General features: G+C 42.0%; 1 protein-coding gene and 1 pseudogene across 1 annotated transcript; both read left to right on the top strand.

Annotated features, from left to right (window-relative positions):
- The first annotated feature begins 44,556 nt into the window (after positions 1-44,556).
- Positions 44,557-44,673, top strand: LOC126099018 (5S ribosomal RNA; annotated as a pseudogene).
- Positions 44,674-47,643: 2,970 nt separating this feature from the next.
- Positions 47,644-91,148, top strand: LOC126161476 (uncharacterized). The gene is made up of 2 exons (XM_049917331.1): positions 47,644-47,931; positions 90,783-91,148. The coding sequence occupies exons 1-2, from the start codon at positions 47,692-47,694 to the stop codon at positions 90,957-90,959; spliced, it is 417 nt and encodes a 138-aa protein (XP_049773288.1). The 5' UTR covers positions 47,644-47,691; the 3' UTR covers positions 90,960-91,148.
- Positions 91,149-144,179: the final 53,031 nt, after the last annotated feature.

The following is a 144,179-nucleotide window of genomic DNA, read 5'->3' as shown; positions in this document are numbered from 1 at the left end:
CAGTCTGGCCCTGCATCTCTGGATGACACAGTAAGTCTTCACTACTGCTGCATACCGCTACCGTTTGCTTGATGCTCACTGAAGATGACGCCTGTTCTGTCAGCGTCCAATTGATCATATTCGTCTACGGACAACTTAATAGTAGAGTATTTCATTCACCAATGTACCGGGTGATCAAAAAGTCAGTATAAATTTGAAAACTTAATAAACCACGGAATAATATAGACAGAGAGGTAAAAATTGACACACATGCTTGGAATGACTTGGGGTTTTATTAGAACAAAAAAAAGACAAAGTTCACAAAATTTCCGACAGATGGCGCTGGACAGCAAAACGTCAGTGACTGCGCATGACAATTGTGTATAAAAGGAGCTGTAATGAGAGAGAGAAATCCTCCTCCTCCTCTCTTGGCAGGTCCCCGGACTCGCACACGCATAGTGAACATTCGCGCGCCGGAGATCATCGCCATCAGTATCTCGTGTGTGTGCTTCGTTTTGTGTTTCGTGCAGTTACGACTCCACTGTTCACATGTGCCATCGCCGTTCTCCGTGTTTTGTGCGCCGTGTCCACAAGTGTTAGTGTTTTTATCGTCCAACGTGAACGGCTTCATGTTTATTGTTTTTTTTTGTATCTCCATTTTTTGCCGGCCGTTTTTTGTATTGTCTGTATCACCTCTATGTCATGTTATTGTTTCCACTTAAGGCTGAAGAGCAGCGTACTGTGCTGCTGCCAGCCCGCCTGTATAGGTGATTAAAATTACAATAAAGGAAAAAAAAAAGAGAGAGAATCAGATGCGCCAGCAGTCGCAGCATGTTGACGTTACTTGAAAAGGCGCTTTTTGTGAAGCTGTATTATCAGAATGGGGAATGTGCTAGTTCAGCGTTACGATCCTATCGCCATAGGAAGGGGATTCGAACGGGTAAATATCCGTTGACAAACGCAGCTGTGGCGAGAATGATTTCGAAGTTCGAAGCCACGGGTTGTTTAGACGATAGACGCCCGTAGTGGCCGACCGAGCACAAGGCGAAATGCTGCTGAGACAGTTCAGGAAGAAATGGAGACAGTAGCGGGTTCGTCTATGCACGGGGAAGTCAGCACTCGTGCAGTCGCACGTCGCACCGGCATTCCATATGCTAGTTTGGTTGGCACTTAGGCGTACCCTCCGATGCTATCCGTACAAAATCCATCGGCACCATGAACTGTTACCTGGCGATTTAGTGAAGCGGACGGCATTCGCGGTGTGGGCGTTTCAAAAGATGGCGGAAGATGACGATTGGTTGAGTAACGTGTTGTGGACCGACGAAGCTCATTTCACGCTCCGAGGGTCTGTCAACGCCAACAACTACAGAATTTGGGCTACAGAAAATCCTAGAACTGTCGTGGAAACTCCATTGCACGACGAGAAAGTCACGGTATGGGCTGGATTTACCACATCTACCGTTATCGGGCCTTTTTTCTTCGAGGAAATGCGTGATTCTGGTTTTGTAACTGCTACGGTGACGGGTGAGAGGTACGCCGATATGTTACAGAATCGCATCATCCCCAGCCTGGCTGATAAACACCTGCTGGAACGTACGATGTTTATGCAGGATGGCGCTCCACCCCATATTGCTAGACGCGTGAAAGATCTCTTGCGCGCGTCGTTTGGTGATGATCGTGTGCTCAGCCGCCACTTTCGTCATGCTTGGCCTCCCAGGTCCCCAGACCTCAGTCCGTGCGATTATTGACTTTGGGATTACCTGTAGTCGCAAGTGTATCGTGATCGACCGACATCCTTAGGGATGCTGAAAGACAACATCCGACGCCAATGCCTCACCGTAACTCTGGACAAGCTTTACAGTGCTGTTTACAACATTGTTCCTCGACTAAAGCTATTGTTGAGGAATGATGATGGACATATTGAACATTTCCTGTAAAGAACATCATCTTTGCTTTGTCTTACTTTGTTATGCTAATTATTGCTATTCTGATCAGATGAAGCGCCACCTGTCGGACATTTTTTGAACTTTTGTATTTTTTGGTTGTAATGAAACCCCATGTCTTTCCAAGCATGTGTGTCAATTTGTACCTCTCTATCTACATTATTCCGTGATTTATTCAGTTTTCAAATTTATACTGACTTTTTGATCACACAGTACATTTCGAAGCACAGATTTATCTTCAGGCGTGACGCTCGTATATATGTACTCTGGTTCGCGTGGCTGTATCGTGAGTAATTCTGTTGTAAAAGTGGACACTGAAACCGAGTCAGATCGGATTACATAAATGTAGTGACAAGCGCTACTACATCAAAATTGAATCCCTACGTGCAAACAACGCAATGGAAAATTTCAACGCTTTGAGACAGGTATGTAGGAAGAGTGTAGTGATCTTAGTACAGTACCACGTAGGTCTATTCGTTTCCATGAAGGTCGAATAAGCGCTGAGGTCAATCCACGAGGTAGACGACAATCAACTGCAACAGACTACACCTCCAGAGTTAATGAGATTGTAAGAGAAGATCGACTAAAAACATGTGGGGTAATTGCATATGAGGTCAAAATGTCTGTCACTTCAATCTATAGAATCATACAATGATTTTATCTTGGAACTCTTCCATGTGGTCCGTGTTTGCATAGAAAACAGTAATAACAGAAACACGCGAACAGCAAGGTGGCGTAATATTCTGCATCAGAAACAAAGTGCGGAAGTTTTGTTTTTCTGTGTATAAAACCAGCCACATACCATCCAACTAACATGACATGATACTCGCTAAGTAAAAAAAATGGCAACAGAAAAAAAAGCGCACAGAAAATATGTCGCAAACAGCGACAATAATTGCTTAAAACATGCTGTAACATACAATAAATAAGATTAAAAAACCCCACTGATGATGGTGATATCTGTCGCCGAAACTAGTTTGGGAGAATAAAGGCATAAACGAATAACAAGGTGTTTTGCATCAAGGCGGACTCAATTTCTGATATTACTGTATAGAATCATAATTTACAAGTTAAAGATGAGGAAAATTGCTGCCGGATGGATTCCGCATGATCTGAGTGAAAAGCAGAAAGTATGTCGCAAAATACTCCTAGACAAATTGCTTCAAGGACGGATTCTGCAAAGAATTGTTGCTGTTACTGAAACCTGGATACGAGATTTGGACCCAGGACCGAACTCTCAGACATCGCAATGGAAAAGTTTCGACTTCACGGCCGAAAACATTCCTCCAACAACAATCAGAGGTGAAACTGATGATGACCTGTGCATATGACATAGGTACAAATAGAGTTCTTCAGTGCTCTGTAAAAAGTGCGTACTGCAGATTGTTTCTGCAAAATGTTTTGCGTCCGGAAATTCATCAATGAAGGCGTGCCATGCTTGCGGCTGGTGTCCTCAATTTGCGCGATAGTGGAAGACTGCTTATTGCGCCACCAGTGATAGAAACGCTCAACAATTATGGATGGGTAATATTTCTCCACCCACCTTACAGTCCTAGTTCAAAAATGGTTCAAATGGCTCTGAGCACTATGGGACTTAACATCTATGGTCATCAGTCCCCTAGAACCTAGAACTACTTAAACCTAACTAACCTAAGGACATCACACAACACCCAGTCATCACGAGGCAGAGAAAATCCCTGACCCCGCCGGGAATCGAACCCGGGAACCCGGGCGTGGGAAGCGAGAAAGCTACCGCACGACCACGAGCTGCGGACCACACAGTCCTAGTATGTCCCCACCAGACCTATATTTGTTTCCCAAATTGAAGAAACAACTCACTGGAAAATATTTTGATACATTTGTTGAAGCTTCCAGTGAGGCAACCCGAGTAGTCAAACAAGTAAAAAATGAAGGTGCTCTGTCTGGAATACAGAAGTTGCTAAAACCTTTGGAAGCTGTCGTAAGCAAGTATAGAGATTATGTTGAAGGCGTGTAAAGATATTTTGTAAAGTAAATTATTTTCTTCAATTATGTCTTATAATGTGCAGAAGTTTTGAAACGACCTTCGTCGATACTTGAGAAGACATTATTATTAAGTTTCCATTCATTTCACAGTGTCATTATCCAAGAACAGCCAATACGGTTATCATGAAATTTTATTTTCTTTTCCCTCTTGTGAAAAGTATCATGTGACGATAAATCATATAGGTTTCGTTTGAGAGTAGTGTTCAATGCTCAAACGGAAGGAAGGAGTGTTGAGGTTTAACGGCCGTCGACTGTGAGGTTATTAGAGACGAATACTGTCTCGGATTTGAGGAAGGATTGTTAAGGAAGTCCGCCGTGAACATTTAAAAGGAACACTCCCGGGATTTATCTTAAACGATTAAGGGAAACAGCAGAAAACATAAACCGAGATGGTCAAATGTCGTTTATATTGCGTGTTACATCTCTTACATGTCTCCACCTCGCTCGATGCAAACTGCAGTCACTTTCAACGTAGTGATGGCCTTCCCTGAACTAATAAAGTTAATTAAAGAACAATGTCAGTAGCATTCACCATCCTTTTGCTAACATCGATTGTGTCTCGTCAGTCCGATAGCCAGTAATTTTTACTTTCGCAGTTCACTAGCCATTTTAGCACGATAATGTATAAAAGATCGACACTGTAAGAAGTTCAAAATGCATACATATTCTGATACAAACAACATGTTGTTCGAGGAGCGCTCCCTAACATCCTACACTACATTACTCGCGACATACGCACGATCCTAATACGCCACACCTGACTTCTCCTAGACAGCTCTTGACTCGTTGCGCTACCTCAGTGGCTGTGGCCAATACCGGACTCGCGAACCTGATATGTTTGACATTGTAAAAAGAATTCACACTTTTAGATACTTAGTCCACACGTAGACTCTTGTATGGCGTAAATTATCGTCCACATAGTACACCTTCCTGCAGGAAAACTCAGAAATAATGCCACTATGATGGGCCAAAAACAACGAAAGGAGAGAGAAAACTTTACGGATCTAGCAACACGCTATTAAGTGATTTTAGGTTTATTTCCCGAGATGTCGTGCTTTACAGCAATAAAAATCACCAGACGCTTCTTCTTTCTGTTAGCATTCTTACCTTTAGTTTATTGCGATTTTTCAACTCCTTCTTTAGTGTACTTGTATCGTACTCTCCGTGTATTTACTATATGCAACGAGCTCGATAACCTGTTTTACATATTCTAATCTTTCTCTTTGTCTTCATCTACTCCTCCATCCCTAGATAAGATAATGATTATTCATTTTGACACTAGAGCAGGAGTTTTGTTTTCGCCTTTGGATTGTCTGTTATTTTAAACGCAATTCGGTTTATTCACGATTTTCCTTTCAGCGCCGCAGTCTGACGTACAGCTCTAATTGTAACCAAACATATCGTTAAAACAGTTACTTGCAGAGTTTTCAAACTGAAGATCTCTACAGTAACTGCACACGTAATCCAAAATAACAAACGCATCGTTTGGAAGACAGTGAAGAAACTTATGTGAAAACTGGAGACTAGAAACGCTATCGTTTCGACACGTATAAAGCGTTATGAGCTTGAAAACTGAAGAAAATTAAGATGAGGTGTGTGTGTGTGTGTGTGTGTGTGTGTGTGAGAGAGAGAGAGAGAGAGAGAGAGAGAGAGAGAGAGAGACAGAGAGAGAGAGAGAGAGAGAGAGGGAGAGAGAGACGAAGGGAAGACTAGGCTGACATTGTTGTGGATGTGAAGTTCGATGAATGTGAAAAAACATCGTGGTGACATCAACTTTTTTGAGAATTACAACCAGCCCAGCAACAATCCCCATTGTACAGGTGAATATGTCTAGTTCAAACACCGATACCGATGATAAAGAGGCAATACAGGGTGACACGAGAATAATTATACGCACTTCGTGCGTGTAATGTAAGCATCAAAGTAAGAGTGAAATGTTAAATAAAGTTTTGTCTGAAATTGCTTTATTTACGAGATATGCAGGAGAGAAGGGCTCACAAGTGCAACACAAACAACAGAAAATTTATTCTTCTCAGAAAGCAACAACACGAAGGGACCCGAAATTCAACACAACTATGTGCTGTAATTTGGCAATTTGTGGTAAGCTCCTACAGGACCAAACTGCTGATGTCATCAGTCCCTAGGCTTACACAAAACTTAATCTAACTTATGCTAAGGGCAACATACACACCTATGACCGAGGGAGGACTCGAACCTCGGACGGGGGGAGCCGCGCGAACCATGACAATGCGCCCCTGACCACGCTGCTACCCCGTGCAGCATATGTGCTGTATGTTTACCCCAGAACATCTTCAGAAAGATGTCCATGTAGACGAAGACAGTGACGTGCTCGACGTCTTATCGCTCCGAAATGTTGCGGAGTCTGTTCATCTCATTCTGCGCAGCTGCACAACAAGTTTCAGGTCGCTGCTTTAGTTGTGCTACATTGTTCATTTTTTCAGTTGCAGCACCATACACGAGCAGTTTCAGACGGACCAAGAAGTAGATGTCCAGGGGGTTAAGATTCGGAGATATGGAGGATCAAGCAACTGGTCCTGCACGACATATTCACTTATCGGAGTAAGCAATATTGAGATATGAAACTTCCTGACAGATTAAAACTGTGTGCCAGACCGAGACTCGAACTCGGGACACACTCCGCACAGTGCACACTCCGCTGCAGAGTGAAAATTTCATTCTGGAAACTCCTCCCAGGTTGTGGCAAAGTCATGTCTCTGCAATATCCTTTCTTACAGGAGTGCTAGTTTTGCAAGTTTCGCAGGAGAGCTTTTGTGAAGTTTGGAAGGTAGGAGACAAGGTACTGGCGGAAGTAAAGCTGTGAGGAGCGGTCCTGAGTTGTGCTTGGGTAGCTCATGTTGCAGAGCACTTGCCCGCGCAAGGCAAAGGTCCCGAGTTCGAGTCTCGGTGTGGTTCAAAGTTTTAATCTGCCAGGAAGTTTCATATCAGCGCACACACCGCTGCAGAGTGAAAATTTCATTCTGGGAATACTGAGGTACTTTTGTATTGTTGAATTACTGGTAGCTGGGATCTTGCAACGTTGGCGAGTATCGGGGCTCCTTAGCTATATGGCTGCCAAGGAGGGGAGGAATCACTCCAGATGTGGAACGGGTACTTCAGGATGATACGAAGAGGACAGGGTGCAGCTAACTGCAGGCGGCGATTCATGTCGATACTAACGATGTATATCGCATGAAAACGGAAGAGATTCTCTCTGTACATGATTGTTTGACACTTCACCAGTGAACAGCTTTTTTTAAAAAAAAATACAAGTGTTAAAACTATTAAAATGAAACTGAATGCAATGTCCAATGATCCACTGTAGCTGTTTTTATTCAGGTCACTTACACACCCACACAAACGGTTTCGCTACTTTTCAGTTGCATCTTGAGGTCCAAACAAAAATGCTGTGTCATAGGTGACACATGGCGCAAAGAAACAATTGGCGTGGCCAGTTAAAGATTTCAGCACTCATCAGTTGATGAAAAAACCACCGTCAAATGATAATTAAGACCATCTTCAATGATTAAAGTCATGTCTGTGTTAAATTGCAACACGTTCTTGTGGGCCTATGTCGAGCAACAAAATGCCCGTCATAGATGTTATTCAGGGAAGTACTGGCCCTTTTAGTGACAAAATCCGACTCACATGTATTTGCCACCAACATAGCAGCTGACAACATAAGCTACGAGCGTGCTGTGGCTTTCGTCCGGGTAATTTTTAAAATTATCCGTTACATTCTCTCTAGTTTTGGTCGGCTATGTGAAGTGGTTTAAGACTGCCAATCTTGCTTGCGAGATGAAGGCGGAGCTTACCATCTGTAGCATCGTCGACAGGACCGCCTGCGGACCTTTGGTACAGAGCCGAATGGAGGGTCTGAAATAAAGGCTCAGAAGGTTCTGCGACCGATTAGGCACCAGATTCCTTGATTTGCCCTGTAAGATGATGGGTTTTTGGGTTGCGCTTAATAGGTCAGATGTACAATTCACACAGCAAGCGGCTACACGGGTAGTGGGACTGTGTTGAGGGGACTGGACGTTTTATTATTCTCGGGAAAATACAGAAAGGGCGTCAGTGTAAAGCGTGCGAAGCAAACACAGGACGAGAGTAGACCTAACAACAATCGGTATTGTAGTTGTAAACTGTCGCAGCTATGTTGGGAAAGCGCTAATAGAAAGCACTGAAGCTCAAATTGTTATTAATACTGAAAGCTGGCCAAAGCCGGAGATAAGTTCATCCGAAATCTTTGTAAAGGACATAATGAAGTTCAGAAAGAATAGATTATACATAATTGGTTGCTGTCTGAAGTAGTTTCCAATGTAATGAAATTGAATTAGATAATCAAAATATCCACGGGTGTGCTGCCGGTCTATAGTGTCCAACGGGCACAATATTAGATAGTTCCAGTGAGTTAATGGGGTTAAAGATTATACTTGACAATGAGAATAAACTAATAATTGGTTTCTTTCACCGACTTCTCGACTCAGATGATACACTTGCTGAACAAATCAAAGAAAACCTGAGTCTCATTTCAAATAGGTATCTCACCTGTACAATTATAATTGGTGGTGCCTATTGGCAAAAACATTTTCAAAGTCGCTGATGGGCATAAAACGTCGTCCAAAGTCATACTGAATGCTTTCTCAGAAAATTATTTTGAACAGTTAATTCAGGAGCGCACTCGAAGTGTAAATGGTTGCGAAAACATACTTGACCTCTTAGCATTAAATAACCTTGAGCAAGTATGGAGCGTCATGACGGATACAGGGATTAGTGGACACAAAATCGTTTTAGCAGTGCTGAATGTAGTAACATTCAAATCCACGAATAGTAAAAGCGAAATATATCTATTTTATAAAGCAGATAAAAAACTCGACATCTTCCTAGGAGACAGCCTCCACTCCTCCCCAACTAATTATGTAAGTGTAGACGGGAAGTGGCTTAAATTCAGAAAAACAGTATATGTGGCGATTAACAGATCTGCACCAAATCAGTTAATAAAAAATGGTGCTGATTCCACTTGGTACACAAAACGGGTCGGAGCACTGCTGCAGAAGCAACGAAAAAAGCTTCCGAAATTTGAAAGACCATTAAGTCTACAGGGTTGGCGATGTTTTACTGAAGCTGGAAACTTAGCACATGCTTCAACGCGAGATGCATTTAATAGTTTCCACAATGAAACTCTGTCTCTAAATCTGGCTGAAAATCCAAAGAGATTCTGGCCATGTGTAATGTACACCGGCGGCTAGACACAATCAGTTCGTCACAGTTCGAAGTAACTGACAAAAGTCATGCACAACTTCTGCCTTAATAAAGATAACAGATGACCTGTAACTTGCCATGGACGCACAAGAGGCGACTTCAGCAAAGCCTTTGGCTCTGTCGACTTTCGCATTTTACATGACAAACTTAGCAGCCTAAATTTACCGCTAAGTGCAGTGCATTGGTTTTGCTCATACTGACGTCTCTCCAGAAACGCGTCACATCCAGCACCACAAAGTCACAATGGAGGCAGGTAGAATCAGACGTTCCCGAAAGTTCGGTATCAGGTCCTGGTCTCTTTTCATTGAATGTCTATTATGTATCATTAGTTCTGTCCTATTGAAAATACGAAATGAACGCTGATGACCTACAGCTGTATCTAAGTGCAAAACAAATCTTTCTTAACACAGCTATCGAGAATCTGAATACGACCTATGTGCACTCTCAGAATGGGCGCAGGTTATAAGGTTAAAGCTCATTGCATCAAAAACACAAAACTCATTAGTCCTAAATATTGGGAATCCGTACCATCCTAAACCCAAAATGGAACAAATATCAACTTTTATATTTCAATAGAGAGTTTGGAAGTAATAATAGATCAAAATCTAAATTGGACTGTGGACATAACTGCAGTGTGCAAGAAGGTATCAGCATCTGTCTATGCCCTACAAAAATATAAAAAGTTCTTCCGCTTTGACCTGAAAAAGAAACTTGTACAAACATTTGTACTTCCAGTTATTGATTATATTGATAACAGCCATGTTATTCTGGAAGGCCTTTCTCAGGAAAGCCCACTGCGCTTGGAACTGGTTATGAATGGCTGCTGTCGTTATATCTGTGGTGTTCGACTGTTTGATTATATTTCGCCGTCATTTGCACAGATGCCCCTGCTGCGTGCGGACAAGCGCAGAGATTTTAGTACCCACTGTCTTCTCTACTGTCATCTCAACGTACACTGCCCCCATATCTCTCATCGACCTTAACTCTTTTGTTTGAACAAGATGGCAGAAACACCAGTTCTCAACACAGCAAAATCCTTTCTGCCCCACTCCATCGTTCAGCCACTTTCTCAAAGTCCTTCTCAGTAGTTAGTAGTAGTTTATCCTGTAGTGAAGTAGAAGTGGATAGTTCCTGTGAATTATTATGGGTGGAGGTTACACTCAACAACCGAGTTAGGTTAATAATTGGCTCCTTTTTACCGACGTCCCGACTCAGCAGCATTAGTGGCAGAACAACTGAGAGAAAATTTGGAATACATTTCACATAAATGTTCTCAGCATGTTATAGTCTTAGGGGGAGATTTCAATTTACCAGATATAGACTGGGACACTCAGATGTTTAGGACGGCTGGTAGGGACAGAGCATCGAGTGACATTATACTGAGTGCACTATCCGAAAATTACCTCGAGCAATTAAACAGAGAACCGACTCGTAGACCTACTGATAACAAACAGACGCGAACTTTTCGACTCTGTAAGTGCAGAACAGGGAATCAGTGATCATAAGGCCGTTGCAGCATCCCTGAATATGGAAGTTAATAGGAATATAAAAAAAGGGAGGAAGGTTTATCTGTTTAGCAAGAGTAATAGAAGGCAGATTTCAGATTACCTAACAGATCAAAACGAAAATTTCTGTTCCGACACTGACAATATTGGGTGTTTGTGGAAAAAGTTCAAGGCAATCGTAAAATGCGTTTTAGACAGGTACGTGCCGAGTAAAACTGTGAGGGACGGGAAAAACCCACCGTGGTTCAACAACAAAGTTAGGAAACTATTGCGAAAGCAAAGAGAGCTTCACTCCAAGTTTAAACGCAGCCAAAACCTTTCAGACAAACAGAAGCTAAACGATGTCAAAGTTAGCGTAAGGAGGGCTATGCGTGAAGCGTTCAGTGAATTCGAAAGTAAAATTCTATGTACCGACTTGACAGAAAATCCTAGGAAGTTCTGGTCTTACTTTAAATCAGTAAGTGGCTCGAAACAGCATATCCAGACACTCCGGGATGATGATGGCATTGAAACGGAGGATGCCACGCGTAAAGCTGAAATACTAAACATCTTTTTCCAAAGCTGTTTCACAGAGGAAGACCGCAATGCAGTTCCTTCTCTAAATCCTCGCACAAACGAAAAAATGGCTGACATCGAAATAAGTGTCCAAGGAATAGAAAAGCAACTGGAATCACTCAACAGAGTAAAGACCACTGGACCTGACGGGATACCAATTCGATTCTACACAGAGTACATGAAAGAACTTGCCCGCCTTCTAACTGCCGTGTACCGCAAGTCTCTAGAGGGACGGAAGGTTCCAAATGATTGGAAAAGAGCACAGGTAGTCCCAGTCTTCAAGGAGGGTCGTCGAGCAGATGCGCAAAACTATAGACCTATATCTCTGACGTCGATCTGTTGCAGAATTTTAGAACATGTTTTTTGCTCGATTATCATGTCGTTTTTAGAAACCCAGAATCTACTCTGTAGGAATCAACATGGATTCCGGAAACAGCGATCGTGTGAGACCCAACTCGCTTTATTTGTTCATGAGACCCAGAAAATATTAGATACAGTCTCCCAGGTAGATGCTGTTTCCCTTGACTTCCGGAAGGCGTTCGATACAGTTCCGCACTGTCGCCTGATAAACAAAGTAAGAGCCTACGGAATATCAGACTAGCTGTGTGGCTAGATTGAAGAGTTTTTAGCAAACAGAACACAGCATGTTGTTATCAATGGAGAGACGTCTACAGACGTTAAAGTAACCTCTGTCGTGCCACAGGGGAGTGTTATGGGACCATTGCTTTTCACAATATATATAAATGACCTAGTAGATAGTGTCGGAAGTTCCATGCGGCTTTTCGCGGATGATGCTGTAGTATACAGAGAAGTTGCAGCATTAGAAAATTGTAGCGAAATGCAGGAAGATCTGCAGTGGATAGGCACTCGGTGCAGGGAGTGGCAACTGACCCTTAACATAGACAAATGTAATCTATTGATAATACATAGAAAGAAGGATCCTTTATTGTATGATTGTATGATAGCGGAACAAACACTGGTAGCAGTTACTTCTGTAAAATATCTGGGAGTATGCGTGCGGAACGATTTGAAGTGGAATGATCATATAAAATTAATTGTTGGTAAGGCGGATACCAGGTTGAGATTCATTGGGAGAGTCCTTAGAAAATGTAGTCCATCAACAAAGGAGGTGGCTTACAAAACACTCGTTCGACATATACTTGAGTATTGCTCATCAGTGTGGGATCCGTACCAGATCGGGTTGACGGAGGAGATAGAGAAGATCAAAAGAAGAGCGGCGCGTTTCGTCACAGGGTTATTTGGTAACAGTGATAGCGTTACGGAGATGTTTAGCAAACTCAAGTGGCAGACTCTGCAAGAGAGGCGCTCTGCATCGCGGTGTAGCTTGCTCGCCAGGTTTCGAGGGGGTGCGTTTCTGGATGAGGTATCGAATATGTTGCTTCCCCCTACTTATACCTCCCGAGGAGATCACGAATGTAAAATTAGAGAGATTCGAGCGCGCACGGAGGCTTTCAGACAGTAGTTCTTCCCGCAAACCATACGCGACTGGAACAGAAAAGGGAGGTAATGACAGTGGCACGTAAAGTGCCCTCCGCCACACACCGTTGGGTGGCTTGCGGAGTATAAATGTAGATCTAGATGTAGCAGGAAAACGACCCTGGAATTACCTCCCGCAGTGCATTATGGAACTGAAAAACAGCTCCAACTTCACAAGAATATTACTGACATATTTACTAAAGCAACAATAATGATTACCGTGGTCCCTGTGCACACTCGTTACCCTTGCACCTCCTTCTTCCCAGGCAGATCTTGCTCATTCCGCAACATTCTTAGCTGATGCTATCTTCTTAAATTTCCTTTGCCCGGAACACTCTATATCGGAAAACATTTGTTTTGTACATCTGTAAACTCCTTTCATATCTACCACTATCGTTATTGTTGTTATTGTCATCATTACTTACTAATTAACAAATTTATACTTTCTTTTTGCATGTGGTTTGTAAATGGGTGGATTTACCTAATTTTGGGGTGCTGAATACACTGGTAAAATCAGTTTTTCTCTATGACGTCACATTTCCTAGAAAAACAGCAGAATAAAAAATAATAATAGCGAAAATTGACACAAGTAAGTCAAATAAAAATATACATTCAGAACGTTTGAAATCAATACTATTTTGTATTTATATATGGACATGATGCCAATAAAAGGTCCAAATTAGTTCAGCAAATATACAAACCAAGAAAAGTTTTGCATCACCTCGGTTCCGAGAGTTCCGGAACCTGTACAGAAAATTGGAATAGAGATCAACATAAACATCATTTCCGCCCTGTTTATTGCTCATGAAAACCACACATTGCATGTTGCACCACCATACAGCGAGACCTTCAGAGGTGGTGGTTCAGATTTCTGCACACACCGGTGTCTCTAATACCCAGCAGCACGTCCTCTTGCATTGCTGCATGCCTGTACTCGTCGTGGCATACTATCCACAAGTTCATCAAGGCACTGTTGGTCCAGATTGTCTCACTCTTCAACGGCGATTCGCCGTAGGTCCTTCAGAGTGGATGGTGGGTCACTTCGTCCATAAACAACCCTCTTCAATCTATCACAGGTATGTTCGATAGGTTTCATGCTGGCCACTCTAGTCGAGTGATGTCTTTATCCTGAAAGAAGTCATTCACAATTCGCGACCCCATTATGGGGTCGCGAATTGTCGTCCATGAAGACGAATGCCTCGCCAATATGCTGCCGATATGGTTGCACTATCGGTCGGAGGATGGCATTCACGTGTTGTACTGCCGTTACGGCACATTCCATGACCACCAGCGGCGTAGGTCGGCCCCACACAATGCAATCCCAACATAGCAGGGAACCTCCACCTCGCTGCACTCGCTGGACAGTGTGTCTAAGGCATTTAGCCTGACTGGGTTGCCTCCAAACACGTCTCCGATGATTGTTTGGTTGAAGGCATATGCGACACTCATCGGAGAAGAGAACATGATGCCAATCCTGAGCGGTCCATGCTGCATATTAATGGGCCCATCTGTACCGCGCTGCATGGTGTCGTAGTTGCAAAGATGGACCTTGCCATAGATGTCAGGAGTGAAGTTGCGCTTCGTGCAGCCACTGTGCACTGTTTGAGTCGTAACACGACGTCCTGTGGCTGCACGAAAAGCATTATTCAACATGGGTTCGTCCGAGCCATGCTCTATAGGTAGCGGTCATCCACTGCAGTGGTAGCCCCAGGGAGGCCTGAGCGAGGCATGTCATCGACAGTTCCTGTCTCTCTGTGTCTCCTCCACCTCCGAATAACATCGCTTTGGTTCACTCCGAGACGCCTGGACACTTCCCTTGTCGAGGGCCCGTCCTGGCATTAAGTAACAATGCTGACGCTGCCGAACCGCGGTATTGACCGTCTAGGCATGGTTGAACTACAGATAACACGAGCCGTTTACCTCCTTCCTGGTGGAATGACTGGAACTGATCGGCTGTCAGACCCCCTCCGTATAATAGGCGCTACTAATGCATGGTTGTTTACATCTTTGGGCGGGTTTAGTGACACCTCCGAACAGTCAGTGGGACTGTATCTGTGATAAATATATGCAGTCAACGTCTATCTTCAGGAATTCTGGGAACTTGGGTGACGTAAAACTTTTTTTTTGATGTGTGTACTTTCACCTTTAATTGTCTCTGGTTTTTGAAAAATGCGACGACGGAGCTCTTCTTTTGTTTGCCATTTCATCACTCTCCCTAACAAGACCCCTGAAGTAGTCACCCATCATCGAAGGGTTCCAATGGCCTTGATAACGGTGTTCATTGGTAAGAATGTCTTGGTGAAAGCGTTCATCATGTTCATCGTTTATGGATTCCAAATTTTCCGAGAAGAAATCAAGGTGAGAATGTAATAAGTGAATTTCAAGCGACATTCTACACCCCATGTTCTTAGAGTTGTCCAACAGATCATTCACAATGGTAACATAGTTTTTGTTTTTTCTATTACCCAAAAAGCCCTTCATAACTACTTTAGAAGAAGACCAAGCAGCTAATTGGATATCTGTGAGATTGGTATCATTGGATCTTTCAGCAGTTTTCTTATTTGTGGTCCAAAAAATATACCCTCTTTCAGCTTTGCCTCACTTAATTAGGGAAACTTTCCTTTTAAGTGATTGAAGGCCTCATCTTCTTTATCCAGAGCTTTTACAAAGTTCTTGATGAGGTCCAACTTGATACGAAGGGGAGGCAAAATGATTTTATCGGGCTCAATCAATGGGGTATTATTCACATTTACGTTTCCAGGAACATGCGACTTTCTTATAGGTCATTCCTTGACTGTATGATGAGTATTGGTGTCACGGCTGTCCCGAAGGCACAAAAAGCAGCAGTATTTCGTGAATCCAGCCTGTGAACCTGTAAGGAGTGTAACAGTTTTTAAATCACAACAAAGCTGCCATTCATGAACCTTATATTTGATTGCCTTTAGCAGCAAAGCCATGTTTTCATAAGTTTCTTTCATGTAAGCCAAAGGTACCGACGGAAATGCATTGCCATTATGCAGTAGTACTGCTTTCAAGCTAGATTTACTGGAGTCAATAAACAGTCGCCACTCCTGTGGATTGTGTTGTAGATCTAGCTGCATCATCATACTATTGACATCTCTACATACAGACATTGAATTCTGCATATCGAAATGCTGAGCGAAGCTAGAGCTAGTAGGTTCAGTTGCTGCAGTCTTGACCCCAAGAGTTCAGCTTGCTGTTTGAAGGTTTTAGATCGCGAACCAAATCGTTCAATTCCTTTTGATTAAGGAGCTGAGGCGAAGTGTCAAGACATTGAGGGCAGTACACTTCTATATGTTCAACACTTTCTGATTCACTTGATAGGTGTCTGGCTCCGTGGCTTTCAAGTTACAGACAGGAACAGGCAATCATTCATCATGGAGCACAGGCAAATGCACTGAAGATACATTTGGATACTTTATATTATGTCTAGTTGTGCTTGAATGTCCAGAAATATTTGTAAGACAGAAGTAACAGTCTGAATAATGGTCATTAGGCTCACACCGTACCATCGGAACAGCGAATGGCATGGCTCGGCGTTTTCCTTTCAACCACTCGGTTAAGGTTATAGTACAGGTTATGCAGGCAATGTGAGGTCCAAAATTTTTATCTTGATCACCAATAGGACAATCAAAACACAATTTATACGCCTTCTTAACCAAATCAGTGATTGGTTTTCTTTGGGCTTTTGGAGTGTATTTATCACACACATAACAAAAGTTATCGGGGTGGCTTACACAGCAACGAGATTTACTAGTTGCCATTTTTCTTACTGTAAGTTTTAAACACAAAAAGTTTGCACTATCTTTTACAGGAAACACTCACTGAGGATGTCTTCCACACCACTGGATTACCACACCAACCATTTACTGACGATTTGTAGATCTTGTAGCTCTCCTCTGCAAATCCAAAACAAACAATTAAACATCAAAACAGAAGAACAGAAAAAAGTGAAACACTGAATACGAAAAATAAAAAAAACCTTTAAAACTCAAAAATGGTACTTGCTAGAACATTTTGAAAGGTATATTCGGATTCTACACACCAAAATACATACTAGTTGATACATCACATCCCAGATGCAAAATGGCTTTTGACTAATGTTATTATTGCTATTATTACTATTAGTGGCAGCAGCAGCTGTAGTACAATACTGCCAGTAATTACACTGCCCTAGTTCATAATATTATTTATCCCCAGTTGTCGTTACAGACATTCAGATCATTTTAACATTGTTTGTGATATTAAAGTTGTTATTTCTTAGGTAGTTATGATTTAAAAAAAAGTGCTGTGTACGGGACTCCATAGTCCGATGTAACAGAGGACCTTAAGGCCATCAGAGTAGGTTAATTAAATAAATAAATAAAACACAAGTGATATCTCACGTTCCCCAAGGAAACGTTATAGGCCCTCTGCTGTTCCTGATCTACGTAACAGATTTAGGCGACAATCTGAGCAGCCATCTTAGATTGTTTGCAGATGATGCTTTCATTTACCGTCTCGTAAAGTCACCAGATGTTCAAAACTAATTGAAAATGATTTAGACAAGATATTTGTATTGTGTAAAAAGTGGCGATTGACCCTAAATAATGAAAAGTGGGAAGTCATCCACACGAGAACTACAAGGAATCTGGTAAATTTCTGTTACACGATAAATCACATAAACCTAAAGGCTGTAAATTCAACTGAATACTTAGAGATTGCATTATGAATATGTTGAATTGGAACAATCATATAGGGAACGTTGTAAATCCACCTTCAAGGGCATATAATATATCTTATATGCCGTTTAAGGTGGGTTTTCAGTAATTAGAATTTGTCCAGCGCATGTAAAGAGATGTGCCACTGTGTACTGTGTTTTTGTGTCGTAATAATCATCTCTGAGCGGTACACGTAGGGACAATGGCCATCACAAGGTGCTTTATATTTTTAAATATTTTAGTTACGGTAAGCCTTTTGTAATGTGTTATATTTTATCTACATGACAACTTAAAATGAACACGTTACATATCAAGAAGATTGTTTTAAGATGTGAAGATGACAGCAAACTCTGTCGAAAACGGTTGTTTAAATGAAGAAGTATTTATCCTGGCTTCATGGTGTGGGGAGCCATTAGGTACAACTGGCGGTCGCATTTTGTGTCTCTGCAGGGTAAAGCAAGCTGGAGCCGCTACGTTGCACTGGCAGTTATCCCCGTGCTACTGCCATTTCTTTGACTAGAAGGTCGTGTGCTTTTTCAGCAGCACAGTTCAAGTCCATACACTGCTGTTGCGACGCAACGCTCTTTGTGGTGTACAACTGCTGTCCTGACCAACAGGATCACAAGATGTCTCGCCAGTTGAACACTTCTGGGATATGATGAAATGGGAACTGGCTAAATGGCTCTGAGCACTATGGGACTTAACTTCTGAGGTCATCAGTCCCCCAGAACTTAGAACTACTTAAACCTAACTAACCTAAGGACATCACACACATCCATGCCCGAGGCAGGATTCGGACCTGCGACCGTAGCGACCGCGCGGTTCCAGACTGTAGCGCGTAGAACCGCTCGGCCACTCCGGCCGGCCGAAATGGGAACTTACTCATTCTCCAGGGCCTGCAATTACCACTTCCGTATTGCAACAAAAGATAAAGATGCTTGAGACTCTACCACAGGATGCTATTGTTACCTATAGGATCGTTTACATGCGAGAATACACGCCTGTTTTGCCGTCAGAAGATGTGAACTGTGTACTGAAGCAACTGTTTGGGCACCATTCATTTGGCCTGAACTTTTTATCAAATACTCCTACAATTATGAACTACCAGTCAGGTCAATTGTCAATAAACGAACCTAGTCTTCGAGGATGCCTCAATGCTGATAAAAGTTTGTTTCCTCTGGAGAGTGCGGCGTCACATTACAACTGACACCACCGGATGGAAAAAACAAACCCGTTAAAGAGCCGAGCAGTACAGCAAGTACCTTGAGTAAGTGATACAAGTTCGTTTTCAAATGCAGATACGAAGATAACGATTCACGATAGATAAGGGGTCCCGAATATACACGGAAGCGGCAGAGAAACTGGTACAGGCATGCGTATTCAAATGCAGAGATATGTAAACAGACAGATATGTAAACAGACAGATTACGGAGCTCCGGTCGGCAACGACTACATAAGACAAGTACCTGGCGCAGTTGTTAAATCGGTTACTGCTGCTACAAATTTAAGTGAGTTTGAAGGTGATGTTCTAATCGGCGTTCGAGCGATAGGGCACAGCGTCTCCGAGGTAGTGATGAAGTGGGGATTTTCCCGGACGACCATTTCACGAGTGTACTGTGAATATCAGGAATCCGATAACACGTCAAATTTCTGACATCGCTGCGGCCGGAAAAAGATTCTGCAAGAACGGGACCAACGACGACTGAAGAGAATCGATCGACGTGACAGAAGTGCAAACCTTCCACAAATTGCTGCATATTTCAATGCTGGGCCATCGACAAGTCTCAGTGTGCGAATCATTCAACGAAACATCTTCGATATGGACTTTCGGAGCCGAAGGCCTACCCGTGTACCCTTGATAACTACACGCTACAAAGCTTTATGCCTCGCCTGGACCCGTCAACACCGACATTGGACTGTTGATGACTGGAATCATGTTGTCTGGTCGGACGAGTCTCGTTTACAAATTGTATAGAGCGTGTGTGGAGACAATCTCATGAATCCATGGATCATGCATGTCAACAGGGGACTGTTCAAGCTGGTGGAGACTCTGTAACAGTGTGGGAGTTGTGGATTTGGAGTGGTATGGGGCCATTGATACCTCTAGATACGACTTTAACAGGTGACACATACGTAAAGATCCTGTCGGATGATCTGTATCCATTCACGTCTGTTGTGCATTCCGACGGACTTGGGAAAATCCAGCAGGACAATGCGACACCCCACACGTCCAGAATCGCTACAGAGTGGCTCCAGGAAGGCTTTTCTGCGTTTAAACACACCCCACACATGAACATCATTGAGCATGTCTGGGATGGCTTGCAACGTGTTGTTCGGAAGACATCTCACCCCCTCGTACTCTTACGGATTTATGGAAAGCTCTGCAGAATTCATGGTGTCAGTTCCCTCGAGAACTACTTTATGGTAAAAATACTCATAAAGTGTCTCTGAATGACGCCAGAATTTTGTCGGTGGAGTTCAGGCGCATCTTGTACATGCTGCAGTGGAGCGGTGTTAGCGATGGACCGTGTACTTACTAATTCTGTGTTTCCCCCAGGTCGGGACTGGTGACGTGTCGCTGACGCCCATACCGCTGGCGCCACCCTCGGGACATGGGACCATACTGTCACAGCCCAGCCACACGAGAGAGATCGACAGCGCATCCGCCGTGTGTCTGCCAGGGTTCCGCCGCGATGCAGTAGGCATGTGTCGCGAGCAGTGGTGACCTCACACCTGACCCATCGCGAACACAGTAGAGGAAACTCTCCCTACTGGCGCCAGTGTGCGCTCGAAAAGCATAAAACCTGAATAAAATGGATAATAAACATTATTTCTTGACCTTTGTTGTGCTCGTACATAAGGAGGTATCACGAGCAGCATGACCTTGCAACCCAACTTAAACGAATCCATCCAAACCCAACACAACTTAGACCAACAGAATCCAAGCACAACTAGCTAAATGTAACTCAAGCCAACCCATCACAATACAAAATAACCCAATCCACCGCAACGCAATGCACCATGATTTACCGTTATGGAAAGTAACCTAAGTTAACCTAAAATAATACAATGTAAAATAACTCAATCAAATGTAACTTAGAAGAATCTAACCTAAGATAACCTAACAAGACCTAAACTAAAAGAAACGTAGCCTAATCTAACCTGACATAAAATAAGTTAACGTAACCTAACATAATCTTACCTAAGCAAAAAGAACCTAAGCTAACCTAACATAAAGCAACCTAACCTAACCTAAAATAAAATAACCTAACCAAACCTACAAGACCCTAACCAAAGATGACACTTTGAAAACCATGAATTAAGATAACCAGGTGAATATAGCCCCTCTTGACATCGGAAAAGCATTGAATCCGTACCACACCAATGTTAATTAATAAAAATTAGCCAAATTTGTGAATGGACTGCCACATTTAGAAGTACACTTGGGCATGTCCCAGAATGTATATTGTGACACTCACTATTCATGTTGTACATGAATGATTTGACAGACTATACTGACAGTAAATTTTGTACACATCACGTTGTTATCTATAATGAAGTAATGTCTGAGAAAATTGCAATAATATTCACTGTGATCATGATGAGATATCAAAGCGGTGCAAGTATTGGCGACTTGCATTAAATATACAAAAATGTAAAATTATGCGATTCAAAAAACGCTATTTCTAAAATATCAATGATGCTCGGTTGGAGTCACTCAAGTCATGTAAATTTGCATTGATATTAAGTGGCATAATCACATAAACTCATTCGTATCTAAGGCAGGTGATTTACTTTCGTTCACTGGCAGAATACTGGGAAAGTGCAATCAGTCTACACAGGGGACTGCTTTGAAACCACTTGTTCACCCCATCTTAGAAAAAAGCTCAAGTGTGTGGAATTCATACCAAACAGGACTAACAGATGATACTGAACATATTCAAAAAAGGCAGCACGTGTGATCACAGGTTTATTTGAATCACGGGAGAGCGTCTGTGAAATGCTAGAAAACTGAATTTGAAGACAGACATCGTAGGGCCCTTGAAGATAAGATGAGACTAATTATAGCGTGCAGTGTGTCACTTTAATGTGCCTGTCTCCTAAGCACTTTCATATCCTCACGGTATATTTGTGAATTACGATACTTACATTTGCTATATTCTATGAGAACTTGCTCTACCAGTTTACATCTATCAATATAAACTCTTTGGTAACCTCTTTGTTCACGATGACAAACGTTAAGTCTTCGGCGAGTTGCACTCTACGTACAGTATTCGTTCGCGTGTGTTGGAAATGTAGTCTTTCTCGTATGAAAGTAGTCCGCCATTTCTATTGGTCACTTCTTGCTCAGGCTTCATATGGATAAGCCAGAGGAACTTTGTGCTGTGTTCTGATGCTGACAAGGAAGCCGCCTATGTCTGGAAGATGTCCAAGTTGTAGAGTAGATGTTACACAGCATAAGGAATAGGGTCAGACCAACTTAATCTGTTTACTGCGACGAAGGTTAGTTTCGCGTAGCGGGGTTAGTTTCGGAACGTTTATTTGTGTTACTTCGTGAGAAGGAATCAAAGAAGGTGTGATAACTTCAAAGATGTTGACCTCTTCTGTAGTTTAAAGATTAGTTTTTCAAGGAATCAGAATCTCGTATTTCAGACAATGTTGCTTTCATTTGTCTTGAAGTTGTAGGTTGCAGGTTTTTAGATTGCAGGTCGTAGGATAAAATATCGCTCCTAAGTTGTAAAGCATACTTTCTGTGTTGACTGATACTATCCTGCTTGTTAAATTCACTTCTCGCGACTTCATTTTACCGAAGACGTCCTTGTGTTTATCTACTTGAAAGTGAACGCTGGCTGGCCGCCATATTCTTCTCTTATGCAAACTGCTAAACACGTGAGTCAAAGCTATTTTGGTACTGCCAGGTAAATAGATATACACCTACAAAGACGCGAGTGAGAGATAATAGCAATGAATAGAAATTGTCTGCATGCTAATTCAAGACCTCGGCTGTAAACAGAGGTAAGGGACACTCGTTGGGAAAAAGAGTTATGGCATGATGTGTGATGAGCTTTACTCGTATTAGATGATAGTTCCACACTCTGTCTCTAATTTCAGATTCTCACTTCTGGTTGCTTTGCCAGGATGTGTGCGTGTTGACAGTGGTAAGTGCCAAAACGTAGCTGGTAGTAGCAATAACGTGTGCAATATTCATTCCAGGAAAATGGACGTCAGGGACGATTTGTACAAATCCGAAAATGATGTGGATAACTACGACTTTGATAAAGGTTCTGAATATGTTCCTGAACTTACATGCTCTTCAAAAGTTGTTGATAATCACATAGATGTTAATAATTATTTAAGCAAGTAAACAATATAAAGTAGTGTTCCTTACCATGATTTTGCGTATTTACAAGGACAGTATGATGGCTACAATGTAAAGGGCCATCCTTAGCATTATTTACGAGCTGTAGTAAGGTGAGAACAAAATTAGTTTTATATTTTGCTGATTCAAAGATTAATGCTTGGGATTGTTAGATATTATTATTGCAAATAAATGGCAATGCAAATTTTAGTGTCATACATTGAAACAATTCGGGCCTTTTAAATTTATATTTGTGAGTGGTTTCTTGTTAATGTTTCGTTAACAAGCCCAGCGAGTAAACAGTAGTAGGTCATTACTAAGCCATGTAAAGCGTATTCACGTTGCAAGTAAATGATGTTAAGTAACCATGAGATGTCGGCATGAGCGCAATTACTCTAAATAGATCAATTAATTACTCATCACCACACATAGCCACATTCACACCCATCGCCGCACGGAGGACCGCGTGGTGTAGGGCGCCTTGCATGGTTCGCGTGGCTGCCGCTGTCGGAGGTTCTAGTCCTCCCTCAGGCATGTGTGTGTGTGTGTGTGTGTGTGTGTGTTGTCCTTAGTGTAAGTTAGTTTCAGTTAGATTAAGCAGTGTGTAAACCTAGGGATCGATGACCTCAGCAGTTTGGTCCCATAGGAACTTACCACCACCATCCCCATATCCAGACGACTTCATATGTTTTCTCAGCAGGCACATAGCCCTCTGCCCCTCCCCATCCCTCATCCCTCTTGCTCTCCCTCCCCCACCTATCCTATTAGCAGCAATATAGAATTTTGAGAATTTTGGTGGGAATTTCAGAAATCGTGGGAATTTCTTTGTGCCAGGGCTGAACTGACGTCTCGCTCCACCCCCCCCCCCTCCTCGCCGCCCAGTGAGCTTTGAGCTTTCTGGGACTCGAACCCTGGTCCTTCTGGACAGAAAGTCCAAATGCACCCCCCCCGCCCCCAATTCATGGAAACTGTCCAGATGCAAGAGAGGCAGGTTAGGTTAGTGTACTTCATTTATTTTGGTTGGGAAACTGAAGTAAAGTTCGGTCTTTATTATATAATTAATCACAAAGATCGGTCCTAATTACACAACTATATGCATAGCGCTACATAAGGAGTGCCTTAAATTGCAACATAGCTCAAAAATTTACGATATCTTACAACTGGTGTTATGCTGATGGCAAAAATTTCACATTACCACTCAAAACTAGAGGCAGACATGCTCAAACTCTACCTTTCACCTACAAGCTGACAAGAACAAAGGCTAGAGTGGAAGATACTATCATTGTTTACTCATTTTTCGTGGGAAATATGTTCAACTGGGGAGATGCTGCTGTTGGACAGAGAGGAGTCTAATGAGTGTAATACCTGTAGGCATACAGCTGAGGACTCTATCTATTGCTGTTTGACATCAAGAGTCCACTACAGATACCTGCTTGACAATCATCCTGCAGCGTGGATTATCAAAGCAAATACACACCACCACAAAATGCTTCACTGTTCTAACTACATATCGAAATTGTTGTGAAAAAAAACCAGCACTCGTAGTCAACAGATCTTAATCAACACGTATTTCAGAAAATCGTTGTCCTAAGAGACTGCAGAAAGGCGGCAGTTGAATGTGCATTCTCCTCAATGTACAGTTGGGTACTAGCGAAATTATGGGCACTCCTACCTCCCCTCATCCCTACTCCTCCCTCCGCTTACAATGGGGACACAGCACTTTCAAAAGGTCAACTGTTATCACTTTCACGCATACCACCACCCCTGAGCAGACGTGCTTGCAGTCGCTGGCTGCACCTGTACCACCTTGAGATGATGGTCCAGCCATCGGAAATTTAAAAGGATGTAAAGCCAACTAAACAATACGAGATAAATGAGGATCACTCCAAATACAACTTGTTTGTTTTTCTAAAATATAGCAAAACTGCACCACCGTCCTGCTCTACCATCTGGCTGCGTTGGCGATCTCGAACACACTGGACTGTTCCCACACTGCCTACACAAGTGCCTGCTGTTCTGAACGTGAAAACACTTCACACCCAATATTACACAGTTAATATGGCAAGTTCCCTATTGGTTAACTTTCGATAAGCCTCATTAATAGCTTGCAGGCAAACATTAGCATACTGCTACAATAGTTTACCATTGAACATCTACGAGCAGTAAAAGCCTAACCATACATATCTTGCAGAATAATACAGTATGTGTGACACTATTGAATAGACACTGTCATATTTTAACACTGGCCTGTTTGTGTTACACTTACTTCAGGGTCAAGTTGATGCATTGCTGTTGACCTAACCAATACAGGTTCCTCGTCTGAAAATTGGCCATGGGCTGACTGTCTTGGAACCAAAACTCAGGGCTTTATATATCCTCACAGTAATTGATACTGAAACTATACATTCTTCGATGTTTAATTTGCAGAAATTACAATTAAAACATAACTCATTCAATTAACTGAATCTATCGAAAAATTCCTCCTTTTTAACAGTTTCGTCTACCACAAAGGCTAGAGAAAAATACACATTTAAATAATGAAATAACAGACATAGTTATACAAACAATACTTTTGACAAAACTGGTAACTACTTTGGAATTAATTGAGGGCTGGCTTTGCTAATATATTATCGAATAGAGCCAAATAAATACTTTAAAAATCCTAGTAGTAGTTCTTCCAAATGTTTATAATTAGTACAGAATTTATATTTGTCTATAAGCCATCAACAGAATCTAAGTCACAAAACAATTACTGATTTCACCCTATAACAAAAGATATGAACTAGGAATAGTCAAAATAAATTAGCAAATTAATTACATACACAAAACTAAGCACAAAATTAGACCTGGTAATATATTCTTTAAGACTGAGGGCCAACTTTTCTCTCTTATGGAAGTTCAGATTATATTCAAGCATGTTAATTGTAATTAGAAAAAAAGAAAAGAAAATGAATTTAAGGAGGCAGATGGCAAAACAAGAGAGGAAGTAAAAAGATCCCAGCTTGCTTTGTCATAGGCACAGTCCCATTATCAAATGTAACAAGTGTGAAATAAATTGGCCATTAATCATGAGAACCTGAAAAATATATCACAACACCTTTGTCATAGGACGTCCAGTGGCTAGCATTACCGCCTCTGGATCACAGGGTCCTGGGTTTGATTCCCAGCCACATTTTAATGTTCTATATAGATAAATGCTTCACAGTAATCAACAGCAATGATATTGCTTCTTTAAATTAACATGGTAAATTTACAGTATTGTTTCCTAAGACAAAGCTGTTGTGGTTAGTTGTTAGATGTACTTCAGGTGCTCATTATTCATAGCCAACTCATTTCATACTTGTTACGTTTGATAACGGTCACTGAGCTTCACTGAAACTAGTCATGTAAACTTTCTGCAATTTACTGTGACTATGGCATGATTACACTACTGGAGTCAAATAAATTTGAAAAAACTTATATTTAATTGTGCTCCATAAGACAACCTTGTCTAATTACAGAACATTAAAATGATAATGCTACTTCTTCTACACTATTCTGGTGTCCTAGGAAGGCATCATCAGTCTATATCTTCTACCTGAACTGCTTAAAAACCAACTAGAATGAAGTCAGGAGACTGCTATTCTATCTCTTAGGAAATTAGTTATTTTATATGTCTTTTGAGGTTGTAAACGTATGACCCTCAGTAACATGTCATTTGTAAGTCTTGTTTGTTATTAGTAGTAGTATCAGTTTTGATGTATGCGGCTATGTCTCACTAGGATATAGAACGAGGAAAAAACTGGCATAAATATATTCTCAATAGCTGATAAATTGAGGTACCTTCCATGCCCTGCTACACGAAAATGCACATGAAGAAGCAGCAACTTCTTACGAGGGCACAAGCACCAAGATCATTAGCCAAAGGAGAGGTAACAGCCTTTTTGCTGTTTACAGTAGCATCACCACAGGTCTGGTAGCATTCCTCTTGCACAAAAAGTCCAGGTCTGATGTTGGGTAGTTTTGATGATATGTAGGATAATACAGCAATTTCGTCCTGACACCACATCTCTTGAGTACATCCTCCTCACACTATTAAAGGTGATATATGTTCCATCGCCTTTAATATATGTTCCATCGCCTACCCCCATGAACCATGGACCTTGCCGTTGGTGGGGAGGCTTGCGTGCCCCAGCGATACAGATGGCTGTACCGTAGGTGCAACCACAACGGAGGGGTATCTGTTGAGAGGCCAGACAAACGTGTGGTTCCTGAAGAGGGGCAGCAGCCTTTTCAGTAGTTGCAGGGGCAACAGTCTGGATGATTGACTAATCTGGCCTTGCAACACTAACCAGAACGTCCTTGCTGTGCTGGTACTGCGAACGGCTGAAAGCAAGGGAAAACTACAGCCGTAATTTTTCCCGAGGGCATGCAGCTTTACTGTATGGTTAAATGATGATGGCGTCCTCTTGGGTAAAATATTCCGGAGGTAAAATAGTCCCCCATTCGGATCACCGGGCGGGGACTACTCAAGAGGACGTCGTTATCAGGAGAAAGAAAACTGGCTTTCTACGGATCGGAGCGTGGAATGTCAGAGCCCTTAATCGGGCAGGTAGGTTAGAAAATTTAAAAAGGGAAATGGATAGGTTGAAGTTAGATATAGTGGGAATTAGTGAAGTTCGCTGGCAGGAGGAACAAGACTTTTGGTCAGTTGAATACAGGGTTATAAATACAAAATCAAATAGGGGTAATGCAGGAGTAGGTTTAATAATGAATAAAAAAATTGAAGTGCGGGTAAGCTACTACCAACAGCTTAGTGAACGCATTATTGTGGCCAAGATAGACACGAAGCCCATGCCTACTACATTAGTACAAGTTTGTATGCCAACTAGCTCTGCAGATGATGAAGAAATTGATGAAATGTATGATGAGATAAAAGAAATTATTCAAGTAGTGAAGGGAGACGAAAATTTAATAGTCATGGGTGACTGGAATTCGAGGGTAGGAAAAGGGAGAGAGGGAAACATAGTGGGTGAATATGGATTGGGGGAGAGAAATGAAAGAGGAAGCCGTCTGGTAGAATTTTGCACAGAGCATAACTTAATTATAGCTAACACTTGGTTCAAGAATCATGAAAGAAGGTTGTATACATGGAAGAATCCTGGAGATATTAGCAAGTATCAGATAGATTATATAATGGTAAGACAGAAATTTAGGAACCAGGTTTTATATAGTAAGACATTTCCAGGGGCAGATGTGGACTCTGACCACAATCTATTGGTTATGAACTGTAGATTAAAACTGAAGAAACTGCAAAAAGGTGGTAATTTAAGGAGATGGGACCTGGATAAACTGACAAAACCAGAGGTTGTACAGAGTTTCAGGGAGAGCATAAGGGAACAATTGACAGGAATGGGGGAAAGAAATACAGTAGAAGAAGAATGGGTAGCTCTGAGGGATGAAGTAGTGAAGGTAGCAGAGGATCAAGTAGGTAAAAAAAACAAGGGCTAGTAGAAATCCTTGGGTAACAGAAGAAATATTGAATTTAATTGATGAAAGGAGAAAATATAAAAACGCAGTAAATGAAGCAGGTAAAAGGGAATACAAACGTCTCAAAAAAAAAGATCGACAGGAAGTGCAGAATGGCTAAGCAGGGATGGCTAGAGGACAAATGTAAGGATGTAGAGGCTTATCTCACTAGGGGTAAGATAGATACTGCCTACAGGAAGATTAAAGACACCTTTGGAGAAAAGAGAGCCACTTGTATGAATACCAAGAGCTCAGATGGAAACCCAGTTCTAAGCAATGAAGGGAAAGCAGAAAAGTGGAAGGAGTATATAGAGGATCTATACAAGGGCGATGTACTTGAGGACAATATTACGGAAATCAAAGAGGATGTAGAAGAAGATGAAATGGGAGATACGATACTGCGCGAAGAGTTTGACAGAGTACTGAAAGACCTGAGTTGAAACAAGGCCCCGGGAGTAGACAACATTCCATTGGAACTACTGACGGCCTTGGGAGAACCAGTCCTGACAAAACTCTACCGTCTGGTGTGCAAGGTGTATGAGACAGGCGAAATACCCTCAGACTTCAAGAAGAATATATTAATTCCAATCCCAAAGAAAGCAGGTGTTGACAGATGTGAAAATTACCGAAGTATCAGTTTAATAAGTCACAGCTGCAAAATACTAACGTGTATTCTTTACAGACGAATGGAAAAACTGGTAGAAGCCGACCTCGGCGAAGATCAGTTTGCATTCCGCAGTAATGTTGGAACACGTGAGGCAATACTGACCCTACGACTTACCTTAGAAAATAGATTAAGGAAAGGCAAACCTACATTTCTAGCATTTGTAGACTTAGAGAAAGCTTTTGACAATGTTGACTGGAATACTCTCTTTCAAATTCTGAAGATGGTAGGGGTAAAATAGAGGGAGCGAAAGGCTATTTACAATTTATACAGAAACAAGATGGCAGTTATAAAAGTCGAGGGGCATGAAAGGGAAGCAGCGGTTGGGAAGGGAGTGAGACAGGGTTGTAGCCTGTCCCCGATGTTATTCAAGCTGAATATTGAGCAAGCAGTAAAGGAAACAAAAGAAAAATTCGGAGTAGGTATTAAAGTCCATGAAGAAGAAATAAAAACTTTGAGGTTCGCCGATGACGTTGTAGTTCTGTCAGCGACAGCAAAGGACTTGGAAGAGCAGTTGAACGGAATGGACAGTGTCTTGAAGGGAGGATATAAGATGAACATCAACAAAAGCAAAACGAGGATAATGGAATTTAGTCAAATTAAGTCGGGTGATGCTGAGGGAATTAGATTAGGAAATGAGACGCTTAAAGTAGTAAAGGAGTTTTGCTATTTGGGAAGCGAAATAACTGATGATGGTCGAAGTAGGGAGAATATAAAATGTAGACTGGCAATGGCAAGGAAAGCGTTTCTGAAGAAGAGAAATTTGTTAACATCGAGTATAGATTTAAGTGTCAGGAAGTCGTTTCTGAAAGTATTTGTATGGAGTGTAGCCATGTATGGAAGTGAAACGTGGACGATAAATAGTTTGGACAAGAAGAGAATAGAAGTTTTCGAAATGTGGTGCTACAGAAGAATGCTGAAAGAATGCTGAAGATTAGATGTGTACATCACATAACTTATGAGGAGGTATTAAATAGAATTGGGGAGAAGAGGAGTTTGTGGCACAACTTGACCAGAAGAAGGGACCGGTTGGTAGGACATGTTTTGAGGCATCAAGGGATCACAAATTTAGCATTGGAGGGCAGCGTGGAGGGTAAAAATCGTAGAGGGAGACCAAGAGATGAATACACTAAGCAGATTCAGGAGGATGTAGATTGCAGTAAGTACTGGGAGATGAAGAATCTTGCACAGGACAGAGTAGCATGGAGAGCTGCATCAAACCAGTCTCAGGACTGAAGACAACAACAACAACATGTTCCTTCGGTCCACTCTCCTACAGAACACTCTACAGAATGCTTTAGTCTGACAAGCACATTTATTCTTCTCCTTAACACTTAAGGAATAACGTTGCTTCTGAGAACCAAACATAATTCGGAAATATCTATTCGAATGCATATCTGAGAACACAGTTATAGAGTGGGATACATATGTTTCAGCTGCTTTAATATAGCCCTCTGTGTGACACTTACGACGCCTGTGACACTTACGTTGCCTCGCCTGTGTTATGACAACCCACATGGTTTACAGGGGGAGGGAAAGTTTAAACTAAATGGAGCCAGTGAACAATTTTTAAGATTTTTTTTTTTTTGGTCTTGAGTGCCTGGGTACCCACAACCCACCTCAATTCCAAGGGTTTCATGTTTTTTCGAATTTTTTTGTATTCTCATGTTGTAAGTTTTTTCACGAATTTACATATTTCGCTGTATTTACCTTAATTTTACGTATTTACCATTAATTTGTTGTAATTTTACCAGGTTTTCCTCGTTTTTATCGATTGTATGTCATTTTCCATATTTTTTCGATAGTTTTCCACATGTATATGGTCATATTGCTGGCATACCCATGCGTTATTTGGTTTTATACAAGGATATTTGCTTGCCCTATACACAAACCTACTAAAAATCCTAAGAATTCCCCACTTCCCGATGATCTAATTCATGCATTTTGGGTAATAATATCATGAAAAGTATAGCTCTCGCCTCGTACCTAGATGAGACTGGATGAGTGGTGCAGATTAGAAGCTTGTAGACTGGATACAACTCACATACTGCTACAACACATCAGAGAGCTTATATGCAGACTCATGCAGACTCATGTAGCGATGCACTTGATGGAAACTGAAGTCCAGCACACTTCGACATGTTCATTTGACTTCTACTCTATGATGTAGGGATCTGCTACAGGGAGCTGACAAGTGCATAGAGTTGATTTCTGCTGCTGCTCTGATATTTTTTACCTATATTATATGCTCTTATTAGATACGAGATGAGCTTCGCTACTTTTGATTACACCTTCCAGTTCTGAAACATCACCACAATCAAGTCAGGACATCTACAAACTGTAGATTTCAGCTACTTGTGACACTGGTAATAAATATTCGTTAGTTGTCAGTGTGTCGACCGCACTTAGCATCCTGTAACGTGAAAGTTTCCCTTTCCCCACACCTATACACATACACGTAGAGACTACGCATGCCTATTACCAATCATGAAGTCTCCATTTTAACGACTTGTACATTACTTTTGACAAGCTACAGCCCTGCAAATAGCGTAAAACACTTTACAAAACGATTCTGTAGGAGATGTAAGCAAATTTGAATTCATCCTGCTAAAGAGCATAACATCTTTGATGCAAGTTATGTTACTGATATTTAGTAACAATATTATCTGGACTCTCCAGTAATAACAACAGACCGATGCATCCTTCTGCGCCTACCACGCCTCCTTTTATACTCCTAAAGATCCACAGAGAAGGCACTCGATCATCCCAATTCCCCTATTTTGTGTGCTAGATATTTGTCGGAAGCATGGAGACAGTCCTTTGTGAGCATTATTTTTATGTACAAGATGGAACAGCACATTAGTGGGATGGTGTAGTGTAGCACTGTACTCGAATGTGCACAGTCAGTCACAACCCAATATTGCACAGATGCAATGCATTTGCTCTATTTTCTGTATATCTATGTTGACACATGTCTTATGGAGGGCTCTTATGAGCCATGATAGGTCTCAGTTAGTCTTAGAATTTTGATCCACCCCAAGGTATATCCCAAACAGTGTCTATATATGGATCCACAATGCGCTACATCTGGTACTGGGTTCAGAGTTGGATCCACAATGCATTATGTAGGGATGGAGATAGAGATGGACTGCAAGCTGCTTCTCTTACTGTTTTAGTTGAGCAGAAAACAGAAGGCTGGCTTGATCATTCAATATAGAGGAAACAAAGGCAGACTGGCATTTACTTGAATGCAAATATCTTTTACTCCACCCCTTCAGTTCAGTTCATGGTCCAAAGATTATTTAAGACGATAACTATCTGTAGCCATAATTGCACCACTGAAGATGCATGTTCAGATAAAATTGTTAGAGCAGAGGGCCATTGCTAACTCTTTCAAGTCCACTCATGAAGGGTCCTCATAAATCAGCTGAAGATATCAAGCCAACTTCATTTCCTCTGTACTTTAGAAATCAGCAGCAAGATAGGACATGTGCTGCAGAGACATGGACTGAGACTGGTATTCTAGCCTACCTCCTAGATACGCAATATGTTATGCCCCTTTAAGGTCGACATACAAGTAGCAGTCAAATGTAACTCAAACACGTGCCACAACGGGACTATGGATTGGTTCCATTCAATAGCAATAACTACGCACATTAAGATATTTTTCCCACAGGTAGATGAGATGGTCAAACCCTGGTTCATAGAATGTGGTTGGCTGCTGACAGATTGGCAACTGCGCCCATTCTTGCACTTCCTCACCCAACTGAAACTGACGTCCAAACATGTCTTTCTTCAGGTTGCTAAAGATATGAATATCGCATGATGAAAGATCAAGGCTGTACAGAGAATGTTGCAATGTTTCCACATGCTACCAATGGGACGAAGGCTACACTTAAGCGATTTGACTGGGAAACACTACAACATCCACCATACAGCCTGGATTATCCACTGTGCAATTTCATATTTTTGCCGACATGAAGGAAGGTAAGCGTGGATGTCAGTTTCAGTTGGACAAGGAAGTGAAAGGGTTTGTGCAGTTGTGAAACTGTCAGTGGCCTACCACATTCTACGAACAAGGGAGTCAGCGTTTTGTTTACCAGTGGAAAATATCTTAATGCATGTGTTTATTACTATTGAATGGAACCAATCCATGGTTCTACTGTAGTGGGTGTCAGATTTTCAGTTAACTGCCATTTATATGTCGAATTTAAAAGGGTATAACATATTGCATATCTTGGAGGTAGGCTGGAATACCGGTCTCAGTCCATGTCTCTGCAGCACACGTCCTATCTTGCTGCATGATTTCCAAAGTGTGGGGGAAATGCAGTCAGCTTGACCTCTTCAGCCGACTTACGAGGATCCTTCATGAGTGGACTTGAAAGAGTTAGCAATGGTCCCTGTGCTGTTATTATTTTATCTGCACATGCATCTTAAGTAATGCAATTGAGACCATATATAGTCATCATCATAAATAATCTTTGGTCTCTGTACCGAAGTGTTCATGACCATTTTCCTGTGCATGAAGTGGGATGAAAGCTATTTGCATTCCAGTAATATCAGTCTGCTTTTGTTTCCTGTCTATTGGATGCTTAAGCTGGCCGCCTGTATTTTGCTCAACTAAAACAACAAAGGAAAGCAGTTTGCGATCCCTCTCTATCTCCATCCAGATATATTGCATTGTGGATCCAACTTCGGAACCCTGTTGCAGATGTAGTACACTGTGGATCCAGATGTAGACGCCGTTTGGGATATAACATGGGGTGCATCAACATTCTGACGCTAACTCAGACCTACCCTGGGTCACAGGAGCAGTCCACGACACATGCATGCACATAAACATATAGAAAATAGAGCTAATGCACTGCATTTGTAGAATATTTGGTTGTTTCTGATTGGGCGCATTCGAGAACAAAGCTATACTATACTATACTGTCAACTAATGTGCTATTCTATTTTGTACATAAGAATAAAACTCACGAAGGACTGTCTTCATCTTTCTGACAGACATATAGCACACAAACTAGCAGAATTTTGAAGATTAAGTCCCTTCATTGTGGATCTTTAAGAGTATAAAAGTAGGCATTATATGTGTTATTACTGGAGAGAATAGATAATATTGTTACTATGCGAGGTGCCGGGGTGGAGAAAAGTTTGTACCTCTTTAATTCAGACGAATTTTGCATGAGAACTGGACATGCACTCGACCTCCTCCTTACATGCCACCTAATTGATTATGTGCGCAAGAGTAACGGAAGAAAATGATGGTGGACCCTGCTAGTTGGTAAAATAAGGAGTGCACACTCCAAATAACTTAATAAAAATCGTAATATACTCGGAAAAAAGAGAACTTTATCATAATAAACAACATTAAATGGGATTCTGCATATATCTACGAAATGATACGTGGATTAAATATTACAATGAGATTTATTATACATCACAACATAAATGTACATGATTATCGACACAAACGTCGGGTTAAAGGACAGGGTATACTGAAATATTATGAGAATAGGAGTTGGCTCGAGAACAAGGGGTTCCTACTCTCTGTGATACAATAGATCGACGATAATGACTGGAGGTCCTAATAAATCAAATATTAATCTGCCGACTACATAGCAGTATCGCAATTAGTAGTGAGAGCTCAAACGGGATCACATGGAGAAACAAGAAAGGTGGACTTGTAGCAAAGCGAGCACACGTGCTGCTGAGGTATTCAGTATAAAGTTGATAATGTCCTACAATGCCGGAGCCGCAAAATACTGCATCACTGCAGCACGTCGTTGGTAGGCAGCGTCCTGACGATGTAGGCGCCGATTTCTGCCATGCAGCAACTCTGTGTCAACCCCTGGCCTCGAAGGCTGTCCGAGAATTCTCAGTTCTTCCGAAAACGAGCAACCATGTGGCAAGACCGTCCGACTCCAAGGAAGATCAGATCCCGAATCCCTTCTGTCTGTGTAACACAAGAGTGAAGCCAACGTTGCTGTACTCCCTACTCTCCTCAAAAACTGCGAATCAGCATTCAGTTCTGATTCCAAAATTCCCCGACACTCTCTCAGAACATCATGCGCGCCAATAGCGACAGTTCCCTCCAATTTCGAGCAGGGCTTTATGACGTCTAGCCTCAGTTTAAGCTGACCAGTCAAGCCTCTGCTATTCAGCTGAGGGCACTGAACTTGCCGTTTGACCGGCTACGAAAACAACCTACCTAGACCACCGGCCATCCGGTGCCAGACAGTCGTACTCAGCAGGGCACAGTCCACAAGTTTTCTCTGAATCAAGAGGACAATGCAGTCAGTCGGTGCCAGGAATCTTCGTTCCGGACGGGCCGGAACGGTAAACACATAAGCTGCGGCGACTCTCAGACTCCTCGCAGGTAATTTTGCCCTGCGTACAGTAGGCGAAACTCGACCGACTTCAGTCTTCTGCCAGGCGCTTAAGCCTATTATACGAACCCCACAGAATTCAGGGAAGTGCAGCCCCAAACCGGAAAGGCAGCGTGCCGCGTCCTCCAATGCTCGCCTCGCACAGGCCACCCAAGGAAGTAAAACAACATGTTTAGGAACCAAGTGAAAAGTATTTTTTTGAGCTCTCAGTACAAATAATCTCATTACAATAACCTTATTCGGTCTGTTACTACCGTGCAATGATACAGAACATCAGTAAAATTGACGAGAATGAGAGAAGACATGCAAAAGCGGGCATGGAACCTCTCAACTTAATATCGGTAACATAACTTGCATCGAAGACGTTATGTTCTTTAGCAGGATGAATTTAAATGTGCCTACATCCTCTACAGAATCGTTTTGAGAAGTGTTTTTCGCTATTTGCAGGGCTGCAGCACTTTCGAAAATAACGTAAAAGTGATTGAAATCGAGACTTCATGAGTGGTAATATGCATGCATAGTCTCTATGTGTATGTTTTTCGAGTTGCCAGGGGCAGACGGTTGCAGTTCGAATGCATAACTTGCTAACTGTTCATCTATAAATTACGTTGCCAGGGGCGCACACTCTGTAGATATGGGGAAAGGGAAACTCTCACGTTACAGGATGCTAAGTGCAGTCGACACTTTGTCAACTAACGAATATTTATTACTAGTATCACAAGTACCCAAAATATATAGTTTGTAGATGTCCTGACTTGGTTGTTTGGATGTATCAGAATTGGAAGGTCTAAACAACAGTAGCGAAGCTCATCTGGTAAGTAATAAGAGCATATACTATTGGGAAAAGATATCAGAGCAGCAGCAGAAAGCAACTCTGTACACTTGTCAGCTCTATGTAGCAGATCCCAATACAATAGATTGAAAGTCAAACGATCGTGTAGATGTGCGAGACTTAGAATTTCCATCAAGTGCGTCGCTACATGAGTCTGTATGAGTCTGCATATAATCTCTCTGCTGTGTGTAGCAGTATGTGGATTTGTTTCCAGTCTACAGGTTCCCAATTTGCAGCATTCGTTGAGTCTTATCTAGGTGCGAGGGGAGTCTTACTATATATTCCACGATCTTATTACCCAAAATGCATACATGTAGATTATCTGAAAGAGGGGAATTCTTAGGAGTTTTAGTGGGCTTGTGTATAGGACATTTAAATATCCTCTATAAAATCAAACAATGCATGGGTATGCCATCAATATGACCACATACATCCGCAAAACTATCGAAATATATGGAAAATGACATAAAATCGAGGAAAACCCTGGTAAAACTACGACAAATTAATGGGAAATACGTAAAATTGAGGTAAATAGGACGAAATATATAAAATCACGGAAAAACATGCAAAATTACGTAAACTGGTTGAGAATACATAAAATTAGGGAAATAGTACCATTAACACGTGGAATTGGGGTGGGTGTTTGGTACTCGGACACTCAAGACCAAGAGGATCTTAAAAATTATGCGCTGGGTGCATTCCGTTTTAACTCTTCCCCTCTTCCTGTAAACTACATGGATTTTTCGTACCACATACTTCAAAAGAGGTGACAGAAGTATTACGCAGAGGTGCTATGTTAAAGCAAGTGAAATATATGTACCTTAATGCATAAGTGTATTCTCACGCATGCATTCGAAAATAGATATTACCAAGTTACAGTTGCCCCCTCCCCATATGCTATGGTGTTCTTTAAGTATAAAGCAGGAGAATCAATGTGTTTATCAGACTACGGCCATTTCCTAGAGTGTTCTGTAGGAGAGCGGACCAATGCCACGTATATCATCTTTAATAGTGTGAGGAGTGTGTACTCAAGAGACATGGTGTTAGGACGAAATGGCTATATTATCCTACACATGACCAAAACTACCTAACACAGAGCAGGACTTCTTTCTGCCGGAGGAATGCTACCAGAGCCGTGGTGATGCTACTGTTAACAGAAAAAGCTCTGTTACCTCTCCTTTGGCTATGGAGCATGGTGCTTACGTCCTCATATGAAGCTACTGCTTCTCTCTCTGCATTTTCATGCAGCAGGACGTGGAAGGTACCTCGATGTATCGGCTATCGAAAATATTCATGCTGGTTTTTCCTCGCTCTGTTTCCTGGTGAGACATGGACACATCTATCAAAACCCATACTAATACTAATAACAAGCATGACTTATGTGGAAGTGTAATTGTGGGTATGTATGTTTCCGTTTTTAAAAGGCTATAAAATCTATTAATTTCCTAGGAGGCAGAACAGCGGTCTCCTGATTTAGTTCTAGTCCGTTTATAAGCAGTGCGAGCGGCGGATACACACTGATGCCTTCCTAGGACTCCAGAATACTGTAGAAGGAAGTAGTTTTATCATTTTAAAGTTCATCGCCATAGTGATTGGGGTAGGAATCTTGCAGGGTGGTTGTATGTCTGATGTTGGACAAACATACACTGCAATACAAGTAAAATTGGCCGAGAAAAACATCTGTTGCATTAATAACTGAACGCATCTCATATAAAGAGAATTTGGATTTTTAAATGCTCTCTCTATTTATTAACTGTGCTACAATCTGAATTTAAGTAACACAAGCGAGGAGACTGCCTCATTGCACAGCTAGATGCTACAAGTGTAAAGCTAACACATGTTTAAAATAATCTCTTGGATTCAAAAATAAGTACCCTCACATGCTGCTTAAAATTTCTTTTCCTTGCACTGAATTTATGAAATGTTCTCTTAGACATCAGAAATATCATTAAAGTATCACAGCTTATTGTTCACTCCCTTTGAAGGTACTCTATGCTTCTTCACGTAGACACAGGCCTTTAATTTTTGGCTTCACCTGTCATGTTCCGAGACTCCATCTTTCTGGTAATTTCATGTTTTTCATGCTGTGTCGTCTTTCATTAATTGATTTCATTTAATATTTCTCATGTCAAATCCGGTAACGTTCTTATTCACTGTTAGTATAAGTCACTCCATTTAATGTTTTTCATATCAGTGTTGCCGATTATAATTTTGGGGTACTTTAACTGAATTTCACTTTCTTGTGTATTCTGATTACCTTTGAAGACATTCTTTCATACAATCGCGACATGTACGCTTACAGTCATATTTGACGTATAAACCAATGAGAAATAACGTCTTTTTCTACATCTTGTGGGGGCAATTATTGAGATTGAATAGACTGTATTTGCGACGTTTAGTGAGTCAAATATGATTTTCATGTTTGGTATGAATAGAAAATGCAAGACATCCTTCATCATTTATTGATGCGATACTGACAATCAAAGATATGTAGCGCAAGGAGACAGCAGAATTTGGTGCCTTTAGACACTGTGATTCAACTTTTTCTTTCGTTTTGTGGGAGATCATCTTTTATCTATAAAATACAGAGGAACACATTGTACAATGAATAGGACATTGCTGTTTGAAGATGATGCAGCGAATTTATGTTTTTCTGGTTGAACTTACTTACACTGGTGCTAAAATTATGTTGTGGTGTAAGGAACATCAATTTTTGCACTTAAAGTTAAGAATTATTTTGATGTGTTTATGTTAATTTTGTTACATGAATTTAGCTGTTTGGGAAATTTATTTTTTCAGCTGGTTGTTAGAGCATCATAGTGGTATTCTGTTTATTGACAAAAAATTGGGTACTGCTGTTGACTATATTAAGTTTAAGAAATCAACTATTAGAAAAGGGAGAGACATTTGGAATCCAATGGCCTTCATGTAGAAATTATTAGTCCTATGAAGCAAACTGGAGAGTAACTTTTTGGATAATTAAATTTTTGCCTCTTGAAGGATGGACTTAGAAAATCATCGCCAAGTTCTTGCAGAAGAAAAAATGTTATTTTTATTTTAGCAGAATAGAGAGCCGACGACTGCAGAAAGTTGACGACATGGTAATGAGATAATGTATTTTTATGTCAAAATACATTTGTTTTCGACTGAGTACCGTTTTAAAACAATGTACTTTACCGACTTTTAACCAAGATTCCATAACTGATGTGCGACTTCTGAATGTCTGGAAAGTACCCATCCACGACTGTCCTGCCCTCTTCTTTGTACTAAAAACGTATTCCATCTACGAATTAATTAGATTTGGGCTAGGTGGAAGTCAGAGGTGGCCAAATCTGGTGAACAATGCATGTATGAACATTTGTAGTTCAAAATCTTCTGCATTTTATCTTTGTGGCCGGTATCATATCACAAAAAATAAAAAAAAATTGTATTCCAGTACCGACTACTTATGATTTATTTCTTGTTACACTTGCCCTACAATGCATGAGTAATTCCCTCAGTTGTTGCTTTACCCTTTGCAAGTAAATCAGTGTCAGCAAACACTGATCGTAATTTTTCCAGGAGATGAATGGATTACAGCCTTCTGGGTCTGGACCACCAGGCTCCAGCCACCATTCTTATCACTATTTCTTTTCTGAAATTGAGGGCGCACGCTGACTCTGACAGTTTACGCAAATAGAACTCTCCAAAGATTATTCAAAAGATCTGTTATTGCACTTTTTTTGATCAGCGTTCTACAAATTCGTCTGCTTTCATCTAAGCTTTCTCAAAGCTACTTACTTATTCATGTCTAAGGTAACTCACTATTTCTCCCGATACGCCTACAACGTCAGTAATTTCACACACTTTTACAGAAATATACATGTATCTGTATCTAATAATACACATCGCTTTCATAGCCCGTCTATATGTCCGCTGAATTGCCTCATTTTCTTCTTTAGGATAGTGCACTCTGCTTTACTGTAAGTGCTGAGGACTTACGTCGATCATGACCAAATATGTGCAATACTATATACACTCCTGGAAATTGAAATAAGAACACCGTGAATTCATTGTCCCAGGAAGGGGAAACTTTATTGACACATTCCTGGGGTCAGATACATCACATGATCACACTGACAGAACCACAGGCACATAGACACAGGCAACAGAGCATGCACAATGTCGGCACTAGTACAGTGTATATCCACCTTTCGCAGCAATGCAGGCTGCTATTCTCCCATGGAGACGATCGTAGAGATGCTGGATGTAGTCCTGTGGAACGGCTTGCCATGCCATTTCCACCTGGCGCCTCAGTTGGACCAGCGTTCGTGCTGGACGTGCAGACCGCGTGAGACGACGCTTCATCCAGTCCCAAACATGCTCAATGGGGGACAGATCCGGAGATCTTGCTGGCCAGGGTAGTTGACTTACACCTTCTAGAGCACGTTGGGTGGCACGGGATACATGCGGACGTGCATTGTCCTGTTGGAACAGCAAGTTCCCTTGCCGGTCTAGGAATGGTAGAACGATGGGTTCGATGACGGTTTGGATGTACCGTGCACTATTCAGTGTCCCCTCGACTATCACCAGTGGTGTACGGCCAGTGTAGGAGATCGCTCCCCACACCATGATGCCGGGTGTTGGCCCTGTGTGCCTCGGTCGTATGCAGTCCTGATTGTGGCGCTCACCTGCACGACGCCAAACACGCATACGACCATCATTGGCACCAAGGCAGAAGCGACTCTCATCGCTGAAGACGACACGTCTCCATTCGTCCCTCCATTCACGCCTGTCGCGACACCACTGGAGGCGGGCTGCACGATGTTGGGGCGTGAGCGGAAGACGGCCTAACGGTGTGCGGGACCGTAGCCCAGCTTCATGGAGACGGTTGCGAATGGTCCTCGCCGATACCCCAGGAGCAACAGTGTCCCTAATTTGCTGGGAAGTGGCGGTGCGGTCCCCTACGGCACTGCGTAGGATCCTACGGTCTTGGCGTGCATCCGTGCGTCGCTGCGGTCCGGTCCCAGGTCGACGGGCACGTGCACCTTCCGCCGACCACTGGCGACAACATCGATGTACTGTGGAGACCTCACGCCCCACGTGTTGAGCAATTCGGCGGTACGTCCACCCGGCCTCCCGCATGCCCACTATACGCCCTCGCTCAAAGTCCGTCAACTGCACATACGGTTCACGTCCACGCTGTCGCGGCATGCTACCAGTGTTAAAGACTGCGATGGAGCTCCGTATGCCACGGCAAACTGGCTGACACTGACGGCGGCGGTGCACAAATGCTGCGCAGCTAGCGCCATTCGACGGCCAACACCGCGGTTCCTGGTGTGTCCGCTGTGCCGTGCGTGTGATCATTGCTTGTACAGCCCTCTCGCAGTGTCCGGAGCAAGTATGGTGGGTCTGACACACCGGTGTCAATGTGTTCTTTTTTCCATTTCCAGGAGTGTAGTTCTTCGTGAGCACCGCTGGGCGGACATGACGTCATGTCTGCGCAGCGTGAGGAGGTTGTCAGTTCTGCATCCTCGCAGCCTCACCAGGCCCGTATTGTGTGTCGTCAGTGCAGTGCCAGCCTGCCTCTGCGCTACTGATCGCGTAAACAATTGAACCACACTGTCAAAATAGATCACCTCTGATCTTTTTCATTACGTCATGTTACACCGCTCTTAAGTGTTGAAATACAAGATACAGAATTCTCAGAAACTCGTGAACAAACGTGCCTTGGTAACAAACCATCCAAAATAAAGTATTTTATTAGAACACAGTTTCCCAGTTTACGCATTTGAAGGAAATTCGTAAAATAAAATTGGAAAGTTGCATGGAGAGAACTATTTTGCAGATAATATTGACACTTGCTTCACATTTATGCGCAACCTGCAACAATATAACAACAAAATTTCATGGATATAAGACCAAACACTGCCGACCTAAGAAATTTTCGCCTTTCCCTGATAGAGCGGAAACTTTATACGAGAAAGTAAATTGTTGAGGAATGAAGACCTTCAAGACCAGCGTATTACTGTTTCCACTAACTGACAGGTTCCGACGATCTTACTTGATTCTTTTAATGTCTATAACGTTGAGAGACCTTAAAGTGCTTTGTACTCTAGTAGTTCCAATATGTTTTATAGAGGATCTGGAAAATTGTTGCTCGAGTTTCTGTACTTAGGTATTACATAGCTCTATTCATGAGCAGAAACAGGAATCAATGAGGGCAGGAAAGAAGATAGAGAAAGGAATGAGGAGTTCGTCGTTATTGATGATTCCAATCAAATGCAGGAATTTCTTAATGTTCCAGAGCACAGAGATAACATATAAAACTTTTTAATGCGAGCACATTTACAACATTCGGTATGGTTTTCGCATGTTTGATTTTCGTCGCTTTCTTGTATTCAACTCCGTAACTTGTGTGTCATTAGATGAAAAATTTACATCCATAGTCGAGACGACATTTATTGATCCAAAAAGCATAAAAAAGGATCTTTCACTCGTTTGAACCATATTCGCAATAGAGTTCATGACAGATACGACTTTCAAAGTCGCGGGGATTACATCAACGACCATAGCTAGAAAATAGTTTACAGAAACTTTAAGACAATCCTCTCCTCCTTTCGAAACCAGTTTGTGGGAATATTCAATACTGGAAACTAGTCCTACAGACTGTATCTTGTATTCCAACGTGCTATTTACAATAATATCAGCGAGGAAGCTGTATTTCATTTGCATAAGATGAAAGATCAAAGTACCTGAAGACTTCGGATTTCTCATTCCGATTTTATGTATGCCATCGAACCGGCTATCGTTGTAGTAAACGAACCGTCAGTCGCGTTCTTGTGAAGTCGCTGCATCAGTCTCTTATCACATACCCACGACGTCTGCTACGTCGTTCCACAACTTGGCTATACAGGGTATATCAGAATAGTGAAAATTGACGTGGGTGAAAGTATACGACAGTATCGAAAGGAGTCGTTTCCGAGGTAATTTAGGATGTATTTAAAAGTCAAAAGGAGAACTTAAAATTTTTTTATTATTCAGGGTCAACTGCCAGTTTTCGCGCCACGCAGATGTATTGTACAAATATTTTTTTAATCGTATGGCTAGGGTCCCCCGTCGGGCAGACCGTTCGACGGGTGCAGGTCTTTCAATTTGACGCCACTTCGGCGACCTGCAGTCGGTGAGAATGATAGGATGATGATGAGGACAGCACAAAACCCAATCCCGGGGCGGGGAAAATTCCCCGACCCAGCCGGAAATCGAATCCGGGCCCAGAGGACTGACAATCCGTCAAGATACCATTCAGCTACCGGGGGCGGACGTTATCATGTAAACGACAGTATAAACTGCAAACAATGTAGACGGGTTGCTCAGACTGCCTTTTAAATCATTTATATAAACTAGAATAGCAAGGGCTCTATAACACTACTTTGGCGACCCTCAGACATTACTTCGGATTCACTTGCTGAATTCCTGTTAGTTAATGCGAATTTTGCCCTTTCTGACAGGCAATCATTAATCCAGTCGCGCAGCTCAGACGCAGTGTGATTATAAGGCGCTTGTGAGGATGATATCAAAAGCCTTCTGAAAAATCTGAAAATATTTAATCAACTTGAGATCCCCTTTCGATAGCACTCGTTGTGCGAAAAAAGAGCCAGCTGTATTTCATAAGAACGATATTTTTTTGAATATATGCGGGTTGTGTGCATTGAGACAGTTTGCTTAGTGATATTTCATTATGTTGGAACGTAGAATGTGTTCCCAATTGCTGTAACAAATCGATGTCAATTCTTTGGTAGTTGGGTTGGGTTGTTTGGGGGAAGAGACCAGAGAGCAAGGTCATCGGTCTCATCGGATTAGGGAAGGAAGGGGAAGGAAGTCGGTCACGCCCTTTCAAAGGAACCATCCCGGCATTTGCCTGGAGTGATTTAGGGAAATCACGGAAAACCTAAATCAGGATGGCCGGACGCGGGATTGAACCGTCGTCCTCCCGAATGCGAGTGCAGTGTGCTAGCCACTGCACCACCTCGCTCGTTGATTTCAATTCTGTGATCAATTCTATTTACTTTTATTTGTTATGTGCCATGTGTCGAGCGAGCGGTTGTATACTCTGAAAGGAACCTAATTAGTACACAGTCTACAGCAGAAACCATTCCTTTATTGCGTGATTTAAGTTACTTCGCTACACGGCTGTTTCTGATTCGAATTCTACAAATTTTTACATCAGCAAGCAACACCTACCGATCTTGTCATACCGTAGCAGCTGACAAGCGGCGTGGTTTGAAGTTAACGAATTTCAATCTTTCAGTAATCAGTATGCAATGGCCTTGTCGCAGTGGATACACCGGTTCCCGTGAGATCACCGAAGATAAGCGCTGTCGGGCGTGGGTGGCACTTGGATGGGTGACCATCCAGACGCCATGTGCTGTTGCCATTTTTCGGGGTGCACTCAGCCTCGTGATGCCAATTGAGGAGCTACTCGACCGAATAGTAGCGGCACCGGTCAAAGAAAACCATCACAACGACTGGGAGAGCGGTGTGCTGATCACATGCCCCTCCTATCCGCATCATCCAATGAGGATGACACGGCGGTCGGATGGTCCCGAAGGGCCACTTGTGGCCTGAAGACGGAGTGCTGTTTTTTTAGTAATCAGTATATGCTTTGTTTTCGCACACGATTCCACGATTCGCATTTTCTGAGGTCGACTTCACACGACGTCTCACTGATGCTGCTCGACGCGCCCTGTCAGTATCTGCCTTTCACAATACGCATACGACGGAGGAAAGCCACAGTCTCGTTGGAGAGAGCAGACGCACGGCTGGCACCTCAGCGCAGCGGGACAACAAGGAGTGACCCCTGGTTGCAGCCGGGTCAGCCGCCTCGTGTCCTGAAGTCCCAGGGACAGCCAGCGCTCACTCCCTGCTTGGCGGAGGTCGCCTGCCGTTGGCCTGTCAGCGGTGACGTCAGCGCTACCGCTCTCGCCTCGTCCCACCGTGTAGAAGCTAAGAGGCACACAGTGCATACATGTTTAACTCAGACACGGGACTGGCCGCTGTGGCCGAGCGTTTCTAGGGGCTTCAGTCCGGAACCGCGCAACTGCTACGGTCGCAGGTTCGAATCCTGCCTGGGGCATGGAGGTGTGTAATGGCCATAGGTAGGTTAGGTTTAAGTAGTTCTAAGGCTAGGGGACTGATGACCTCAGATGTTAAGCCCCATAGTGCTTAGAGATATTTGAACCATCATACACTGCGGCTGGCCACGGTGTGTCAAATATCACGCATGCGGGGTGCGCGGGCCGCGGAGCTCGTCCTGCGTCGCCACTGCTCGCTCCTTCTCGGAAGTACCCGGAACAGTGTGACATTTAACTGAGTATTGCGGCGTGACATTTTTCGGTCACCACAGCTCTCTTCCGTTCGGCAGAATCGTGGTGTCAGCGCTGCTTGCTCTTCGCTGTTTCTCCGTCGTATGAAAGACGATCGCAGGTCCAGTGGCTGTTTTTCACAAAACCGTGTCGGACCCGCTTTTGTCCGGCGTAGTGCAACAACTCGACAAGGCATGTACTCAACAGGTCGTTGGAGGTCCCCTGCAGAAATACTGAGCTATGTTGCCTCGATAGCCACCCACAATTCCGAAATTATTACCTCTCAATTATACCCCATAAATGCTCGATGGGATTTATGTCAGGCGATCTGGGTGGTCAAATCACTAACTCGGACTGTGCAGAATGTTCTCCAAACCAATCGCGAACAATTGTGACCTGATGACATGGCGTATCGTTGTTTGGGAACATGAAGTCCATGAATTGCTGCAAATGGTCTCCAAGTAGCCGAAAATAATTTCTAGTCAACGACCGGTTCAGTTGGATTATAAGACCTAGTACATTCCATGTAAACACCGCCCATACCATTATGCAGCCACCATCAGCTGGCACAGTGCCTTGTTGACAACTTGGATCCATCCTTCGTAGGATCCGCACCTCACTCGAACCCTAACATCATTTTTTACCATCTGTAGCTGGAACTCTCCAGACCAGGCCACGGTATTCCAGTTGTGTAGGTTCCAACCGATACGGTCACGATCCCAGAAAAGGCGCTGCAGGCGATGTCGTGTTGCCACAAAAAAGCGCTCTCGTCAGTCGTCTGCCGCGATAGCCCTTTATCGCCAGATTTCACCCCACCGCTCTAACGGGTAGGTTCGTCATACGTTCCACATTGATTTCTGCAGTTATTTCACACAGAGTTGCTTGTCTGTTAGCAGTGACAACTCTACGCAAACGCCACTGATCTCGCTCGTAAAGTGAAGGCCGTCGGCCACTGCTTTGGCCCTGATGAGAGGTAATGACTGACATTTGGTGTTCTCGGCACACTCTTGACTCTGTGGATCTCGAAATGTGGAATTCCCTAACGATTTCCGAGACAGACTGTCCCATGCATCTAGCTCCAGCTACCATTTCGCGTTCAAAGTCTGTTAATCCCCGTCGGAAACCTTTTCAAATGAATCACCCGGGTACAAATGACAGCTCCATTTTTTTTTTTCCTTTATTGGGTTTCGATTCCCCCTAAAGGGGGCGGGATGGCAGCAGCTTATTACGCCGCTCTTCAGCCTACAGAATTAGTTTTAAAAAGATGAAGATAATAAAAAATAATAACAGTTGGCGATAAAATCGGTGACTTAAAGGTAAAAATGGCAGAAAATTCTGGAGCATAAAACATAAAACACAGGGTCGATGAAGCTAATAAAACACACAGGAAGCAGAAAAACAATACACAGACAATTAAAAAAACACGGCACAGTCTGGGTTCTGTTCACAAGAGATATAAAAAGCACACCCAGCGACAGCATGATTTCTGTTCGCAACACCGTGGAAGGACGCACAACACCGAACACTCACTTAAACACTGCGCTAAAAGTTGGCACAAATACTACATACCACACCCGACAGCAGGTGGGGGGAAACTGGACAGCTCCACTGATACATTGCCCTTTTACACCTCGTCTGTGCGATACTACCGCCACCTGCATATGTGCATATCGCTATCCCATGACTTTTGTCATCTCAGTGTACAAACAGTGCACAAGTACACAGACAAAATTTTTTTAAAAGAATTTTAGCTGTTTTTTTTACTTCGCGAAACGACAGATATGACAGACAATTTTCAGAACAATTCCGAATAATGCAGAATGCAAATTACCAATTGATTCGATTGAGAAACGTTACTGACAAACGTGACTTTCTGATTGTCCTCGTAAAACGCTTCATCACAGGCACAGTGAGAGGAAGCTGACTCACAAGAGGTGGCATCTTGCCCAGAAAGCTGCAGGTAACGGAGTGTGCGACACGGGTGGGCGTCCTTGTTGCCATCCAGCTGCAGCCGGCGGCCGACCTTTAAAGAGCCGGAGGGGCGCCTCAGGCGGCAATCCCAGCCTCGAGTCTCTGCGATTACTGTCCAGATGGCCAGACCCGTGCGCCTGCTCTCGGTGGTGGCTGTGCTGGCGGCCTCAGCAAGTGGCATGCCGTGTCCCGCCTCGTGCCCACATCAGCAGCAGGCGGCGGCTACTTCCCCGTGGCGGCTGATGCTGCTGCCCCCCCGTGGGATCATCGTCCTCGTGCCGTGGTACATACACATGTGCCTCTCGCAGCAGTTCACAGCTGGAGCGCCTGCGTTGGCCGCACCAGTCCTGCAAGCATCGGTGAGTGCATATAGTAACTGGTTGTGTTAAGTTTTTGTTTAAAGATGAGAAATGGGCATTTCTAAAAAGAGCAATCACAGGAGTTGGACAGACAAATATCGGTACAAGCTTAGAAATTCCGAAGAAATCTTGGGTAACAGAAGATATAATTTAATTTATCGACGAAATACACTACTGGCCATTAAAATTGCTGCACCACGAAGACGCAAAATTTAACCGACAGGAAGAAAATGCTGTGATATGCAAATGATTAGCTTTTCAGAGCATTTACACAAGGTTGGCGCCGGTGGCGACACCTACAACGTGCTGACATGAGGAAAGTTTACAACCGATTTCTCATACACAAACAGCAGTTGACCGGCGGTGACTTGTGAAACGCTGTTGTTTGCCTCGTGTAAAGAGGAGAAATGCGTACCATCACGTTTCCGACTTTGATAAACGTCGGATTGTAGCCTATCGCAATTGCGGTTTATCGTATTGCGACGTTTCTGCTCGCGTTGTTCGAGATCCAATGCCTGTTAGCAGAATATGTAATCGGTGGGTTCAGGAGGGTAATACGGAACACCGTGCTGGATCCCAACGACCTCGAATCACTAGCAGTCCAGATGACAGGCATCTTATCCGCATGGCTGTAACGGACCGTGCAGCCACGTCTCGGGACGTTTGCAAGACAACAACCATCTGCACGAACAGTTCGACGACGTTTGCAGCAGCATCGACTATCAGCTCGCAGACCATAGCTGCGGTTACCCTTGACGCTGCATCACAGACAGGAGCGCCTGCGATGGTGTACTCAACGACGAACCTGAGTGCACGAATGGCAAAACGTCATTTTTTCGGATGAATGCAGGCTCTGTTTACAGCATCATGATGGCCGCATCCGTTTTTGGCGACATCGCGGTGAACGCACATTGGAAGCGAGTATGGCGTGATGGTATGGGGTGCCATTGGTTACACGTCTTGGTCACCTCTTGTTCGCATTGACCCACTCTGAACAGTGGACGTTACATTTCAGATGTGTTACGACCTGTGGCTCTACCCTTCATTCGATCACAGCGAAACCCTACATTTCAGCAGGATAATGCACGACCGCATGTTGCAGGTCCTGTACGGGCCTTTCTGGATACAGAAAATGTTCGACTGTTGCCCTGGCAGCACATTCTTCAGATCTCTCACCAATTGAAAAAGCCTGGTCAATGGTGGCCGAGCAACTGGCTCGTCACAATACCCCAGTCACTAATCTTGATGAACTGTGGTATCGTGTTGAAGCTGCATGGGCAGCTGTACCTGTACACGCCATCCAAGCTCTGTTTGACTCAATGCCCAGGCGTATAAAGACCGTTATTACGGCCAGAGGTGGTTGTTCTGAGTACTGATTTCTCAGGATCTATGCACCCAAATTGTGTGAAAATGTAATCACATGTCAGTTTTAGTATAATATATTTGTCCAATGAATACCCGTTTATCATTTGCACTTCTTCTTGGTGTAGCAATTTTAATGGCCGGTAGTGTATGAAAGGAAGATGCACAGAAAAAAGACAGAAATATAGCAAAATAAGTTACTTATGACTGAAATAAGTAGGAAGTGCAGAGAAGACTAGGTGAAATGGCTACAGGGTAAATGCGAAGAATTCGAAAAAGGAATGGTCCTCAGAAGGACAGACTGAGCATGCACAAAGGTGACAGAAGTTATGGGATACCTGCTAATACCCCGTGGGACCTCCTTTTGCCCTGCGTAGTGCAGCAACTGGATGTGGCGTGGACTCATCAATTCGTTGGAAGTCCTCTGCATAAGACTGTGCCACTGTCTCTATTGCCGATCATAATTGCGAAAGTATTGCCGCTGCAAGATTTTCTTCGCGAACGGACCTCTCGATTATGTTCCATAAATGTTGGGTGAGGATCATGTCGGGAGATGTAGGTGGACAATTCATTCGTTTGAACTGTCCAGAATGTTCTTCAAACCAATCGCTAACAATTATGACTGAGGATATGACACATTGTCATCCATAAAAATTTCGTCGTTGTTTGGGAACATCAAGTCCATGAATGGCTGACAATAATCATTGTCAGTCACTGATCGATTCAGTTGGTCCAGAAAACCCAGACCATTGTATGTAAACACAACCCACACAATTATGAAGCCACCATCAGCTGGTAAGTGCCTTATTGAGAACTTGGGTCCATGGCTTCCTAGGGTCTGCGCCACGCTCGAAACCTACCATCAGCTCTTGCCAACTGAAATCAGGATTCATCTGACCAGGCAACGGTTTCCCAGTCATCTAGGGTCCAACCGATATGGCCACGAGCCTAGGGACGCTGCATGCGATGTCGTGCTGTCAGAAAATGCACTCTCGTCGGTCGTCTGCTGCGATAGCTCATTAACGCCGAATTTCGCCCCACTGTCCTAACGGATACGTTCTCGTACGTCCCACATCGATTTCAACTGTTATTTCACTCAATGTTGCTTGTCTGTTATCACTGACAACTGTATGCAAACGCCGCTGGTCTAGGTCGTTGAGTGAAGGCCGTTGGCCACTGAGTTGTCTGTGGTGAGAGGTAATGCCTGAAATTTGGTATTCTTCTCAGGTGCGACAAAATCTACAGTAATAGCACTCACATTTTTTGGTGTAATTCAAAGAATATACACTGTTTTGAGCGCATCCACTCAGATGTAGGAAACCTTATTGAACAGGGTACCAACTACAAGAATGAAGAAGCTTTCAAATACTCGATGGCAAAGTAGGGTGAGGAGTGTTAAAGCTATAAGGTACCGGAAAAGAGAAGTCAGAGGTGCCTCATTGATGTTCTAGCAACCCTACCACAACAAAGGTAAAAAATTAATTATGATTGTAGTGTTGCTCACGCTACTAAATATTGCATTTTCTGGCAACGACAACGTTATATTATGTGGCAGGTGTCATTAGAGCACAGTTAATAAAGTCATTTCATGAAATAATGGATAAACTAGGCACTCATCTTTTCGTGTTTAACACGCTGGTCTCGTTGCGAACTCATGGCTCAATCGTCGAAAATCTAGGTAGTGATGATTCCAAGCACGTATGCAAAGAGGCCTAGGTGTTATTCTGTGATATTCAAAAGTTTTATAGATGTGTTTCATAAACCATTCTTGAAGATTAAACTTTTGCAAGTCAGCGCTCCGAATTTAAGTTACACTTCTTTTTTATTCCTTTTGTTGCAATATCACGTAAATCACAAAACAGCACTTCACTATATAAAACATACTTGAAAATATCTTCCTACTTGTTAAAGTTCACATTTTATAAACTGACTACAATTTGCGTCTTTTCAACATGACGTCCAAGACTTGACTCTCTAATAACCGCTTATGCGCCCAGAAATCAGAGTTACAAGTACGTCAAAGATCATAATGACAAAAGAAAGAATTCACATAAGAATAATATCATTGCAATATAAATTATCGCTGTATCAAAGTACCTCTACATTAATGAAATCAAATCTGAATGTTGTCTCAGAAATATGTTAACTACTTTACAGAAACACAGTACAATATTGCTGGTATCAAGTGGTTGAGGTGAGGTGCAGTAATGGTTACGTAATTCAAGTAGCATTACAATGTGAGCAACAGCAATGTTGAATCTAAAACAAAGAGCGATCTCACTCGCTTGTTGTGAACGAACTACAGGATGGAACGCGGTAAATTGCGTTTTTAGAATTCACATTGTGGCAGCACTGTTGGTCGAATAGAGGGGAGAGTGGGCGTGGTTCATAGAGACGGACTGGAGGTTTGTATTCAATTGTTGGTCAGTTGCGATAATGCAGTGGACACGTGAGGAGCGCTCATTTTGTGTTGAAGTGTGTTTCTCGAATTCCCACTCAATCATTGCAGTGCAGCTGGCTTTTCTTTTGCGATTTGCAGTACCCCCACACTGACGTGTTCGTGGACGGCAATCAGTTTTAAATTGAGTAAATGCATTCAGAACAACATGGGATGTGTTATCTGTACAAAGAGGACCTGAGAGAAGCGTTACAACACCACAAAATGCTGAACGACTTAGAGCAGCAGTATTGCAGTCTCCGAAAGCCTCAGCTGAGAAACACGCACTTGCTCTTGGTATTTAAAGACGTTCTCTCCAATGAATTCTTCATAATGAACCGAATTTTGACCCGTGTAAAATGTGCACCGTCCAGTAATTGTCAGTATGGGACATCTTGTGAAGACATGCTTGCAATCATACCCTGTGACGCGAATGCATTCTTTAGTAATGAGGCATATTTTCACCTCAGTGGGTGTGTAAACAGAATATGCAGTACTGGAGCGATACAAACCCCAGGCAAATTCACCAGAGACCCCTGCACTCGGACCGCGTCACTGTGTGGTGCGCCGTATCAAAGATAGGCATCATTGGCTCTTACTTTTACCAGGAAAGTAGTCGTGTTGTAACTGTCAATTGGGATCGTTACTTAACTATGGTGCAAGAGGTTTTCCAACCGGCTTTCGAGACGATGCAATTACAGGGTGCCTGGTTTCAACAAGATGGTGCCACTGCAGGCATTATTCAACAGGATACCAACTACAAAAGTGAAGAAGCTTTCAAATACTCGATGGGAAAGTAGGATGAGGAGTGTCGAAGCTATAAGGTACCGGAAAAGAGAAGTCAGAGGTGCCCTTATTGATGTTCTAACAACCCTATCACAACAAAGGTCAAAAATTAATTATGATTGTAGTGTTGCTCACGCTACTAAATATTGCATTTTCGGGCAACAAAAACGTTATATTATGTGGCAGGTGTCATTAGGGCACAGTTAATAAAGTCATTTCATGAAATAATGGATAAACTAGGCACTCATCTTTTCGTGTTTTCCACGCTGGTCTCGTTGTGAACTCATGGCTCAATCGTCGAAAATCTAGGTAGTGATGATTCCAAGCTCGGATGCAAAGAGGCCTAGGTTGCTGACTAGGCATTACCATGAATTTTTTGTGGCAAACGTTTCCTGGAAGGATTATCTCTCGTATGGGGGATCTCAACTGGCTCGCACGATCACCGAGCATAGCACCATGCGATTTTTTTCTTTGGGGGCTACCTGAAGTCAAAAGTGTATTGCAACCGTCCCAAGACCCTGGAAGACATGCAGGACAATATTAACGCTGAAACTGCAAGAATACCAGAAGATATGCTCGAAAGATTGCATGAGAATTTCAGAAAACGACTGTGGCAGTGTGTGAAGATATACATTTGCCAGATATACTGTTTAAACCATGTAATTAGAAACTTCCATTACTGTCCAATATGAGAAAAATAAAAATGTAAGTTTCTAAGTGTTCATTGATTTGTTATTTCATTCCCAAATCAGCAATTTACCGCGTTTCACCCTGTAGAAAGCTTGGAGCTTATTATAGGCGTTGTCATATGGTATGACCTTCTCTTTGCTATTAATGCAGCAATTAAGGCACTTCAAGCAGAAAACAAGAACGTGAAAGTAGCAATGTCTAGTGATATGCATTGAGAATTTTCGTGAAGAAGGTTTTATTAATGCACAAGTAACAGCGAAAGAGATAGTTGAAGGTTTACAGTCTCAACCAAAATTTGGAAAAAAGAAAATTGGCAAGAAAGCGAAGCAATTATCAAGGTGACTACGTGGTTTGCAGAGCTCAACTTTCAGAGGAGAGATAGAAAATCTGTTGCTCCTGCCCTGGTGTTGATACAGTGTTAAAAAGTTTGAAAGAAAGGTTTGGCCAACAGGCTAAAAATTCCGAAATATTCCGCAGGACGAAGAACTAAAAATGCTATGTAAAAAGGTTGAGGAAGAGTTAAGTGTAAACATAAATGGTGAATGTCCGAAAGACATTGTTGTATCAGAGCTTTTGACAGAAATTAAAGTGTTCAGAGAAATGGTGTCCGAGGATGTGAAAACTCCTATGTTAATACTGAAATACTTGAATGACATTGGAAACCCACTTCCCAACATTTGAATTGCTTACATAATTTTGCTAACCGTGCCGGTGACAGTCGCCTCCGCTGAAACGCGATTTTCACGTTTAAAGCTTATCAAGAATAATTGTAGAAGCTGCACCTCGTAAGAACGCCTGTCTTCCCTTGCTATGCCGGCAATGAAACACGGCATGGTTTTAAAATTGGATTTTGCAGATATTATTGATGAACTCGTCAAAGGGTTCGATCCTTACTACTGTTCCATACCCAATTTTTGTATCGCTCCCTTTTTCGGTTTTAGGAATCCAAACGGCGAATACGTGTGACGACACTGTCTCTGGTGGGCCGCTTCATTTTGCCCGCGCAACGGCCTCTTTAACTAACTTCAATGCCGATTAACTCGGAAATAGCCTAACGTGCAGAATGTTTTTCTTAGCAATTATTTCTCAGTACAACCTGCTCTGTAACACCCTTACAAACTTTTCAGACTTTCTCCGACCACCTTCGGTGATATTAAAAGGAAAAGGTGTCAACATCAGGAGGGCAAGAGGAATTCCATTGTCAAACGCAGAGAAATGAGCCGATGGGTGGAAATAATACAGCGGAGGTCTCTTTGAGGAAGAGGAAATGTCTAAAGACATGACACAAGAAGAAGAAAGATATTGTACAGCGAGTATTAGAGTTTAACAGAACTTTGGAAAACTTGGTATCAAATAAGGCAGAAGGTGTAGATAACATTAAATAGGGATTTCTATAATCAATGGGGGAAGCGGGAATCAAACCACTACTTCAGTTGGTTTATAGAGTCAATGAGGCGCAAGGTGTACCATCAGACTTTCGAAAAAATGTCGTCCACACGGCCCCAAAGATAGCAAGAGTTGATAAGTGCCAAAACTACCATACAATCAGCTTGACAGCTCATGCATAAAGTTACTGACAAGAATAATAGACTATACAAAAGAACAGAAAAGAAAATTGGCGATCTCTTAGGTGACCATCTGTTTAGTTTTAGGAAAGGTAAAGGCGTATGACAGACAGTTATGACGTTTCTCTCCATAATGGAGGCAGTATTTAAGAAAAAATCAAGACACGTTCATACGATTTGTCGACCTAGAAAAATCGTTCGATGTAAAACGGCGTGAGTTCACCGAAATTCTCAGAAAAATGGGTGTAAGGTATAGGACACAGAGTAATTAATGATGTGTATCAGAACGGATTAGAATTGAGATTAAAATATGTTCAGAAAATAATTACAGACGTTGGGCTCATGTGCTACTTTGAGATAAAAGAGTTAGCACAGTAGAGGCAGCCGTGGCTGGCCGCACCGAGTCTGTCAGAGGACTAACTGAACGGAGACAGTCAATCAAACGGTTCAAGTGGCTCTGTGAGACTTAACTTCTAAGGTCATCAGTCCCCTAGAACTTAGAACTACTTAAACCTAACTAACCTAAGGACATCACACACATCAATGCCCGAGGCAGGATTCGAACCTGCGACTGTAACAGTCAATCCATGGTTTGTGTGATTTTTGTGGAATTCAGTCCACCTTTCATGTGATTTTGTAGTTTCGTCAAGTTCGGCTTAATGTCTTGCCTCTATCCATATGTTCTCATAATTTTTACCACGCTAGACGGAAGATCACGCTGGGAACCGAACTGAAAGGGTTTTATTTTTATTACATTTCATATTCAGCACATCACGTACGTTTTACCACCTTTCTTAGACATCGTTAATTACTGGATGGTACGGATGTGGGTGTAATTGCAATCACTTGCACATGGCTTCAGCTTTGTGGCAGAGTCCTGGGAACGGCTACTGAGTTTAATTTCGAAGCTGGCTCGAGACGCCGACGCCAGTCGGGCAGCACCATATCTCAGCGCGCTTTCTTAAACATGACGCTTTGCAATTGGTTCGTTCAGATCCACGCACAAGACACGACGTATTTCAATTGTTAGACATTGAAACGATGGAAGATTCTGAGCCTGGGAAAAAAGCGTCCTCTCTCCTGTCTTTTGATTGGAGGAGACGCTTGGCACCGCTGGAAAATTCGTCTTACAGTCTGGTCAGTTCGCCCCCTCAGAGGCGAGGCAGGTTGGTTTTTATACATCGCCAGTAGCAGCCAGGCGCTCTGCTGCGGTCAGGTGAGCATGACGTGTCACTTATGTGTACCCTTTCGAAGGAACCATCCCGGCATTTGCTTCAAGCGATTTAGTGAAATCACGGTAAGTCTAAATCTGGATTTCCGGACAAGGATTTGAACCGTCGTCCTCCCGACTGTGAATCTATTTTGTTAAGCACTGCGCTATCTTGCTCGATGAGATAGTTCAGTTTCTTTCAAGTTAGGATTCCCTGTGATTTTGAAAGTCAGTCGTTAGGAGCAGTACGGAATTCGTCTAACTAAATTTAGATGGGGTCGATTTTGAGCTATATCCGGTCACGATTCAAGCCACACATCGAGTTTCTTTTCGCTGCGAGTCGCAAGCCAGTTTTTACGACTCAGTGATTACCGGACATTGATGAATTTCGCCTACGGTTATGCTGTGAGTGAGCAGTTGAGCGTCCATATTACGTTCCTCAGTAAATCCAATCCTCACTGAATAACGACTACGACCAACAGTTCCCCTTTTACTAAAACCCACCAATAGGAATTTATAGCTGTTGAAGAGTGCTCTCCTGTTTGTGATTAAAACTCGATTTTGAATCAACATAGTTCGTTAAGCTCTTTCCCAATGTGCTTGCAAGCACAACATTGCCCCTCGTGTGGTCATTAACCTTTCGTACCCTGTAAGAGAAAGATACCAGGAAGCATTTGGTAAAGGTAAATCCCTGGTAGGTCGATCTGAAGTCTATTGGTTAAATTTCCATTGATGATAGGATACAGGGCTAAATCAATCAATGTCTATGTGACTTCAGACGTCTTTTCATTCAGAACAGTTTAAACAATAATAAGCACTGTTTTTTCGGTAGGAAGCTCACGGCTACAAAAAACCCATGTCATGTGACAAAAGTGTGTCCCACCGTAGTAGCAGTCAACAATATTTAGAAATTTTTGATAGTTGATAACAGTGGGCGCCTTTTATGTTGACTAAAAAAAATCGAGATGGTTTAGCTTGCGAAGAAATACGCAAATAAATAATTCAAATATACAATATCAAGATAAAAGTGATCCTGTGCCAATAATATACAAAGGAAATAACAGAAAATATATTTTGTTTAAAATCAGACAATGTAGGATGACTCATAATGCGTATAGCGATCCAAACGCCTCTAACTGTGTCGTGCATAGCGGTAAATCAATGATAATTACAGTAAACGTAAAAGAAGACTTAAAATTTCCATCGCTATGCAGGCACAGTAAATTGGAAGCGAGGCTAATGGAAAGTTAATGTGTTGTGTGAGATGTCAGCACAACAGTGTACGGTTTATTTTTCTTCATTGCACTCAGTGTTTCAACAACATTCACCTGGATAGCGTGATTCGGTTTCCACAGATTACATTTTTCAGCAAGATGGAGCATCCCCATATTGGAGTGTGGACAACCGCACATTTCAAAATCAGTATCTTCCAAACTGTTGGATCGATTGTGTGGACATGGATCGGTTGAAGCTAGATATAGAGGAGAATTACTGCAATTCGGTAGCAGGTGAATACAGTGTTATAAATACAAAATCAAATAGGGTTAATGAAGGAGTAGGTTTAATAATAAATGAGAAGATAGGAATGAGGGTATGCTTCTACGAATAGCATAGTGAACGCATCATTGCAGCAAAGATAGATACGAAGTCCACTCCCACAATGTTAGTACCAGTTTATATGCCAACTAGCTTCGCAGATGATGAAGAGACTGAAGAAATGTATGACGAAATAAAATAATTTACTCAGATAATTAAGAGAGAAGAAAATTTAATAGTATTGAGGATTGGAAATAGATAGTAGGAAAAGGAAGAGAAGGAAACACAGTAGGTGAATATGGACTGGGGGTCAGGAATGAAAGAGGAAGCCATCTGATAAAGTTTTCCACAGGGCATAATTTAATCATTGCTAACACTTGGTTCCAGAAACATAAAATAAGGCTGTTTGCGTGGAGGAGAGTTTTAGAGACCAGGTTTTAAACTGTAAAATATAATCAGAGGCAGATGTGGACTCTGACCACAATTTATTGGCTATGAATTGTAGATTAAAACTGAAGAAATTGCAAAAAGATATGAAATTAAGGAGATGGAACCTGGATAAGACGAAAGAACCAGGCATTGATAATGTTTCAGAGGGAGCATTAGGCAACGGCTGAGTAGACCAAGGGAAAGGACTACAGTAGAAGACGAATGGGTAGCTTTAAGAGATGAAATAGTGGAGGCAGGAGAGAATCAAATAGGTAAAAAGATAAGGCATAGTAGAAATCCTTGGATAGTGCAAGAGATATTGAATTTAACTGATGAAAGGAGAAAATGTAGTAATGCAGCAAATGAAGCAGGCAGTAAGGAATACAAACGTTTAAAAAATCAGATTGATAGGAAGTGCAAAATGGCTAAGCAAGCATGGCTAGAGGGCAAGTGAAAGGATTTAGAAGCATATTTGATTAGGGGAAAAATAGATGCTGCCTACAGGAAAAGTAAAGAGGCCGTTGGGGAAAAGAGAAGCAGTTGTATGAATATCAAGAGCCCAGAGGGAAAACCAGTCCTAAGCAAAGAAGGGAAAGCAGGAAGGTGGAAGGAGTATATAGAGGATCTGTACAATGAAGATGTATTTGAGGGCAATATTATGGAAATGGAAGAGGACGTAGATGGAGATGAAATGGGAGATATGATGCTGCGTGAAAAATTTGACGGATCACCGAAAGAGTTAAGTCGAAACAAGGCTCCGGGAATAGACAACATTCCGTTAGATCTATTGATAGTCTTGGGAGAGCCAGTCATGACAAAACTCTTCAATTTGGTGAGTAAGATGTATGAGAGAGGTGAAATAGCTCCATACTTCAAGAAGAATATAATAATTCCAAATCTGAAGAAACCAGGTGCTGCCAGTTGTGAAAACAGCCGAAATGTTATCAGGTTACCTTCCAGTCAGAAAGCTGTTGCACTCAACGACTGTTATATTGACTTGTATTCAATGAACTGTGGATGAAGCTCGACCAACAGGCATTACGTGCATTGAGCGAAAATAATAGTGCATTGAGAATGGTTAACTTCTAGCCGAAATATAGATCTGCACAATAAAATTAGAAGAGGACGACTGATCGCTGCAATCTATAATTTACAAGCCGAAATATCAGTCTAATAACTCACGGTTGCAAAATGCTAACCAGAATACTGTACAGAAGAATGGAAAAACTGGTTCAAGCCGACCTCGGGAAGATCAGCTTGGATTCTGGATAAACGTAAGAATATACAACGCAATACTGACTTTACGACTTTTCTTAGAAGATAGGTTAAGGAAAGACATATCTATGCTTACAGCATTTGTAGACCTAGAGAAAACTTTTGAGAATGTGGACTGGAATACTCTATTTGAAATTCTGAAGGTAGCAGGGATAAAATACAGGGCGCCAAAGGCTATCTTCAACTTGTACAGAAAATAGACGACAGTAATGAGACGAGGGGCATGAAAGGGAAGCAGTGGTTGAGACGGAAGTGAGATAGGTTTGTAACAAAACTTCCTGGCAGATTAAAACTGTGCACCCGACCGAGACTCGAACACGGGACCTTTGCCTTTCGCGGGTAAGTGCTCTGTGCCCCACCGAGACTCGAACTCGGGACCTTTGCCTTTCGCGGGCAAGTGCTCTAGAGTTTCATATCAGCGCACACTCCGCTGCAGAGTCAAAATCTCATTCAGGTTTGTAACGTATCCGCAATGTTATTCAATCTGTACATTGAACAAGCAAATGAAAAATTTAGAATAGGAATTAAAGTACGTGGAAAAGAAATAGAAATTTTGAGGTTTGCAGGTAACAGTGTAATTCTGTCAGAGACAGCAAAGAACTCAGACGAGCAGTTGAACGGAATGAACATTGTCTTGAAAGGAGGATATAAGACGAACATCAACAAAAGCAAAACAAGGATAATGGAATGTAAATCAAGTGATACTGAAGGAGTTAGATCAGGAAACGATACACTTAATGTAGTGGATGAATTTTCCTATTTGGGTACCTAAATAACTGATGATGGCGGAAGTAGAGAGGATATAAAAATGTAGACTGGCAATGGCAAGAAAAGCATTTCTGAAGAAGAGAAATTTTGACACCATCGAATATACCAGTAGATTTAAGTGGTACGAAGTTTTTTCTGAAAGTATTTGTACGGAGTATAGCCATGTATGGAAGTGAAACATGGACGATAAACAGTTTAGACATTGGAAATGTGGTGCTACACAGATATGTTGAAGATTAGATGAGTAGATCACGTACCTAATGAGGAGGTACTGGTTAGAATTGGGGAGACATGAAATTTATGGTACAAGTTGACCAAAAGGAAGGATCAGTTGATAGGACACATCCGAGACATCAAGCGATCACCAACTTAATATTGAAGGAAAGTGTGCGTGTGTGGCGGCGGCGGCGGGGGGGGGGGGGGTCAAAAGTCGTAGAGGGAGGATGTAGGTTTCAGGTTTCAATGGTTAGTCGGAGAGGAGGAGGCTCGCACAGGATGGAGTATCATGAAGAGCTGCATCAAACCAATCTTCTGGCTGAAGACCATAACAACAACACGTGAAAGACATTGTCTGTGTTCCTCCTTTGTCAAAAATAGTTTCGGAACTCAAAGTGCTCATTTCTAAGGCTCTCATGGCAGTGATTCCACTACATGCTTCAGAATTTATAACCGAGCGGGGTGGCGCAGTGGTTAGACACTGGACTCGCATTCGGGAGGACGACGGTTCACTCCCGCGTCCGGCCATCCTGATTTAGGTTTTCCGTGATTTCCCTAAATCACTCCAGGCAAATGCCGGGATGGTTCCTCTGAAAGGGCACGGCCGACTTCCTTCCCCATCCTTCCCTAATCCGATGAGACCGATGACCACGCTGTCTGGTCTCCTTCCCCAAAACAACCAACCAACCAGAATTTATAGCGGGAAATGGATTAGCGCTTAGCCGTTATCTCTGTCGCCAATAGGAGACTTACCTATGAAGTACTGGGTTGGTGCATAAGTTCGTAGCGGTTTTCCACAAGTAAACGAATACAGTCTGCCAACGCTGGGATAATTTTTCGACTGGGAGACCGTAAAAATCACGTGGTTTTGAGGTGAAAAACTTCTCGAGCCGAGTTCGGAGCGCGTTTTCATGTGGATAGGCAGTTCATTAAAGGTTGTTCGTTAGAAAGCAGAAATGTGAAAATGGGGTGCAAGATCCGGTGAATGAGGTGGGTGTGGAATGACTTCCCAACACAACTCCTGAGTAGTGTTTTTTGTCAATACAGCAGAATACGGGCGAGCGCTATCGCGGAGTAGCATCCCTTCACGAAATCATCCTGGTCGCTGTTCTGGGGATGGGTTTGCAAGACTCTCAAGTTGTTGAAAATAGTCCGCGGCTCTTGGTATTGCGGTAGCGTTCTCGCTTCCCGCGCACGCGGAACTGTGTTCGATTCCCGGCGGGGTCAGGGATTTACTCTGCCTCGAGATGACTGGGTGTTGTGTGTCTTTCATCATCATTTCATCCTCATTCACTCGCAAGTCGCCGTAGTGGCGTTAAAGAACTTGTGGAGCGGCGGCCGAACCGTCCCGCGAGGGGTCTCCCGGCCGCCAATGCCATACGCTCATTACTATTATTATTTGTTGAAAATAAATGTCAGAAGTGAAGGCTACACCTCGGGGAAACAATTCGTAGTATACCACGGCATCGCTGTTCCACCAGATGCATAACATTATCTTTTGTTGATGGCGCAGGTCTTTGCACGGGGAATTGTTGCTTCATTTGGGCTTAACCATTCCTTTCTTTTCGTCGTGTCAGCCCAAGGACACCATTTCTCGTTACCGGTAACCATACTGGATAGGGGTGGTCGGTGCTGTTCACGAGCCAATTGATAACGAGCAAGCAGAGATATACATATGGCCACGCATTGACTTTTGTGATTTTGGCTTAGAGCATGCAGTACCCGTACATACGATTTTTGAACCTTCCCCACTGCATGCAGATGTTACACGATGGCGGAATGATCACAGTTAATCAAATTTGCCAGTTCTCGAGTACACTGACGTGGATCATTGTGGGTTAATGTGATTAAACAACCTTCATGAACCCCGAAAGTCTTCTGAACGTGGAAAGTCACTAATGTCAAAGCGATCCCGCTTAAAACGAAAAGATAATTTTCTTGCCGTTCTCTGTCCAATGGCATTATCCCCATACATGGCTCAAATGCTTCTGGCTGCCTCCGCGGATGTCACCCCTCCATTGAACTCAGACGGTGGAGTAAGTCAGAAATGTTCCGATTTCGCCGATCGGGATTAGCCGAGCGGTCTCAGGCGCTGCAGTCATGGACTGTGAGGCTGGTCCCGGCGGAGGTTCGAATCCTCCCTCGGGCATGGGTGTGTGTGTTTGTCCTTAGGATAATTTAGGTTAAGTAGTGTGTAAGCTTATGGACTGATGACATTACCATTTAAGTCCCATAAGATTTCACACACATTTTCTTTTGTTCCGATTTCAGCTCTTAGCACTCCATTTGCTAGTGCCACAGTTCCACTCACTACTTCCAAATGACAAAACGATTATAAGTAAACTGAGACAGCAACAGTGAACTACAAATTAAAAAAACAGTTGATAAATAGACCCATAACAACCGGAATACGAACAAGAAAAACAAGAATGCTACAAACTTATGTACCAACCTAATAGTGAAAAAATTGAACTGCTTTACGTTCTCTATAACTTCTATCTACACTCCTGGAAATGGAAAAAAGAACACATTGACACCGGTGTGTCAGACCCACCATACTTGCTCCGGACACTGCGAGAGGGCTGTACAAGCAATGATCACACGCACGGCACAGCGGACACACCAGGAACCGCGGTGTTGGCCGTCGAATGGCGCTAGCTGCGCAGCATTTGTGCACCGCCGCCGTCAGTGTCAGCCAGTTTGCCGTGGCATACGGAGCTCCATCGCAGTCTTTAACACTGGTAGCATGCCGCGACAGCGTGGACGTGAACCGTATGTGCAGCTGACGGACTTTGAGCGAGGGCGTATAGTGGGCATGCGGGAGGCCGGGTGGACGTACCGCAGAATTGCTCAACACGTGGGGCGTGAGGTCTCCACAGTACATCGATGTTGTCGCCAGTGGTCGGCGGAAGGTGCACGTGCCCGTCGACCTGGGACCGGACCGCAGCGACGCACGGATGCACGCCAAGACCGTAGGATCCTACGCAGTACCGTAGGGGACCGCACCGCCACTTCCCAGCAAATTAGGGACACTGTTGCTCCTGGGGTATCGGCGAGGACCATTCGCAACCGTCTCCATGAAGCTGGGCTACGGTCCCGCACACCGTTAGGCCGTCTTCCGCTCACGCCCCAACATCGTGCAGCCCGCCTCCAGTGGTGTCGCGACAGGCGTGAATGGAGGGATGAATGGAGACGTGTCGTCTTCAGCGATGAGAGTCGCTTCTGCCTTGGTGCCAATGATGGTCGTATGCGTGTTTGGCGCCGTGCAGGTGAGCGCCACAATCAGGACTGCATACGACCGAGGCACACAGGGCCAACACCCGGCATCATGGTGTGGGGAGCGATCTCCTACACTGGCCGTACACCACTGGTGATCGTCGAGGGGACACTGAATAGTGCACGGTACATCCAAACCGTCATCGAACCCATCGTTCTACCATTCCTAGACCGGCAAGGGAACTTGCTGTTCCAACAGGACAATGCACGTCCGCATGTATCCCGTGCCACCCAACGTGCTCTAGAAGGTGTAAGTCAACTACCCTGGCCAGCAAGATCTCCGGATCTGTCCCCTATTGAGCATGTTTGGGACTGGATGAAGCGTCGTCTCACGCGGTCTGCACGTCCAGCACGAACGCTGGTCCAACTGAGGCGCCAGGTGGAAATGGCATGGCAAGCCGTTCTACAGGACTACATACAGCATCTCTACGATCGTCTCCATGGGAGAATAGCAGCCTGCATTGCTGCGAAAGGTGGATATACACTGTACTAGTGCCGACATTGTGCATGCTCTGTTGCCTGTGTCTATGTGCCTGTGGTTCTGTCAGTGTGATCATGTGATGTATCTGACCCCAGGAATGTGTCAATAAAGTTTCCCCTTCCTGGGACAATGAATTCACGGTGTTCTTATTTCAATTTCCAGGAGTGTATATATCGCTATGCATTAAACAGTTGCAGCCGTTTGCAACCGCTTTATTCATTCGTAATTGCCCTGCACTTTTAAAAATTTCAACAAGTTGAGACTGGTAGCTCTCTTCGTGTATGAATTGTTTGTGCTCGTGAAATCTCATTCAGATTCATATTATGCAGAACTGTAACATCGATTGTTTCAATATCCCAGTCTATTTTCCCTTCAGTTGGTCTACCGTTACGCGGTTTTCTCTTACAATCTTTCTTTTAAGTATGACCATAGGTACAAAAATCACAAACAGACAAGCCAGACAAACGAGACAGCTGGAACCTTTGCTGAATGTGCACTCTCCAGTGAAGGCATCATGAGCGCGACACAACGACTGGCACGCGGCTCCATTTTTCTGGAAATAGCAGCACTGCCTTTCATGTTACTTTAATTCACTGTAGAAGTTCAAGAACATGTGAAAATAAACGTCTTTAACGACAACGATTCCGGAGAACACCTGGCCTATAGTTCGATTACCAGAATATAGCACCGAATACCAATTTATTTTTCTCACGAAGAGGAAATTCATGCACAGTGTCCAGAAAGATGAAACCAGCCTTCATAAATTACAGTGTCAGGTAAAGTTCGCGCACCCACAATCTTTTTAAGGGACCACTCGCAATACTTAACCGTCTTTTCCGTATCATCTGGAAGCAGTGCCTGAACACATGAAACGCAGTAAGACTTCAGGTAAGACTTTCAGTACAGAATGTCTGTTTCAAATCTGCCTGAAAGAAATTTTCTGTCTAGCAGTAATTTTCAGCAATGTGTTTGCAGTCGTTCCCTGAGTTCGAAATGAAGGTTTGCTGTAATCACTAGAATTAGGGACATCGCCGCTGAATAGCCATTATAGCAATTTCTGAACACTGATTTTTGCAGGAATAATGGAGTTTATGAACTGTTCAGGAAAAATTTCACAAATCTTGACTGAAACAATACACATGGAAGCTTCAACTAAACACTTCCTTTTTCTTGAATTTTATACTGTTTCTTGTCCTGTGAAGTTGGGTAGAAGTCATTTTCTACGTGCAGTATGTCTACGACAAAATGATTGACAGGCAGTAACAGTATTCTCGACATTCGCAGTCATTATTCTTCAGTTTCTACTTCAGTTATATTCATCATGTAGATAAGAACAACTGTTATCAACCGCAGTGGAACATAGCCTCAGCTAAGTCTAACATCGAAAGTAATAAAAATCAATATTAACCAATCAATAACGTCAGTTATATTTTTATAATGTAAAACTTGTAAGAGGTACGTGAAAAAAGTAATGAGACGGATTTCTAATCTACCAAAGCCTTTGTTTTTTCTTCAGACAACAGTGTTTTCCACTTCAAAGTAGTTCCCTTCGGCAGCTATACAGTGGGGGAGTCTTGGCAGCAGTTCTGAAAGTCCGAAACTGATAAGGCCTTTAACCCACCGGTCACAATCTTTTGAATGTTCTCCAGAGTCCCAAAATAACGTCCTTTTACGACATTTTTCAATTTCGAGAAAAGAAAAAAGTCACAATGATTCAATTAGGTGAATAATGGGGATGTGAAACAACAGGAATGCTTTTTGAGGTCAAAAATTCCGTGATGGAAGTAGGAGTGTGACATGGAGCGTTGTCATGATGCAGCATCCACTTGTCTCAATCGATTCACCTTTTTCCTGAGCATTCCAAGGATATCTTTGCAAAACCCTTGACTGGAATTTGTCCTTGAGGAAAAATTATCTATGCACACACCACTTCTGTCAAAAATTGTTTGATCTTTGGCTTGTTCCTTCGAGCTCCTTTCGAACGAGGAGATGCAGCTTTGTCTCAGGATCGAGGATTCACCATCTGTGGTCACACGACTGAACCATTCGTGGTCATTGGCAGTTCTCTCAAGAAGGTCAACACACACGTTTCTTCGATTGTCCTTCCGGTGAGTTGTGAGTTTTTTCCGCACCATTTTGCCTACCTGGTCACCCATCATTCTTATTATTAAACTTCGGTCTGATATCACAAGAGGAAGCACGCGTTCGACGTTTTCGTCGGTTTTTGAAGATCTCTCTGAGCGAGGTTCATCTTCAACGTGGTCTCGGCCTTCCAAAAATGATTTTTCCTAGCAAAAAACTTGTGCTCTTAATAAGGAACGTTCCCCCATACGCCTGTTTTCAACTTTAAAAAGGTCACACACGCTGTTTCCCCAAGTTTAACACAAAACGTGATCGCACAACATTGCTCTAAATTCCACTGTTCCATTTTCGTAATACGCAGCAAAAACATAACTTCACTGATGGCGCCCTCAAAAATCACCTGATGGCTGTATTGAGTTGAAATTCAGACTCCCTTTCTGGAAGGGATGAACACACCGGTCTACACAAGCAAGACAACGACGCGTTCCACACAGCTCGCAGTTTTATCAGTCTCAATACTTTTCTAACACATCTCGTCCTATGGTCTTCTCCCATAATTTGGCGTTTGATGGAGTGAGCCGTTGCTGAAAAACTGAAAACGTCAGGTGATAACAGTTCGTCTGTTGTGGCATTTCATGAACTCTATTTGCAACAACAGATGCTTCGCCCACATCATCAGTATTCAATGGGTTTTATTTCGAAGATACTGATTTCACATTGCAAAAGTGTAGTATATAATAAGTAAGAAAACCATTTTGCATTTTACTCAAAAATACTTTCAAACATACTAAAACAAAAATTGGTAATCGATTTCGCTGTGAAAACCGCTTAACTTCAAATATTCTTTCTTCCAAAACATTAAAATACGAAATGAAACTACTATCTGTTTGAATACGACAAAGGTTGCTTCAGTAAGCAGCATAACAATGAAAAGACACTAACAACAGCACTTTCAAGCAACAATCGAAGCTGTGACAACTGACCACGACCGTCAAGCGATCTGAACATCGGGCGTGCGGTTAAGGAGCAGAGCCACTTTTATCTTGGACATAGAGCTGCACGTTTAGAAGAGATCAATACCCAGCGGTTGAAAACTGCTGTCGTGACAGCTGTATTACCCCACTTAGCAGCCACCGGTATCCATATGAAGTGTTTTACAAGGCATGCCCTACGTGCAAATATGTCTGGGGAATGTAGGTTAGTTGAACTTATGATCGTTGACAGCATTATGGTCGGTCATATTAGAGTTGCATTGAGTAATTTTTAGGATGAATTTAACTAAAAGAAATTTGCGAGTGCTGCAGATATTCTACGGAAACATTAAGGTACTGAAGTGCAAAGTGTACGCACTAGATATAAATCTTGACTAATATACTTCATTTTTCGGAACGTCGTGTATGAAATAAAAAGATAGCGAGACACTTTCTGCGGGTACGTGAAAGCCATCTGACGCAGCTGTGACGACTCTGGACTCGATTTAGAGAGGACGGCAGTTCAAGTGTCTTTTTCAGACTTCCAGATTCAGATTTTTGCATGGTTTCCTTAAAAAGTTGAAGACAAATATCTGGACAACTTCTCTGGGAAGCAAAGAGACCTTTTCCTATCCTGTCCTTCCCAAATTTAAGATTGTGTAACGTCTAATGACATCGTCCACATTAAATCGTACTTATTATTGTGCGTTTGGTGCTATGCGGCTTGGAGAAATTGCAGCTGTCACATAAAAATAATTGAGTTTTTCACGTAAGCTGCTTTTTGATAGTAGTTTACTTTATCGGACTTGTTTCGGGCAAGAAGACAAATACTTCTTATAGTATGTTATTTATAGTATATAATGAAGTAGACAGGGGCTGCAAGGCCCCGGTGCCGGACAGATCCATATACTGCTAAAATGGCAGAACATTTACACTAAGCTATAACCTACCCAATGTGCTGAGGTGCCGTTGTCCGTCACGTGCTCGAAACACACCGAGCTAGGTGGCGCAGTGGTTAGCTCACTGGACTCACATTCGGGAGGACTACGGTTCAAACCTGCGTCCGGCCATACTGATTTAGGTTTTCTGTGATTTCCTTAAATCGCTTCAGGCAAATTCCGGGATGGTTCCTTTGAACGGGCACAGCCGACTTCCTTCTGCATCCTTCCCTAATCCGGTGGGATCGATGACCTCCATGTTTGGTCCCCTCCTCCAAATCACTCAACCAACCAACTCGAAATACGGCGGCAGCGGATGGGTATGGTAAGAGGTCACTGTTTCAGAGGCCGGTTGGTAGTTTAGCTGATTCGCCAGCACTGGGGGTGCGCAACTGTCCGCGATGTAGCAAGTGTCGGGCCGGCTGCTGTTGCAATGACTTTCTGACTTCGTTAGCCGTCGCGGTCATTTGCGGCCACTGTGGCGCTGCTACTGTGTTCCGTGGCAGCGCCCAAAGTTTATTGGCGGCCCCACAGTATTGTTTTGGTTTTCTGTATCATCATTATGTGGCTTGCCTTATATGTACTACTTTTTAGCGTATCTTTCATTGTAATCATATAATAATACGATTATGTGATGTATACGCGAATATATGTGCAATCAGAATAAGAAATTTTTATGAGAATATGCAGCTGTCAGTGGCGACAGCTGTGCGTGCAAAGATCATCATTTTTTTCTTCTAGCTCGTATTATCTCGATATTTACATGAACAGCAACTGGTACAGACAAGTGCATTTTCTCGTAAAAATTTCTTACGAAACATCGCATTGGCATACGCTAAAAAAGAGTACACACGAGACCTATTCGGAAAGTAAGACCCAATCGTCGTGAAACGAAAACCACAAGAAAAATCAAAAGTATTTTATTTGCAACAGTTAGCTACAACTTGCAGCTACTTCTCTAGATAGTCGCCACTCCGACTGCAACATTTGTCGTAGCATTGTACCAGCTTTCCAATAGTCTTGTGTTTCCTGCTGCCGAGTACTGTGCACCTGTCTGGTTGGAAAGTGTGCATGTGAAGAAGGTAGACACAAAACTGAACAACATATTGCGCTGTATTACTGGTTCCATCAAATCAACCCCATGCCACTGGTTAACTGTACTGAGTCACATCCCTCCACCTCACTTAAGGCAGAAACAAGCTCTACTGAGGGAGGCCAAGAAAATCTCTGCATCACCCTCTCTACCAGGAATTGTGTCATACGCCACAGCAGCGGTTTCGATCAAGAAGACCAGCAAGTGTTACTGCAGGACAACTCATCGCGGATGGTTTTGATCTAAATGAAAGCTGGAAGCATGAATGGTCAACAAAAACATTGGGAACAAGAGTCCATGACCTTGATCCCACAAAGAAGCCAAAAGGTTTTGACCTACCGAGGAACCTCTGGTGCCGCCTCAACAGGTTAAGGACTGGACATGATTGTTGTAGCTACTTCAGGTACAAATGGGGCTGGATCAGTTCACCAGTGTGTGAATGTAATCGAGAAGAGCAGACAATTGAACATCTAGTCCAATGCTGTCCACTTCATTCATACCGTGGAACTCCCGACGACTTGTTCACTCTCACACCCAGCTTAATTAATTAGTTTAAAAACACGGACACGGTTTAATCTTGTCTTATATCAGCTGTATATTATATAAAATCACCATTCGATTAAATAAATAAATAAATAAATAAAATAGCCTCATCATACAAGGCAGCCGCCCGTCCTTTCTGCCAATTCTTTACGCTAATCTGCAGCTTTTTTTCTGTGCTAAAATGTTGTCTTCATAGCCAGCGGTTCGTGTAAGCAGAGAACAAAATCAGAGTCAGCCATATCCGGGCTGTATTGAGGGTGATCAAACACTTCCCATGGGAAACGCTGGGGGGAGCGTCCTCGTTGCTCCTGCAGTGTGCGGCCGAGAACTGTCATGAGAAAGGAAATGCTTAACAGTTACGTTGTTTCGGGTTGCCTGAAATCAAGTGGTATCTCTCACAGACTTTCATACTCGGCGGGAGACACCATTTTATAGGCGTCTTTACGTGCTCTTTATGTGATGAGAACTGAAAAGAGCAACGTGACGCGATCGGCGGACATGCTAGACACACTGCCCGCACATCTATGCAAAGCTTCATCGAATTTTCACTGAGCCTTCACCTTACTTTTCGAATAGCCCTCGTAAAAGACAAGTCAGGTTTTGATAATATAGGAAACCACATACTCGTAAAACGATATATTGTAAACAACATATTATAAGAAGTAAACCTGACCGTATACCTGCGCACGTTAGCACCCCGCTTTCGGGATTCGGGGAAGCGCCCCGGTCACGGATCGAATCCACCCGACAATTTAAGATGACGGCCTGAGGGTCTTAGGAGGCTTCCGGCATCCGACAAGGTGAATAACACGCTTCTGCCCACGTCTCATCTGATTCACACGATTCGAAGCATCTGGAAAACGTACTTACACTTTCACATGGGATAACACAGTAAGGGTACACAAAGTCCGTCCGGAGAGGGGGGGGGGAGAGGGGGTTGCGACAGGAACGACAGCCAGCCATCAATGTCAAAGACAATCAACAAGTCGAGCCCGTGAAGATACAGGAGTCAGGCCAGGAAAAAGGATTTTTATCTTCCATAATATAGACACCGTTGATGAAGTTTTGTAGAAAACTGGCCTGGCAATACTTTGGGTGTGTGAAATACAGTTTAATTCTTACTGTAAAGTGAAAACAGCAACCAAGTACTGTTAATAATGCTGGTCAGTAAGCCTGAAAACAGAAGTGTACCGATTTTACTCGTGGAATACCAAGAGTAGAATTAGTAGTTGAGTTATTGGTTGAGGGGAGTTATAGTAGCAGAAAGTAGTAGTGCTAGAAAGTAGTTTTTTTGCCTTTTTGTTTCCTTGTTGCAGTATTAGATTTATTACCTACTATTGTTGTCATATTGGGATCTTTCTGCATTGGTACTTACAAACAATTCCAAAAAGATCCTAATATTATAACAATACTACCTAAAAATCTAATACTGCAACATAGGAGTACCATATACAAATACTTTTTTTTCGTCTTCCTCCAAAAGTCATTCATTTTCTTAGACTAAAATCTTTTCCTATCATTTGATTATTTCATATCAGTTGTTTTTCTGTTTGCTTTAGCTTTCTGAAAACTTTGTATTTCTTGACATCCAGTCTGAATTTGTCTCCGTCGAATAAGGTTTCCTGCACTTCATATAAGTCCTTTTTCGTCTTGCCTTCCCTCCCATTTTCTTTATCTATTTTCCTGTTTTGGAAGAATGCGTCGATCTTCTATGTTAATACACTCCTGGAAATGGAAAAAAGAACACATTGACACCGGTGTGTCAGACCCACCATACTTGCTCCGGATACTGCGAGAGGGCTGTACAAGCAATGATCACACGCACGGCACAGCGGACACACCAGGAACCGCGGTGTTGGCCGTCGAATGGCGCTAGCTGCGCAGCATTTGTGCACCGCCGCCGTCAGTGTCAGCCAGTTTGCCGTGGCATACGGAGCTCCATCGCAGTCTTTAACACTGGTAGCATGCCGCGACAGCGTGGACGTGAACCGTATGTGCAGTTGACGGACTTTGAGCGAGGAAGTATAGTGGGCATGCGGGAAGCCGGGTGGACGTACCGCCGAATTGCTCAACACGTGGGGCGTGAGGTCTCCACAGTACATCGATGTTGTCGCCAGTGGTCGGCGGAAGGTGCACGTGCCCGTCGACCTGGGACCGGACCGCAGCGACGCACGGATGCACGCCAAGACCGTAGGATCCTACGCAGTGCCGTAGGGGACCTCACCGCCACTTCCCAGCAAATTAGGGACACTGTTGCTCCTGGGGTATCGGCAAGGACCATTCGCAACCGTCTCCATGAAGCTGAGCTACGGTCCCGCACACCGTTAGGCCGTCTTCCGCTCACGCCCCAACATCGTGCAGCCCGCCTCCAGTGGTGTCGCGACAGGCGTGAATGGAGGGACGAATGGAGACGTGTCGTCTTCAGCGATGAGAGTCGCTTCTGCCTTGGTGCCAATGATGGTCGTATGCGTGTTTGGCGCCGTGCAGGTGAGCGCCACAATCAGGACTGCATACGACCGAGGCACACAGGGCCAACACCCGGCATCATGGTGTGGGGAGCGATCTCCTACACTGGCCGTACACCACTGGTGATCGTCGAGGGGACACTGAATAGTGCACGGTATATCCAAACCGTCATCGAACCCATCGTTCTACCATTCCTAGACCGGCAAGGGAACTTGCTGTTCCAACAGGACAATGCACGTCCGCATGTATCCCGTGCCACCCAACGTGCTCTAGAAGGTGTAAGTCAACTACCCTGGCCAGCAAGATCTCCGGATCTGTCCCCCATTGAGCATGTTTGGGACTGGATGAAGCGTCGTCTCACGCGGTCTGCACGTCCAGCACGAACGCTGGTCCAACTGAGGCGCCAGGTGGAAATGGCATGGCAAGCCGTTCCACAGGACTACATCCAGCATCTCTACGATCGTCTCCATGGGAGAATAGCAGCCTGCATTGCTGCGAAAGGTGGATATACACTGTACTAGTGCCGACATTGTGCATGCTCTGTTGCCTGTGTCTATGTGCCTGTGGTTCTATCAGTGTGATCATGTGATGTATCTGACCCCAGGAATGTGTCAATAAAGTTTCCCCTTCCTGGGACAATGAATTCACGGTGTTCTTATTTCAATTTCCAGGAGTGTATTTCTTCCTTCATTCTCTCTAGATGTCTATGGAGTATAACACGTCTTTTCCTGATCTCGTCTGTTTTTTTAGGGCAGAATGAGTATATTTTCTTATTTGATCTCAAATCCCAGTTGCCATGTTTTTTCTTGATTGGATCTAATATTTTTCGCGCGAGACTTCTTTCTGTCTTTTCCAAATCCGTATAAAAACAGTCCTTCCGATCCACAGAGGACTTCTGGTTACACACAGTATTATAATGCCTTAATTTAACTTCTTTAGAAAAATGTTTTTTTTATTGTATGGATTTCTCACGTTCATGTACGCTCTTTTCAATTTTTTCAGTTCTGATTTTAATTGCTTCTGTTTCTCCTGTTATGTTCATATTCTCACCCAAATATTTAAAGTTTTCCGCTTTCTTGATGTTGCCATAGTTGGTTTTTAAAATTCTTGGTGAGTTACTTTCATTGATCATGTGTTCTGTCTTTTAAAACGATATTTCTAGAGCTATCTTCTAAGCTGTTTACTTCAGAAGTTCTAGTTTTCTCTTTTTATTCTCTGGGGTTCCACATATTATTACGATATCGTCGAAAAAGTCCAAACGATTTGATGTTTCTGTAGACTACACAAGTTCATATAGTTATTAACTTTTTTTCCTTCCTCTATTTTTTATTCTCTTATAATTTTTCCATCACACAGTTGAAGTATGATGATGACAAGCCGTTTCCTTGTCTGACTCCTGATACTATTAAGTCATGATTACTATGTTGTTCTTGGGAAGTTTCGACAATGTGTTCTCCAGATATTTCCATAAGTTTCCTACTTTGTCTCGATTTTTCCTGTTGTCTGTAGAAATGTTTGTGAGGCATGTTCTGAAAGTAAGTGTAGTAATTTTTTATATTTCTTTAGAAAAAATATATTTGAAAAAAAAATAAACAGAAAACTGTCGATATGTTGATACACTTGTTGACGTTTTTTTTCTCATAATCGCCATCCCGTTCCATGTATGTGGTGAGCCGTGGCACAAGCTCCTTCACGCCTTGGTAGAAGAACTCTCCTGCCTCCTCTTTTCCCCACTTTAGAGCCTCTTTCTGCACCTGCTCGTGGACTGAAAATTTAATTCCACTCATGTGTGCCTGCAGGGAGGTGAAAAATGAAAATCTAACAGGTGCCAAGTCAGGGGAATACAGGGGTTTGTTCATATCATCCCAACCAAACGAGTGCAGGAGCACCTTGGTGGCTGAGGCTGTGTGAGGACGGACATTGTCGTGCGACAAGCACACTCCGCTTGTCAGCATTCCCCTCCTTTCGTTTTGAATGCTTTTTTTTTTTTTAAAAAAAAGACTCTCTATATCATTTTGCACTGACGTCTCTCTCTGAGGCAGAAATTGTAGTTTTGAATTATTTGGGAGATGAGGAATTGGTGTGACGCCACCATGACGATTGTCTTTTTGTCTAAGGCGTGTAACGTGCCATCCACGTTTCATCTCGAGTAACAACACAGCTTGAAAAATCCTTGCCTTACAGTTTAGATCGCTCAAGAAACTCGCGGACTCTACTGATTGGATTTTTCGTGAGCTGCTCTGCCAGTTGTTTTGGGACACATATTGCGCAAAGTTCCATCGCTTCTGTGAGTGTCTCGTGTAAGAGATTTCTGGAGAGATGCGGAATCATCACAGAAATTTCATACACTGTCAATTGGCAGTCTTCACGAACAGTTTCTTCGACTTTTTGGACCAATTCATCTGTCAAAATGGTAAGTCTTCCACTCCCCTGTGCGCCATGAACATTTATTCACTGAGCCTCTGCTAAATTCCCTGTACCACTTAAAAACACCCGTTCTATTCATAACACCTTCACCGTAAACCGTTTTGATTGACGAAAGATTTCTGTAAATGTTATTCCTTTCACGAGTAGGAAGCGGATCACAGAACGTAGCTCGCACTTGGTGTGATTTATTACCGACATCTTTCACACAACTGAACACTACAACGAGAGTTTACATATTACCATGTTCTTCTGCTGTATTTATTTCTATATCGTATGGTTTTTAAGCACAACAGTAAATATAATGTAATTTACAAACATTTAAATTTTAATATAAGCAACTGCATCATTCGTTGCGTTGCTCTGGTCAAGGGTCCGCTCACTACTGTTCATCGCTGTCAACACTCAAAAAATAAAAACCCACAGCCCGTTATGGTAACAGTACACTTACTTTCTGAACTTGCCTTGTGTTCTGTACACCTTTTATTATACGCAGTAATGTTAGTTGTACGACCATTGTTAACTTTCAAGGTGAAACGTCCCCTTAGAACAATTATACAGGTCTGTGCTTAAACTGACACACAATATTTTTAGCGCAACGCAATCTGACTATCAAAAATCCCTACAAAAGAATGGCCCTGACTAACATTAACCTATACCTTTCACAAATCACTTACCTCACAAAAATCTTCATTACTCGAACTACTGCAATACGGCGAGCGCCACTACTGGCAGCTAAATAAAAGATTCAAACTACGGAAGGCACTAACTACTGATAGGCATAGTTAGCAAATGAAAGATTTTAATAGAGAACAAACAATGTATTTACCTTAATAGTCATCAAAAGTCATAATATATACAGCAGTTCATGACATCCAGTATTGCAAATTTCAAAACTCCGCCATCTCTCTCCTCACATCCACCACTGCTGGCGGCTCACCTCCAACTGCGCAACGCTACGCGCTGTTCACATCCAGCTGCCGCTGCCAAACACTACAATGGCAGACAACAATGCAAACTAGCCACAGACTGCACACAGCACGGACAGTGATTTTCATATACAGTCTACGTGGCGTTACCAATATAAAAACCTGAACAGCCTACTTACATAGCCCCCATGCTCCCCACAAAAAATTTTACAAATTGTTTTGGGCAGTGGCCAATAATGATTTGATAAAATTTTTCATAATTAAAATAACAAAGATATCAAATGCACACACTTATTGATACAATGTTGGTCAAAAGCTAAAATTTTCTCACAGTCCATAAAGATAGTCTTGATCATTCATCATAATAGTAATTACAGTTTTTTTTCACAATGTCTCATTTGCAAAATAAATTGCACACAGAAGTAGTGGATTTCCATGCAGTCTTGAAGAAGTAGTGTTGTCCTTCCAACGGAAAGACAGTGCTGACTCTTGACATGCTGACAGGTAATGGGCCACAACAGAGCAAACCCACAGCAGAGTCATTCGAAGTTTTGAAGAATATTGGTAGGTAGGTCATCACAGAGTAGACCCACTGTAGTCCTGGTAGAGATTATGCTATTGGTGGGCCACCAGAGCTGAGACCCACTGGAGTCCTTGTAGAAATAATGATATCGGTGAGTCATCAAAGATGCAGACCCACTGTAGTCCATGTAGAGATGGCCAGCAGCCATCTGCTGCGACTGTGCAGGTGCACAATCACCATCAAAGAGTCTTGCAGAGAAGATAGCAAGTCCATAAACCACCACTTGTGCACGCACAAAGTTTTCGGAATTTTCCTTAGAAGTCTTGCAGACAATATAGCAAGTCCATAAACCACCACTTGCACACTCATGAAGTTTTTGGAATTGTCCTTAGAACCAGCAATGCTGTTATCCAGTCCCTTGCTGAATTAGTAACACATGTGCAAACACTAACAGTCCCAACTTCTCACATATTGTACATTACTATGACCAATAGAAATGTGTGCAGTGAAATGAATGCTTACAAGTTACTTAATTTGATGAATTGGTGTCAATTACAATATTATAACATGAGAATACAATTACAAAGGTACAAAATACATCATTAAAAACATAACAATACAGATAACATTTGTAGTAATACAGGCTTTACAAAAGAATAGAAGTAACATATACATCAGTGTTAGAGGAATTATGACATGAGTACATACATAAAAGATCAGAATAACTTGCAAAACATCAACTTCACACATGAGCATTAAAACAAAACAGAATAAATAAAGTCTAAACATCTTTACAAAGAAAATAACATATTATCAGAAAAATTCTACAACATAGCTCTCATCAGCTAAACACAGAAATGCAGGAAAAACACAAATACACAAGGGTACACAAACATATAGAGGGATGACACAAAGGGGAAAGGGCAGGGTTTGTTTTCAGTGTAACATTTGGTACTGCAGTCCAACCCAAAACTTCATTCCATAGATCTTTCGTCTTATTTCAATATTTGCTCCAGCCAAAAAAAATCCTATCCAAGCATGCTTTCTGTATTTTTCTCGTATAACCTATCAGTGCATTTCTTCAAATTCATCGCAACTCATTCTCTTATAGGCTACCCCCTCTTAAGCTAACTTAAATCTACTGAGCTCAGATGCTAAACTAAGGGACGAGGCAATGCAGCATCACAAAACAATTAACACGAACAGCAATGACAAAAAAATTCAAATTGGCAAAGTAAGCAACAATATTACAACTAATATAAGGCAATGAGCAGCAAACAAGAAAAATAAATCAGTAGTAAACTGGCTTAGCAGAGTAACACAAAGTCAAATTCAGTAACACTATGCCTGGCAAACAGCAGTAACTTATACATAAACATGACAAAGCTCAAGCAGAAAAAATATTACAGTAAAAATGGCCTTGTTTAATACCTATGTCACATCTTAACACTAGAGTGATGCATCACAATTTATTCTACAAAAGAAATTACCAATTACTTGAAAAGAAAATTCTGTATGCAATTCCTGTGAAGGGAAATGTGTTTTTGTGCTCCTTCGTTTTTTTTAAGTACATCAAAGTTATTCTTTACTGGGTCTGTAGGCATAAAATATCTATATTAGTACATCTATTAAATTTTATTTTAACCAATGCTGCTGCAGCTAGAAACTTGATATTAAACAAAATGAGTAAATAAATACATAAAGCAAGCCATATGGCATTTCTCTCAATTAGAAAGACAGTAGTCATAATCAGGTGTATAGACATAAAAATATTTCTCGTCATTTCATTAGGCATTGCAGTAAATATCATCAATTAAGAGCTCCACAGTGTTATCATGTTTTCAAGTTTGAGGGTGTCATATTTACGATGCTTTCTACAAAGGAATGTCAATAGTGAGGATAATGGCCTCCCTTTGTTTTTCTACCTGTGCCTCTGGAAAGGCACACCCTAATGGCTTTTTCTCCAGGTGTCTGACACAGCTGGGTGCCCACGACGCATTACGTGCAGGTGGTCACTTAACTTTCTTACGGAAATATTTACGACAGTAGTTTCCGCTACAGTGACAGTCTCATAAAAATATTTCACAGGTCAAGAATTTGCGTTACAAATCTGTAGAAACAAAATCCTATAAATATAACAGTGTCCAAAAAATTTTCGCCGCCATTGTGATACATTCACACATTTACACACATTCCATAACTCTTAAAGTACGATTCTTGGTTTCCAACAACCTTTTTCACAAACCAGAGTCCCTAAACACTACTCATTATTCATTACCTTATTCGTCGACACTTCTTCAATATTTCATCATAACAGATAATCAAATAACTCATATAGCATCAGCTTATTGATCATAAACATACCGCAACAGCATAATACACATAGTCATCATAATAACAACATCATAACACCTCAGTCAACTCTCACAATCGTCGTAGCTTCCTCCAATAATTAACAAAAAATTCTCTGCTCATGTCAAAAGTGTCATCTGCCTCAAACGTACTTTAAAAATCGTGATCCCATACCAAATATATCATTCAAAGCTCTCATAGTACCACAATGGTTCCGAAAAAATATGAATGTTCACAAAGTACAGACAAAATACAATTTCGTAAGTGTGAAGTTATCCAACGGTGTAATTACGTAAACATCTGTCACTGCCATAGTAAAAAAGTTTGCCTCTCTCAGTTAAATGATCAGATAGCTATGTAATTTATGTGTTAGAGGAATATGGTACCGATGTGTAAAGTTGTATAAGCAAATACCATATTAGCTAGGGCTCCTTGTGCTTGCCAAACACATTATACACAAAGTAAGCGTGTACCCCCCTGAGGATTCCATTGTTGCATGTTAACAGATTCTAAGTCTGACAATGCATACTAGAAATGTGAAGTGAAAAATTTTATGGCAAAGACTAAGTTATAAAGCAGATTATCTTTCAATAAACGGTTTCACATGTGAAATGTGGAGTAAACCTTTACTCTTCCTAGTACACAGTGTTTCAACTTCAATGCAATTATCATGTGGTATACGTCGGATTCTGTAAGGTCCATTGTAAACTAGAAAGAATTTGTGACTCAAGTGTTTCTTCTTATGTGACAATGAATGAGCTTTAATGAGAACTTTCTGACCAATATATAATTTCTTTGCATTTGCTTTACCGTGTAGTTTTCTTCTTTTGTCTGCTGCAGATTTTATATTTTTAAGAGCCAAATCAATTATGTCTTTGTGTCGAAGTTTACGTGTATTTGGGAAAGGTACAAGCTCTCTGATTCTGTTCGGTGGTTCTACATTCTTCAGTACAAGAGTAGGTGGTAAAGCAGTGGAGTCATGAGGCATTTCATTCAGCACGTTTTGAAATAAGTGTAAATATCTGTCCCATTGCTGATGCTTTCTGTGACAATAAAGTCTGCAAAGCTTATTGATTTCTTTCATAATCTGTTCGGAGGGGTTACATTGTGGTGAGTACAATGAAATAAAAACAGGTTTGATTTTATGATTCCGAAGCATGCGTGACCAAACAGCAGATCTGAATTGCGGTCCGTTATCTGAAATGTGGCCAAATTCACGTAAGAAATTTTTAACAAAGGCGTTGGATACAGACCGTTCAGTGACTTTACGTAACGGAGTGAAAGAAACCAATTTTGAAGTAAGTTCAACTGTGACTAGAACATACAAAAATCCATTCGATGTTCTGACAAGAGGTCCCAAGAGATCAACAGCAGCAAATTCTTTTAATTTAGAAGGAATGATAGGAAACAACGGAGCACGATGTGAGATAGTAGATGGTTTCGCTTATTGACAAAGTTTACAAATAGACAAGACTCTTCGAATTCTCTTTTCCATATTGTTAAAATAACAAGTCGTTCGAAGAATATGATAACATTTTCGTGGACCAAAATGTGCGTAGCTGAAATGAATGTACCAAATGAGCTTATTAACAAAATCGTCTGGAATGCAAAGTACCCATAGCTTGTCATCACCAGTGCAGACTTTCTGAATGTAAAGAATACTGAAATTTTTTTCGAGGTTGCCTTCTGTGTTACTTTTCTCAAGCCCAGCCGGTGCGCGTGACAGCGCGTCCGCAACAATGTTCTCCTTGCCGGGAATGTAGACTATTGTGAAGCGGAATTCTTGCAGAAACAATGCCCAACGTTTTAACCTGTCATGATTTAATTTTGAAGACATAAGAAATTGTAATGCACGATGATCAGTGTATACTTTTACGTGCTTACCAGAAAGAAAGAAACGGAATTTGTTAAATGCCCAAACGATAGCTAAAGCTTCTAATTCAGCAACGGAATAATTTTTTTCAGATTTTGTTAGCACTCAGCTAGCAAAAGCAATGGTTTTCTGAACAGTAGTATCATTTTCTGTGGCTTCTTGAAATAAATGGGCACCAAGACCGACTTTAGAAGAATCCGTGCTAAGGCAGAAATCTTGTGACAGATCTGGATGAGCTAGTATTGGCGCGTGAAGTAACGCTTCTTTCAAAGAATTGAATTCCAACTGTGATTGTTCGTCCCAGTTCCAAATAGTATTTTTTCCAGTGAGAGAACAAAGTTTTGGTGTAACTAGAATTTGCATATTCAGAAAACGACGGTAAAAATTTACGAGACCTAGAAAACTGCGGACTTGTCTTTTTGTGGATGGAACTGGAATGGCTCTGATTGCTTCTAACTTTTCAGGATCCAGCTGAATGCCTTCAGAAGAAATAATATGTCCCAAAAACCTCACCTTTGACCTACCGAATTCACACTTTTCCAAGTTAACTGTAATTCCAGATTCTGCAAAAATACGTGACAAACTGTTGAGGATGCGATTATGTTGTTCCCATGAAGCTTCTGCTATTAGAATATCGTCCACATATAAGGTGATGTGACGTTTTAAGAACTCAGGTAATATGGAATTTAGCCCACGAATGAATGCTGCTGAAGAAATGTTCAAACCAAAAGGAAGTTTCCGAAACTGATAACAAACGCCGAAACAAAGGAAAGCTGTGTATTTTCTACATTCAGGATAAAATTCGATCTGATAGAAGCTGGATCTGAGATCAATGGAAGACAACACTTTTACACCATTAAAATTTTGAAGAAGTTCTTCCATCGTCTGTGGCCTATCTGTTTCAGGAATGATGATAGTATTGATTTGTCTCGAATCTAAGACAAGCCTGATCGATCCATTTTTCTTCTCAACAACATGTAATGGATTGTTGTATGAGCTTACTGCAGGCTCAATAATGCCCTCATCAAGCATAGATTGTATTTCTGTTCTAACACAGTCCCTATAATGTGCTGGAATTACATATGGTCTAACACAAAATTTAGTATGCTCACGAACCGAAATTGGTATTGAAATCCCTTGATTGTTCCTGTTTTGTGAGTAAAAACTGTGGAATGTGCTTGTAAAATCTCAAAAAGGTCCTGCCTATCAGTGTCATTACAATTCTCAATTGTTTGAATTTTATTCTGAATTAACTCATTAGTTTCAAATATGCCGTCGATATCATCCCTGTCAGTACTTGCAGAGTGATTGTTAGTGTCTAGTTCCGTAGAAAATTCCGAACTGTTGTCTAACAGAAGGTAAAGCCGATTAATTTCCTCGTCATGGTTTGAGAGCCTGTCTTCAAATTTCAAAGCTATTGACTTACCTTCTTTCTCTAAACTTATTTCAGCATCGTGAAAGTTTAAGATTGCTTTGTATTCATTCAAAAAGTCTATTCCCAGTATAATTTCCGTCGACAATAATGGAACAATAAGAAAGTTCATAGAGAAGCTGTGGCTTTGACAAAAGAATTCTAAGTTGGTTTGTTGGCGTACATCTACACTTTATCCAATGATTGCACCTTGTAATTTAATCTTACGTAACGGAAGTGTGGGGCAATCGTTCGATTTGTTGCATTTGCTAAAAGCTGTTTCACTAATTACTGAAATGGGACTGCCAGAGTCAAGTACTGCCGTAAATTTTACGTCATTTACAGTAATGTGAATCACAGGATATGCAATGTTGTCAAGTTTTACGTTGTGTTCCTGGAGTAAGATGTCCCTAATGTCTTCCATTTTTACATAATTACTAGCAACGGCAGGTGCGTCGTCAGTTTTGTAAGTACGTTTTGTGGCTGCCAGCGGTGTGAGTCATTGCCTATTGTCTCTTTGTTGGCGCGCGTCGTTATTGGGATTTGGAGACCTAACTTCTACACATTCACCGTGACGAGAGGGCCCTGCCCTGTTTAAATCCCGCCAGTTCTGATGCAATTCAGGTCTGTCGTTACGATCATATCGTCTGTCGTCATGTCGGTAGATTCCATAGTTTCTTTCTTGTCGGTCACACGGTGGAGAATTTCTCCCTGAGTCGTAACTGCACGCTGGACCGTTGTGTCTAAAGTTATTCTGTCTCCCTTGATAATAATTATTTTGGTTCCCATATTGTCTGTTTCTCTGATTGTCTCTGTGATAGTCATTACCGCAGAGAGGTGATCTTTCCCTGTAATTATTACTACTCTGCCAACGGTTGTCATATGGGTGGTGTCTGTTTTGGTCACGATTTACGTTGTAAGAATAGCCTTGTCGTGTCCATTTATTATTTCTGTCATCGCGGAATTGTGACAGATGTGACCTGTAATTGTTGTGCTCCTGTTTTCGCGTTCCGCGATTGTCAGTCTCAATTTCCAGTTCTTGTAACAGTCCCTGAAAAGCTTCGATGTCGTCTTTGCAACGTCCTGCTAAAATAATATGTCGTAAATGTTCAGGCAGTTTGATTAAGCAAATGCGGATGAGTTCTGAGGGGCTGTATGAGTTTGAAAGATACTGATTCTTATGCAACATGTCTTCGAAATATTTCATAAGACTGGAAAATTCAGATTGTTCGAAACGTTTCATCATTATGATGCTATGTTTTACTCGGTCTTGTGTAGCTCGAGACCAATACGCTGAGAGGAAGGCATGATAAAATTCTCCTACACTAGGACAATCGTGAATGACCGATCGCATTCTTACAGCTGGTTCATTTTCCAAGTAGCCACACATAAATTCTAACCTGTGCTCCAATGACCAGTTGGGAGGAAAACAATGAGAAAATTGATGAAGCCATGCTTGTGGATGAATGTCGTTGCCAGAATTCTTAAATGTTTTGAATTTACGTGTAGTAATGAACAGCTTATAGTTGAAATCATCATGTCGGCGAGTCGCACATCGCTCATTGTTACTTCGTTTCGGCGGTTCCATCTCAAAATCCAATGCGCCTTGCCAATTTCTTTCATAATTTCCGAAGTGTCCTGTGTTATTATTTTGTGGTTGTTCCGTATTTCTATGTCCCTCTTCCCGTACTGGAGCGCGAGTGTCCTCTGAAATATGTAATTCTTGTATTACCTGTGTCAACTGATCTTGTACTTCCCGGATTTCTTTTTTGTACTGTGTATTGATTTGATTTTGATTTTGTTTGAATTTTCTAATTTGTTCATACTCTTCTGTGTCAGTGAAGGCTACAGGTCTTGTGTCATTCAGATCATCATCTACATTTGTAGATAAGTTAGTGACCTGATCCGAAAGTTCGGCTACTTTCTCCGATAGTGAACACATTTCCTCAGTGTGTTTTTCTGAACCAAGTTTCAGAGTGTCCATTTGTGTTGAAATCGAATCTACTGTGTCCTTTAAGTTTTCCTGAGTTTTTGTAAGTTGCGTAACCGAATCGGTAGATGCAACTGAGTCAATTTTAGCCCACAAGGTCTCATGATTTTCATGAACAATGGTTTGCAGTTCTTTTATGGCTGCTTCGTGATTCTGTAATGCATTTTCATGCCGCGAAAAAATAGGTTGAAAATGCTCACAAATTTGTGTTTTTGCGTCATTACAGACTTTTTGACATTTCGATTCAATGTTATGTAACTCAGTAGTTAAATCTTCACGTGTTTGTTCAAGTGTGGTGTCTAACTTTTGAAGATTTTGTTCCATTGTGTCTAACTTTTTAAGATTTTGTTCCACTGTGTCTAACTTTTTAAGATTTTGCTCCACTGTGTCTAACTTTTGCTGTGTTTGTCTCTGGTGTTGTTCCATTGTGTCTAACATTTGAGGATTTGGTTCCATTGTGTCTAACTTTTGAAGCTTTTGTCCCATTTGTTGCATTAATTGTAATAACAATGCACTGGTGTCTGAAATATGTTCCTCAGTGCTTTTCGGCAGTGAATTTGCACCGGCAACATTCACATTTTGACAAGCGGATAATGTGTCTCGACTCATTTGAGAAAACGGTGAGAACGCAAAACCTAAATCTACAGTACTTGCAAGATTGTGTCCTGTCATTTAGGGTTCCTGAGGCGAGCTGTTGCCGACCGATCGATCGATAATGCTTCCTTGTTCACTACCTGTATCACTGTTTACACCATTATTTGCCGCCCGCTCCATTTCCCTATGCACAATTACCAAGTTACTACTTCGAATGTCTGTTAATTCACTACACAGTGGTGCTGATAAGCTACGCTCGTCGTCACTATTATTTCTCAGTTTACTTTGAAGCCTAGTGTTACGTTTTTCACACGCCATTATTGTCACAATATTTCACACGATAACACAGTAAAGCACAATTTGAAGAGCAAAAATAGGGGAACACATTAACATACCACTGAAAATAATATCTAGTTAATTGCAAGCGCAGCTGCGAAATACTTGGTGCAAATCTACATGCATGCCACAACTGTTTTACTGTACAAGAATGAAAAGCTACAACTACAAAGGAAATTCTCTCTACAATTACGCGCTAGCAATAAACAATAGCTACACTAATTACACAAACTACAAGAAAAAATCAGAAGATTCCAATGAGGTATCCTCGACTAAGGGTCGACATATGAAACGTCCCCTTAGAACAATTATACAGGACTGTGCTTAAACTGACACACAATATTTTTAGCGCAACGCAATCTGACTATCAAAAATCCCTACAAAAGAATGGCCCTGACTAACATTAAACTATACCTTTCACAAATCACTTACCTCACAAAAATCTTCATTACTCGAACTACTGCAATACGGCGAGCGCCACTACTGCCAGCTAAATAAAAGATTCAAACTACTTTAGGCACTAACTACTGACAGGCATAGTTATCAAATGAAAGATTTTGATAGAGAACAAACAATGTATTTACCTTAATAGCCATCAAAAGTCATAATATATACAGCAGTTCATGACATCCAGTATTGCAAATTTCAAAACTCCGCCATCTCTCTCCTCACATCCACCACTGCTGGCGGCTCATCTCCAACTGCGCAACGCTACGCGCTGTTCACATCCAGCTGCCCGCTGCCAAACACTACAATGGCAGACAACAATGCAAACTAGCCACAGACTGCACACAGCACAGACAGTGATTTTCATATACAGTCTACGTGGCGTTACCAATATAAAAACCTGAACAGCCTACTTACAAAGGTAAAAGGTCGTAATTTATTCACTGTATTTATTTATATATCGTATGGTTTTTAAGCACAACAGTAAATGTAATACAGGCAATAACACATGTAATTTACAAAAAAACATCTAAATTTTAATATAATCAACTACCAGTACATCATTCGTTGCGATCAGGAAACCGTCGGAAGTACCACGATAGTATCACGATAGGCCCTGTTGCAACTATTTAACGAACGGTTTGCCTGACTGCTCCGAAATCGCAATTTGCAGTTGGAGCCTTACATCATGTATGAAGAGAGTCCATGTTTCGACCATGATTGGTGCGTATTCTGTTAAACATCGTGCACGTTGTGCGCGGTTGGTCATAGGGAGGAGGTTTCTTTCTTATTCAGGGTAAGTTTTGAAAATGTGGAGGGCAAGCCTTCGTCATGTTTCGTTCCCATGAACCTTCTAGATCGAACTAAGAAATGTGCAGCTCAATGGCTATTTTCATGGATGGTTATCTACACGCTTCAAAAAAATATCTGCATCATCCCGGTTCCCAGAACTCCTGGAGATAGACGTTGACTGCGGATATTGTGTCACGGACACAGTCACTTTGACTGTTCAGAGATGTCACTAAATCCGCCCAAAGACGTAAACACCGATGCAGCCCCTATTGGACGGAGGGGGTCCAACAGCCGACCAGTTCCACTCATTCCACCAAGAAGGAGGTACACGGCTCGTGTTGTCTGAAGTTCAACCATGCCTAGACGGTCAATACCGCAGTTTCATCGCGTTTGCATTGTTACTGTGCGCCAGGAAGGGCTCTCAACAAGGGAAGCGTCCAGGAGTCTCGGAGTGAGCCAAAGCGATGTTGTTCTGACATGGAGGAGATACAGAGAGACAGGAACTGTCGATGACATGTCTCCCTCAGGCCACCCAAGGGCTACTACTGCAGTGGATAACCGCTACTTACGGATTATGGCTCGGTGAAAACCTGACAGCAACGCCACCATGTTCAATAATGCTTTTCGAGCAGCCACAGGACGTCGTGTTACGACTCAAACTGTGCGCAACAGGCTGCTTGATGTGCAACTTCACTCCCGACGTCTATGGCGAGGTCCATCTTTGCAACGACGACACATGCAGCCCGGTACAGATGGATCCGACAACATGCCGAATGGACCGTTCAGGATTGGCATCATCTTCTCTTCATCGATGAGTGTCGCATATTCCTTCAACCAGACAATCGTCGGAGACGTGTTTAGAGGCAACCCGGTCAGGCTGAACGCCTTAGACACACTGTCCAGCGAGTGCAGCAAGGCGGAGGTTCCCTGCCGTTTTGGGGTGACATTATGGGGGCCGACGTACGCCGCTGGCGGTCATGGAAGTTGCCGTAACTGCTGTACTATTCGTGAATGCCATCCTCCGACCATATCGGCAGCGTATTGGCGAGGCGTTCGTTTTCATGGACGACAATTCGAGCCCCCATAATTCACTTCTTGTGAATGCCTTCCTTCAGGATAACGACATCGCTCAACTAGAATGGCCAGCATATTCTCCAGACATGAACCCTATCGAACATGCCTGGGATAGATTGAAAGGGGCTGTGTATGGACGACGTGACCCACCAACCACTCTGAGGGATCTACGCTGAATCGCCGTTGAGGAGTGGCACAATCTGGACCATCAGTGCCTGGAACTCGTGGATAGTATGCCACGACGAATACAGACATACATCAATGCAAGAGGACGTGCTACTGGGTACTAGACGTACCGGTGTGTACAGAAATCTGAACCACCACCTCTGAAGGTCTCGCTGTGTGGTCGTACAACTTGCAATGTGTGGTTTTCATGAGCTATGAAAAGGGTGGAAAAGATGTTTATGTTGATCTCTAATCCAGTTTTCTGTACAAGTTCCAGAACTCTCAGAACCGAGGTGTGGCAAAATTGTTTTTGATGTGTGTATATCGAAGTTTTCTTTCAAGGATAACCTCATCTTGATTGACAGAAAGTTGCGGGTTGCCTTGTACGTGTTTAAATTCGCGGAGCAGAGTTGCTGTTTGTCGAAGTGGGGGCGGAATGTGGGTCAATATGGACAGCCATTCGACGGGGACTGATCTTATTGCACCACTACTGATTCTCATTGTGTTGTTCAGCTGTGCGTCGAGAGTTTGTGTGTATGCTCGCGCTATTGAGCCATGCAAGAACACCATATTCCGCAGCAGAGTACATTAGCACAAGTACTGGAGTGCACAGAGTTTGAGCAGCGAAGTCTCAGGGTGTTTCGCTGGGCTTATGCAGGGTGTTGTTCCTAGTTCGTATCTTCGCAATGTTTTTTTCCAGATGATTGTTGTAGGAGAATGTCTTGTCGAATGTAAACGCTAGATATTTTGGGTGCTGATAGTGTCAATAGTCTGTCACCAAAATAGGCCTGGATCTGTCTACTCGCCACTCTGTTCTACAAATGAGAGTAAGCCGTCTCTGTCTTGCTGGGGTTTTGTTTCAGTCTCCCTCTTCGAAAGTATCACTAGATCAGATGTTAAAATGGCTTACATTTCTCCAAAGCTGTGAAGAATTAATAAGTAGATAATGATTTTAAAAAGTCACTTGACTGCTTAAGTATAATTGGAACTGAGAATTTAAAGAAAGTGCTGAGTTATTTGTGTGTTGCTTACATCGAAAATCTTGCCTCTTTTTACACTGCTTCCGAAGTAGTTCGTATTTGCCGAATAATAAGCTATGGTTACACTCCTGGAAATGGAAAAAAGAACACATTGACACCGGTGTGTCAGACCCACCATACTTGCTCCGGACACTGCGAGAGGGCTGTACAAGCAATGATCACACGCACGGCACAGCGGACACACCAGGAACCGCGGTGTTGGCCGTCGAATGGCGCTAGCTGCGCAGCATTTGTGCACCGCCGCCGTCAGTGTCAGCCAGTTTGCCGTGGCATACGGAGCTCCATCGCAGTCTTTAACACTGGTAGCATGCCGCGACAGCGTGGACGTGAACCGTATGTGCAGTTGACGGACTTTGAGCGAGGGCGTATAGTGGGCATGCGGGAGGCCGGGTGGACGTACCGCCGAATTGCTCCACACGTGGGGCGTGAGGTCTCCACAGTACATCGATGTTGTCGCCAGTGGTCGGCGGAAGGTGCACGTGCCCGTCGACCTGGGACCGGACCGCAGCGACGCACGGATGCACGCCAAGACCGTAGGATCCTACGCAGTGCCGTAGGGGACCGCACCGCCACTTCCCAGCAAATTAGGGACACTGTTGCTCCTGGGGTATCGACGAGGACCATTCGCAACCGTCTCCATGAAGCTGGGCTACGGTCCCGCACACCGTTAGGCCGTCTTCCGCTCACGCCCCAACATCGTGCAGCCCGCCTCCAGTGGTGTCGCGACAGGCGTGAATGGAGGGACGAATGGAGACGTGTCGTCTTCAGTGATGAGAGTCGCTTCTGCCTTGGTGCCAATGATGGTCGTATGCGTGTTTGGCGCCGTGCAGGTGAGCGCCACAATCAGGACTGCATACGACCGAGGCACACACGGCCAACACCCGGCATCATGGTGTGGGGAGCGATCTCCTACACTGGCCGTACACCACTGGTGATCGTCGAGGGGACACTGAATAGTGCACGGTACATCCAAACCGTCATCGAACCCATCGTTCTACCATTCCTAGACCGGCAAGGGAACTTGCTGTTCCAACAGGACAATGCACGTCCGCATGTATCCCGTGCCACCCAACGTGCTCTAGAAGGTGTAAGTCAACTACCCTGGCCAGCAAGATCTCCGGATCTGTCCCCCATTGAGCATGTTTGGGACTGGATGAAGCGTCGTCTCACGCGGTCTGCACGTCCAGCACGAACGCTGGTCCAACTGAGGCGCCAGGTGGAAATGGCATGGCAAGCCGTTCCACAGGACTACATCCAGCATCTCTACGATCGTCTCCATGGGAGAATAGCAGCCTGCATTGCTGCGAAAGGTGGATATACACTGTACTAGTGCCGACATTGTGCATGCTCTGTTGCCTGTGTCTATGTGCCTGTGGTTCTGTCAGTGTGATCATGTGATGTATCTGACCCCAGGAATGTGTCAATAAAGTTTCCCCTTCCTGAGACAATGAATTCACGGTGTTCTTATTTCAATTTCCAGGAGTGTATATTGCTGTTTGCACAAAATGTTTCCGTTGAATGTTTAAACGTCCCTCGTACAACAGCACTGCTGACCAACATACTACTCCCCTAATACGACTGAGATGACAAAAGTCATGGGATACATCCTAAAATCGTGTCGGACCTCATTTTTCCCAGGCGTAGTGCAGCAGCTTGAAGTGGCATGAACTCAACAAGTCGGTGGAAGTCCCCTGCAGATAAATTGAGCCATGCAGCTTCTATAGCTGTACATAACTGCGAAATTCTTGCCGGTTCAGAATTTTCTACAAGAACTAACCTCTCGATTACGTCCCATAAATGTCCATGGGATTCATGTATGGCGATCAGGGTGGTCAAATCATTCATATCGCATCGTCCAGAATGTTCTTCAAACCAATCACGAACAATTGTGGCTCGGTGACAAGGCACCTTGTCATACAGAAAAATTCCATCGTTGTTTGGAAACATGGAGTCCAAGAAGCGCTGCAAATTGACTCCAAAAAGCCAAACATAACTATTCCCAGTCAACGGTCTGTTCATCTGGACCAGAGTTTCCAGTACATTCCATACAAACACGGCTCACACCATTATGGATCCACTATTACCCTGCACAGCGCCTTGTTGACAACTTGTGTCCATTGGCTTCGTGGGGTGAGCTTCACACTAGAAACCTACCATCAGCTCTTACCAACTGAAATCTGGACTCATCTGACCAGGCCACGTTTTTCCAGCCGTTTAGGGTGCACGAGCTCAGGAGAGGCGCTCCAGGCGATGTCGTGCTGTTAGCAAAGGCCCTAGTGTCGGTCGTCTTCTGCTATAGTCCATTTACGCCTGATTTCGCTGGACTGTCTAAACGGATACGTTCGTCGCACTTTCCACATTGATTTCTGCGGTTGTTTCATGTAGTGTAGCATTAATCATTCTACGCAAACGTCGTTGCTCTCGCTCGTTAGTTGAAGGCCGTCGGCCACCGCGTTGTCCGTGGTGAGAGATAATGCCTGAAATGTGGTATTCTCGACACACTGTAGACACTGTGGATCTCGGAATATCGAATTTCCTAACGATTTCCGAAATGGAGTGTTCCAAGCGTTCAGCTTCAACTACCATTCCACGTTCAGAGTCAGTTAATTCTCGTCACATCGGAAATCTTTTCACATGAATCATTGCAGTGCAAATGACAGCTCCGCGAATGAATTGCCCTTTCATCCCTCGTGCATGCGATACTACCGCCATGTGTATATGTGCATATCGCTATCCCACGACTTTTGCCACCTCAGTGTATTTACCTCTTCTTGCAGGTGGCGTCAACGGAGAAACGTGGGTTGGGGTCTGCCACAACGGAAGAAGCCTTCGGCCTGCCGCATTGGGAAGACCTGCTGCGCAACTTCATCATCGCTCCCGACGTACCGTGCGGTTTTGGCCAGCTGGGGAACGCGGGCGACCTGTGTCGCGAACCAGACGGTGAACAACACTGACTGCTCGGACCAGCTAAGCGAGGGGGTGACGTCGGCCTGCAGCGCTCTCTACGACGCACTGTTTGAAGATATTTGGGTGTGCTGGCTGTTGCCTTTCTACCACGGGACGATGACTTAATGCCATCTCAGGAACTTTACTAGTGGCAACTATTTATTTACAGCTGGTACAAAATAGATACGTGTTTCAAAGTTTTAAAGTTTTACTGATCTTCAAAGTAATCACCAGCATTGTGTATAACCCTTTGCCGGCGATGTGGAAGTCGTAGGATACTCTTAGCAGTGCCACTTGGTTGACAGTTCGACCGGCGCGGTCTATTGCCCGACGAATTTGTAGCAGTTCTGAAGCAAATACCGTGAAGTGTTTCCTTCATTTAAGAAATCGAGCTGAACTCACGAAGGCTTAAGTCAGCACAAACGAATCAGTAACAGCTTGCACTGTACGTGCTGCAGCATTGTCCTGGAAAATGATGGTCAGGTCCTTCAGAAAGCGCCATTACTTGTGTCTCTAAGCTGGTCGTAGGTTGTGTTCCAAAAATTAACAGCATAGAGACACTTCCTACAGGACCTGACCATCATTTTGCAGGACAATGCTCAATCACATACAGTGCAGGCTGTTACTGATTTGCTTGACTGATGGGGCTGCTAAGTGCAATACCACCTACTGCACTCCCCTGACTTAAGCCATCGTAATTTCAACTCGATTTCTAAACTGAAGGAAACACTTCACGGCATTCGCTTCAGAACTGTTACAAATTCGTCGGACACTAGCCGCGCCGCTCGAACTGTCAACACAACTGGCACTGCTAAGAGTGTCCTACGACTTCCACATCGCGGGCAGTGGGTTACACACAATGCTGGTGACTACTTTGAAGGTCAGTAAAACTTTGAATCACGTATCTGTTTTGTACGATCTGTAAATAAATAGTTGCCACTATTAAAGTACCAACCCTCGTGCAGTGTGGCCGTAGTACCTCACATGCCAAGACATATTGCTCGACAAAGCGACACGAAACCATTCCATAACGAGAATTAACTTGGTCACATGGAGCACAACTGCGTTCCGTGTCAAAGTAGCGCGTTGTTACCTCGCAACGAGCACAAAAAACGATCGATATTAACAATTTACTAACGATGAGAAGGAGCAGAGAGTGACAGTACTGATGTAAAAGGAGACAGTATGTTCAAGTTGAGTAAGCGAATTATCTGTAAACTATATTGGGAGGGAATAATGCTGAGTGGATTGTGGATTCAACTATGTATAAGCAAAGTGCGCACAATAAATACGAGGGGTGTTCAGTTAAGTTATGCAATTCTTTTTTCTGTAGGCATTTTGGTTTTATTCATGATTCGAGTATACCACTTTTTTGACTACAAAACCCTGTTTTTCAACACAGTCTCTGTGAAATGCGATGGCCTGACACCACCTTACTGGGAGGGCCTGTATGATACTACTCTGCTGGTCGGCGTCGGAGCCAACGTCTTGCTGCATCAGTAACCTTCTCACATTTCGTGTAGGGTTCATGAGGAAGAACGGTTCAATTAAGTTTTGTGAGCTCGTCTCTGGTTCGCAGACTCTTGTGAGATCTTGCGTTATCATGGAGAAGGAGAAGTTCGTTTGCACTTTCGCGGCGAGGAACACGCTGAAGTTGTTTCTTCAATTTTCTGATGGTACCACAGTACTCTGCCGCGTTGATCATTGCATCATGGGAGAGGACATAAAACAGATCAAGCCCTTCAGAGTACCAGAAGAGCGTCGCCATAACTTTACTGGCTGAGGGTGTGGTTTTGAACTGTTTCTTCGGACGAGAGTAGAGATGGGCAAACTCGTTCATCCTTGTGAACTAGTTCACTGGTGATCGCTCTTTTTTGGGAATCGTTCATTTTAACTCGTTCACCGTTCATTTGTGTTTGGTATCCGGATCTTATGAAAAATTGAAAATTAGTAGCACAGGTGACTGAAGATGGAAGGCGCCAAGAGGGGGCACTTGCCTCCGCCCTGGAATACAGAGTTTTTATTCATTACAGAATTCTCACACACTTATAGAAGTAATTTTCGTGATTCTGCAAAACCTCTCGTTTAGCCAACTGTAGTGTTATGTGGCTGATCGCAGTGATATAATATGAGGAGGAGCACGAAAAACCGGCCCCGAGTACAGACTGCTCACCAGTTACGCAGGATTTGTTGACCGCTACTAGCAGAATAGATAAACATGTAGTAATTAGGCAGTGAGGAAATAACAAATAAACTAATGCAAACAACAACTTAGAAACAATAGATGACGATTGGTAGGCGACAATGAGCAGTCTAGTACTCGGGGCCGATTTTTCGTGCGCCACCCTGTACCACTGAAATAATATTGTAGAAGTTATCACATTCTCTTTACAAAATGTGACACCAGACACTCGACTATGGAACGCGGACTTCATTCGGTTGTAAGTCGGTCTGCCTTCAATAACAATGAACATGCTCTTTAACCTTGGATCAAAAAGACGGGAAATGGCCATTCGTGTGTGCCGTGCCGACTTTCTTTGCATGTGTAATAACAAAAAAAATCTTGCCTTTTTACAAGTATTTCTTCCGCTGTTTATCGAAATAATGAAGTAAGCTGATATGCTGTTTTGTTACCTTAAAATATTTATGTATTACATACCACGTAATTTTATGTAATTTACGTAATTATGAAATACATTTTAATTATCGGTCATGAGCGCTTAATAGAATACGAAAAGAACCAGAAGGTCAGAGTTCAAAAGAGGTTTGAAACAGATCTAGAATGAGCGTGCGCAGCGAACGAAACGAACAACTCTATACTGAACTAATTATGAGCAGTCGGCAGTGGAACTGCGACGAGTGGCCACGTGAAGAATGACGAGTCCGGCCGAACGAGACCGAGACCGAGACAGACGGGAACTGGACCGAGGCTGGAACGAGAGCGGCCGACGTGCCGTTCGGGAACGAGACCGACCGTTTCCCGTTCCCGGGAACGGTAAGTAGAAAGCCGCGACCGAAGTGAACTCTGAAAGACCGTTCCCAAGAATTCGTTCATCGTTCGTTCCGATCATCTTGATGAACCCTTCCTTTGGACCCGTTAGTTCGCGAACGACCCATCTCTTGACGAGAGATGGTGTGGCGCCAGTGCATGAAATGCGTTTAGCTTCCGGTTCGAGGCGGTGTACCCGTGTTCATCACCTGTGACGATGTTCAGTAAAAAAGTCACGATCAGCCTCACAATGCTCAAGCAATTCCGCAGATTCAGTCCTTCGTTGCTCTTTATGGTCTCCTGTCGGGCGGCGAGGAACCCAGCGGATAAACGTCTTTGAATGCATCAACTGGTGGATGAGTGTATCAGTACAACTTACGGAGACGCCCAGTTGTGAAGCGAGGTGTTTGATTGTGATCCGTCGATCACTACGAACGAGAGTGCACGGGCGTTCCAACATTGCAGGAACCTCAGCTCTGTGCGTCCGGCCGGCACGCAGGAGTTCGGACAGGTTTGCGTCATCTGGCGATTCTGACAGACGCCACGCCCAACGACTCATCGTGCTTTTGTTCACTGCCAAATTTCCCTACATATTCTGCAAAAGCCTATGAATATCTGAAATGCTTTGGTTTTCCGCCAAAAGAAACTGAATGACAGCTCTCTTCTTGGAACGCACGTCTGTTATAGACACCATTTTGAAGGTTAGGTTTAGTGCCACCACTTATTGGAACTTCAGGAAAATATAGAGGTTAAAGGGCGAATACTCCACGATATCCAACAACAAATTCCGCATTTCTTCAACTGAAACTGGCCGATAAAAATTTGTTGCATTACTTATCGAACGCCGTTCCTATGCATAGGCGACGTGGATAAATGTGTTGTTAGGCACCAGTTTCTGCGGTATTATGAACAACATAAAGAAATATCAAATTTCGGAAGCTCCACAGCTTTCTTCGCACAGAACTTGACCTCAATGCTAGCAAGAAAACTCTTCTAAAACTCCTGTCTATGGGAATTGGTGTTAAGTAGTGCCAGAATAAATGACTTGGCAGATGTGCGAACGAGACAACAGCTTCATTTAGAAAACTTTTGCAATAAGTATTGGTATGGTTAAGAAGTTTGTGAAATGATTTGTATAAATGTGTGAATTCCTAAGGGACCAAACTGCTGAGGTCATGTCCCTAGACTTACACACTACTTAAACTAACTTAAAATAACGTATGCTAAGAACAACACATACACCATGCCACTCCGCGCGCCTGTATAAAAGTAAAAAAAATTAAACAGTTTAGAGAAACATTTGGCGGCTTTTGAATAATGTTCGAAATCATATGCAGCAGCTGAGGTGCTCATACATCAGTGAGGTAAGGATACTATTGAGTGAAATTCCACGAGACGAATATCCTCTGGTGATTTTTAAAATTTTAGTATTCAAAGATAAACATTGAACATTAAATTCTCAACCTGCACCTCACTTATTGTACAAGATGACCAACATCATTCAGAGGCACGTCATACGTTTCTCTAATCTGATCTATTTCTTACTTTTAGACACATAATTTCACAAAACATTTCACGGTTATTTAAGATTTTTTCAAGCTTTGTTTAGAAAACATGAAATATAGTATGTTTAAATATTAATCAGTATTCTGTTATTATTGATAGAATGTATATCAAGAGAAAACAGTGAAGTTTCACTTCTTGTTGTGATCTCATATTTTTTTGACTTTCTCTACTTAGCTCGCAGCAGCCGTTTGTGAAAAATTTCAACTGCCCACAAACCAATATTTAAGTTTATCTTAATTCCCTGGAATACCTTTAAGCAATTAAATCTTTCTTTGCAGAACTAAACCTCACGCTGGTCAAATTTATATCCCACTTGTCCGTTTCCCATTCTTCGTTTCGCTTTGAAAATTCGGAGAAAAAATCCATTGTATACTTTGTAGGAAGTCTAGTTTTCGCTCCGTTCAAACATTTGACGAAAAAGACATAATACATTATTTTTTTACGAAAAATGGATTATTAGGAGTAAGCGAAAAGTGTGAGGTGTGGGATTCTCACCAGATAGGACTGACGGAGTACATCGAAAAAGTACAATGAAGGGCAGTGCGTTTTGTATTACCACGAAATAGGGGAGAGAGTGTCACTGAAATGATACAGGATTTGGGCTGGATATCATTAAAAGAAAGGCGTTTTTCGTTGCGGAGCAATCTTCTCACGAAATTCCTATCACCAACGTTCTATTCCGAATGCGAAAATATTTTGTTGACACCGATCTACATAGGGAGAAACGATCACCATGATAAAATAAGGGAAAGCGGAGCTCGTACGGAACGATATAGGTGTTTGTTCTTTCCGCGTGCCATACTTCTAGCTGCCAGTATCAAAGCAATAGCTGAGAATATTCAAAACTTCCGTAGTTAGACATCCAATATCTGTAGTTGTGTACACTGAATCCAAGCTCGGAGAAGCCTACAGATCTGTCCTTCTAGATATGATTGCTGTAAAACTGTATAAACTTTGTGTACGTACTCTTTATGTCTGAACTTCTAATACAGAACATTTATACAGTTTTCTAATTGTACAACATCGGCAAGTATGTAAGCCAAACTGAGTAACATTCTTGCATCCTGACTCTACTCATCCCTCAATATAAAGTGTGTCTCTCCACGGCTATGAGCAGAATAACACAATATTTTGTTAACACGGTATACGACAGTACGTATGGCCCGGCAACTTCAAGTGTTAGACATAGGAGATAAACATATGCTCCAGCTGAAACTAATCTGAAACCGTGCAAAATGTATACACTTACTGTTCTCTAAATGCACTAAACGATGTTTGAAGCTTGCCTTAAGAATGATAAGGCTTAGCTGTGCGACAACGGAAAAGTAACTCTACTCTGCAACGCAAGCCTTCCTGTAATTATAATGATCTTCAACAAACGAAAAAATGGCTGACATCGAAATAAGTGTCCAAGGAATAGAAAAGCAACTGGAATCACTCAACAGAGGAAAGTCCACTGGACCTGACGGGATACCAATTAGATTCTACACAGAGTACGCGAAAGAACTTGCCCCCCTTCTAACAGCCGTGTACCGCAAGTCTCTAGAGGAACGGAAGGTTCCAAATGATTGTAAAAGAGCACAGGTAGTCCCAGTCTTCAAGAAGGGTCGTCGAGCAGATGCCAAAAACTATAGACCTATATCTCTGACGTCGATCTGTTGTAGAATTTAAGAACATGTTTTTTGCTCGAGTATCACGTCGTTTTTGGAAACTCAGAATCTACTATGTAGGAATCAACATGGATTCCGGAAACAGCGATCGTGTGAGACCCAACTCGCTTTATTTGTTCATGAGACACAGAAAATATTAGATACAGGCTCCCAGGTAGATGCTATTTTTCTTGACTTCCGGAAGGCGTTCGATACAGTTCCGCACTGTCGCCTGATAAACAAAGTAAGAGCCTACGGAATATCAGACCAGCTGTGTGGCTGGATAGAGAGATTTTAGCAAACAGAACACAGCATGTTGTTATCAACGGAGAGACGTCTACAGACGTTAAAGTAACCTCTGGCGTGCCACAGGGGAGTGTTATGGGACCATTGCTTTTCACAATATATATAAATGACCTAGTAGATAGTGTCGGAAGTTCCATGCGGCTTTTCGCGGATGATGCTGTAGTATACAGAGAAGTTGCAGCATTAGAAAATTGTAGCGAAATGCAGGAAGATCTGCAGCGGATAGGCACTTGGTGCAGGGAGTGGCAACTGACCCTTAACATAGACAAATGTAATGTATTGCGAATACATAGAAAGAAGGATCCTTTATTGTATGATTATATGATAGCGGAACAAACACTGGTAGCAGTTACTTCTGTAAAATATCTGGGAGTATGCGTGCGGAACGATTTGAAGTGGAATGATCATATAAAATTAATTGTTGGTAAGGGGGGTACCAGGTTGAGATTCATTGGGAGAGTCCTTAGAAAATGTAGTCCATCAACAAAGGAGGTGGCTTACAAAACACTCGTTCGACCTATACTTGAGTATTGCTCATCAGTGTGGGATCCGTACCAGATCGGGTTGACGGAGGAGATAGAAAAGATCCAAAGAAGAGCGGCGCGTTTCGTCACAGGGTTATTTGGTAACCGTGATAGCGTTACGGAGATGTTTAACAAACTCAAGTGGCAGACCCTGCAAGAGAGGCGCTCTGCATTGTGGTGTAGCTTGCTCGCCAGGTTTCGAGAGGGTGCGTTTCTGGATGAGGTATCGAATATATTGCTTCCCCCTACTTATACCTCCCGAGGAGATCACGAATGTAAAATTAGAGAGATTAGAGCGCGCACAGAGTCTTTCAGACAGTCGTTCTTCCCGCGAACCATACGCGACTGGAACAGGAAAGGGAGGTAATGACAGTGACACGTAAAGTGCCCTCCGCCACACACCGTTGGGTGGCTTGCGGAGTATAAATGTAGATGTAGATGAAGATGAGTTGGAAGAAATCACGCTGTTTTTGATATTATATGGATAAATCTTGCTTAGGTGCTATGCGAGTAAGCGAATCGCCACTAAACGACACAATGACAATCGGATCATGCGAGCTGCTATGCGTATCCAGATAATCGTACTTAAAAATTTTGAATAGGCAAGTGGGCTGTGAAAACTCAGTAAGGAATAACTTTAAAACTATTGTAATTTAGTTGTGTATTAATCATAGATGACTAATGGGAACAGAAGTAGAAAATATGAACATCCCTACTTTGATGATAATCGTGATTACTATAATTTGGGTACATAACAGAAACATCAAGAAATGAACAGTTTTGACAAAACTTGCTCGTAAATTCAGGACTTTAAAGAAAAAAGGATATAGAATGATATGATGCTTTCCTGGGTTCATACATAGTAGAAAGAGCTTAAACCGATAGTGTTCTAATAGTCGAAACAGAAGTTACAATATTGATGAAGTTTAATCGACAAGCTCCCTAAACATGACATTCCGTTTCCCGAAATATTAGCACACTCGAATGCATAGCAGTAACTACATTGCGACATCGAACATCCACAGCAGCACGGCCGAGACAAGACGTCCGATTGTAGCAGCACTCGACAAACAGTTGCTGGCTAGTGCGGACTTACTAGGCGATCACAACGTAAAGTAGATCCAGCTGTTCTTATTACCTTGGAATACAGTTCTTTAATATGTTCGTACTCTTTTCATTAGATGGTCATTAGTTTAGTTGTGACGCAATTGTGTTTTTTTCTGTTTGTTACAATAAATATAAAAATAACGTTCCAGACTCACCACGGCCTGAAATTACACGACTTAAAAAAAAAAAAAAAAAAAAAAAAACAGTTGAATGCTTTCGATTGGCTGAAAAATTGGGAAAGTAAATGTTTACATATGAAAACTACTGGCTTCGCGTTAGCTACGTGACCGATGCTGCTGTCCACAGGAAAATATCGCCATGAATTACAGACCGTCGATAACAGTGTTTCCACCCGGTATAGTGAATGGCAGCTTTCTTCAAATGTGGGAAATGCGTGGTAATATATAAAACAAAGCACTAACTCTAACATTTCACTCCATATTAATTGCAATAGTATATGAAATGTAATGTAAATATCGTGAAAATCTGATTGATGAATTATCCGAACAAAATGATAATAACCACAATTAACAACGATAAACGATCCACTTCTCTTTTGTGTATTTAAGACATGCCATAAATGGGGGAAGTGGAAAAATTCGACGTGCTTTGCGGACTAATCAGGGACCAAATGGGATGCTGAGATGTGCTCACTATTGCATACCATTCCCGGAATTTGAAATAAGTATATATCGGATAAATACCTGCCCTAAGCGAATTCAGTACTCTACACCATTGGTGACCAAAGGCTAAGTCGCACAATGGATAGTGCGTAAGTGAATTTACATCAATAAAAGCTACGCCAAGTGAGCTTCTCAGCGCCTTAGTTAATTGTCCATGACCCTCTTATTTCACGCTCATGGCGGGTACTGGACTTGCCATGTTGATAATGGGGGACATGATGGTACAAAAGTGAAAGAGTGGGTGCAAGGTACTGTTTGCAAATCAAAACGGAAGTCTCTCCACGTTCTTTGTACACCTTCAACATTTATTTACTCAGAGAACCCACTTTTGGAGAGGATATAGACAATTCTCTCACTATTCCTCTATTTAAACAACTGGTCTCCTTAGAATGTCAGAAACTGTTGACAATTATTTTATCAAATCCAACTCTTGACGCGAAACAAAAGCTTTGTTTACTTTCTCCATACAGTAACTGATATCTTACGTGTTTTTTTTTTCTGCAATAGGAAATCGAAAATAATGTGCCATACTAGCTCCCTAAGGTCTTCTAAATCCCTGAGAGTTTGAAGCAGAAAAGTATAGCGCAACAGGAATGTGACCACACGGAATATTCAAGCACACCGACCCCAAATTCTGCGGTTTACTTAGACCATCACTCAGTATGTAAAAATATCATTGCTTTGACACAGTTCCTACCATGGCAGTTTCTTTCTCATTCACATACCTAGTTCTAGTCTATACAAAACAAACAGTACAGTAAAATATTTCCCTCCAAAATAAGGATTTATGAAACAGGTAAGAAAGTCACACGCTGATTAATGCGAATTAAGATTACACTTGCGAACCTCAACTGAAATCGGATCAAGCACGCTCTCTCCACTTTATCTGTGCAACCATCAGTCACGAAGTCCAACGGAGATAGCGGAATTTCTAAGTACGCACCATATATTCGTGCTTGTCAGTTAGAAAGAAATCACGTGCAAATAATCTCAACTAGAATCTACACGCGCTAGCCTCATCTCAATTCGGATTAAGCACGCTCCGTTCTTATTGTCTGTGCAAACAGCAGCCACGAGGTGCATCAGAGACAATGGCACTTCAAAGTACTCACAATATATTCGTGTTTGCCCGTTCAAAAGAAACCACAAGCAACAAATCGCAACTTAATAATACACTTCACTGGCATTTAATCTCAACTTAAAACTAGCACTCGCGGAAAATCATTAGCAAGCATGGTTGCAAAGCGTGACCATGGTTTTAAGTCGTTATTCCTCAGTTTTCCAGGGAAGTAATTAGAAAATCGCCCTTTCATTTGCTAGAAGCATTTCATTAAGAGGAACAGATTAGTCTGTAATTCAACATAAGTATTCCACATACAATATTCTCGTCGACAGCAAATTTAGCGGAGCACATACTAATGTCAAATGTTCATCTCCAGCGTCAGCGTCCGAGTGTCCAACATGGCGGCACCAGAGACCAGTCCCGCTTCCGGAAAGTGGTGGAGGGAAGGACATTCTACCAAGTCTTCTGATCGCATATTGATTACTGTTGTAATAAAGCTTACTGTACCAGGAATAGATGAACCACGTGATAAGTATGACGAGAAAATAGCTAGAACTACTGATGCAAGGTCTATCACGCATGCGGAACCGTACACGTGTTCCACCGCTCTTTCCTGCTTTGCCACCAATGGAAGAAAATTCAAGTGGGCAACAGTTTGGGTCTGTACAGGTAGCATATATGAAAGATTACTCTAACATCTGAGAAGGCAACACACTCCACACCATTTGGCACACATATCAGCCACCAGGAGAAAATAAAAACGAATCACATAAATATAATCGCTGAAACAATGAGGACACTTTTTTTAAGGGTTAGTGAGGGATGTGCATTGAAAACTAAATTAACACAGTTTGTCACCCTTCCCCATAGCTTACTGGTACCACTGTGCTGAAAAACAATAAAATTATGTCCACAAATCATTGCTTGTTACTCTATCAGCAGTGAACTAAAGTGAAAGGGGTTAAATGGTACCCTTTCAAGTGTGTTGGTCCACCTCTGGAACGCAATACAGTAGCGAGATATGTAGCAACAGATATTTACGCGCAGGTCATCTAAGTCTCGTAAATTACAGGCTAGTGCTCAGTGAGCGCTGAACCTCTACGCAACAGTGTCCAGGATGGGTTCCATCGAGTTCAGATCTGCTGAATCTGGTGGTCAAGGCGTCAACATAAGTTGACTGTCATTCTCGTCAAACCACTGTAGCGCGATTATGGACTTGTGACACGGACAGTAATCCTGTAGGAAGACGCCACCGTTGTCGGGGAAGACATCAAGCTTTAAAGGATGCAGGTAGATCGCAATAATTTTCATAGTTGTCATGGAGGCCCCCTCGAAGTTCAGGTGATTGTTCCCCACAGCATAATAGCGCACTCACCATGCTGCTTCGTGGCGCAGTTTATGATTCTGGATGACGGATCATCCTCGTGGGACAACAAACGTCATTCATCCGACGAGACGACATTTTTCCATTGATCCAAGGACAAATCTTAACGATCCCGTGCCATTGCAGTTCTAATTGACGATGTCACTGGCTCAACATGGGAACGCATAGGAGCCTGCACCGGAGCCCCACGTTCATGAATGCTCGCTTAATGGTGTGCTCCAAAACACTTGTCCCAGCAGCAGCACTGCACTCTGTTGCCTTCGTTCGGCAGTTGCTTATATATACGAAGGCTGGAACTTTAATAGTGGCAACTATTTGTTTACAGCTCGTACAAAATAGATACGAGTTTTAAAGTTTTACTGACCTTCAGAGCAGTCACCAGCATTGTGTTAACCCGTTGCCAGCGATGTGGAAGTCGTAGGATATTCTTAGCAGTGCCAGTTGTGTTGACAGTTCGAGCGGCGCGGCCTATTGCCCGACGAATTTGTAGCAGTTCTGAAGTGAATGCCGAGAAGTGTTTCCTTCAGTTTAGAAATCGAGTTGAACTCACGAGGGCTTAAGTCAGGGGAGTGCAGTAGGTGGTGTAACAGTTAGCAGCCCCATCAGTCAAACAAATCAGTAACAGCTTGCACTGTACGTGCTTGAGCATTGTCCTGCAAAATGATGGTCAGGTACTGCAGAAAGTGTCATTACTTCTGTCTCTAAGCTGGTAGTAGGTTGTAGTTTGTGATCCAAGCCATAAAAACAAATACAACATCTCAAGGACTCTGTCTGGTGGCACCATATGTACATACTGAGGGGTTATAGTTTTGTATTCATTTGTCACGGTCATCGGCGATCAAGTGGCGTCCCGGAGGCCTGTCTGTATACTCTCTGTTTTGTCTCTGCAGACAGTGGCTGTAGTGAGTATAGAGGTGAAAAATGTGTGCAACATTGACTGTAGTGTACAGCCACGCCTCGCAGACGAGTACGTACTCCTGTTAAACAACTCAGCCATTTGAACAGTGTCGCACATTGGCCTGTGGGAAGCTGTATAGAAGTACCGAGGGCTTCCTGCACATTTTTGGCTCTATTTGGTACTATGTATCAGTAGTGTGTCACCGTTTACAACTGCAATCAATGGAACATTGCCATACTAGTAGACCGCCCGCGTAGTACAGATGTACATCACGATCGACACTTTGTGAGAGCAGCAGTGGCTGATCTGCTGTGTTGCTAAGGATCAGTGGGGACTGTCTGCTTGCGACAGGATTAAGATCAAGTGTGCCTCTGGCCAGGCTTCCAGTGACACTACGACACTATCAAGAGCGGCTACTTTGGTGTAGTGAAAGATCTGACTGGGTAGTGTAATCGACTCTCTTATCTTCAGCGATGCGAGTAGGTTCTGTCTGGGTGTGGGTGATGGATGTACACGCGTACGCATAGACCTGGTGACTACATTCTCCTACGACTTACAAGTCCCACCCCTTGCTTAATGGCGTGGGAGACTGTCAGCTACGACTCGCTGTCACATTTGGTGTTTCGCAAGCTAAAGTAACCAGAACCCGCTTCATTGCATGGGTTGTTATCCCCGTGCCACTGTCATTTATTCGATAGGAAGGTGATGCCCTTTTTCAACAGGACTGTACGGCTGCTGTGAGGCAATGTGTTCTGTATAGTGTACAGCACCTCCTCTGGCGAGCAGGGTCACCATATCTCTCGTCAAGTAAAAACACATTGAAAGGTGGCTACACTGAGCCACAGCGCCAAAAATCGCGCCAGAGAGAGTATTGTTCCGCCGCCTCCACTGGCAGTGCGTGTTGAGAGGTAGCGGCAGACAGTTCTTGCCGAGAGTTCTTGCCGAGCAGTTGTGGTGGACACAGCTTGTAGCTGAAGTGGGATGAGATGTGGTAGTGCAGAGTGTTGTTCCATGTTTTATGCAGTTGTTGATGGGAGAGATAGCAGATGTTGTTCCAATGCAGATATTGTAATGATCTGAGTGCTTTTCGTCAATATAAATTAAGGTAACTAACTACTGTTCTTTATTTTCTTATATTTGTGTGTCCTGAATAATGTGTCATTACAGGTTCAGTCAACAAAGCATCTGGCTTGTGTTCTTGTATTAGAGTGTAATTCTGATTTTCTTGCGCCATTATAGTATTTCTAATTTTCTTTTATCACGTCAGTATAATTGGTATTTAACATTTCTTGTCTTGTTGAAGAAGAACCGTGCCAGATGTGCGTTGAGTCACACTACCACACACAGAACAGCGACACTTGTGCTTTGTTGGTTTCATAGATTTTATAGTTGCTGGGGACTTAATTAATTAACTGTGTTAACGAAAATTTTCATTTCATTCTTGGTTGTCATTCTATGCAGTCAGATAGCGTAACAATTAGTTGTCAGGGTCAGCCGTTTACGAGACTTGCGTAATCGGACTTACAGCTACCAAAATTATTTGCATTACATTTTATTAAGCCCCCATGCACGTGGCGACCGCTGCTTCGGATCGTCCCTTGGAATTCTTCTGATTGTAATAAAAAAAAATAGTAGATAGTAGTAGTCTTGTAGTAATTTGTAGTTTAGTAATTGTAGTCTATTTTGCATGTGTAGATTTGGTGATCGTCATTCTTCTATTGTTCGTTAATCGTGTTTGAAGGAAGCATTTCGTGTGATTGATATTGTTGGTGATAAAGTGTCATTGTGTGTAATTTTCATATAGTGACGAGTTTTGTATGTTTTGTAAATGATTACGCGTTCGATGAAAAAGGCAAAAATGATGAATAGTGAGAATAACGAAATTGTTAACATGGCGAACTCGCCAACAGAGGAAAACAGTATGATGGATAATGAAGTGGAAAACAATGCAATAAGTCGGGAAAATAGTCCGGAACCATTTCAAAATTTTTCTCAATCAGAAAATTCACAGAACCCGAGATTAACGACAGAAGATTCTGGAATAGTATCGAACACAGATAGCCTTACAGCTATGACGAAGGAAACTGGTTTTGCGGGAAATGTTCGGGGCGAAAGGAATTTTGAACTAGTTCATACGGAGCAGTTGATGGGTGCAATATTAAATTTGGGATCTGAATTAAAAACAGTGGCAACACGTTTAGAAACAGAGATGGGAACAATTAAAACTGAGATGGGAACAATTAAAACTGATATGGGAACAATGCAAACTCAGTTTAGATCTGAATTAAAAACAGATAGGGAAACAATGGAAACACGGTTAGACTCATTGGGATTACAGTTAGGATCTGAATTTAAAACAGAGATTGGAACTTTGGAAACACGGTTAGACTCACGAATAGGGACATGTTTCAAAAACATGAAAGATGAATTAAAGAAAGAAATTCGAGAAGAAGTACAACCGATTTTGAATGCTCACAATAATAGATTAGTTGCAGTAGAGATTAGACAAAGGGAACAGGATAGAGAACAGGAAGAAAGAGATCGCGTCATAGTACAGAAATTTTCAGAGTTAAATTTACAACGTGCAAAAGATAAGGAAGAAATATTTGAGAGAATCGAGGAATCCGTACCAAATGACAGACTAAATAACCTAACACAACAGTATGAACAGTTAACTACTAAATGCGTTAATACTGAAACGCGAGTCGCGACACTTACGGAAGACGTAAATAAACAGAAAGAACAAATTGGTGACTTATCGGAAAGAGTGGAGGAGATTTCAGATAAATTGACAAATCTTAGTTTAAATGGGGACAGAGATTCAGATGACACAGCTCCATTGCCATTTTCAGAAACCGAAGAGTACCAGAGCATAAGTAAACATGTTGAAGATCAGGGAAAATTTAATGAACGCGTGAAAAGGGAATTTGAGGCATTAAAAAAGCAAGTCAAACAAATTGAAGGCGAAATCGTAGGAAAAGACGGCAAAAGAAATTTAGAATCACAGATAGCAGAGGGGTTTGAAGAAAATAATTTGTTTCATTTACGGGATGCAACAAGAGATCGCCAGGCGCGCGAACTTGACAATAATCGACCTTGGGACTGGGACAGACGCGGTAGGTCTTTGTCGCCACGAGGCGAAAACTTTGACTATAAACACTTTTTGACTGTTCGGAAATTTAAGATCTTCCGCAATTCTAAGAATGACATACATCCATGTGCATGGTTAGATCAATTTATGTACGCACTTCCACCAAATTGGCCACTAAGTCACAAACTGGAATTTATGTGTGGATATTTAGAAAACGAACCGGCGACGCGGATGCGCGCACTCATTAGAGATTGTAATAATCTGAATGATTTTTATCATGCATTTTTATCGGCATACTGGTCCGAAAACACACAAGACAGAGTCAAACATAGTCTGATTATGCAGCGTAATTTTAAACAGTCTGAGTTCCGCACGCCGGCAGAATATTTTGAAGACATGATTCGAAAGAATCAGTTCCTTTCCAACCCTTACAGCCCGACTGAATTAATTCGTATTTGTTTAACTAAGCTGCCGCAATCCATAAGACAAATTGCTTTAGCCGGAAGATGTAAAGACGACATTGAGACTTTTAAGACTTTGTTGCAAGAACTTGAGTATGACAACGACGATGGGACTTCCTGTAATTTTTTCAGTAACAGTAATTACAGTAGATTTTCAGAGAAAAGGGATAGTGATCGGAACGGGCGTTATATGGGTAACTTTGAGAATGACAGACGTAACAGACAGGACAATAGATACCAGCCCTATGACAATAACAGACGTTCTAACAGAAATTACACAGACAATTATAATAACGGTAATTCGTACCGGAATGATCAATCATACGGAAACAGTAATCGGCATTATCAAGACAGAAATTATTCAAACAGTAATAGAAATTCTTACTACAGAAATAATCAGGGTAGTAGATACAACAATAATTTCAGAAGTGACAGTCGAAACTACACAAGAAGTAGCTATGCAGACAGACAGGAAAACAGAAATTTTAATAACAGACACAACCAAGAATTTGTATCTAACAGACAGGAGGGACCTAATTGGCATCCTCCACGTGAGAGAACTTCAGAGAGACAAGTGCAAATTGTAGAAATGGATCCGCGAAATGACGCGAATACTCAAAGACGTGACGCAAACAATCGACAATGACTTGCAGCTTCGGCTTCTGGCAGCAATATAGACGGTTCAGAAAGTAATGACACTACGGCTTTACACTACGTACGCCTGGAAGACATGAGAGACATTTTGTTAGACGAAAAGGAAAATAATGTAGACGCATTTTTACATCCTGTTATTGAAGTATGTGTGGGTAAGAATAAGTTCACTGCAGTTTTAGATTCTGGGAGCCCATTGAATGTCATTAGTGAATCAGTTTTTCGTATATGCGAAAGAACTATTGCCTGTCCTGTGTTACCTATTTCTAAAACTACAATTCGAGGAGCGATTTCTGGAAAGGGTGTAGAAGTTAAACAACAGACCAACCTAAATTTCAATTGTCAAGGATACGAATTTTCTTCTAATTTTATTATTGTTCCATTACTCAGTACACAAATTATATTAGGTATGGAGTTTCTTAACGCACATAAGGCAATTTTGAACTTTAAAGAAGGAAGTGTGAATTTGACTGTTGCCGGAATGCCGAAATGTTTGAAATTTTTTGAGTGTTTAACAATATCTGGGTCAGATACAAAATGTTTAAGGTTTCTTACTTCTGATGTTTTCGTTGAGCATTATGACGACAATGTGTTTATTCATGACAATGACAATAGATACAGAGACGCGATGGATGACATAATTAATAGCGAAGAACTAATTAATGAAAAGGTTAAGAAAGCTGAAGTGCCAGATGACGTTGCAAGAGAAGAGCTGCACCAAATTTTGACTTCACATGCTACAGTGTTTAGTCATCACACGGGAACTATACAAGGCTTACAATATTTATTTAAAGTAAAAGAACACACACCATTTCGCGGGAAAACGTACGCTATTCCTTTGGCTTACAGAGACAAGGTTAAGAATGAACTTCAGTACATGTTAGATCAGGGCATTATTGAGCCTGCAGTCAGTCCTTATACTAGCCCATTACACGTTGTTCTTAAAAAGGATGGGTCAATTCGTTTGGTTCTGGATTCCAGACAGATAAATAACATCATCATTCCTGAAACTGACCGTCCACAAAATTTAGATGAACTTCTTCAACATTTTCATGGAATTAAAGTTTTATCCACGATTGATATGCGCGCAAGTTTTTGGCAAATAGAACTCCACCCTGATTGTAGAAAATATACTGCCTTTTTAGCCTTTGGTAACTGTTACCAGTTTCGGAAATTACCGTTTGGACTTACTGTATCTTCGGCAGCATTCATTCGTAGCTTAAATGAAATTTTACCTATCTATCTTCGTGACAATATTACTTCATATGTTGACGACATTCTTATTGCTAAACATTCTTGGAGTGAGCACAACAAAATTTTGGATTCATTATTACGTATTTTTGCAAGAGTTGGCATTACGGTGAACTTAGAAAAATCTGAATTTGGTCGTTCTCAGGTGAAATTTCTCGGTCACATTATTTCTACAGAAGGTATTCTTCCTGATCCAGAAAAACTTGACGCTATTCGTAATTATGCTGTTCCTACCACAAAACGTGATGTTCGTAGTTTTCTTGGTGTCTGTAATTTTCTTAGACGCTTTGTTAGATTGGACAATTTGGCCACACCTCGTTTATGTGAACTATCCGGAAAGAAATCTAATTGGTGTTGGGATGAGGAAGCTCAGTCAGAATTTGAACAACTTCGTGATGCTTTAGTTGCTGCTCCACTTCTTTCACACCCGGATTTATCTAAAGATTTTTGTTTGGCGACGGACTCATCATACAAAGGACTAGGTGCACATTTATTTCAAGAGATAGAAGAAAACGGCGTTGTAGTACAAAAGACTATTGCATTTGGAAGTCGTGTTCTCTCTAAATCAGAAAAGAATTATTCGATTACGGAACTTGAAGCTTTGGCTGTTGTTTGGGCTTTTACAAAATTTCGCACATTTTTGTTTGGCAGACATACTAAGGTTTACACCGATCATCGAGCTCTTGAGTTTCTTATGTCGACAAAATTAACTCATGGCAGATTGTCACGATGGGCATTGTACTTACAGGAATTTGACTTTAGTATTGTTTACATACAGGGTTCTTCAAATATTGTTGCTGATGCTTTATCACGTGCACCTATGGGTTTGAAACAAAGTGCTGAAGAGGACTGCAAGGAAAACAATTATTGTTTGATGTATATTCAAGGTGTTGCGTTTGAGAACTTTATTTCGTCTTCGCTCCAGGACATCGCTAAGGAGCAAAATAAGGATCCAATCTGGAAGGACATTAAGGATAAGTGGAGGAGAAAGGAAAGCGTAGCGATTAGACAGCATTATTTAGTTCGCAATGACATTCTTTTTAAACGAAAATCGGTCGACAACTCTGTTTGGTTAGTTTGTATTCCTGATGAGTGGGTTAATAAGCTGATTTGGTATACGCATTTCAGTTATGCGCACTTTGGTCCCAGAAAATGCTTTCATAAATTACGAGAAAATTGCTACTTCAATAATATGGAAAAACGTATTCGATTTGTTCTTGCCAAATGCAAATTATGTCAAAAGGCTAAACCGCCGACAGTTTCTCACAGAGCACCGTTGTTTCCTATCATTCCAGCAAAATTAAAGGACATGGCTGCAGTTGATTTGTTCGGTCCAGTGGTTCGATCTACTAATGGTTTTGCGTACATTTTCGTAGCAGTGGAGTTGACATCAAAATATGTGTGTTTTACACCGTTACGCAAAGCAACAGCTCGTTCAGTATCTAATGCTTTCATCAAACATTTTCTTAAAGAAGTGGGTCATGTTGATAAGGTTATATCAGATAATGGATCACAGTTTCGTTCTAAAATTTGGCTTCGTACTCTACGGCGTCGTAAAATTAAACCAATCTTCATTTCACTTTTTCACCCTCAATCTAACGCTTCCGAGAGATGGATGAAGGAAATCAATAAATTGTGTCGTCTTTATTGTCATCAGAATCACAGAACTTGGGATCAGTATCTTCATATTTTTCAAAACATTCTGAATGAACTTCCTAACGACTCAACTTCTTTACCACCTATACTGATATTAAAAAACAAAGCACCGACAAATCGCATTTCTGAAATCGTTCCTTTTCCGCCTACACGGAAACTGCGGCATTCTGAAGTTGTCAACCTGGCTCTACAAAATATTGCATCTGCGGCTGCTAGAAGAGAGAAATCAGCTAAGCGTCCTGGTCGTTTAAAAATCTTGTCAGTTGGTCAGAAGGTGTTAATTAAGTCTCATCGATTGTCTCACAAAGGAAAAGGCTTGTGTCGCAAATTTTTTCTGCTTTATAACGGTCCATATAGAGTTCGCAAAATTATACATGATAACACTGTTGAAGTAGAAACTCTTAAATCTCGACGCTCTAAGGGAATACATCATATATCAAACGTCAAAATTTTTGTAGAATGACATACTTGTGAGAAACGAACAGCTACATGTAAACATGCGGAGAGTACAAGGATACCGCGCTGTGTTTTGGCGGCGGCGTATACTCAAAGCAACAGTCAAGTCTGCGCGCCGCACAGGGCAGTCGTTGACCGCAATCACTTCCTACGTCACGCGCCTACAGCTGATTGAGCGCTCAGTGCGAATGCACTGACAGCCGTAAATAAATACACAGTCTAATTTCTCCGATTAAAATCAGTATAAAGCTATAGTGACTTGATGAATTCTGTTATTAACATTCAGTATTTTTCAGGATACGGTTCTGTAAAATATTTAAGAACTTCAGGTAAATTCTGTGCGTGTCCGACGTTAGGACGACTTGCTATCGAGAAAATTTCAGGAAAAATGTCATTTCGAAGAAGAAAGTAATAAACTAAAAAGGTAATTATTAATTGAGTTTATTTTTCAGGTAACATGTTTTCACTTAGGTACGTACCTTAGAAGTAATTTGCTGCGCGATTACGTGATTCATACTTTGTGCTAATTACATGTTCTATGAAATTACTTGTGAAGCGACGTGCTTGCGTACGTTAACTGATTTTGACAATTTTTATTAATGTACTGGATTGTAACTTGTGTATATTATGCATCGCTTGGCTGCACTGCTTTTTCACTGATGTCATATTTTTAATTATGTGCGTGCTGTGCCTATTTATTTAAATTATAATTGTCACCTGATTAATTGTGCTGATGTGGTTAGGTATGTAAGTTATACTTTGTGATTTATCTGCTTGCGCCTTCATGTTTACTTATTTGCTTGCGCCTTCATGTTTATTTATTAGATTACATATGAACATTTATTTGCTTACAGTTATACGATGTTGATGACCTGTTTATTATGTAAGATATGTTTGCTGCTATGCGTATGGATTGCACATTTACACATTTCTGTTTGTTGTCACAACTACTCTTTAATTTTGTATATAGAAATGCTATTATACTGTGTATGAACATAGAGTTTAGGTTACACTATGGTACTATTTACAGATTGTTCGCTTGGCAGAGCCTCGTTGTAAGATTTGTGCTGCATCCACTTGTTGACATTCTGTTCTCTACTGGTATATTTACTCGCTGTTGCTTGTTTTGCTTACGCTCAGTGCTTTATATTTTAAGATAAGAAAATGAACTGCTATAATTCGACGAGCGACTTTAGTACAAGAAACGTCATAGAAGTCACATGAGCTGGAGGTTTTATGAAAGCTGTATAAATTTATGCTAATAGGAAGGAAGCTAACGACATGACATACCAACACAGTTATTACACTGCATTTTTCGTGAGCAATTGAAAGAGGATGTGACACTTGACACAAGAAATACTCCACATGTTTGCTTCTGTTTGCCATAATTCTTGAAGTGGTGTACACACTGTGAAATATTATGATCATTCACACTCCGTAATCGTACTTAATTACTGAGGGTTATTTGAACTAAGTCTGTTAGAGGTCATGTATGCATTCTTTGTTTATAATTCATAATGAGTAGAAGATTTTGGTCAGATAGATTACACAGAGGTTGTGTGTTGACAGTGTGTCTTCGGATTGTATGGGATGAGGAGGTTTGCATTAGGATTTTATCTGTACTTGTTCGACGAAACTGAGTTGAGGAAAGAGTTGTTATGGAAGTGAAATGATATTGGTGCTAAGGTTTATATGTCGACGTATTGAAGAGGTATTATAGAGGTATTGAGATTATATGAAGTTGATTTGAGTCTTAGTGGATAAGAGGCAAGTAAGTGAGGTGCATATTTTTTTTGTTGTTGGTCTATATGGAACAAGGAGGATGAAGATAGCAGACTAGAACACTAAAATGGAAGGAAGATTGTCTACACACACTTTGTTAAATCACTAAGCAGTATGTATTTTTTTTTTGGAGAGAGGAAGTTGCATATCTTGGCATACTGACAGTTCTTCAGTAACAGTACATTTTGATCTGGCTTGGCAGACATTGGTCTTGACATGATGACTATGACGTTGACTTAACTATTATTGACTGTTATACATTGCTGTCACTACTACTTGATACACATGATGAACATGAAATTTTGACAGAAGTGGATTCACACAGTTAACATTATTCAATTACACAGTAGTACTTAATGTGGATGAAAGATGAGTGAGTGTGTTTTGTGTGTTTTCCTTTCCTAATCCTACCCACCTATCTCCTAAATATTATTTTATTTGTTTGTAGTGGCTTGCACTGACACCCATAAATATTATAGGTTTACTGATGTTTGTGTATTTGTAATAGTAATATGACAATTATCTGATATCATTTGTGTGTTTGTTATGATTTGTATGTTTAGTGTAAGAGCATTGTAAAAGCATTTGTAAGTGTATTCAAACTATTGTTCATGCTTGAAGTGTCTGACTAGTGACGATGAAATTATGGACTGTTACTTGTACTGTTTCTACATGATTGGTGCCACTAGGACATGTTTAATTTGTGCTGAGGAACAGTGTAATCAGTGATAGTTGTTTAATGTCATTTGTCGGTGTCTGCACCTACTCCACAATGCTGGGGCCACTGATGAACTGCTTCTACTGAAATGATGTCACCTGTTGGAGTCTGCACCTACTCAACATTACTGGTGCCACTGGTGGACTGCTTCTACTGAAATGATGTCACCTGTTGGAGTCTGCACCTGTTCCACATTACTGGGTGCCACTGACGGACTGCTTCTACTGACATAATGTCACTTGATGGTGTCTGCACCTACTCAACATTGCTGGGTGCCATTGATGGACTGCTTCTACTGAAATGATGTCACCTGTTGGAGTCTGAACCTACTCCACAATGCTGGGTGCCACTGATGAACTGCTTCTACTGAAATGATGTCACCTGTTGGAGTCTGCACCTGTTCCACAATGCTGGGTGCCACTGATGGACTGCTTCTACTGAAATGATGTCACCTGTTGGAGTCTGCACCTGTTCCACATTACTGGGTGCCACTGACGGACTGCTTCTACTGACATAATGTCACCTGATGGTGTCTGCACCTACTCAACATTGCTGGGTGCCATTGATGGACTGCTTCTACTGAAATGATGTCACCTGTTGGAGTCTGAACCTACTCCACAATGCTGGGTGCCACTGATGAACTGCTTCTACTGAAATGATGTCACCTGTTGGAGTCTGCACCTGTTCCACAATGCTGGTTGCCACTGATGGACTGCTTCTACTGAAATGATGTCACCTGTTGGAGTCTGCACCTGTTCCACAATGCTGGGTGCCACTGATGGACTGCTTCTACTGTGATGATGTCACTTGTTGCTGTCAGCACCTATTCAACAGTGCTGGGTGCTACTGCTGGAACTGTGAACTACTTGTTGTGAATATCTGTATTAACTGATTTTTTGTGTATTACTGTTTGTGAAAAGTTATAAGACTCTTACCTGCTCATATTCGTCATTGCTGACATTATCGATTGAATTGTTTAACCACATGATATTTCTGTAAACTATTATGTAAAGTCACATGTATGAAAGAATTTGTATTGCTTAGTGTATTTTATATATTAGGCTATTGAAAGGTCAGTGCAAAGCCAAAATTTTACCTAGTTATATGATATTTACGTATTAATATGATCTTTTATTTTTGTCTGTATTTTTTTTGACGAATTTGGTGGTATTTTCACCACCAATGCTGGCAAAAATACCATCAAATTCTAGCCCGTGGAGGAAGGGCATATGAAAGGTGGCTACACTGAGCCACAGCGCCAAAAATCGCGCCAGAGAGAGTATTGTTCCGCCGCCTCCACTGGCAGTGCGTGTTGAGAGGTAGCGGCAGACAGTTCTTGCCGAGAGTTCTTGCCGAGCAGTTGTGGTGGACACAGCTTGTAGCTGAAGTGGGATGAGATGTGGTAGTGCAGAGTGTTGTTCCATGTTTTATGCAGTTGTTGATGGGAGAGATAGCAGATGTTGTTCCAATGCAGATATTGTAATGATCTGAGTGCTTTTCGTCAATATAAATTAAGGTAACTAACTACTGTTCTTTATTTTCTTATATTTGTGTGTCCTGAATAATGTGTCATTACAGGTTCAGTCAACAAAGCATCTGGCTTGTGTTCTTGTATTAGAGTGTAATTCTGATTTTCTTGCGCCATTATAGTATTTCTAATTTTCTTTTATCACGTCAGTATAATTGGTATTTAACATTTCTTGTCTTGTTGAAGAAGAACCGTGCCAGATGTGCGTTGAGTCACACTACCACACACAGAACAGCGACACTTGTGCTTTGTTGGTTTCATAGATTTTATAGTTGCTGGGGACTTAATTAATTAACTGTGTTAACGAAAATTTTCATTTCATTCTTGGTTGTCATTCTATGCAGTCAGATAGCGTAACAATTAGTTGTCAGGGTCAGCCGTTTACGAGACTTGCGTAATCGGACTTACAGCTACCAAAATTATTTGCATTACATTTTATTAAGCCCCCATGCAACATGGAACATGAGAAGTGGGTACTTGGTCGTGTTCCAGAGACTGCAAGAACCATTTCTCAACAGCAACAAAAGGTGCGATGTGCCTTGGACAATTTATCACAATATGTCATTCTCTACCTTTACGATAGTTTGTAAGCGAGAATACGCTCCTGCGTAGTCACCAGAGGGGTACACGTCTACAATGGTGAACTACCTGTCACGCCACTTGCCAGTAAAATGGTGTTGTCCTTGCGTGTGCCGAATTTTTTTCTAGCAGGACAATTAAAATCGCTAAAAGTCCTTTGTTAAAATATTGAATATTAACTTAAAAAATTGGCCTGTATTGCGTGGTTTTGTTATTATATTAGGATTTAGAACTCTAGAACCAGTAGAGTTAACCATTTTCGTTCATCAAAATATCAGTGTTGGATTGTTCTATGGTTTACGTATGTCAACTGTAAACTCTCGTGGATCCTAGCAAGCTGCCAGCCTCATGCGGCCCCCACCACCACATCCCGAACTATTAATTTGCTCCTCACGTAACAATGTCTCGACTTGTAACACCCCTCTGGACAATAGTCAACAGCTGCTTTGAAACTGCATCCAGGATTATGATTGTCAGGTAGCTAGTTAGCTACATGTTCCATAGGTGATATGAACGATTGTTTTTGATCTGAGCCATGTGGAACGAATCAGTTTACAGGGTATGTGTACATGAACATATCATTTTTAAGTCCTACTCTGCAATTACACCTTTTTTTCCAGGCTACAAGCTTGTAGAGAAAAAATCGTCCATGGAAAAGATGGAGTTCTTCAGAAGAAATGGTTTTTGGTTATATTTTAAACTTGCTTTGCGGATAAACGGTAACCCTGCACTTCCTTCTTAGCGTTTGCCGGAGAGTTTTCTTGGATAAAATGCTGATTTATAACTAGAATAAGGCATTCCTACTATGAGGTAAATTGTAAATTTTTCATAACGGAGAGGCCTGTAAAATCTTTCATGATTGCAGAGGCGATATTTGGATTCAAAGGAAATGAAGAATGCGACAGTCAGATAAGGCAACTAGCTTGGATTATTTTCCCCTTGAAAGGCTTTTGATAGGTTGAGAGCGTTATCTCTCCATTTTATGACAAACTGAAAACACAATCGGGCCACAAAAGATATATATATCAACCATACGAAGTATAAATATTAGGGAAGAACTTGTACATTTAAATATAATGTGCGGCGAAGGCACTGAAAAGACCCACAGTTCGGTAGCTGACGTGAGAAAACAAGTTTGTGTTCAAAGAATCTAGAATACGTCGGCCTCCTTCAGCAAAAGTAGTACCTTCTTTCTGTCTGCTGTTCACACTTGTTTTGGATCAGTTACACCATGTATGAAACACTTTTTCATTGTTCCTTACTTTAAATTTGATGTATATATCCTATAAATTTACATAAATTTCAACGGGTAATATTCAGGTTCAACGTATTTGACAAACTCTATTCTAATTTTCTGGAAAATGTAGCTCATTGGTATGCATCCATTGCACACGTTTCCGTCATTTGATGCTCATCGAAATACTGTACTAAACACAACATCGACAGCAATGAAACGTACAGGAGTGTCCAAGGAGGGGACAGAACCCAAGGTCTCAGCTTTACGGAGGACGACCAAGTGTTATTTTACAGGTCTAAAAAATGTGTGTGAAGATGGTCGCTGTAGTGTCTCATTGCAACACAAGTGAAATACTTGTTACAAAAAGAGTATTAATTCCGAGCGCTTGGAAGAACAGTGGGTTACCAAGTAATAACATGTCTGGTAATATGGCTCAAGACAATTTCAGTAGTGTCTCATGGTGCGGGGGGCTCCAGACAGCAGGTGTGAACTTTCTACGACAACTGATAGGTAGCTCATGATTATAGCTCATGATTACGGCTTGTGCTACAGTCTGATAAAAGCTGTAAGCAAGTCACATAACCAACCATATATAATTTCCCGATCTCTAAGAAAAGAACGCCAATATTTAGTGGAGCTTTTTCACACAGGATATCATGTATGTTCCATTGGTCCATAGCACATCTCAGGAAGACATAAATAAACTTTACATTCTTATCTGTTTCATGTCTAAGAGGACTGCACCCTCGTAATGCTTCCCTAGTCTGGCATTTCACTGATAAATTAAACTCAGCAAATGAATTATCTACATCTTATATTAATATTCCATTTGTTTCTGTGGTTTTTATCGATGTTTGAATTACGGTTTTAGGATCCATACTGTTTTCTCCAGAGAGGAGCAAAACTGTTCTTTTCAATATCAGATCAGAAACGCTCACTCAATGGAATGAACCGGCTCTTTTTCATGACTCACCACTCAATTACTAAAATAAGTGAGAGGAATGTGACCCAGTTCTTTAATTAAAAGTCACCCATGTGCATTTTTACCTTACTTTAATCTGCTTTCTAAGAAGACAGAACGAGGATAAAGAATTTTCCTTCACATTCCTTGTAGCTTTAAGATTTTCAAAAATTCTACATTTTGTCTTCAGTAAAAATTAAAAAGATCACAATGTACTTCTGGATATTTTCATCAAGTTGGGAAATTATAAAAATAAAACTCATTCATTTTACTTTTCCATAATGTCATTGAAAACAAAATTTAACATAGAAAACACAATGTAACTGAAATTAATTTATGTACAGTTGTCATTTACAAATTTCATGAAAATATGTCTAGTTCGACAACTGCTGCAGTTGCCAGAAGGTGGCATAGAACTGCTCTCAGACTTAACAATTCCCACCTGCTATGGCAGTAACTGGTTGGTGATTTGTCTTTTTTAAATTTCCTAGTATTTTAGTAAATTTTCTTGTGGTAAATAGCCTCTTTGGAACAAAAAATACTGCACTTTTAACCTGCTCAACAGCTTTCTGTATCGATTTTTGTATTGCATTTAGCACAATGTGATTTAAATTATATGAAAAGCATGGGACATATGGAAGTTTCAAAAGCATGGCAGCTGATTTCATGTTTGAAGCTACCTACGTTATTATGGCAGTGATTTTAAATTTGATGTTATATTTGTTAATAACAGTCATAAGGCAGTTATAAATAGTTTCGGTAGCGTGTTGTTCTTCAGACTGGAAGCGCTCTAGAAGACGTGGCTTTAACTGAGTCTTCTTATTTGCCGTCAGTGCATAGAAACTAATGTTATTTATAGCTGTCTCCCCATCATTTTTAATTTTAGTTAATATTTAGGCATAGTGAGTTTAATAATGTTTTCGAATTTGTAAATAGTAATTTGGGCAAAGCTCATTTACGAATTTTGTAAAAATGCTGTATATCTAGTATCATAATTTTATTTAATGTAATCGGTTTCATAGCGTCGACAGATTTACTCATGGGTTGCTGCAAACGAAAATCGATTGGGGTGAGAGTGTAACAACAGAAATCGGGGCTGGATAGGTATTGACACTCACATTGTCTTCCAAGAGGGAGAATTGGAAGCAAACATTGGTGAAGACGATTCGCAACAAAAAAATTCTCAAATTGCTGCTGCAGGATCATTGGTTGTTTCTGATCTTGATCGGCTTCCTGACCCACGCCCTCCTAGGGATACTGTTGGATGCTTGGACTTTTAGACTTCTGTTCACGTTTAACGAGGAGACAAAAGAACATAAAGTTATCTGCTAGCAGTAATGACATTTTCCTTTTTTTACCCAGTGTGGTAAAATGATACACGTACCACTTTTTAAAAAACAATTTCTGGGCAAAAGCTACGTGTTTGACTTATTTCCTGCAGCTCTGATATGTATTACAAGGAAAATTGCAATAGTAACTCTTAAGATGTGCTTTTTAAATTTTATGCTGTAATCTATACATGCACTAATATACGTATATGCAAAGTTAAATAAGGGAAATGTGCAACTGGAATGGGTCACATTTCTATCTGGGTCAATTTGGAAACAGGAAAGGAGACCTAAAATCAGAACTATTTCGACGTACTAAATTATACTGACAGGCTTGTGAAAGATACTCTTCAGGTTGGAAGTCCAAGACGTCAGTTTAGCTGAAGAAGCTAGTTTTTGACCAATATATAGTGCCAGAAATAAATGATGTCCGTGAGAAACGGACATTAAATGAGTTCATTGTTAAAATATAACAGTAATCGAAAGAGGAATGGAATGTTCGAAGGAAAGATGGCAGATGGACAAAGCAAGTTCTAGATTGGTACACAATTTATTGAAAAAAGATCAAGGGGAAGATTTCCAGACAAATTAAACACTTAAGAAAGAAAGCCAGATAGAATTGGGAATGGGAAGCTTGTGATCGGCAGAAATGGAAGAAGCTGCTGGATCCTATGTTGCACGCCAGCTCAGAGAGGCCACACCACCAAGTGACTGAACTAGCTGATGATTATGATTATCATTATAATTATAATGGGGAGTATCAATTGCAAGCTGAGCTCAAATGGAGGGTGTGAGAATCAAGTGGAATTGTGAGCTGAACCAATGAAAGAGCCAAGATCGCTGGTCTTTTCAAGTCAAGAGCGGAAATGAAAGGCGAGAAAGTGTTTTGTGCTTTAATGCAGCGTCCTAAAGATCTGCCCTTTGCTTTATGTTCTTTTTGTGATGAGAAAAGCTGTTCACAAAGGTAATGTGTATAAAAACATACATACACATTGTGTACGGGGTATTTTTCTGCAGCAAGATTTATGCCATAGCGACTAATTCAGCATTTTACGTGGAATGCAGCCGTAGAATCTTCGTTCAGCTCACTGAAACTACAGGAGAGATATTTCCGATCTGAAAGTCTATCACTCCTTGCTTCCGAGTCACTAATCACTTTCACCATAGAACGAATTAACTGTTTGAATCAGTTCAGGAGGAGTGGCGCAGTGGTTAGCACACTGGACTCGCATTCGGGAGGACGACGGTTCAATCCCGTCTCCGGCCATCCTTATTTAGGTTTTCCGTGATTTCCCTAAATCGTTTCAGGCAAATGCCGGGATGGCTCCTTTGAAAGGGCACGGCCGATTTCTTTCCCAATCCTTCCCTAACCCGAGCTTGCGCTCCGTCTCTAATGACCTCGTTGTCGACGGGACGTTAAACACTAACCACCACCACCGGTTCAGGAGTGAATCGCCCACCTCTAGCTTTCTGTAGCTTTATTCACGATAAGAGGTTGGAACTATGTGGTGAACATCGTTTCAGTCTTCAAATGTCTCCCTAGTGTAGTGCCATTATTCACAGTATTATATAGGGCGATTTTTTCCACCGTGTACAAACTCTAGGGATTGATCAGTAAGAGGACACAGTACAAGAAAGGTCTAATGAACTTATGTTTAGAAATGCATGGTTTCCATGTAGATACCATTTATTCAGTCGCACACTGTTACAGAGACTTCGGTCTCATACGCACAGTTCCAGGCAGCCACAGTTGCAGTATGTGCTGAAAATTTTCCAAGCGCCTCAACACATGCGTGTACGCACTATACCACGTTCTTTCTTACACGTTCACATCGACGAGGCTGAATCCAAACAGTGTCAAAGTCCGCATGAGTACGCTGCTCCAGTGCCTACACATCTGGGATGGGCTCTGCATTTTGATACTTTAGAAATGGCTCCATAACCAGAAATCGAACGAGCCATGCAAGTGGACCCCTCGTCCGATCCATCGACCAGGGAAGAGGCGACTGTGATGCGTCCAGAAGTTAACGGCGCAGTGGGCTGAGGCACCATCATGTAGTAGCCACGTAAGCCTTCGATTTCAACGGCACTTCTTCCAACAGGGGTGGCAAGGTCATCCACAACAAAAGCTGATAATTCTGGTCTGTTAATCGACGTGGAAGGAAAACTGGTCCCAAAATACGGTCACCAATTATCCCGGCCCACAAATTCCGGCTGCACCGATGCTGATGATTCGCTGTCACCATACCATGACGACTGTTAACAAAGCTACCACTCCATGGAAGGATCTAGAAATGGGATGGTTGACACAAATCCCGGAATCGAGGTTGCTTGGTGAAGAAATCAGTGACAAAACTGCTCCAGATGTGGAAAGTCTGTCGCTAGTAATCCCTGCGCACACTAAGTGATAAGGGTAGTAACACTGGTCATTGAGAATGTTCCATACGGTCGTTTGGATTACCCTCCACTGGCAGGCCAACTGCCTGGCACTGACACGGCGGTCACCTTCCACTGCGTTAATAACATTTATCTCGGTGTCTGGTGTCTGAACATTTCTGGTATGTCCTTCATGAATCCTGCTTCCTGAAACGACCCTGTCTCAGATGAGCGGCGAAGCACTTTTGTAAACATTGAATGCTTTATTTGTTGTCGGTGGGGGTACGTCTCCTAATACAGCTTTTCTGTCCACCGCCCATTGCCGTTTGCCTTTCCATAAGTAAACACCATGTCGGCAAGCTCTCGAATCGAATATAGGACCATTGTTTACAGTGCTGTATCACATACATTACAAGGTGAGACAGCAAGAGAAGTGAATCGGCCACAACATTATCAATTATTATGGCTAGAGAGGCGTAGTACCACTCTCTAGGAGGAAACCACGCACACTGCAACTGTGGCTGCAGGGTACAGCGCGTGTTAGACCGCAGTCTCTGTAACAAAGTACAATTGAATAAATTGTCTCTAACATGGAAACAGTGCATTTTCGGACATAAGTTCATTAGATCTTTTCTGTGTCGTATCCTCAATCCGTAGAGTTTGTACACGGTGGGTAAAGTAAGCCTGTAGAATAACTGTTTATTGTATGGTGCGAGATTTAGCAGACTTGACGTCACATCATATCTTTGTGTATCAGTGTGGGGTCTGTATGTACAGATTGTCTCTCGTATGACCTCAGATCGTCCGGTCAGCCATCACCCAATACGATTCATGCACAAACAAATTTAACTTCACTACCAGGAATTGAGCCAGGAATTTACACATGATCAAGGACGAACGCTGGTAATTTGTCATTCAGTCACGGTTCAACTAATATGTTACAAAATAGAAAAAAGTGATAACCCTTCTTCCAGGGCTGCTAGTACAGCAATGTATGCCACAGAACTGTGAAGTTTGGGAAGTTTGAAAACAAGATAATACTGCGTAATAAGTAAACATAGGACCATTGAAGTTTTATATGAAAATTCTGAATAACAATTCAATGATTTGCAACAGAAACAAATCTAGTTGTTTATTGTATGGTGCGAGATTTACCAGACTTGACGTCACGTCGTATCTTTGCGTATCAGTGTCGGGTCTATATATACATACTGTCTCTCAAGTGACCTCAGATTGTCCGGTGAGTCACCATCCAATACGATTCATGCACAAACAAATTTAACTTCTCTACCAGGAATCGAACCAGGAATTTACACATGATCAGGGAGCAACACTGGTAACCACTAAAGACGAAGATGCTGCTTTTTCGATGTATGTAACTTCTGTCCTGTCTCAGTTGAGCTTTGTGCATGCAGAAGTGGCTCAGATCTTGTTATAAATCTTGCAGATTGCTGATTTTTATAAAAACTAACACAGGACTCGCAGCAGGCTATTCACCTCCCAGCTAGCTAGCTTATGCAGTTGCATGCTCCGAGGAGAGCTCTAATCGCCATGAATGATCGCGATTATAATGCTAATAAAAACACAAGCGGCTGAAACGCGACCTATCGTGAAGAACGCCATTTTAGTCCTTATCCGTCCAGACAAAAACTTCGGTAAATATTCGTTTTAATGAGAAACGTATGCACACGTCATTTTTTACAAGGAAACCTATCTGCTAATAGCACATATTAAGGTATTGCTCACCTTTCGTAACATGAGCAGTGAAACCATGTAGCAAGGCACATGTGGGCCATATTTCCTGGAGTTTCGAAATTTTCATGAGTTTCTTATCATCCAGTTCGGTCGTCCGCTGGGGTTAGATTACTCTCTGATGAGAGAGGTGTCACATTTTCGAGGCTACTTAAACTTCTAACATCTGCCTTGAGGTACTCGTACATATGTAATCAAATAATGATCCGTTCACAGAGCTCAGTTTTTGTCAGTATTCATTAATTGAAATCAGACGAAATGTATACACGTTTCAGGGTACATCGATATTTTTCTCCTAAATATAAAACATTGCTGCTGTGCATTAGTACTCATTAGTTCGTTGATATTGGTTTCTCCTTTTAAATTCGATAAAACAGTGAGAAAAGGAAATAGGAAACCGAACGGAAGAAAAACGAAGAAGAGAATGAGAAAGAGCAAAAAAAAAGTCGAAAAAGAGGGGAGGAGGAGGAGGGGGAGGGAAGGGGTAGTAGGCGAGTAGTTTAGTAAGTAGCAGACAATAAACGATATGTCATCTGATTTATTACCGTTGGAGATAGTAATAAAGAAAATCCTGCGACGTGGATATTGTGAACGTAAACCTCAGCTTCTTCACATAATACTGATGACGTTATTTCAATTTCTGATTTTATCTGTGGAAATTACGGACTCTCGACATTAACAATATCACGTTCTTAAGTAAGATCGCAGAAATGACTAATGTATGGGTTGGTATATGATGATCTGCTTTATAAACAAGTTATGTTAAGATATGTGTGACCTTCGATTCTTTTGGGAAATGTTGATAGTTTACCTCTGACGGCGGCTACTTTTAATGTTCAAACGTAAGCTGTCTCATGTGTATATGACATTATTTTCCTATCTGTAGTCATTTTCTGCATGTATATAGTCACAAGTATAGCATACCATCTGCTGGAAGGCATGTCGTTAATGAATTGTACCAATGTTTTCGCGAATGAAGTGTTGTAATTAGTGTTACTACAGATATCTTTGCAGATTTATTCTGTACCTGTTAATTACTCCTCAGGCACTCTTTTTTTATGTGAGCATTGCCAGAGCGTTTGCTCTTCCTCATTTTGTTGCTAATTTCTTTTGCTACAAATTACAAACCACTCCTTCATCGATGCACAAAAACTGGGAGAAGTTAAGCTTGTTTGAATGTATTCTTCTATAATTTTAAAGAGATTCAATACATTTATTTGCAGATTGTCATCTTGATGAATGAATCAGATGAAAACAATTTTTAGGAACATCTTGTGTAGACTAACACATATATTCAGGAATAAAACTGTGAAAATTTATTGAAATCGATACGCTGTGGCGGAGAAAAACTGTGGTCTCGGTTTCATAATTAGCTTCTAATTAAGAGAATAACTTGAGGAGAAGGACATGTAAACAAAAGTCTATTTGTCATTACAGCGCTGGAATTACTCCAGTTGTATTTGCATTGAGTATAATCTGAAGGTGAACTCAGTGAAATGTGTGAGGTAGGCGCTTAGATCACGCTGGTGACGTCATTTTGCCGGTAGATCAGTGGAGGAGTGTCAGGGGTTGAAGCCGGCGATCTCCGTGGAGGCTGGATCGCGTTCGTGTGAAGCCTGCAGCGCTGGTTGCCTATAGGTGAGGAACTCGGCAGTGTGTGCGGCTCTCGTCCTCCGTGAGGGGGGCGGAACTGCTGTTGTCCGCCCGCGGCCCACACGCGGCGCTGACCCCGAGCCCAAGACCAGACCCAGCGACTCCTCTCTGAAACATAAAGGTGAAATATTCTGGTCTTCAATAGGGTTTCTACACCACTGGCAAAGAAAATTGCAACACGACGAAGACAGAATGCAACAAACGTTACACTGACACTACATGTTTCGATATGTTGTGACTTTATTGACATGATGTATTAGGTATGCTAAGGTGCTGCTAAGAAATGGTATTTCACTTCGCCCCTTTTTTGGTTATTTCAGTGAATATATTGGAATAGCGTGCTCACCACACCGCAGTGGCGTGTCGCTGGAAACTATCCATCACTTCTTTAGTCGACAGAAGGCAGTCAATGAATCTCATTAGGTCAAGAAGGCCTCCTTTGGGGATAAGGGAAGTTTCACAGATGATACTTCGTGAGTCACTATGAGCCTATTGAAAGCCGAGCAGCCTTTTGCACCCCCTTTGATCAGTGAATGCCGCAGCCGACGCACAATCCCTCAGATAATAACTGATCAAAAAATTTTCCATACCCGAACGTACCTTAAAGAGCCAGAAGCGGTGCCCCCATCTGACCAGTGTGGCGGAGTCAGTTGCATCACTCTAAAAGTTTGGTTCAGTCAATATACTGCTTCACTCTGGACTGTTCTTGGCATGGAAGGCTGGCCATTGTAACATCCACGTGATAAATTTTTGGCTACAGTGCGACGAGTGGAAATTATGCCTCTAACAGTTATAAACATTATCTATTCGACGTATGAAAAAACAGTGAAAACTTATAAATATTAATTATTTATATAATATTCTATGATATAATTGGACATATTGATGTGTATCATACAAAGACAATGATAATTGTAAATTCCTTTTATGATCTGCTTTTGTCTTCCTTTGTTTTTAACCTTTGTTGGTTGGCTTTTGTAAGTTGCGGACGCATATCAAACTGACATCTGTTAAGAAATTGTAATTATTTGTTAATTATTACTTGAAAATATAGATCATTATTATTATAAATATGAGTGAATAATTATTTGTAACTTTAATTCCTCTCTCAGTAAGCATTGTCTGTGTTAATTATTTCTTTCCGCTGCAACGAGCGCAGCCATTGATGATAGCGATTTGTATCGCGTTTTTGTCTGTGTTTTCCTTAGAAACAAATCAAATGTTTACTTGATGAGATCTAAATAGTGCACAATACGAAAGTAGATTTTATAGCGTTTAATAACCATTTTAAATATTTACTTATGTCCTCTAACAATAGAAAGTCTCTATCAATTGTCTGCCGCCATCTTAACAATTGTCTCAGCGACAAATTCAAATTACGCAACTATGCAGACATAAATGCCGAACGTAATACAAATGTGTAAAAATAAATGTGCACCGGTGGACCCGAACTCATTTTAATGAAAATAATTCGAATCAGATTGGTTCTTAAAAAACAGTGCTCATAGCACGAACGTTATAACAAACTTTTCTAGCTGATATATGGAGCCGAAATTAATCACGCACGAGTTGCGAAGAATATTGTTTCAGGTAACATACGTCAGTGTTGTGCGCGGCTGATATTCGGTGGTTTTAATGATCATTTTGCTGAAGATAACTGCTTCCATCTTAGTCAATAGTTGTATAGAATCTGTTGTATGAACTGTGATTTAGTGACACTTACACAACTTACAGACAACACTTTAACACGACGTTAACTTGGAGTTCTTTAGCAACTTGATCAAATCTTTAGCCGGGAGGAAAATTATTTTGTAATTACTCAATGTAACAAAATAAGATTATCATTTCCATTTACAAATTAGTTAAATACCAAACCACTGAATAACACAGCGAACGCCACACCGAGCAGCCTTTTGCACCCCCTTTGATGAGTGAATGCCGCAGCCGACACACAGTCCCTCAGATAATAACTGAGCAAAACATTTTCCCTACCCACACGTACTTTAAAGAGCCAGAAGCCGTGCCCCCATCTGACCAGTGTGGGGGAGTCAGTTGCATCACTCTAAAAGTTTGGTTCAGTCAATATACTGCGTCACTCTGTACTGTTCTTGGCATTGAAGGCTGGCCAATGGTGACGGCACTGTTTCAGTCCAATACCAACATTGTGTTTAAAAATGTACACCTGATACGTAAAAGGAAGGAACTTAATTGCACTTTTCCCTGCTTTTAATGAATTCTGCACAATTCTCGACTGTCACATTGGCAACAGCATACAGTCTTTCGCTCCAGGTAGAGATTTTTGAGATAGGGAGAAAGAAGGAAGCTAGAATCAGTCGGCTCCCGGCCCCATCTCCATAGGTGATTTTACAGGGATCACTTCCTAGTGGCCGTATGGTGCTGTTTGGCACATTTTTCTGTTCCTGAGGAAATGTAAGATCACAATCGATCTTAGTGGAATCCATATTATGAGCAACCCGCTTACTTGTATGTTTCTGATACACGATTTCCATTGCCGATTTGATTTTGTATTCTTTAACTTTGAATTCGTAAGCTGCACAGGTAAAGATCTTGGTGCTTTATTTTCCATGTAATTTTCAGGATCAGTTTTGATACTTTCCACAGTGTTAGAGTCGTTCTTGGACGTTACAATTTGAATTTTGAGGGCACTTTGCTCTCCATCAATTTGTTGTTAATTTAATGAAACGTACTGATAAAATAAACTTGTGTGATACGCACACATGACTTAAATTTCAAGATCCTTTAGCTTGTACCACAGCTTTTCCAGGTTAGGTGAGACATTAAAAAATTAATCTAACATGTTGTTTGTCAAACTGGTTAACATAGTTGTGTCCACATTGTCCTCGTGCACAGTGGCTAAATACAAAAATAATTCGTTTATTATTTTGTGAAATCAAAGGAGTGTTTCACACACTTGTCTTGTATCAGTACGATTTGGATTTTATTAACAAAGAGGAGAACTGAAAACTGTAAGCATTTCAACTCAATCGCCTAAAGTAGGTAGCAGAAACACTTTCTACAGCCTGTACGTGAGGCACTATTACACAGCGAGTTTCTCATTACGTAACCGCATTTTACTTTTGTTTAATAAAAGAAAACATGACCCTTAGTAGTCTGTAACGCAGACGTTCTTTGTTTAAAACGTGCTGTAAAATCATGGTGGAAGAGTATCACATTGTGTGCATGGATCTCCATATATCGTCGTGTGTAAATAACACATTACACAACTCACATTAACATACCACCTTATCGTGCAAAACTTCTACTTTCATGTGGAATATTACGTATTACATGTCATAATTGTGAAATGATTTTTCACTGCTCGAAAAAAGTAGGCCTTATATTCCATCCTCGCATTGCGAATGGATCCCCATTAACGTGACAACTTTAAGCATCGTATTGCAAACTTTGCACTAAACACTCAAGCTTGACAAGTAACAGCACATGATATTTTGATATCAGAGATATACGTATACTCAAACACTGTAAGACTATCGACAGCAAATGTCAGTCGCACATTACATATATTGCTATCGTGCCGGACTTCGTTGATGTATTGTACATCAGAGAATCAGCGACCAAAGGCTACTTAACGGCATACGAACAGACATAACAAAATATTTTATACAGTACGTTAACAATAATACACGAGAAAAGTATAAATTTCACAAAATATTAACAAAGGTATAATTCAATAATTGTTCGTGAGCCAGACTTAACGAATGCATTAGGTCATAGGTCATCAGTGTCTGAAGGGTATGTATGGACATGTAGAAGCCAACGTATTGACACTTTTACACAAGAGTAATTCATAGAAATAAATTTGCATAGTCTTTTCAAATTATATTATTACTGAAGAACCAGCAGAATCGTATTATAGAGGGCAATTTATAAACATAAACGTTTGTCTGTATGTTTTCTTTATATTTAGTTAAGTGGGCGAGCATAAATGAGCTTAAATGACAGCCACTTCTGGGTACACCGTACTGGACACATGAGGGAAACGGTTCTCTCAAAAACGTATATATAAGCAGATACACAGTAACGCAACACATTATTTGGGAGAAACGGATGGGATCAAGTAACAAAGTATAGAAACCGCTTGTAGAAATTCTTCCATGATGTACGTCGAGTAAAGAAACGTGAGCTGTTATAGACTCATTAATGAGAGAAACTAGGTGTTGAAGTGACATTCGCTAACATTTTTAGAAAATACATAGAAGGTACCAAAAGATAAGACAAGTTTTTGACATCTATAAGGCTTTATGCAACGCGAGGCAGAACGGCAGCCATATGGTATCTGCAGTAAGAACGTAAACAAAAAAAATTCTTTGTTTGTGAGAAGAGTGTGTCATAACTCGTGTAAGAGTGGGTATCATCTACGCAGTTTCTCGGCCCGCGATATTACCGCCATGTTTGTCGGCGGTTCACACCTGTCTTGCGAATGTCGTATCGAAGGGATCCGGAAAACTATCCTTGAGGCAACACAGATTTTCGACAACCGCAAGGGACTGTTCACCCGAAAAACAGGCATATTGTTTGCTCGGCCACGAGGTTTCACCTTCAGCCAGGAAATGGGCTTGTCTGCAGCAAGGTAAGCGGCGTAGTGATCTCTGCTGTAACACGGACTGCCTTCACGGCGACCATTGTTGCAGCTACCTTTGGCGCAGCAGCAGAGAGAGGCTGCCCAACAACAGTGGATACAGAAGTGGCACTAAGTTCCCTATTCAGCCGAGTTTCGGTCCTGCTAAGAGGGGCATGATGAACATTTCCGGGTGTGGAGTCGCCGAAGAGAACGAAAGTGGCAAAGTGGCCAGACCTCATTCGTTATTTTCATGCAGGACAACCTCAGGTTCACATAGCCGATGATTTGGACAGCAGGAGCCGTATTTTTGAGCTGTTAGGCCGGTCGCAGTGCCTTACCTTCGAAATCTCCACGTAATCATTCAACCTGATAATGCAAGACTGCACGTTGCACGTGCTGTCCTGACTAACCTCAATATACACACATCGAAAAAAGTTTTGCATCACCTCGGCTCCGAGAATTCCGGACCCTGTACAGAAAATTGGAATAGAGATCAACATATCATTCCCGCCCTTTTTATTGCTCATGAAAAACATTGCATGTTGTACGACCATGCAGCGAGACCTTCAGAGGTGGTGGTCCAGATTACTGTACACACTGAAACGGTACAGTAGTTTCCGCTCTATAAGCAGCAGGTTTCGCTGCTCGCTCGCACCGTGAAATAGAAACAGAGGCGGCTCCACAGCCAATTTTATTACACGACGCGGCCGTCCCATGTGGACGGGTGGAAAGAAATGTGTCAGGCTTCATAATACGTATTTGTATGTGTCGTGTATTATGCATTTCTTGTACGTGGATGTGAATCTGCACATGAACTTTCCTAATCCTCCTCACACCTTTCCGTAAAGCGTGGCCAAATCTTTGTTGGGAAGTAGTTCTGTAGTATAGTAGTGCCAACCTTACTCCTGGCTAGGGGATCAGAGAGACAGCACAGGCAGGTAAAAGTCGAAGACTTTCCAGTGTCACAAGATTTGGGGTGGAGAGGTTGGTCACGGCCAAGTGGTTCGACCACGCCCTCCACCGGGGCCCAGGAAGACCTCCGGGTGCCCGCCATATTCTAGGGGGGTGTTACAGAAGACGGGTAAGTGAGCAGACGTGCCCTCAGTGCGTCTGTCTCAATTTTCAAGCATGGAAGAGAGGTATTTGAATATTTGTACTAATTCTTTTATTTCCAGCTTGGGATTGTGTAAAGAAATGAATGTGCTCGTTTAATTCCGGAAATTTGACCCCCTGTGTTAAAGTATCTGGTCCTCAGTTTGCCCGTTATCCTCCTCACATAGTGAATGTCCTATGTAAAATATTGGGAGACTTTGGTGGTATACATTTGGCCAACGCAATTCCGTCTTACCCATAGAAATGTGCAAGAAGATTAGTATATAATATACCCGAGCTATAAGTTGTAAAATTGTAATATCTGTAAACTGAAACAATTGCTGCAATCGCTGTAAAGTCGAGTGATAATGTTTAAAATAAATAGATAATCAACTGTCATCAACCTTTAACATACCTTAAAAATCACAAAGAAGTCAAGTTAAAGGAATTTATTTAAAATAAAAGCTATAGAATGCAGGGACCCACACATCAGCCTGTGAGCCCTCCAGCCCCTTGCCTAGTATCGTACAGAAAGGGCACGCTCTCTAGGTGGCGCTCTCAAGCTCCCCTCCCCAGTTATCCGTTGCGCAATTTTCATTCAGGGCTTGACGATATCAACTTTCATCTGGCGTCCCTAGGTAAGGAGGTATGACGGTAAACATTCAACACCGGTACCCTAATACCCAGTTAGCACGTCCTCTTGCATTGTGCATCCCTGTATTTATCGTGGCACACTGTCCATCAAGGCACTTGGTCCTGATTGCCCCACTCTTCAACGGTGATTCGGCGTAGATCCCTCAGAGTGGTTGATGGGTCACGTCGTCCATAAACAGCCCTTTTCAATCTATCCCAGGCATGTTAGTTAGCTTTCATGTCTGGAGAACATGTAGGCCATTCTAGTCGAGTGATGTCATATTCTGAAGGAAGTCATTCACAAGATGTGCACGACTGCGGCGCGAATTGTCGTCCATGAAGACGAATGCCTCGCCAGGATGCTGCTGATGTGGTTGCACTATCGGTCAGAGGATGGCATTCACGTATCGCACAGCCGTAACGGCGCCTTCCATGACCACCAGCGGTGTATGTCGTCCGCATATAATGCCACCCCAAAACAGCAAGGAACCTCCACCTTGCTGCACTCGCTGGACCAGGTTGCTTACAAACACATCTCCGACGATTTTCTGGTTGAAGGCATATGCGACATCTGTGAAGAGCGGTCCATTCGGCATGTTGTTGGGCGCATCTGTACCGCGCTGCATGATGTCGTGGTTGCGAAGTTGGACCTTGTCATGGATGTCAGGAGTGAAGTTGCGCATCATGCAGCCTATTGCGCACAGTTCGAGTTGTAACTCTACGTCCTTGACTGCACGAAAAGCATTACTCATCATGGTGGCGTTGCTGTCAGGGTTCCCCCGAGCCACAATCCGCAGGTAGCGATCATCCACTGCAGTAGTAGCCCTTGGACGGTCTGAGCGAAGCATTCCACAGTTCCTGTCTCTCTGTATGTCCTCCATGTCCGATCAGCATCGCTTTGGTTCACTCCGAGCCGCCTAGATACTTGCTGAGAGCCCTTCCTGGCACAAAGTAACATTGCGGACGCGATCGAACCGCGGTACTGACCGTCCAGGCATGGTTGAACTACAGACAACACGAGCCGTGTACCTCCTTCCTGGTGGAATGACTGGAACTGATCGGCTGTCGGAACCCGTCCGTCTAATAGGTGCTGCTGATGAATGGTTGTTTACTCTTTGGGCGAGTTTAGTGACAACAGTTGCATGGGGGCTTAATTAAAATAAATATGCAAATATTTTTAGTAGCTGTTAGTCCGATTACGCAAGTCTCGTAAACGGCTGGCCCTGACTGGTTTTTGTACGCAATCTGACTGCATGGAACAACAACAAAGAATGAAATGAAAATTTTCGTTAACACAGTTAATTAATTAAGTCCCCAGCAACTATACAATCTACGAAGCCAACAAAGCACAAGTGTAGCTGTTCTGTGTGTGGTAGTATGACTCAACGCACATCTGGCACGGTTCTTCTTCAACAAGATAAGAATTTTTAAATATCAATTATACTGACGTGATAAAAGAAAATTAGAAATACTATAATTGCGTAAGGAAAGCAGAATTACACTCTAATACAAGAACACAAGCCAGATGCTTTGTTGACTGAACCTGTAATGATGCATTATTTGAGATACAGAAATATTAAAAAGAAAAAACAGGGAATTTGTTACCTTCATATATATTGACGAAAAGCACTCAGATCATTACAATATCTCCATTGGAACAACATCTGCTATCTCTCCCATCAAACCACTGCATAAAACATGGAACAACACTCTCCACTACCACATCTCACTCCGACTTCACGACAAGCAGTGTCTACCACAACTTCTCGGCAAGAACTGCCTGCCGCTACTTCTCAATAATCACTGCCAGTGGAGGCGGCGGAACAATACTCTCTGGCGCGATATCTGGCGCTGTGGCTCAGTGTAGCCACCTTTCACAGTTAAAGAGAGTGTGTCTGTGATACAATATCCACAGTCAACGTCTATCTTCAGCAGTTCTGAGAACTGGGGTTATGCAAAACTATTTTTGATGTGTATACATAGGAGTATGTAAACAAGCAAAGATTACGCACCGGATTTCTCATTCAGAAATTGCTTGTGAATGTTCGTTATTATGTGAAGAAAGTGTTACGCCTCAAGTAAGGAGAAAAATATAACAGGACATGCCGTGCTTTTTCGATGTGACGAGATCTTTTGTTTTCAATCTCCATTTTCTGTTCCGAATGCAGAAATATTTTGTTGGCGCCAGTATTGGGACACGGTCGGTGCCATTCCAAAATACCGTCACCAACCCCCACCCCCCTCCCCCCACCTACGTATACGCGCTAGACATGAAATGTTTTCATAACATGTTTTTCCAAAACATCGTTAGTCGACAAGGTCGCACGCAATGTATCCGGCATGTGTTGCCTCTCTAGTCGTTATTACCGTAGCGGGTTGCGACATAGAGAGAGTCCATTCCAAAGCCTCGTTAGTAGACAGCAACAAGGTCGCACGCAGTGTATCCGGCAAGTGTTGACTCTCTAGTCGTTATTACCGGCGCGGGGTTGTGACATAGAGAGAGAGAGTTAGCGCCATCTCTCTCTATGTCACAACCCCCGTTAGTAGACAGCAACAAGGTCGCACGCAGTGTATCCGGCAAGTGTTGACTCTCTAGTCGTTATTACCGGCGCGGGGTTGTGACGCGCTAGGCAGGACCTATATAAATCAATGCCCGACCTACCTCACTCTCACACTGCTCGTATACTTCATTCATCCAATACTTGTCACGTCTTCGTAATTAAACGTGTAAAAATGAAACGAACCGCCAGTGACAGCAGCAGCAGCAGCAGCAAACGTGCTCATGTGGACGAAGTTCCATTCCCTGGTAAGTACATTTTCAGAATTCTGATATCTACACCCTTTAACTCTGTGTATGAGTGCTACATATCTTTATAATGCTCTCTATAAAGATCGCTTCTCCACTTGGTATGTGTGTGTTCCTGCTTACGTTTTTTACCCTTTTGAATCTCTCTCTATAAAAATTGCTTATCCACGCCTTTTTTACCTCTAACTTAGGTGTCTGAATCTTTTGTTTTAACTGTTACATTTGTTTTGTACTGCTCTCTATAAATATTGTTCATCCATGTGTTGTATGTTACATGTTATACCAGTTTTCGATCTCTCTCTGTAAAGTTTACTAAGTCTTTTAACGGATTCTATGTTTGTGTATGTGTTAAGTCTTATAACCGTTTTGGACATCTCAATGTAAAGAATGAATTTCCACATGTTGTATGTGTTATAATTAATTTACCGTATCCGCTATAAAGATAGAGCTTCCACGTGTTGTGTATCTGTTATATTCGTTGTGCAGTGCTCTTTGTAAATATTTCATTTCGTTCCTTTTTTTAAATTTGCTGGTCCGCTTATTTCTCTATCACTTAACTGAAAGCACACTCCCCTTTCCATATGCGATATTATATTCAGTCTTCTCCATCTTTCTAGATTTCTTCCAGCAAATCTTGGTTAATCTAGACAACCAGATCGAGATGGAAAGAGCTCAAGCGCAGCTCGAATGTAAGTACATTTATAATACAATCACACTTCTTAAACTTAAATAATTTCATCTAATATATACCCGTTTCCTGATTGTATGCATTTATTCCTCATAAGCCGGTCTTTTCTTTGTAGATGCGCCTAATTCAGAATTCGGTTCAACCACCCAAAACGTTCAAGGAAGCGACGGTAGCGTTCAAACGGCGCCCGCCACACAGGACACTCAGTCTTTAGAGGAGGAGGAGACCAACCTGCCTGACCCGTTTGAGGAGGAGATCAACCTACCTGAGTGGTTTGAGGATCTACTTGATTTTGGCAATGAGTTGCTCAAACCATGGAGTCAGAGCGGAGAAGGTGAATAATTTTGAACATTAACATTCCTTCACATAACCACCATTATCTACTCTTATTGTTATTATGTATCGCTCTTTTAAATATAAATCATTAAATTAATTTTTTTCCTTATTTATCTTACAGGTATATCACACGGCGTAGGCCGTGTTCCTAGAGCGGTGGTTGCGGGGGCGGGACTCGGGCGCACCGAACCGCAAAGACACGCCGCGCCTTGCGTAGCCCCTATAAGGGCTTCGCGGGAGGCGGATGCAGAACACGCACCAGCTCCTCCCCCAGCGCTGTCGCAACCGTTTGGCTGCGCAGCCCGTCCGTCGTCGCCACAGCCTGGCCCTTCAAACCGGCTGTCACCCCCTCCTCCTCTAGAAGCAGCAGCTCGCCGCCGCCCACGCAAGGTACGCGTTCCGAGACGTATACCTCTCCCCGCAAATGATGATGATGATTACGATCACCCATCACCAACCCATTCATCTATCGGGTGGACTCCTAGTTGTAGCAACAGTAATAATAGTAATTTCCTTATGGCTAACGGTAGTTCTCTCACCCGTCCTATCGATAACGAAGTCGATCAGAATAGCGGCGTAATGACTCCCTTAGAATACTCAGCAGTTGCTAGAGCGTTTGAGGGGCGAATCCCTTTCACCAGAATTGAGAATCCAGGCGGGAGGTATCGCGATCCTGTAAGGTTTTTGGAGGCGTGCCTCCCCGTCTTGGAGACCGAGCTCCTCAAACTCTTAGAAGATCCAGAATTTAACGCCTTTAAATGCAGTGCTGTGTTATGCTGTGAACTGAGTCACCCCCCTAAACATCAAGGTGGCGCGGAGACGGCTACTCTGCATTATATATGGGGTGACAATGGCGTTATTTCTCGGAGCACATCGATTGCTGAGTGGTATAGAGAATCCACCTTGAGCGCTATTATGGCCCGATTTTCCGAGATGGAAGTACGTGGATCCGCTAAAGCGCTCAGCAGTATACCACACCTCGACATCCATATACATGTCTATGATCCAATGAATGGAGGGTCCAGTTATATTAAACTCCCTATAGATATTGAGAAAAAGCAGGCGTGCATTAATGTTCAAAATAACTATGATAATGCGTGTTTTGCATGGTCAGTCCTGGCTTGCGAGAGAAATTACAATTACAAACATCATCCCGAGCGTCCCAGCAGTTACAAAGTCAAAGATATTAAGAGACTGTATAACTTTGACGGAATAGAGTTCCCTTTAAGAATCCAGGACATACCTAAGTTTGAGGCTCAGAATACCGCAATATCGGTCCACGTTTATGGCCTGGAGAAGAAAAGCAAGTCAGATGAGCAGAACAAGCATACAGTAGTAGGCCCCCTCCATTTCTCAAAATTTGCAGGTGAACGAGAGTTGCATGTCAACATGCTGCTCTTCTCCGAACGTGATAATTATCACTACGTCTGGATCAAAGACATGTCCCGACTCATTTCCTACCAGTTAAGTAAAAATGATCATAAACGACATATTTGTATAAGGTGTTTGAATTATTTTTCATCTCAAGAGTTATTAGCGACACATCTATTAGATTGTGCATGCAAGGACCCGGTACGTGTTGTTATGCCCACTGAGGAAAATAAATTCATTAAATTTAAAAATGCTCACCACCAGCAGCGTTGTCCTTTTGTTGTGTACGCCGATTTTGAATGCTTGCTGGCTCCTATTACTCGTTGTGAAGGGAATCCCTTAGCCTCACACACAACCTTCACACAAAAACACGTACCTTATGCGGCTGCGTTCCAAGTTGTATGCGCATATGATTGTAAACTTAATAGCTATCAGTCTTATGTAGGGGACGATCCGGCGGTTTGGCTTCTCACTGAGCTTGAAAAACTTTCATGGCAAGTTCACAAGCTCTACAGCATCAATATTCCCATGACCAAATCAAAGGAAAATGATGACTTGTATGAAAAGGCTGTTAATTGTCATATTTGCGGGCTGGCCTTAGATAGAAAAGCGGAAACTCCTCGTAGAGACCATTGTCATCTTACGGGTAAGTTCCGCGGTGCAGCCCACAAAGCATGCAACTTGAAGTATCAGTTACCTACACACATACCCGTCTTTTTTCATAATCTGAGCGGGTATGACGCTCATTTTCTCGTTGAGCACTTGGCTAAGTTCGGTATGAAGAAGGATCAGGTCAATATCCTGCCTGAAAGTGTTGAAAAGTACATTTCTTTTTCAAAACGAATGACGCCGAAAATTACGCTCCGCTTCCTTGACTCTCTACGATTTATGCAAACTTCGCTCCAGAAACTTGTTGAGACTTTACCTCGGAATGATATGCATATCACTCGATCTGCATTTACCGATGAGGAAAAGTTTCAACTTGCGACGAGGAAAGGAGTTTTCCCGTACGAGTATCTTGATAGTATGGCAAAACTCAATGAAACCAGGCTTCCCGACATAACTTCTTTTACCAGTACTCTCACTGGCGATACCATAACTAACACAGATTATGAGCATGCCGTTAATGTATGGCAGGAATTCAACATCCCCAATTTGGGAGAATATGCAAGGTTATACATGGACACGGACGTTCGTTTGCTTGCAGATGTTTTCGAAAAGTTCCGGAGTGTATGTATGACCACGTACTCTCTGGACCCTGCCTTTTATTACACGGCACCTGGGTTGTCCTGGGATGCTATGCTCAAAAAAACGGATTGCAACATTGAACTTTTGACTGATGCTTCAATGCTTTTATTTTTTGAGCGAGGGATCCGCGGCGGACTTTGTCAATGTGTTCACAGACACGCCAAGGCAAATAATCCGCGGATGGGTGTCGAGTACAACGCATCCCTTGATTCTAGTTACATTTTGTACTTAGATGTTAACAATTTATATGGGCATGCTATGAAGCAACCGCTGCCGGTTGCCGGGTTCCAATGGGTGCCTGAAGACGAATTGAAGGGATTAGGTGGACAGATAATGGGTCTTGCGGCCGATTCTGATGTAGGGTATGTGCTTGAGGCAGACATCGCGTACCCTAATAATTTGCATGGAGAGACAAGCGACTTGCCGTTATGTCCAGAGCAACAAATTCCACGAGGAAGCACCATCCCTAAACTGATGGCCACTGTTGGGGATAAGCAGAGGTATATTATTCATTATCGTAACCTCCAGCAGTGTCTCAGATTAGGAATGGAGCTCATTAAAATCACCCGGGCAATCTCCTTCAAGCAATCCCCCTGGTTGAAGGAGTATATTGAACTAAACACCGAAAAGAGGGCGGTCGCGAGTAATGATTTTGAAAAAGACTTTTATAAATTAATGAATAATTCCATTTTCGGGAAAACTATGCAAAATGTAAGAAATGAACGCGATATTGTTATTAGAACCGCATGGGAAGGGCGTTACGGCGTGAGAAAATGTATAGCCAGGCCAAATTTTAAGCGTGCCACCATCTTCAATGAAAACTTTGTTGCTGTGGAGATGTCGAAGACTGCTGTAGAGTTTATGAAACCCATCTATTTGGGGATGTGTATACTCGATATCTCCAAATTCTACATGTACCGATTCCACTATGAGTTAGCGAAACCTCATTTCATAGATCCAAAATTACTTTATATGGATACAGACAGCTTTATCTACTGGATCAAGAACTGCGATCCATATGAAGTAATTAGGTGCAATGGTAAAGAATTCGACACCTCTTCTTATGAGATCAATAATCCTTATGGTATTGTTCCACAGAACAAGAAGGTTATCGGTCTCATGAAAGACGAGTCGAATGGTTTACCAATTGTAGAGTTTGTGGGACTGAGATCGAAAATGTATGCATATCGCACAGTAGACGGGAGCACTCTGAGGCGGGCAAAGGGTGTTAGACGGATCGCGTCTCGTGCGCTTACGGTCGAAGACTATTTGCAGTGCCTGTACGGTCGTAGCGTTGAAGGCGCTCATCCACACATGGTTCAACAAACTAGTATTCGATCACGAGCTCACGAGGTGTACACTGTGCTGCAGTCTAAAGTCGGACTGTCTCCTCATGACGATAAAAGAGTCATTTGTGAGGATGGGGTGGGAACCCTCCCATACTCACACTATTTACTTGAAACGAAAGTAGGGGTGGGGGACTCTGGTTGAGTGATAGAGAGGGAATGAGCGTGTGAATGTTATGAATGTGAGCTATGCGTGGAAATAGTATGGCTCTTTTATCATAGTGTAAATAGTTGATGAGAGTGTTTTGTTGCGTGTATCAGTTTGCGTGCTTCCATGCATGTCTGAGTGTGCGAATGAGCGCGAACTTGTGTTAAGTGTGTGTGTGTATGTAAATATAATCATTATTTTTTCAAAGAAAATCATAATAAATAAAGTAGTCTTTATATCTACATATTGCTGACCATTATTAATATATATATGAAAAGGCTATAAATTTAGCCAATTAACTTCTGTATGAACAAAAAAAAAAATAATAAAATTTTCTCACTTAATATATCCATCACTTCTAGTCATTATAGAGCTTAGATTTTAGTTTGTAAGTTTCACCTACCGCTAGCCATCCAGTCAGAACTAGTTTTTAGGTGTATGAGTTCCACTAATTAAATTCTTACTATGTGTTCAATTGCTTGTTCTAGCGGAAAATGTTTCTAGACGTCCACTTTAAAGAAAAATATATATGTTCACCTTGTTCTTGTAGTTGAAAATCTTTAAATCGACTTACTTGGAAAAAAATATATATTCAATTTGTTGTTGTTCTTTTCGAAAATGTTTAGAGTCATTGACTTGAAACAAATAGGTTTGGTATTAATTAAAAGTGCTTTGTTTTTCTGGTGGAACTTCATTAGCGATATTAGATACTTTGTAAGATAGGGTAGTACCTCTGCATTAGCTTTAAAATTATATATAATTTATCTGAAGAGAATGCTTATATATATTTCTTAATTATCTAAAATTGTTAAAAAATTATCTAAAAAGATGTGGAATTTCAGATTTTTGGTTAAAAACCAATCTTATATCTGTAAACTCATATTTATATATAATGTGAAAAATGTTAAATTCTGATTTCAATAATAAACTCAGTTATTTCCTTCTAAAAAAATGTTGTTATTATTTGATACCCTAATAATGATTATTCTTTTTATTAAAAATATTATAAATTTATTTATGTGTGTATGCAGAATACGTACATACAGCCACATTGCAATGCATAAAGTTATAAGGTTTCCTGCTTTTAATCACAAGTGCAGGACTTCTGCTAGTTGTCACGAACACACACAGCCCAATGCATCGCTATCTCTTACAGTCCTACGTCAACAGATACTTTAGAGAGCGTAATCTGACGCATCGCTTTCCACAGCGGCCGCGAGGTCGGCAACTGGTGCAACCCCCTACCAAGCGTCAGCGGCTGCGCGTGTCTGCCGATTTCGACGGAGACCGCGAGATCGGCATCCGCGCCTAACTATGACAGTAGGCTCATTCCACGTCAAAGGCCAGGGTATGTGTCTCTCTCGGACAGTTCCCTTCATATACAATATAAAAAGAATAAACTTACAATACTAGGGACGTTGGATGTCATAGAAAGAAAAAAACACTCAATCTTATAAATTATTATTTATTTCTAATAAAAGTGAAAAGTAATTTTACATTCTCATATGCAGATACAAATGCACTTTTTTGGTAATCGTTCTTCAGTCGATGGATGGATGGACAACCGTACCATTCAAGGTCTTGAATAGATGCAAATTTAAATATTTGACGCATCCAGGAGGTTTTGTCCTTTCCCTTCACGTAAACGATGGTGTCCTTGTGATCGAATAATTTAAGTGCGATCACCACATCTTTATAGGGTATGCCGGGATCATCCCAGTGAATTCCATGATAAAAATTAGTTAACCACAATGCACTGGTCCGTGTTTTACAAGATTTCACTTGCGTGAACGGTCTTGGTGATCGAATATTTGCGGAGAAGGTTTCAATTATTCCTGCGTCTTGTGTGTAGGCCACAAAAGCAACTTGTTTAAATACGAACTGTCTTCGCTCTCCATCATGGAACCCTTGAACATCTGCAATAATCTTCACAGGCTGAGTTGCCATCGTCAAATGATCAATGCATAGGACAGCATATTTTCTTTTATACAGCTCGTTGCACAACACCTGTGAGCGGTGAGTAATTAATTATTCTGTCGTGTAGGACTAATGCATATGCAGCGGTGTGTTCTGGGAAATTTGTCGATGATTCAAATTCAATTCGAACGTCTATAGGACCAGACTTAATTATCTCATTCTGTTTAGAGCAGTCTATTACAATGATCGGTGAAAGCTCTTTGAACTTACGAGGACTCAGTAGACACCCCCCTCCCTCTCCTTCAGCAATTTCATAGTAAGAAGGACGAAACCTTGCATACATGTCATACGCGAGGCTGTATACATTTTCATTCCATTGCAGATGTAGATTGTCATATGGGTAGAATTCTGAATTGAGGTAGACTTTGGCGTTAGTTAACTTGCAGTTATCGAACACGGTGGAATCGTTTGATGTATTTGCTCTTCTATCAGTCTGAAACGCAAGTATAATGAATCTGGGTGTCTCGATATGACTGGAGGTCTTAATAGCCCATGTTTGTCTGCACGCGGTCGGTAACACTGGATACTCAAAGATCTCCCATGAGCGGAAGGTCAGTGACAGAAATGTACCTGAATTCAACACTTTCAAAAGCTTCAATCGTTCCTCGTCGGATACACTGACGTGAGGCATTTTCCATATTAATTTGTTGATTGTGATCCTATTCTCTTCTTGAGCTCCTTGAATGTACGAGTTATTGTCTGTCGCACTCCGCACGAGAATAAGTTCCTGTTTAGCGTTCATAATAATCTGTCTCATATCCTCAAAATATCCCATAAGTATTTTTAGAGGTATGCATGCAGTAAATCGCTTGTACTCCTGGGGTGTTCTACCCTCCGCATCGTCTATGAACCATCCAGCATTTTCTAAACTGTGCAGATCTGCTGGTGATGCCGAGACGTATGTTTTAAGGGTCGATGTTAGACCAACATTGCGTGTACGATCAATCTCAGAACCATTCAGTTCATAGCGAATCTCTTGGAAGAGGAATGCCAATGCATTGCGTGTCAGCTTGGACCCCACTGTATCGGTGCCATCAGTTTTCTTGAATGACCCTTCGAGATATATGAAACTCTTGCACGGAAGAGTGAGTGTGTCCTGGTGTTGTATGACAATCCTGATTTCATCATTCTTGTTAAACGTGGTTGAAGCGTAAGATTTATGAGAGAAGTATTCTTGACGTATAATTCTGTCATCATACTCTACTGGATTGGTTATATTGAGTGATGACGTCATTGCAGGGTTTGAGACCAACTGATTTAAGAAATTCGTAGTTCACAGGTGTTATCAGTTTGCTATTCAGTAGCGAAGTGGCGCGCTGTGTATTGCGTGCACTTGTTTTATACCGCAAGCCCATCTTGTTTTAGATGTAATCGTATAATGATTTCCTCACCGCGAAAGTCGACAAGTTTATTATTCTGATCCACAATACGCAGCTCCAAATAGCCCAATGTCTGAGCAGTCACCGGAAGGTATATTGCATTGGCAGGTGTCTCAACAATCTTATACCCCGCTGCAACTGAGGGGAAGAATCCGTAAATAGTGTGAATGAGAGTATCGTTGAGATAGGAATTCGTAGCAATGTTACACTCGACACGTATTGTGCTGACTGGGAGTATATCCACAGACTGATTGGACTTGTAAAATTTAGTTGGATCTTTCTTCAAAATCTGCCCTTTTGTGAATCCAAGCAGGGGTCCTATTGAATGTTTCTGGCTAAAGTCAATCGTTGCATTTAGAGTCCTTACTTCAGATTTAAGTGTATTGATGTTTGCACGTAGTTCAATACCTTTTCCAGACTGTTTTAAGAGTTCGTTTAAATCGTCGATATCGTATGCACCAGATTCTATTTCAAGAATATCTTTTTCACCATTAATATCGAGATGCAATTTATTGTTAGTGTTGGTGATATTCGGGATGCTGTTGTACGTCTCCAGTCCAATCAATGCAACACTCCATTGACCTGCACTCAAATCAATTGGTGGGAAGTAATTTGCACGCAATACAGATGACCGTCCTTTCAACGTCAAAGTGTACGACATTGCATCTGAACGTCAACTGACGAATGAAGGTTTAAACATCCTGCTTATATACGTTAGTTCTTGTTCTTATTCTTCTTCTTTGTGAACGTCAAGAGAAAGATGATGCAAAGATGTCCGCAGAGGTATGTATTAAAGTCCTGATACCGTTGATAATTGTATAGCACATGTCTTCTGTGAGTGAAGTATTGCTGTAATTCTTCGGGTGGTTGCAGGTCACCAAAGGAGTCGAAATAGTAGACTACCCCAGCGTCTTTCATAACGTACGCCACCCAGTGGGTGCCAGGACCTCCGACAACATCTAAATTCACAATACCGCATTCACCAGTTTTCCACATAGTCTTAGGTAATGTATCCCTCATAAACACACCACGGAATCTTGGTATCTTGAATTTATGTCTAACAAACTTAAGAAGGTCTGTATTTGTGAGTGGTCGATCTGGTAGGACCGCTATTGGGCTTTTTTTTTTTTATTTATGAATAGACCAAGACCCTTCTTGTACGGTTTCAAGTATAGACCTTTTCCAATGACTGCTGCTTCCATCATGCGGTTATGTCTTCTCGCCTCTTCTAACTGGGTTTGCGAGTTTTGCGCATTCTTGACTGTTCGAGCGATAGCTGCAGCACCACCGGCGAGCGAACCTACCGCTGAGAGCGCGGAGAGGGCTGGGATGAGAAAAGGAATAAAACCGCCGGATGTCTTGGGTATCGGTAGAATGCGAGGTGCTTTAACGGATCTTCTCGTTGGTGATTCTTTGTCCTTCATTGCGTTTTTAGCTGCATACATCGCTGTCAGGATACATTTCTTCAAAGAACCCTTCTTGTTCTTCATGTTTAGTGCGCGACGTGCAGCGTTCATAACGCGCTTGAAATTCATCACTCCTAATCCTAACTTGATTTTTCCGCGCATGGTTTTATCGACTGCGTATGCTGCGATGCGTTGACCTATACCAATATCTTTTCTTTTCCGTATCGCCTTAGCTTTATCAGCTAAAATCCTATCTGCAATGTGACGACTTGGTAGATCTTTATTTGCTTCGTATGCAATGTCGTGTTCCATGCACGCTTCGTCAAGCAGATTCACTCCCTTATCACCTCGCGTCAAGCGTTTCTGAAGCTTTGTCCCAGGTCCGCAGTAGTTATACCCCGGGATGTGTAATTCCAAAGGTAGTTTGTCCAGAACACCACCGCCTCCTCTAATGTGCCCTCGATCGCGCATGTCAGGCTACTGTGGTGGTTGTGGACGATGAATGTTCATTATATAGCAAATCCCTGGCATCAATCCAACTGTTTT

Source organism: Schistocerca cancellata, chromosome 1, assembly GCF_023864275.1.
Source record: "Schistocerca cancellata isolate TAMUIC-IGC-003103 chromosome 1, iqSchCanc2.1, whole genome shotgun sequence".
Lineage (NCBI taxonomy): Eukaryota > Metazoa > Arthropoda > Insecta > Orthoptera > Acrididae > Schistocerca > Schistocerca cancellata.
Note: the sequence above shows the minus strand (reverse complement) of the source record. Positions and strands in the feature narration are given on the sequence as shown.

What these genes read in the sequence shown, in the direction of transcription:
- LOC126161476 (XM_049917331.1), top strand. Translation starts at nt 47,692, where the DNA reads ATGGCCAGACCCGTGCGCCTGCTCTCGGTGGTGGCTGTGCTGGCGGCC. An exon ending in CACCAGTCCTGCAAGCATCG is followed by an intron (nt 47,932 to 90,782) that starts GTGAGTGCATAT and finishes CTCTTCTTGCAG; the next exon opens with GTGGCGTCAACGGAGAAACG.